Genomic DNA, 121,896 nt, shown 5'->3' with positions numbered 1-121,896 from the left:
TCTGCCAAAAACTGAGCAAAGAAGCATAGACTGCAGAAACATCTATAGGTCAGAGCACTCTGCCCAGTCAATTAGCATTATCCTAGTCTATTAGCCTGCATAGTTGCTGTATTGTCTATATGGGTCATATATGTAGTCTCAAAATAAACATCAGGTACTTCATTCTACAGCAATAATTGCCAAATGGCATGTATGATGTCAGAAAATTGCAGGAGCTGATAAACACTACAAGTAACAGATGAAGAAGCACAAGAGCCCAGGGAAGCTTTCAGCATGCTGACATACTCCAAGTCCCCAAACTATACATAAAAACATGCCAATACCTACTCTCCTCCCTCCACAGTAGTTCACTAAGCCTTACTGTTCATGTTAAATAGACCTATATGATTCACAAACATACAGTTCATTTGCAACCAAAGTAGCCATAAATAAAACTTTTTTATTCTTTGATGTAATTTACAAGCTACCAGGTACCATGTATTTTACAATGGTCACTTTAAAATTGATGCAGTCACAGAATGGCCCAGACTGAACAGAAAGCTGTTGTTGATGAAGTGAAGGATCGTAAGACATAAGCAAAGTAATACTGTAACAGGTAGGTGGCAAAAAGCAGATTTGCCGTAATAAATCAGACTTGTAATGTTGCATGAGTTCTGGCTGATAACAAAAACTGAGTGTCATGCGATTCTCAGCTTTATTGCCTGCAGTCTGACTAATGTCTGTACAGTCCTCTTTCTTTCCTTGCGATTTATTAAAATGGAAAAGTTAAAAACTATAGCAGCAACAAGCAAACCCTGTGACAGGAAGGCAAGGGTTAAATAACTAAAAACAGTTTATACAGTGTGCTTAAGGAAGGTCTTCAGAGTTTATCTTCCGTCAGCTGGAGTTCGACTGAGTGACGACATGATTCGGGCAAATCGTTCGCACAGTTCATGGGTGGAATATGAAGGTAACTTTGGTGGGTCGTTGAAACCTTTAATTTCTGTAGAACAATCTAGCAATTTTGGCAGGAAGTCTGTCAGCTTTTCTTGCAAGTTGGCTGTAAAGAAGATGCATATATTTATATTTATCTGTTTGTAACTGGCCAATAATTTAAACTATGAGTTATCTTCGCATGCAAATTTTTATTATTTAAAGGTTTCCTTTCCTTCTCATGGTCCCACTTGAGAAAAGGAAGCCTGCAGTCTCTTAGCCATTAGCTGTTCTCTTAACCACATTTACTCTTAAACAGCAGCAACAGAAACAGCTCACTGGAACTTTAGGATTAAAATCTATGAAGAATGCGCATTGCTTTTATAGTAAATAAGGCGCTATCTTGCAGATTTCTGAACTATGCATCTCAAAATGTGCTTAAAGATTAATAAACTGATCACAATCTAACAGCTGAAATTCTCTCTCCTTTCGTCCAACTTTTTAATTTTGTTTACTCTTCCAATATTATTCTTCCAACTTTAACAATATAGGCATACCATACCAATCTAAAGTTGAGATGCACCTTACTTAGATTTTAACTGAGATGCGGAAACAAACTTACTCAGAGTTCCTAGGAACACATCTTATTACTGTATATGTATAAAAGTACAATTGTAAATAACATACGCTCCATTTCTTGTCCAAGGTATGAACACCATCGGTTTCTCATATCTTCTACAGCAACAATATCCTTTTCCTCTGTTTCATCCACCAGTAACAATGGCAAACATGGAACAATAAGATCATTCATAATTTCCAGTCCTTTATTCACTTCTCGATCATCTCCAGATTCAAACTGTGCTGCGGCACACTCATTTAATTTCTATGTATACCATAAAGAGAAAAATCAAACTGTTAGTGTTCATATTCTGTAATATTGTGTAATAGGTTCAAGTTACTAGTCCAAGCATTTGAGAACCAGGGGCAACCTATATAATCAAATACTTTTGCATGGTGCAATCTCTAAAATGTCATGTAACTGCTGATTTATGCAGTGGTATTTTTCTGTTAGTCTACTTACGCCAAGTGAGGTTACCTATGTGTTAGAAAATGTGAAACAATGTTTTTATATAAGCTAACAATAATGTTTGTGCAGTTTCATTCCATCAAATATTCATAGGAACCGTATGCAATTCCTATCACATATCATTTACTGGAACAGCTCCTAGAACCAAGTTCTTTTAAATCCTTGGTACTTCAATTTGCATTCTGGCAGTCTTTTTCCAGAATCACAAAATAACCCATTTACATCCGTTCCATGATACAACTGGTTTTGCTAAGCCATATGGCACCAAAGTTGCTCACCACTGCAAATGTCACCCACTTGTCCTATGAAACAAGCTGCACAGGACACACATTAATGTATGCTAAGAATGATGCATAAGAATAACTAAAAGCAGAGAACAGTCTTTAGCCACAGACCTGAAACTAAATATAATTATGATACTGATTAGGACTACATGTTTAAAAAACAAATCTGCAGTTTTTCCTCAAAAAATAAAACATTGTACAATTGGATTTCACTTACTAGTAAACATTCTCTTCTATAATGGGATATCAGTTCTTCATCATGACCTCTGTTTGAGCCTTTTGCTAAAAGTTCTTTGTTCTTATGGTAAGCACAGAGAAGGTACAGCAAGGCATTCTTAAAACTACAATAAAAATGAATTATTATTATTATTTTTTTAAAGTACTAGAAAGGCATTTTAATGAGATTCTTGAAATGGTCTCTTAATGGCATACAATATTGTATCTAAATTCAAAAACATATTGTATCAAATCCTGTCTCAAACACCAAATATTTAGATTGCCTACAATGCAAGAAAATATTTAGTGGGGCCAGCCCAATCCTGTTAAGGCAGTAGCCGCTACGCCACAGATAAACCAGCTTAATATAGAAACAATTTATTCCTGTTATGGAAATGCCTCCATGAAGACAATTCTGCTAATTGTGGAATGCATATGCATTTATAATATTTATATCTTGCTTTATGTGAGAGCCAAGAGGCTCTCAAAGCAGCTTAAGAATAGAGTCTCAAATAAAAATAAAAATTCAAATCTAGTGTAGACCTGGTTGCTCACTGGAGCAAGATGGTTCAAGTATATATAACACCAATCCTGGCCTGGCTGCACTTCTGGGCACAATTCAAACTGCTGGTTTTGACCTATAAAGCCTTAAAGGCTCAGGACCACAATACCTTAAGGACCTTAAGGGTTACAGATAGATACTTTAATGTCAGTAACAATATTTTGGGGAGGGGGCCAGATTGTACAGATTGCACAACCAAAAAAAGAATTTCCATGCCCAGTCATCCTTACACATTTGTATCATTTATCGCATATGGTGCCTATATAACCATTCAATTGCAAATGCACTGCAGTTCTTTGTAGATTTTAAGAGGTAGATTCCCTTACTTCTTGTTCTGGAAACATTCCAATCCCACCATGAGGTACACAGTTGTATCTCTGAAGTTTCTGTACTCTTGGTGCCACCACTGCATGTAAAAATAAATAAATGTGTACGTAAGTTTTTTTTATGATGAAATACTAAACATCCAATTTCAGTCCTGTCAAACTATGAGTTCAAAATATTTTTTTGCCTCCTTTAGATGGCCATGCCAATGAGAAAATCTTGAGTAACTCTGGATATGGAGATTCAACATGTCATTAAGAACAATACACTCTGTCCGCTGACTAATTTTCTGATTCCCCACCCCCCACCATTTCTGCGTAGTCACTGTCTATTAAATGAAAACTGCTTGCAAGTCCATTTAAAATCCAAACGTGAAGGACACACTTCCCTGAAAATTCTCAGCTTTTGAGCTCAATACTTGTCACCTTTTTCAGGACTTTTTCAAGACTTACATTAACACACACACAAATTCATTTTACCTTAGGATGAGTAAGAGGAAATGTTTCTGACAATACTAACCTCATAATCTTCCATTTTTACTTCATCTGGCTTTATCATTTCAATTTTGGCTCGGGCCACTTTCATTATGTTACGGCACCTTTAAAAAGGAAAAGGTTGTTACTCACTTTCTAAATCCTGCTTTGCAGCCATTTCAGAGCAGGAATGTGACCTTTTGTTCTAGACAAAAAGAGGAAACTGCCGCTCTCCAGACACCTACTTCACGAGGGCCTGCCCTCTCAGGGTTCGGGTGCATGTGGTGCATGTGAGCATGTGTTGCAAAACATCCCCTTGTATCAGTTGCAAAGCGAATTGGGACTGTTCCTGTGTTCGTGCAGACTGGGCAGAAAGATGGGAGGTTCGGTAAGACTGCCATTTTTTAAAGAATTAAATAGGCATAGCACTTCTCTTCCTTCTTCAGAGCAGGCTTCCTTGGAAGATAGTATCTTAACCTGGATCTTGCATGTCTTCTCAGATTTGAGACCTACTGAATGACTAGATATTATTTCTGTGACTTCAATTAGGACTGGCTGATTTATTTTAGATGGCTTGGCTTTATAAACTACAGTGGTACCTCGGGTTAAGTACTTAATTCGTTCTGGAGGTCCGTTCTTAAACTGAAACTGTTCTTAACCTGAAGAACCACTTTAGCTAATGGGGCCTGCTGCTGCTGCTGCGCCACCGGAGCACGATTTCTGTTCTCATCCTGAAGCAAAGTTCTTAACCCGAGGTACTATTTCTGGGTTAGCAGAGTCTGTAACCTGAAGCGTATGTAACCCGAGGTACCACTGTAGTCTAATGCATTGCCTGAAAGTACTGCTACAAAAATGGCAGGGTCACAGGGGGACTCATCTTTGGTTTCATTTTTTTTTTGCACTTTTTAAATTCTTCAGTTTGTCTGAATCTCTCATTTTAGGAGCCTTCATGTTGCAGTGTTACTTGCTGTACTAGACAAAGCCAGCCTTAGAATGAATTTAAATTATCACATATACAGCATGTACTTTTCTCTGGTTTCTTCTGTTGATTACAGTGCAGACGTGTTTCGCTGAAGTGTATGCCAGCAACTATCTTTAAGTGTCACAAGGTGGAGCTATAACACTTTTGCTACATATCTAGTGTTTTCTCATAGAACCGGGAGGTTTCTTTTTGAAAAACTCTCATTCTGCTTAACTGCATTTGCAGAAGGAAAGCTAAATAATTTATACCTTATTTCCTTTTAAAAACAAAAAACAAACTAACATTCTACAGAAGCTTTGCTTGAAGTATGTTGGACCAGACACACATGCATACATTACCTTTCATCAAAACTCAAATTGTGATCTGCAAACTGTTCCAGCAACGTTCTCTCAATTATTTTGTTTGGAGCCTGGTTTTGGATGAAGTATACAATTGCATGATGCAAACGGTAATCACACTCAGGTGACGTTTCTTGTTGGGCAAGTTTGAGTAATCGTGCATATTCCAATTTTATTGCCTAAACATTAAAAATAAAATAAAAATGACAGCCATTTTTAACAGGACAGGTTTTTTTAAATGAAAAATGTAAACTACGTTAAAAGCTCTATTACATATCAATTTAAGTATCGGCATCACTAATAAGAAACAGGAATATTTAATTCCAAAGCCATGATTCTCTTTTCCAATGACTAAACTATCCTGGATGAAGACAGAAATAAAACCTTAAAACATCATTTCAGCAATATGGCAAAAATGCTGCAGTAGTAAGTATAAAGCAAACGTTCAGCTTCTAAAGGAAAACAGAAAATATTTTAAGTGGCAAGACATCAAACGAAAGGGCTCTATCGAACTTAATGCTACTTGGAGTAGACCCATTCAAAATAAATAGGCCTGACTTAGGATACATGCTATTTCCCCACCCTCATTGTATTAACCATCAACAACAAAACTCACTCTCTAGTTATACATTAGCACAAGGCTCCCTTTTCATGGTATTTAACGAATCCCAACTCTCAGTGTGAGAATGGGCAATGACAGTATTAACTCTGGGCAGAAAGTATTCAAGAGCACTTTGATGATAATGTCATAAAGGTAAAGGGTAAAGGGACTCCTGACCATTAGGTGCAGTCGTGACCGACTCTGGAGTTGCGGCGCTCATCTCGCTTTACTGGCCGAGGGAGTCGGCTTTTGTCCACAGACAGCTTCCAGGTCATGTGGCCAGCATGACTAAGCCACTTCTGGCGAACCAGAGCAGCGCACGAAAACGCCGTTTACCATCCTGCCGGAGCGGTACCTATTTCTCTACTTGCACTTCGTGCTTTCGAACTGCTAGGTTGGCAGGAGCAGGGACTGAGCAACGAGAGCTCACTACGCCACAGGGATTTGAACCGCCGAGCTTCTGATTGGCAATTCCTAGGCTCTGTGGTTTAACTCACAGCACCACCTGCGTCCCATAATAATGTCATACATTTGCAATATTTTAAAATATATTGAATCCTTCAAAATAATTCTTTTGAAGACTACTGCTTATATACAGGGCATATCACAATTTCTATATTTTCTTAGACACGTGATCCATAGAATTCAGAATGCTACTGCAATAACAAAGTATGCAGTTTATCTGACTGACGCTGTTTACTCATCACACTGCTCCATCTAAAATATCTCTTTCACAAGCTACCACATGGGAGAACCAAACAGATACGACAGCAAGCGAAAGTCCTTATTAATGGAATAAAGTAACTTCTGAAATCCACATGCAATTTATATCTTGTAATAAAAGCACGCTGTCAAAACAAGTATTAGTTCTCGCCTTTAAAAGATTTCAAAAGTGAATGGAACGTTATAGGTAGCTTTGAGATACCTATATATAACATGATTTTTGAAAGTATAAACACAAAATATATACACACATCTATTAGGCCAGCAGATAGAGACTTTGAATCCAAGCAAGGTAGGCAACATCTTATTGAAAACACAGCAGGGAAAAGGCAATATGGAAAAATACTATCTTCCTCTAAGCTGTATTTTCATCTTACAGCTGTATTTCAACAGCAAGTGTGCAATGTTTAGTGCATCTCCTTTAATATACTTTAGGTCAAATTTGAGCCAGAACTTAGTATAAATATAGGATACATACAAAAGAGAAAGCGATTTAAATTGAGGCTGTTCACTGACTTTTTAGCCTTCTCCAATGCAGTGCCCCCAGATAGTTTTGTACTACAACTACCACAGCTGATCAGACTTGTAGCCCAAAACATATGGTGAGCACAAGGTTTGGGAAGTGTGCTCTACTTTGTAGCTTCTATGGTAAAGGTGAAGGTAAAATGACCCCTGACAATTAAGTCCAGTAGCAGAGGACTCTGGGGTTGCGGCGCTCATCTCACTTTACTGGCCAAGGGAGCTGGCGTTTGCTGCAGAGAGCTTCCGGGTTATGTGGCCAGCATGACAAAGCCGCTTCTGGTGAACCAGAGCAGCGCACGGAAACGCCATTTACCTTCCCGCCGGAGCAGTACCTATTTATCTACTTGCATTTTGATGTGCTTTCAAACTGCTAGGTTGGCAGGAGCAGGGACCGAGCAACGGGAGCTCACTGCATCGTGGAGATTCAAACTGCCGACCTTCTGATCGGCAAGCCCTAGGCTCTGTGGTTGAAACCACAGCGCCACCCACGTCCCTAGCTTCTATGGTAGAGCATCTCTAAAACAAAGTGCATGGATTGGATTCTACGGTGTTAAATTTTGCAAGGTTGTGGAAGAAGTTTCTCCTCTCTTCTAGCAGCTCTCCATGTCTGATTTCACACTGTTCCAGAATCCTACTCAAACCTTCCAAAGAAGCTTTTTGAGTTCACAGGCATCAGTCAGGAAGCTTTCCATTTATGAACAACTTCCTTAAGTTAACTTATCTTGGAATGTACTTAAGATCATTCCTGGGATCTTGGTTCCTTAAAAAAACAAATGCAATTTAAATTCTGACAAGTCATAGGACAAAAATACTGATTTTGCAATGATATGGCCAACTTCTATTAGTTAGTTGTCCTTCCCCTTTAATTATTGCATGTCTTAAGTAACAAAATACAGACCATTACTTTCCCCTGATATCAGGAAAGGTGGCAATCTACCAATACATGACAAGAAATCATGACCTGCCTCCAAGCAATAAAGTTTAGATCCTTGACCCATTTGTCAGTAAAGCATGGTGTTGTCTAGAAAGAAAATATGAGGATCAGGAACAATATTTATATCAGTATGTCTTCTTCAAAAGGGAGGAGGAAGCAGTTAGGTAAGGGAGCATGAAATATGGCCATGCCCTGTTAGGAACAGTATAACTTAGTTGCTGTAATTGTTTCATATGGTTAAGGTAGCATTGATGTGCTAACTATGCATTATTCCTTGCAAAGAGGTTACTAGACTAGTATGGCAACCACCAAGCCTACTTTTACTTTTAAAATACCAACTGAAATAAACAGCACTTAAGTAATAAATCTTAATATGTGCACAAAACTGGAGCAAAGTCTACTGAAGGTATTCCTTAAGTAGGTGTTGCCAACTGTAGCACTGGTATGAGCTTTATTGATTAAATTTATTATTAAAAATTCCTTCAAAAATATTGGATGGTGCTGTGTTAATTCTTAGCTTTTTCTTTCGAGAGAACACAATTAAATGTAGAAATAAAGGAAAACTCCAGGAAAAGGACAACTTTTAATTAGAATTCAAGTACAAAGACAGTAAGAAAAAAGGAAAGTTGAAAGTGTTAGGTGTACCTTAAAGAACCCTGCTTCTGGCCCACACCTGTCATAAACATTCGTGGCTTTACCTATAGCCATGATAATACCTTGCATGTTCGGGGTCAGCATGACCTGTTATAGGAGATTTAACATTTATATTTTGAATGAAGAAAAGTGTCAACAGCGCAACTCAATATGTGCCTTTACATACTCATGCAACTGCATGCACCCATTGCAATGGCAAGCATTTCAGCGTTGTATTTGTGGCATTCACAACATTCTTGTCCATTTCCTGGGTAGTAAATATATAACTAGTAACGCTAGATTAATAAGAAATACTTAAGGCATTTAAGAGGGAAAAAGAGTTCAAAGCTTCATGTACATGCAGACTTAGTCTCTTGAAGATGAGTTTTAGCAGACTGAGTTAATGTAAGAAATTATAGCTTCTCCAGTGAGGTACAAAGCAGTCTATTTTCAGTTAAACATAATGACATAATTCTTATATATGGTACTGGAAGGGACACAAAGTTAAGGGAGCTTTCCTAAGGTGGGAATGCAACAAAGTCTCTGTATTTTGGCATTCCATCTTTGCAAAGATCTATGAAATTAGCGTCCAATGCCTAAAAAAGACAAGTGAGCCAGCCCTGAATTTGAACTTATTTCGTGAAAACCATGAATTGGGTATTTACTGGTAGTGGCCAGGTTGGGAATTGCAAGATTTTGGAAGTGGCAATTCTGACAGCATGATACCAAAAGGTGTGGCAGATTGCTTTAAATGAAAAACTTACAGATAAGCTAAAATGGCAAGGGGTAAAAAACAAAAGAAAAATGCCCCAGACAAATTTATGGCGGAATTGTACTGTTTTACCATGCATATGAACAGCAGACTTCCTACAGCACATAAAATCTTTTGGATTGTTTGATTTATGATATTGTGCTATTTTTCTTTTATTGTATATGATAATCTAGAGTCTCTCTAATTTTTGATGCATTATAAGACATGGCTGTAGTCTGTGTTGCATTGTAGTTGCTAGGGGAGGGTTTTTTTGGCTGTAAAATTAATATAAAATTAATTCTTATTTGTGCAGATAGATTTTTTAATATGCATGCCTTCCATTATAGAACTAAAGGCGAAGTCAGAACATGGGAATTAGAAGAATCGGATAGAAGCAAAATGGGAAATCCCTCTAAAATCATTCACATTTTCAAACTGGGAATACATAATGCCAACAGCAGGGTTTCTTTCCGTTCATGAAAGGGACTGCAACAGCAGAGGCTTGAAGTCAAGAAGGGAAGGGGGGAGAAGACGTTATTTTTGCAAATCCACGTTTTCACAGATGAATGGAAAGAAAACACTGTCCTTTGTTACAGATTTATCAAGTGACCCACCTATTCGTGCTTCCAAGGCATGAGCACACGTATTTCATGCAAAGATCACTGTATGTCACAAGTTATTTTTTTCAAGTCAAACCAGTATTGCAATCATTTCAGTCAGGCATGTGGATCTGGAAGGGACCTGTATTATCTGCATGGCTGCCTTAGTGGGGCCAATGTGCTGTATTCCTGGAGGGGGGTGGCACTTGGAAGTCTTTTCTAAAGAGACTTCAGGCCCTATGCTAAAGCAGTAGACTAAAAGCAAAGGGTGCTATATACGTTTAATACTGCTCTCTTCCCCACTGTTATTTCTATGTCAAGGACTATTGATATTTCACATATTAATTTTTATTATTGGCAATTATACAGTAGAAATCACATACAACTTTGCCCAAATATATATTCACAATAATATCAAGTTTCAGCTCCATGTTCTCAGGTTGCAATATTTGCAATATTTGAATATTAAATGATGTTGCAACCTGCTGTAACACATGCTATCTTAAAAATAATGGGTGCTTTTTCCCTTTGTTTATTCATTTTCTAATTTATGATTGATGAATTAAAATCCATGTGACTCATCAACTAAGTTTTTTTAACTGGGCGAAAGTCTATCATAAAAACACAGCAAAAATCCCCTGGATCAGAGCTACCTAGTTCAGAATCTAGTCTCCAACACAAGGAAGCCAGTTATTTCCAGGAAGTCCACGAGTCCACTAGTAAGACATAAAGGCGCCCATCTACCCCATTGTTTCTCCCTGTGTGTATGTATGTATAATATATACATATACATTGCTCCCACTGAGACTTTATTTAAGAATGCTAATCACTCAAACATAGGCATGTGTAGGCTTGCCAATTTTTTAGACAGGGATGTGGATCCAAATGTGGATTTAAGACTACACTACATAGTTTTTAATGGAACATGCATTTAGATGTTCTTCTGCAAGTAATGCAGTTCACATAGTCAATGTGTATAGGGATCCACATTTGAATCCACACACTACACTGGGCCCAGTTACATTAAAGGGAAGACTGCACTCTGAAAACACATACCTATGTGGGCATCACATCACATCAGAGAACTTCCGCTATAATCTTTGGATCTAAAAGGACTACTTGCCACCCTGTTGACTAGTAGCCCTATGGATCCAAAAGGCAAAAAAAAAAAAAAAAAAAACCCCAGGTGGCGGTGGCCCAGAATGTGGTTGCCTCCTTCCAGGGTCTATTCTTGCCTGGTGCTTATGTGCACTGGTGCACTGGGGTCATGTTAGTTGAAGCTGTCACTAAATATCCCCATCATTTAAACTGTGGCATATAAAACAGTGAGTACTGGTTTCTAGGCCTTTCAATGGGAACTGCAGGGCTACTCCATCAGCTCTGCCGAGACCAGCTCCCAGTTTAGTTTCTCTCCCTAAACTCTTTCCATTTCAGCTGCTCATTAAAAAAACTGCATAAGAACTGGGACCTGAATGCACTTGCTTTCCTCCCCATCTCCTTTTCCTTTGTGCCATGTCTTTTAGATTGTAGGCCCGCAAGCAGCAACTGTATTGCTTTTAACATGTGCACAGCGCTAAGTAAATTCCCAATAGATTATTCATAGTAAGAGCAGCTCAAACTCATAGGGCGCTTCCAATCAGGGCATCCCTTTTATAAAAATCTAAACAGTGGTGGCTAACCTGTGGCCCACTGGATGTGGCTGGACTCCAACTCCCATCATCCCCAGCCAGCATGGTCCATGATTGGGGATGAGAGATGTAGTCTTGTGACATCTGGAGGGCCACAGGTCTGCCACCAAAATTACTTGCTTAGTCTTCAGTTACTAGAATCTAAACATGATGCTTGAAAACGCTCAGAACAAACAATCTTCATCAAATTTATCTATTTCACACCATGCAAAAACAAGAGAAGCAGCATCTATCAGTTCTTCATGATTTGACAAATTGCAGTAAAATCAGCTGGGACATGGGTAAGTGTTTAGGTAAGTGCAACCATGTGCAAGCATGCCAAAGACCACTCATCAGGCAGCTGTCTGCAGCACATGAAAGGTGCAGAAATATGTGATAACGGTGAAGGTGGTACCTCATCGTCATAACCTCCCTCCTCTGACTCAATCACATAAGTCCCTACATCAGGAATCGCCAGCTCTACAACTTTCTGTTTAGAAGCTGTTGGATCTGGGGCACTATCAGAATTCTGTGAGGGGGGAAATGAAAACATGACAGGCTTTAGATTGATTCTGTGAGGGGGGAAATGAAAACATGACAGGCTTTAGATTGCTCTGAGAATACTAGCAAAATCTTACTTTCCTTTTTAAATATATAAATATTTTTAAAAATTGCTGCTGTTATAATTGCAAGTAAACTGTTTAAAACTAAAAGTTAAGGCCAACAGTAGGTTACATATACTTTATACTCATTTACATGGACAGCCTTATTATTCAGTAACTTTAGATTTCAATGCTTTCTCTCTTCTTAGCCTGGAAACGATCAGGTGAGGTAATTTATAAATATTTTTTTTTCATTTATATACTGCTTTTCATAAAATCCCTAGAGTGTTTTACACAGCAAAACATACAGTAAAAGCAATTTAACAATTGTAATTAAAACCCACATAATACACAACTGTCAGCAGAATACAAAATATAGCCTAGGAGAAAACAAGTCAAACACCATGTAAGCGTAAAAAATAGAAATTATTGGGTGAAAGGGTTTCAGTGTGTCTTAAAGGATCTGGGAAACAGGTGTGTTTTAAGAGGGCACTGAAACTGATCAACTGTTGACACTTATCATATCTCCAGAGGTAAGGAGTTCCATAAATGGGGTGCTGTACTGGATTCACAATATCTCCCCACTTCCCAGACATGGGAACTGCCCCTAACTGTGCGTTCATTTTGTAGGGATTCAATCACAGTTTAATGGCTCTCATCTAGCCCATTACTGTCTCCAAGCGCTGGTTTAGCACCTGCACAGCCACACCCAATTCAAAGAGAATGGTGAGAAAGCCCCAATTCAAGCTGTAAGCTGGCAACAAAAGATGCATGAAGATTTGGGCCCAATTTCCCTATATGGACATATTGCATCTTATTCTATTTCCCATAAACTTTGAACAATTAAATTCCCACTGAGTTCGTGGAACAAAATCTAAAATCTAAACTGAATTATAGCCCAGGGATTAATACCCAATCCATGTAGGAAGTTTAAACAGTTTGATTATACACTGTTTTTCTTATTACAAAGGTAGCCTTCAAATGAGGGGCGAGGGCATAAAAAAGTACACACAACTGTCACTTGTGAAGCGCAACAAGCGTGTTTATCTCTGGCTGCCTATTTGTAGCAAAATGAATGCAGGCTGCACTTTACAAACAGCTACACACATTTTCTCCAAACGCTAAATTCATGTCTGCATAAAAACATTTACGTTTCAAGTCACTCACGGTCTGTAGCAGGACAAGCATATACTTATTAAAAACAAGTTGCCTTGGTGTATAATGTAGCAAGCAGCGAGGCTGCAGGAGCTCTCAAGATTGACCTTAGATTGCTGTACCGTAAGTTAAAACGGCCGCCTCTTAAGTTCTGAAACATCAAAATGACATTCCTTTTGGACTGGAGATATCATTTTAAATGGATGTTCAGAGGCGGATGCTTGACTGGGAAAATGTTGGAAATTTGTCAGTCGAAACAACAGTATTTTTTCACTGTCTTAGAAGCTTCTTGATCAGGGGTCAGCAAACTTTTTCAGCAGGGGGCCAGTCCACTGTCCCTCAGACCTTGGGGGGGGGGAGTGGACTATATTTTGAAAAGAAAAAAATGAACGGATTCCTATGCCCCACAAATAACCCAGAGATGCATTTTAAATAAAAGGACACATTCTATTCATGTAAAAACACACTGATTCCCGGACCGTCCGTGGGCCGGATTTAGAAGGCCATGGCTGGATCCGGCCCCCAGGCCTTAGTTTGCCTACCCATGTTCTTGATCATAAGAAATTGTAAATTGCTATGGCCTCAGTAAATTGTAAATACACTTAAAGTATGAGAGCATGAAAAGAGTAACAGTGAAATAATCGGTTTACTGCTAAGCAAGAAAGTGTTCTGTTAAAAAGTAATGAATTATACTGCAAGTCAAATGAAATTAGGGTGAAACTTGGATACATAAGGCAATTTCTTGTTTTTCCAGAAAGTGGAAGAAATATTTTGATGACACTTAAAGTTATTAATGCGTAACAGTTTCCCCTGATATCATGACCTTACCTTCTGGAATAGTAGTTTGCATAGGCTTCTGTAGATAAAGCACTCGTCTCCTGAAATGGCACACTCTTTCAACACAGAACATACAAGGGATGGACCCCATTGTGTAGTATGCACAATGTATCACAACACTGAAACTTTTCAGACAGAAAAGTTAACACAAAGACCTTTAGCTAAATCCTAATTGTTAGACAAACAATTTATTTACTTGATTGTAAATAAAACCGCTAAGCAGTTTACCAAAGTCAGGTATAAATATGATAAATCTTTTGCATATAAAGGAGGAAGATATTTTGCCTTTCCTTACCAAATGCATAATAGCTTCAGGATTCTTCTCCTCTTGTTCAGTGAATGCTTTTGTGATTGCTCGTACAGAATCCTCTTTCAATTGCTTTGAGACATCAGTCCTTGAGGGTTGTTCCAAATATTCAGGTTCTTCTCCTTGAAGCGGGAAGCAGGCGGGGAAGGTAAATATTTTATGTTATAAATACATGCACAATATATCACAACGTTACAATGTTACAATTAGGTACAAAGTTACAATTAGGTACAATGTTACTTAAGAAGAAGAAGAGGAGTAGTTTGGATTTGATATCCCGCCTTTCACTCCCTTTTAAGGAGTCTCAAAGCGGCTAACATTCTCCTTTCCCTTCCTCCCCCACAACAAACACTCTGTGAGGTGAGTGGGGCTGAGAGACTTCAGAGAAGTGTGACTGGCCCAAGGTCACCCAGCAGCTGCATGTGGAGGAGCGGAGACGCGAACCCGGTTCCCCAGATTACGGGACTACCGCTCTTAACCACTACACCATACTGGCTCTCTTTTCTGATTAGGTTAAATTTACTGCTTTCAGTGGGTCAATACTAACTGTATGATTAACTGTATTGCAAACTTGACAAAAACAAAAAGGAATGATATCCTACATTAATGTTATCAGCATGATGTTTACCTCTCACATCAGAAGCTTAAGCAGCTACTGAAAAGAAGCGATAAACAGCAGCAATACGTCGTGATAACTGGGTACACTTCTAGCACTATTTAGGACTCTTGCACTGGACATTCTTTTTTTAACAGGTTTATGTATGCTCTCATTCTCTGATTCTACTTGCTGGGAGGAGAAAGGGAAGTGTACACTTAAATTAGCTTTTAAATTTACCAACCTTGTGAGAGGTTTTTAAGCTCTTTAAGGTGTGTGAGAAAGGTGTTTGTTAATTTTTCTTGCTAAATAATTAAATGCCTTTATCTACATTTGTCTGTTTGCTCGTGGTCCAACTGATGTGCCTGCTTTCCTTCCATCTACAGGTTTGGGGAGTTGCTGGTTGCTTATGAGCTGTAGTCCCTTTGCAGGTCTTGAATAATCAACCATTTAACCCCCTAACAGAAGAGAAAGCCTTACAGAAGCTGCTTTCTTTACTGACCTGGGGTAGTGGAAGGCATAGGCACCCCGGGTGTTGGGGATGTTAATGTTTTGTCCTGTTGTGCTTTCAGAGCAATCTGTGCATCCCAATCTTCCAGCTCTTTTTCAAAACGCTTATTGTCTTCTTTGACATAATCTCTTAGATCAGGAGGTAATGTTTCCATTCCAACAACCATAAGCCCTGTTTCCTTGTTGAATTCCTCTGTAACAGCATATGATGTGTTTCATGCATCAAATAAAACCATGAAAGCGTGCACAAATTATTTTACAAAACATTTAAAACCAAGTATTTCAATCAGTTTCACAAAGGAGTTAGCTCAGGATCTTTAGTAAACTAAGTTTCAGCTCTTTGTTTAAAAATTGGGGGAGGGCACTAAAAAGTTGCATCATTGTACCTTTTACAGCAATGCAACTGTGCTATCATTTATTATCATGCTATTAGTTAGATGAGAGATCCAACCCTGTATTTACTGGCATGTAAAACAGCAAGAGGAAAAAACCATCTGGCAGGAAATGGGGTACTTAAGCTTCCTACTGCAGTCCCGTTCCCTGTGCCCCCCTTCACCTTTCCCTTTGCAACCTGATTTCTCTAGCTACTTTTATCCCAGCTGATAGTTCTTAGGTTTATTTGCCAGTCAGGTGGATAAAAGTGGTGGGAAAGGGGAAGAGAATTGCAGATGGACGTGGGAAGTTTCCAACATCCCTCCTCATCCACCACTAAAAATCCCTTGCCACTTCCTTTGGTATTTACTTTATAGTAGGCCTGTTAAAACTCAAGAACGAAATTCCAACCCAGCCAACTAATTACATGTATGTGTCCAATTTGCAAAGCAGAGTGCCTTGTGGGTGTCACACCTCCTTGGGTGTAAGGAACAACTAAAGTCACTGAGACATTAAATATATTCAACTCAAATTCTGCTTTTCATATCACCGTAATATTACCTTGTATCAAAAATGGTTCTTTATCATTGATATACATTAAGCAGTAAGCACTTGCGTTCCGGTATCCACCAAATGAGTCACGTTCAAGCTCTTCCCAAGTAGACTTTGTAACAGAAATATCATTGTACTTCATCCACCTCCTTTGGTAACTATCATAGATATATGCCCAGTAGTGTCCTGCATTAGCCTGTCCTTCATGAACTAATACTGCATGTAACCGATACGGAACCTAAGTAAAATAAAATCAACAGGAAGTTAGGTCACAATAATTAGCAAAAAGGATGAAGAATAAAAAACAGACAGGAATAAAGATTTAATCAGAGGCTTATCAAACAGAAAAAGAAAGCTCGTGTAAAAATTGTTTCTTCTCATCAATTCCATAAAGTACTTGGCATCCAGCTTTACCTGCTCACTTCTACCTGCTCTGGATTAAAGGAAATACGAGTGGCTAGTTTCTTCCACTGTCATTCTGAACTTTGTCACAATTTAGCAGAAACATTTCCACATTCACAGCTACTCAAGTAGTTCTCTTAAGTATGCATAGGATTTGAGTACACAAATGATAATGTATGTTACAGGAAAGCAAGTTGTTCAAGTTTGAGCTGCAGTTACGCTCAACTGAAAATAAGTTTAACATGGGTCAACTAAAATGTGTGAATGCATCAACTTGCTCCCCACCTCCACAAACTGCAAGCTTCATAGGTCTCAAGTTCTGTCTGTTATGCTTTCTGTATCTAAAATAGCCAATTTCAAGGGGAAACTAAAGAAAAAGAATGGGCATGACAGTGATTCAAAGGAACTGAAACAGATTGCTGATCTTCCGCTTCAAGACAACTGTTGTGATCTACCTAAAAAAAGGGTGAAGAAGCAATTTAGACTACAAAGCAAAAGGGCTGTGTGAAATACAGTTCCTGTTCAATGCATCTTCACTGGCTACACCAGTTTACACATGGCTCCAGCATGCAGGCTGCATGCTCAACAGAGAAAAGTTTCATGTCTCAGGCTTATGTATACAACTTTTCATGTTAACCGATCATAAGAGAGTAGGTCCTGCAGAAGTTGGAAAAACCTTAGAAAAAACGAAGAAGAAGAAGAAGAAGAAGAAGAAGAAGAAGAAGAAGAAGAAATTATTTCTATCCCGCCCTCCCCAGCCAGAACCAGGCTCAGGGCGGCTAACATGAATATATATATATAATACATTAACATAAAATTCAGCAATCGACTGAAATACAGCTTAAAATCAGATTAAAATCAAAAAAGATCAGATGGCTACACGCAAATTATAACTATAACTATAGGGGTTGGGAACCTTAAGTACTCACCAGGCTCAGCTATTTGTATGAGCCGGTGAGAAGAGTTAGAGAGGCCACTTATATGCAGGGTCTTGTAAAAGGAGAGGGGTCAGACTGAGCCCCGACCAAAGCCTGGTGGAACAGCTCCATCTTGCAGGCCCCGTGGAAAGATGTGAAGTCCTTCAGGGCCCTGGTCTCTTGCGGCAGAGCATTCTACCAGACTGGGGCCAGGGCCAGAAAAGCCTGGCTCTAGTCAAGGCCAGTCTAACCTCCTTGAGGCCCGGGACCTCCAAGATGTTATATAGTGCAATGGTAGATGAGAACCAGAAGTAAACTCTCATAAAATACACAATTGGTCAGTATTATTGCTATATTATGGTAATAGATTCTCTTTCATATGGAAATGATACTTACCTGCACCATTGATTTGTCAGTGTACATTAACTCAATTGTCCGCTGTATTCTAGCTATGCTTTCCTGCAAATCTAAGATGAAAGGAAAATGAAGTCATTCCCTCCAATATTAAAATTCACATTTCTACAGATAAACACAATTATTCCACTACTGGCTACTACTACTACTACTAAGATTAATATTCCATCCTTTCTTCCATAGGAGGCCCAGAGAAGCATTTACATGCCAAATAATTATGAATCATCACTTCCTCCTGCATTTTAAAAGAAATTTTAATTCATTCTGGTACTGACCATGAAATATATTCTCTCCCTCGAGAGCTTTGCCCAAATCTGCCAACAATGTCAAACATCCCATATATAAAAATGAGATCTACTGGTTAGAACTTTACAGATCACCCTTAAGACTTAGATGGACAGTGGTTTACCTGGCAACCATTTACTGACAGCTTGCCTTCCCCAATTGTGCAGGACAGACTGCATAGCTTAAACATAAAAACTGCCTCCATGTAATCAAAACTACCTATACTTTGCCAAGTACCAAGTCAGAAGAAGAAGAAAAAAATTGCTGGATGTTACAGCCACTGCCAGCAAATTTTGTCTGCCTTGGCAAGCAACCCAAATGACACTTGCCAACTCCATCCCTTTTCAGAGACGGGAGGAGTAGAATGTCACATTCAATATAATACTGAGCATCAACTAGACTATGGGGCTTAAGCTCAAGCCCCTGTCATGCTCTAAGCTAGACCGGGGAGAGCAATGGCTCCGGCCTGCCAACCTGAGCTTCTCTAAAACAAGTGCTTTGGATAAGGCATCATCTAAGCTCCAGAAAAGAGTGAAGACCATGGCAATCTCTTGGCCTTGGCCAAACTTCCCAGCCAGTACCTCTAGTGTCATTTTCTACTTCCGTCCTCCAACGATGTAAACATCCCTCAAGGACTGAAAGCTCCTCTTCAGTGATGTGTCTTGGTGCTGGGTGCATTGGCAGGTCTGGTGGAATCCGAGATTGTGTGAATGGCTTGTGTATTACCGACCGCTGTGCAGGCGATGTGCTTTGTGTATCTGTAGAAGGCCCCTGTTGTTCTGTTGTGCTACATTTGTTGAAAAGATGAAACATTCAATCTAAGCAACTGAATCAATATATTATCTCAAAAGATACTACACACTGACAAAAAGGCCTCTGGATTCTGAAATTAATGCAGTTCTAAGCCATCTTTAAAAGATGTCCCTCGCAGAACACAATGTCTGAAATCTGACAGAAAATCTGGGGGTATGAACACAAGAACTTACACATTTTGTTCTCCCGTACCCCCAATTATGCCTATAAATCAGACTACCACCTCTGACATCAACTCCTCTAGAGTAAGTAGTATGCGGGACTTGGGACCCCTCCTAGTCTTCAGAGCTTTTGATATCAAACCTCATGTCTCATCGATTGTGCCAATGTCTTTTATTTTTCACTAATGAACTATTTTCTGGAATACATGTTAATAAATACATTTTTCTTAAATAGCATTTAAGAAAAGATATAAGACAAATAACAAAATCAGTGTAAAACCACCTCATTTGTACACAATTAAGTTGCGACGGTCACCTCCAGACTGGATTATTGTAACTCGCTCTACGTGGGGCTGCCCTTGAGACTGACCCAGAAACTCCAGCGGGTGCAGAATGCTGCAGCGAGACTCCTTACGGGGTCTTCGCTGCGAGATCACATTCATCCGGTACTATACCAGCTGCACTGGCTCCCGGTGGAGTACAGGATCAGGTTTAAGGTGCTGGTTTTAACCTTTAAAGCCCTATACGGCCTAGGACCCTCGTACCTACGGGACCGCCTCTCCTGGTAATGCCCCACAGAGGAACCTACGGTCTGCAAATAAAAACATCCTGAAGGTCCCAGGCCTCAGAGAGGTTAGGCTGGCCTCAACTAGAGCCAGGGCTTTCTCGGCTGCGGCTCCGATCTGGTGGAACGCTCTGTCACAAGAGACTAGGGCCCTGCGGGACCTGACATCTTTCCGCAGGGCCTGCAAGACAGAGTTGTTCCACCAGGCCTTTGGTCAGGGCCCAGCCTGACTCCCTTCTCTGGCAACCTGCACAGAACTTTGCTTAACGGTTGCCATTAATTTGATTTTAATTAATTTTTATAATGAAATGTTTTAGAATGTTTGATTATTTGATTGTTTGATTATTTGTTTGTTGTTAGCCGCCCTGAGCCTGGCTTTGGCTGGGGAGGGCGGGATATAAATAAAAATTTTTATTATTATTATTATTATTATTATTATTATTAAAGTGAGATTCTAGGTATCTCACATGGCTTTGTGATACAAAGCTGTGCAAACCATGGAGTATTTTCCCAAATGGCTCCATACAAGGTCTAAAGGTACATGCAGTCAGCATTACCTAGAAAAACTAAGCAGGTTTGTGTCTGGTCAGTGCCTGGACAGGTGACTGCATGGGAACTACATGGGTTTCATGACAGAGAGGTAAAAGTTAAATGCAGAAGCATAAATAAATAATTTCAAGTATTTTAAAAAAATAGTTATTTGGTCATTAATTGATTAATTAACTTCAGCTAAGCAAATCATAATTAGAAAGACTGAACACATGTGATGCATTTTTTACCTTGGTATTGCCTGTGTCGACAAAGTACCACTAGGGAGAGCACTAGTATTAAGATCCTCAATAGGAGACGTACAAACTGGCTTACTTGATGCAAACTCCAGAGCATACTGTAGGACATCTACCAGGGGAAATCTCTTAGGACCGGAACCGTAGCTTAAATATCTGCCAAAACATATTAATACCCTCATTACATGCTCAAATATCTCCAAAACACATGCTTCATATTCTACATTTACAGTGTAACTGTAGGAAAGAGTTTTAAGTTATTTCATCTGCTACGGATGACTTGCAGCTTGCACAGGGTTAGGTTCTGCACACTGTGCGTAAAGCTGCACTTGCATATAGCTAGAATGACCCCAGAATTGCCCTTTTGTGACTATTACTACCTTTCTGGAGCAGGTGGGCCAAGTGGACCTTGCGGATGGAGAGGTTCAAAGCTCTTTCTGTGAGGGAAAACCCTGGTGCGAAAAGAGCTTTTAGGCTCTCTGCCTTGCAAGGGTCTAATTTGGGTGATTGTGTGCTGGCCGGCCACCAAGTGTATATAGTGTTTTGAGAGTAATTCTGGCTGATTTTTATGCCAGCAAACTCTTCTGTCTACCATGGTTGCAATAGGCCTGGACCACTTGGAAGTCAGTGCACACAAATACCTATGCATCCTATAGAATGTTGAGACAGATTGGACAGTTATCTGACTTGGTATAACACAGTTTCCTGTGGTTTCACCACTATGGGGAAAAACCAATTTCAATAAAAGACCACTTTACCTATTTCTTATGACTCTAGAAAAAAGTAGAATAAAATAAAGGCAAAATGAAAGAAATTCTGGGGAAATAATAATATAAGGGCAAAACAGGTTCCAATTTGTACATCAGAAATTTATCATTACTATTAATATCAAAATTTTAAAAAACATATTACCGTTCTAGTCTCTGCTGCAATATTGTGAGGTATTCTTTAAGCCTTTTTATTTCTTCCCGCTTTATTCGTGTAATTTCTCTGTTTTTGTGCATATATCTGTCAACAGAGGACAAATTTCTCAGTGTTTCATTTCAGTAACAGGAGCACATAGCATCTGAACACTTTCTTGTAATAATTTAACAATATTTTGATATTACAGACTTTCATAGAAAGATATTCAATACTGTTTTCTTGTTGCCTGAATAACAGGTAAATACATCAACTGGCTACTGATCATGAAAAAAAGTTATGTACACATACAGATACAGTATATATTTCTAAACTATTTTCCATTGTCAGATTCTAACTTAATTGTCTAGAACTGTTATTGGAAAGTGAATTTTTAAAAACTTTAGGAAGCTCCCTCCTTCCCCTGGCATTAGGAATGTTACCACAAGCCACAATCCTATTCACACTGACCTGGGAGTAAACCTTATTGTACTCATTGTGGCTTATTTCCAAGCACCTATTGCAGAGAATTGTGCTATGACCTACCGTTCTATTTTATCCTGAAGTTTCAAGATAGCTAACGATACTGCTTAATTCTACCAAGTGTAGAGAGATGCAGAGTAGACAATAGAGTCAGAACCATCATCCGCCTGTCATCATCTACTATACCTTATCTGAAGAAGATATCACAACTATTTCATGACGTGCATATTTTGGGTGAGCCTCGAGGTCAGTGGACATAATGGGTCTTTCCCTGTCTCTCCCCATTCTCTGATACCCTTCGCAATTATTTTCTGGAATGTCCCAACCCTCTGGGGAAGATTTGGGGAAGGCAAGGTCTAAAGGGGGTAGAAAGGAAGGGGAAGTCCCACTGTGTCTGCTTGTGTGACGCTGAGTCTTGCCCTGAGGCTCACCCTGAGTGTAGCTAAGTCTTGTTAGGTAAGCCAGATGCCACAATTTGGTATCACCAGCCTCTATCTTGAGCACCAGCTTCCTGTACCTTGAATCTATTTGTTCCCCTGAGGCACACAGCTTGTGCTGAAGTGAATCAGAAAGTTTTATGAATTCAAGTCTAACAGCGATATTAACAGTGCAAGCAATGTAATTAAAAGCCACAGCAGACGTAGGATGAACATCTTTGTATTAATGGCAACATATTTACAATATTCATCTATTTGTAGATGAAGAAATATATTACTGCCATAAAAAACCTGTTATAAAAACATTAAATGCCATATTTGAGAACAAAATATGAGTTAAAGCTCACACTCGGGAAAAGAAAACAATATAAATGTTTTCACCTCACTGATTCTGGAAGTGCATTTTATTATATAGCTGATATTCAGCCTTATTCATTGAATATATTCAACTCCTGGAATTACAAAGTCTCAAAGCAGTGGCTTTGGTTCACATATACAGTGTAACCCTATGGACAATTATCCGTGGGAAGCTCCACTGGTCACAACAGGATTTAGTTCTGACAAAACATGCATAGGATTGACTTCTATCATTTCCTACGGGGAGCTGTAAAAAACTTTTCATTGGGTAGAAACTAAAAAGTTAACATGTCAGATAATTGGCTGCTACTATCTACACATTATAATTATTGTCCGTTATCTTTTGCAATATACTATTACATAAGCTTCTGTACCTGTCTAGGTATAGAACTTGAGGGAATTCTAATTTGTTGTGTATCTTCTCTGGTCTTCCCAAAGCCTGGTTGAATTCAAATCTTGAAAGCTCAAAGGTTAAGACAGGAGGAAGTTCAGTAAACCAGTGCTGAGGAAAAAACAAAACACAAAAAGAGTTAAGGAATATGCCTTTCGACTCGAATTATTAAAGTGTGGGGGGGGGAGGTATTTTAGGGAATAAATCAAAGTAAACTTTCCATGGTGCATCTTTTACAGTTGTATATCTAAAAAATAAATAAAATATTTACTTTAGGACAAACAAGGTATATATATTATCAGGTTCCAGTATAATGCCAAGAGGTCTGTTCAGCATATGCTGAAAACAAGGCAGTTCTGGGGGATCATAAAGATCTATAGAAATTGAAACCACACAAGTTGAGTTACATTAAGGCTTGTGTACCCACTACATCAACCACTGAGACAAACACGCTGCTGTTAGGCTTTCTTCTAAAATAGTCTCTTTCTTTCTCGCCTTCTTCAAACTAAGAATTTTTTTAGGGCTCACTTTATAAGCACTATAATAGTGTGATCACTACATTTGCATTTAATTAAATGTTTTCCTTTAATTTAAAATCTGATGGCATCTTGTATTTGCTGGCAACTGGTAACTGTACAGCAATGTATTCCAACATCATAATTACTTTCTTTTTAAAGTTTATTTACTACCACTGATAATTCTGTGAACTGAGATGTAGTGCAAAAAATTAAGTTGATTAAAATCCAAAAATAGCTTATTTTCCTATATGAAAATTTGGAAAAGCATTGCACACTATCTTTGCTGTATTCATGTATTTAATCCAAACTACTGACCTTGGCATATAATAATCAAAATGTGTCAGATGCATATAATTTTGTAGTGTCTGCTTTTCTAGAAAATGAACAGATCTGTTCTCTTTATTCCAACTCACTAGGCTGAACTTTGCATTGAGAAACTCTTTGGGAAAGATGTTATCCTAGAACCTTAGAGAAGATCAGGACAAAAAATAAAAAAAAATGAAAAACACAAAATGATGTTATCTACAAAGAAAGCCCAATAGTTCTGGAAAGATTTCTAGACATACCTGAGAAATAACCTCCTATTCACAAGGAAAACTCATTTTATAAAACTGATTCTCACATCTTCTCCAAGTAGGAAAGCTTTATAAGTACAAGGTTGAGTGAGAAGATACAATTATTATGTTTTTAGCTTCCTTCATTAAAAGTGGAAGTTTTCTCCATTCCATTTTAAAATGCCAGAATTTGGTTTTGTAGCAAAGAATTGTATCTTCTAAAACTTAAAAGTCAAGTGCAAGAGATGTTTCTTCATCTGAATACATGCAAAGTAGTGAAATCTTTACCCAAACTCTGCCTTGCTGTCAATTTGACACAAATTCTAAAAGTTTAGAATGTTTAGGCCCATATATTAACAGGACATAAATCCACCATCTGCAAGGCATAAATGTATGAACACCCCTAGATAGCCAACGATCCAGTCCTGTTTTCTCATACTGTTGACAAGTGGAAGATCCTGTTACACACCAGAAATATTTACTCTCATATTTCTACCAGGGCAATATGGAATTTTTGCGGTGTAAGAACCACTACCTGAAGATGATACTCTAAGTCCATAGTAAAGAATAAGCTGTATTTCCTTCCTCCTAGATAGGAGATGTATTGCATAATTTAATTGACATAGTCTGATGCAATGAATCACTCAAGCATAAAGTTTACTGGGTTGCCAAGAGCAAGCATAATCTAAATCCAGATCACCTTTCCAGTTCTGTGGCAAAAGATAAACCGTAGAACCAGTTGGAATGTAATTTTAGATCAACACATTTATTGAAATAATTCAAATGATTCCAGCTACACGTTTCCTCTCTTGAGCTACCATGTCTAAATATTTTCCGAACTGGTGGTTATCCAAAAAATATCTGAGATGAAAGTGGGCAAGTCTTATCAGCGTAAATAAATGACCTGCCAAAATGACTTGCATTTGTGCCATCTATATTTTCAACTAGGTCAGCTTCATGGAAACGGTTACCAATGTCTCTAGAAGTCTAAGCATATCACTCACCTCCTGGCCGGACTTCCCAGAATTTTCTGAGTGCAAGGATTCAATTTCCCCTTCTATCATGGCAGCTTCTAGGCACTCATGTAGATCTTTGAAGCCATTAACCTGAAGTGGGTACTGGCCAAACATCTCTGTATTTTCAAATTTCTTCCCTTATCAGAAGAAGGAGGAGTTAAGATTTCAACAACGAACATTTATCATCAAATATACTATGAAGATGCATTTAATTTCATAGCAGCTCTTAGATAAAGCTGATTATAAAACTAACTCACTTATCTGCATGCTATGTGAAATGTCTGCTGTGAGCTATGCAGCAGGAGGTTGTGCTATGGAAAGTGGAAAAGCAAGTAGGTGTCCTTTCTCCTTTTCATCCCCCTAAAACACCCCGATACTGTACAGAGAGGAGCAGCACATTTAAGCCTTACAGCACACCTCCCCTCAACCCTAATCACTTCCCACCTTTTCCAGGTTACTTACTCCAAGTGGTTAGGGTTGAGCAGGCCAATTTCCTCTTCCTCTTCTCCCCGACTCCAGTCCCCCACCCGCAGCAGCCCACTATTGTTACATCATGAAGCCCCATATATGGGAGGACTTCCCCAATGATCTCAAGTGGCAAGGGTAGCTCTGGAGGTATGGGAGAATGTTGGCAAAACTACCCAGCACTGATACTAAGCTTGATGCCTTGTAAACAGATGTACCACCTTTTAGCTTTTAGTTTCCACTAGATTCTGCCAAACAAAATTCTGCTGCACTTACACACCATTATCTGGAGTATTTAGAATGTTTCCCCAAGATTTTCACTTCACTGCTTCTACACACAGAGAGACTTGTACGCACTATTTTCGTTCATCAGTAACATTTTGATTAGAGAGAAGATAACTTAAGACTGTTCCCACTCAAGAGCAGTACCTTCAAGAACTCCAACTGCTAGAAACCGCCCATAAAACAGCTCTACCATCGGGTTCTTTGGCTTTTCTCCATCCCTAAAAATACAATGATTAAAAAAAAAAAACACACACACAGGAATTACAAGAGTAATCTGCTTCAAGAAAATATAAAAAGTCTGCATTCAGCAGAGCCAACACTTATTTTATTGACCCTATTTTATTGACCCATATGCTTTTAAAAGAACCAGGAGAATGTGAGGTGTGTGTTTTTTTACAAAATTTATTGTTATTAATTTATTTGATGTGTATCCTGATTTTTCAAGCAGAGTCCACATAGTGGCTGATATTAATAAATTACAACAGCTTCACTATAGATATTGCACTTAAAGCAAGCAAAAAGCCAAAATGTACACATGGAGGATGCACAGTTCCTGTAAACACAGGGAAGCAGAACAAGGGACAATGCCAAGCTGACCCAGGGGCTGGTGGGTGATGGTTCTTTCCCCATTTCCTCCCTCTACCCCCAGCTCTGTCACAGGGCAGTTCTTCACATGGCTGACTTGTGGGGAGGGGGCAAAAAGAAAATAGGTGATATCATCTTTGATTGCCCTCCTCTCTCTCTCTCATTTGATATTAGATGGCTACTGTAATCATATTTAATCAGTATTGCCACTATTGGAAATGATTTTTATTTATTTTTCTAAGAATAAATGAGAAGCACATTTAGATTCCCGAGGGTGAATTTTTGAGCAAAGTCCTTCTACTCCAAGGAACAAAACTTGTCCTACAGGAAATCAGAAGACACTGCTGGTTTCTTAAAATGACTACTTACTGTTCCTCTTCAGCTTTTATTTGGAAGGCATCCTCTAACCAGTCTAATAACTTGTGTGTGAATTCACTGACATCTTGCTGTTGAGAGAGTAAACAAATGCACATTCAAATCTACTAGTCAAGAAAATATTCTATCCATCAGCTATGATACTTGTAGATATTAATTCTCCTATGGCTAATATAATGGGAAGCTCACTGCATTGAGTGAACTGCTGTGCAAACACAGGACAGGGGTGGGTCCAAATACCTTACAAAGGGCTTTTGGCTACTAAGCAGTATTAAAGTAATTGGCATTTTCCCATACTAACTTACTTTTCAACAGCTTATTGATTTTTTTAAAAAATATATTTTTTTGGTAAACTGCTGCGATTTACAATCAAGTGGTATGTAATATTTTATTAAATAAATAAATGAACTGTAAAGGGTAGCAATCAGCATTGAGATTATTTTTACAAATCAAGCTATACATACATTTTCTGAAATAAATGAATATATAAATAGAACAGTCCTACTCAGAGTATGCCCATTTAAGTTAATGGAAATTGCAAACTTAGGTTCATTCATTTCAATGGGTCTACTCTGAGTAGGTTTGGTTGAATATAGCCTGAAGAATCAGATTCAATTCCACTACTATATTGCAAACTGATATTTTGCTTTACAAATTTAGCTCTGTAGGCAGAAATAATAGCCTGCTGCAACCGTTATTGACTTCTCAATCTTCTGTAGGGCTGTGTCTATTAAGAGTGAAACCATAGCAGCTTCAGTGAATAGCAAACACAGTGCCAGTCCTTCAGATGCACTTATAGCATGGCAAGATGGTTTCTGTTACCTATTTCCTAGAGATTCCATTATTCTAACATAAGCCAAGATAAATACCAATTTATATAAATGAGGGACTTCAGCAGTTGAATAACTGAACTTCTATCCTTGGTACAGATGTGCATCAAGTAAGAAAATGTTACTTGGTTTTAAAATGTTATGCTTACTATTTGAAAACCCAGAACATAAAATTGAAATAAAATTAAAAAGTGTATATGGAGTCCAGGATGTATTAATAGGTGCAAAGACCGTGCAATTATCAGAATACTGCATAATATCTGATCACAGCAGGTAAGTGTGGTTTGTCTCATGGTGAAGTAGCAGAAATTGCAATGCCATGTTTGTATGCTTGGTTCAACTATAATTTATATGGTTATTTCTATTCAAAATAAGATAGAGTATTAACATTACCTGCTGAGAGTCATTAGATTTGAATGCATCTTTCAGGATTTCCACAGCTCTTGATGGATCAACATATTTTCTTTTTGAGCCAAAAAGAAGTGCAAATAAGTATCTTAGCTCACGCATAAAAGGCAAATTTCTATTTTCCTGTGTACAAAATAAACAAACAATTATGAGGTTGGTTTTTTTATACTTCATATTGCCACATTATAATTTATAAATTACTGCTGCATAAATAAACTACCAAGAACGCTTTTCTGCAATAGCAATCATAACCTTGTCTCTCAAAAAACAACTAAACATACAGTTTGGGGGGGAAACAGCTCAATGAATGACTACTACTACCAAAAATCCAATGACAGTTGTACCGTTTTAAGACAGGAAAAATACTTCTTATTTCCCTGCCTCAATTCCATTCCACAGAAAGGGGACTAATGGCCTAGATAAACCAAGGAATCAGTTATACTAGTGTCAAATGATAAATTCTAGTCCTCTGCCATAGGGCAAATCCCTATCTTCCCTTTAACCATCCCACTATTCCCATGCATTAAATAGGTAATAGTTACACAGATATTGATATCTTGAAGCCCTGGAAATGTCACCAGTGATCTGCACAGCATGTCACCACAAGTCACCAGAAGAGATGGAAATGAAAATGAAGACTTCTCTCAACCCCTGAAGCTCAATTCTATTATCTGCAGCTGGTGTCCAAAGCTAGTTTTACTTGCTTGCCTTTAAATGCAAAGTAAAATGCGCTTTGCTGAAAGTCTGCAGCATTATCAAGAACTTAATGCCTCTCTGCAGGCCTTAGAATGTACTAAACACACACACACACCCCTGCCTCCTTCCCTACAGACCTCTTGGGCATTAAGATTGTAGTTCTAAGAAGGGTGTAGTTCTAAGAAGATCAGGAGGTGGCAACCTGGGAGAGGACATTCTCTATGGCAGTCCCTCCCCACAGATGTGCATCAGGCATCTTCATTATGCTGTCTTTGTTGTAAGCTGAAGATGTACTCCTTTACGCTGGCCTTTGACAACCAAGATAATTATAGATTAGGTCCCACCATATTCTCATGGCTGTAATTTGTTTTAACTGATTTCAGTAATGCATTTTTGAATTGTTGTAAACCACACTGAGGTCTCACAGTTAAGGGCAGGTAAGAAAACTAATAAATAATAGTTTCCATTGGCTGCAGCAGAACCTTGGTGCTCATGTTGTACGCTGCTGAATATGACCCTTTCCACACAATTCTTTCAATACCACATCTGAATTTTCCCAAACTAGGGCAAAACACAGTGGGGTATTCTGCATTAGGAAAAGCATTATGTTAGTCTATTGGTAATGTATATTTCTACTTATACCTTTTGGTTTCGGGGCAGATCTTGAGCGCCGGCAGGAGGACTATAATTCAAGACTAGCCTTCGGAATTCCAGCAGATTAAATAACGACTGAAAAAGAAAAGGCATTTTATATAACCTTTTAAAATTGCAGATCATTTAATGTGTTTGGTATTTACACTTTAACATACTTAAAAATACAGCAGAAGTACGGAACTGGTTTGTGGGTTGTAGCCCATATGGAGTGCCTTGTATGCTTTTTGCTTTATTCTGAAAAGCTTTGTGGAGAAATCACTTTTCTTTAACTGTATTTTCAGAGAGTTTTTTTCTTAAAAGGAATGGATGAAGGTATTCAAAATGTGGAATGTAAATGGTTCATATAAACAATACATGCTTTCTCCGGGAACTGTAAGATAGCCAGTATCAGAATGTGCAGGTTGCTGACAAGAGTTAACCAACAGTAGATTTTGACTTGTCCAGTTAAGAGATCCTGTCTCATCCTGTTGGAGTACAGCTGTGGACATGAGGAGGGGGAATCCTACCCATATTTTAAAAGACAGTTGGAGGGCACTCCAAATGCAGCTTCAACATACCCTCTGGTCATGTACTATGCTTAACAATTCCCATATGACCAAGCTCTTCAGAATATTTAACATATCAAACCTTAAGTATTGTTCCTTTTTTTTCTGAACACATTTATACAAGCTCCCAGCTTTTCAAAACTAATTTCAAATTGTCTCACTGTTCTGGTTTGAGATTGCTGCTTTCTGCCAAGTCTACACTGACATCAAGTGCCATGGTAACAAGCTATACATAAAAACCTTAACTAATAGCAGCTTCCTAGCAACACACCAGTTGTAGCTCAGAGCGGGGGGGGGGGGGTCCATTATGGGGGGGGCAGGAAAGTAATTTAAAGAAGTTAGACATACAACTCAAACACCTGCAAGTTTACCAAGAACCAAATCACGCTTTGCCCAAGTGCACTCACTCTTGGGTAATTGTGCAAAGGACAGCAGCCTTAAAGGCATCTGAATTAAGTGGCAGCAATACTCAGGGCCACTTCAAATGTTACAAACTCTTGCAGTTCTCCCTCTTGCACCTTCTACCATTGCACAGAGTGCTGGACTGACTGGCTGAGAACCAAATGGTTTCTGAATCTCGATTTGGGTCAATTCTACAAATAGCATTTTAGATACTACTGAAGAAGCAAGGTGAAAAAAGGCCTAAGCTGCTCATGCTTCTTCCTTGTTTGGGGGGTTATAATGGATTCAGGGATGCCACACACAAAAGAGCCAATGGCAATGTAACATTTGGCATCAATACTACTGCTGCTGGCTGAATCATACTTAGCTTTCACAAAAAGTATGGCATTAAAGGGAAGAGCACACACCACACAAAAAGCACACTCTACAATATGTTACAGCTGAGACGGTGGGAAAGCTTCATGGGAGCCTATGCACTGCTTAAAAGGGTGGCAAATGATTAGAAAAGAACCAAGGAGATTCATGCCAGATATTTTTATCTTCTGATTAATGAAGACGTTTATGCTGTTAACTGAAGATATGTTACTGTTATTGATTTTAGAACTATGCAGAACAAAAAAAGGATGAAAGGTAAGTACTAGAAAAAATAAAGGGCTAAATAAATCTCGGGATATAGATGTTATATTCTACAAACTTTAAAAAGCAGATTTTGTTATGGCTTTGAGTGGGGGTCTTGGGGTCTTCATATTTAGTATTGCTCATTATAGATGCACTGCTGAAATATATTTTAAAAATCACCTTCAGTGCTGAAGCTAGCATGCATGGAAGTTGCATATAAGTTTCCAGAAAATATTGTATCCACACAGAGATTTGTGTTACCACACGCTCTAACAGAATGTTCAAAACAACTTTCCTTTTCTGGCAGATGATACTGACGGAACAAAAACAAACTTTTGGCTTAAGATGCAAGTGGTAGAAACCAAAGAAATGATCCATAAAAAGATAACATCAATATAGCTAAACTTTCATTAGGACTAGTTTTGAAAGGGAAATTTGCAACAGCAGCGTAAGATTTGTTTTCGTTTCACCGTAGTACTATACCACACAGCACGTCATTGATTAATGAAAGCAACATTACACATTGTTGACCTCTTATGAAAATGTGTCAGATTTCAAAAGACCCCTAGGGAAAGCATGAAATATTGCCCCACAGTGGATGCAATCTAAGGAGCCTATCAATCCTGTGGTTAAATAAATACTGTAGTAGGTAATGTCCAAATTTATCCCACATGAAGTCAACGAGGATGGTAACTTGAAACATAATCTGATCTGGTTGTCAAACAAAACAGATAAACTTAAGAATCTGTATTTCTGTCACTACAAAATTGTAATGTATCAAACCTAGCATTTTGATAGCAATTTTAAGGCAATCGTTTTATTTCAAATTTGTACCATGTATGTGGTAGATAGCAGCCAATATAATATGACTAAGAGGTATAAAGTTGCATATGGGTGGCATTAATATGAGATCACAAGACTAAGGTCAGTTTTCAAGCCTCTTGACGAGATTAAATTTCCACTACTTGGACATGCATAACTACTGGAAATGTGGTCTATTGTAAGCATGAGGGAAAACTAGGATTTGAAAAGTTCATTCGTCCTTCTCTATTTGATTGGCATAACACCATCACAGAGGAGAAGAAAAGGACTACATAAAGGCAAAAAGGATCACCCAAATGTCTAGAAGGACATACTCCAGCACACACTGTGGTTTTATCACAGTGTTTCATGGAATTGTAGAATTGGAAAGGACCCTGAGGATCATCTAGTTCAACCCCCTGCAATGCAGGAAAATGCAGCTGTCCCTTACAGGGATCGAACCTGCAGCTTTGGCTCCATGCTGTGTGTCATAAAACTTGTATTGTTCCAGGGGCCTTCCTAGTGTCTATACAGGAGTGCCACATGCGTTTCACAAAGCAACTAAGTCAAGCCACAGTTTGGATGAAGCCAAACTAATTCACTGACTTACTCATTTTAATGCTCGATGTTTTATTATGGTTTTATATACGCTGTAAGCCGTCCAGAGAGGCTAAGGAAACCCAGCCAGATAGACGGGGTATTATTATTATTATTAATCATCATCATCATCATCATTATTATTGCATGCTTATCTTCTTAATAGCCAAGATTTCTTTAGCATAAATCCCATACTCTAGTGGCAATTCTAATGACAAATTGATTTTGTTAAGTGTAGATAATACTGAACATTTTCTGCTGCTTCGTCTTATGTGTGGGGCTTAGTGTGGGGCTCCGAGGTGAGCTTGGCTGTCTGGCTGGTGTACCGGCCACCTAGCGCACCAGCAGCCACCCTGTCAGGCCTGCTGGAGGCGGTGGCCGGCTGGGCCTTGGAGTTCCCTAACCTATTGGTATTGGGGGACTTCAACATCCATGCCGATGCCACTCCCTCCTCACAGGCTCTGGACCTGGTGTCTTCCATGGCGACACTAGGGCTCTCCCAGTTTGTTTCGGGCCCCACACATCAAGCAGGCCACACGCTGGATTTGATCTTTGGCGTCGGTATAGATGTGATCATGTTTCCTTCGATGAAGGTGCCATGGTCTGATCACTATGCTCTGAAAGCCAGGATTGACGTTCCACCCCCACCCTGCTTAGGTGGTGAGCCGATTTGGGCTCGCCCGCGGAGGCTGATGGACCCTGATAGATTCCGTCAAGCCTTGCGGGACCTTTCTCCCCCTGGCGACTCATTGACTGAGCTTGTTGAGAGCTGGAATACCCAGCTCCTGGCAGCCATCAATGAGATCGCACCTAAGCGCCCTCTGCGACCCCGCAGAAACCGGGCTCCCTGGTTTACTGAGGAGCTCCGGAAAATGAAGCGGGACCTCAGACGGCTAGAGCGAGTATGGCGGGGTGCCCGTGACGGAGCCTCAAGAACATCTTATAGGGTTTTTATGAAAACCTACGAGATGGCAGTGAAGGCCGCTAAGAAGTCCTACTTCTCGGCCTCCATTGCATCCGCTAGCTCTCGCCCGGCACAATTATTTAGTATAATTCGGTCTTTAACGTCCCTCGAAGGACAGCCAAATTTAAATAACAATTCGACACACAGCTGTGAGGCATTTGCGAGCTTTTTTGTGGAGAAGGTCCTGTCGCTCCGCCATGACCTCCCTGCCAATTTGGATACAATAAAGGAACTGGAGGCCCCTCGACTGTCCTCGGGTCCATTATTGGACCACTTTGACCGGATATCCCCAGCCGATGTGGACAGACTCCTCCGAGCTGGAAAGCCCACCACTTGTCCTCTCGACCCGTGCCCGTCTTGGCTGATTAGAGCGTGTCCAGACGAGGTGCGGGCCCCCCTGGGGGATATCATCAATTTGTCCCTTGGCACCGGGACATTCCCAGGGGAACTGAAGGAGGCAGTGGTGCGTCCGCTCTTAAAGAAATCATCATTAGATCCCTTAGATCTATCCAATTACCGCCCAGTTTCGAATCTTCCATTCCTGGGTAAGGTGATTGAGAGAGCGGTTGCTGAACAGCTTGGTAGGTTTCTGGATGAAACATCGGCTCTGGATCCATTCCAGTCCGGTTTCCGCGCTGGTCATGGGACCGAGACAGCTCTGGTCACCCTAACAGATGATCTCCGCAGGCAGCTGGATCGAGGTGGGTCGGGGCTGCTGATTCTTCTAGACCTGTCAGCAGCCTTCGACATGGTCGATCACGAACTCCTGGACCACCGCCTTGCCGACGTGGGGATCCAGGGCACAGTCCTTCAATGGCTGCGCTCGTTTCTCTCTGGTCGGGGACAGAGGGTGGCGCTTGGGGGGGAACTGTCATCCCGCCACTCCTTGGTGTGTGGAGTGCCCCAGGGTGCGATACTCTCCCCGATGCTTTTTAACATCTTTATGCGCCCCCTCGCCCAGCTTGTCCGGAGTTTTGGGCTGGGCTGCCATCAGTATGCTGATGACACCCAACTCTATCTGTTGATGGATGGCCATCCTGACTCGGCCCCAGATACACTGATCAGATGCTTGGAAGCTGTGGCTGGATGGTTACGTGGGAGCCGGTTGAAGTTAAATCCTTCGAAGACAGAGGTCCTCTGGCTGGGACGGGACGATATGGGATTGAGGGGGCAACTCCCATCTCTTGCGGGGGTGCAATTAGTGCCAGCACCGTCCGTTAAGAGTTTGGGTGTAATCTTCGATACCTCCCTCTCCATGGAGGCGCAGATTGCAGCTATAACAAAGGCGGCATTTTTTCATCTCCGCCAAGCTAAGCAGTTGGCTCCTTACCTCTCTCGCCCTGACCTAGCCACTGTGATCCACGCGACGGTCACCTCCAGACTGGATTATTGTAACTCGCTCTACGTGGGGCTGCCCCTGAGACTGACCCAGAAACTCCAGCGGGTGCAGAATGCCGCAGCGAGACTCCTTACGGGGTCTTCGCTGCGGGATCACATTCATCCGGTGCTATACCAGCTGCACTGGCTCCCGGTGGAGTACAGGATCAGGTTTAAGGTGCTGGTTTTAACCTTCAAAGCCCTATACGGCCTAGGACCCTCGTATCTACGGGACCGCCTCTCCTGGTATGCCCCACAGAGGAACTTACGGTCCTCAAATAAAAACATATTGAAGGTCCCAGGCCACAGAGAGGTTAGGTTGGCCTCAACCAGAGCCAGGGCTTTTTCGGCTGCGGCTCCAACCTGGTGGAACGCTCTGTCACAAGAGACAAGGGCCCTGCAGGACTTGACATCTTTCCGCAGGGCCTGCAAGACAGAGCTGTTCCACCAGGCCTTTGGTCAGGGCGCAGCCTGACTCCCTCCTTTGGCAATCTTTACAATACTTTAGTTTATGGTTGCCATCAATTTTGATTTTAATTAATTCTTATGATGTTTTTATACTGCTGCACTATTTTAGTGTTGTTAGCCGCCCTGAGCCCGGCTTCGGCTGGGGAGGGCGGGATATAAATAAAATTTATTATTATTATTATTATTATGTTCCTGCACAGCATGTTCTTTGTGTGTTAAATGAGTTACTTGTATCTCCGGTATATATAGGTGCTGAGTACATACCATGGTTCAATTTTTTACTTAAGTGTATAAATCCTCTACCTGTATAACTGCACTGAACCAGCATGTATTGCCAACGTTTTTCAATCCCACCGGGCAATTATCCTGACGTTTTCTATCATACGGATTCGGAGAGTCACTCCACACTTCCGGATGTGTCCTTTTCAAACTTGCTTTGTTTTCTGCTATGCTGGCTTCTAAAACTCTTAGAAATCAATGGAAATAATGAGAAAATGGAAAGTAAGCAACAATATATCAAGATCATGTCATTACGGGAAACACAACAGCGCAGAAACTTAGGATACATCAGTACAGATTTTTCCAACAAATAATGATTATGCAACTGGGCTTATATTGAGCAATTTTATTTATTTATTTATTATTAATTAAATTTCTATACATCATCTGATCTGCATGCATGTGTTCTGTGTGCAAGAATGTGGGCTGGCCACACCCACTGCTATCAAGTGGCCCCTGGAAGGTTAGCCAAGGGTGAATGAGGCCCTTATGAAATAATAAATTTGTTGGCCTTTAAACTGCAATAAGACTTTCTTGTTAAAGTTGCTATCTAGTGGCATATAGGCTTAACACAACTACCGCCTCTCTTTTTTGAAAAATGAAAGTATTCAAGTATACTTAAAAAACAATTTTTGATTTGAACCAAAACATTGTATTTCTACAATATTTAGACCAATCTCCATGTTATAAAGCTTGAATTAAACCTTCTCTAATAAAGAATCATGAAGGAAAATTGTGTTAACATGTTATAAGGAGATACCACCACTGCTTTGTAAACTGCTGTGAGGATTTTTTCGTTTTTACATACAAGTGGCATATATATTTTATAAAATAAATAAAACTATAAAATGTGATGGTGACAACCTGGTTTACTTTGACTTTAAAACTAGCACATAGCTCCCTACCATAGGATTACCATAACATATAGTTGCAAGATGAATTTTCCAAACCCTACGTTCCTTTTCATAGAACTTACTTCTTCTCTAGAATACCATCTAGTGTCCATTAAGAAAATAGACAATAGAATTCCCAAGAGGTACACATGAGCACTCAGGAAGCATACTTTAAAATCCCAAGACAAGGCAAGTCCTAGTTGAATACTACTTACTTGGAACGAAGATACAAAGGACATCCAGAAATAACAAACCTAAGCAGCCAACATGCACATCATGGCAAAAGTCATGTCAGGAACTTTGTGCATATAATATTCAAAGACATGAAAATTTCACACACGTTGCTTTGTTGTTCAGTATCGCAACAATGATACTCTGCAAATTTGTAGGACTGATACCTGACTGGCATTTGGCTACTAGAATTGTTTTATTATATGTTTTAATGTTATTAATGTCATCATTTCAATGTTTATATATTTGTTTTAGCTATTTATTCTTTAGAGGCACCAAAGGCTAATTGATGTTGACATCCAGACCAGATGTTCATCTAATCCAGCATCCTGTTTCCCATGATAGTAAAACAGATGCTTCAAGAAGGTCTGCCAGCAGGGAATTAAGGCAGCAGCCCCTACATGCTTTTGTCTCAAGCAACTAGCCCACAGTGGCATACTGCCTCTGAACACGGGAGATGTTATTTAGGTATTGGTCATTGATAGCGCTGGAATTTGTCCAATTCCAATTTTAATCACAATATGAAACCATGCAAAATATGGAGCATTTTTAGGTCTTAGTGACTGAATGGGTCTGTCTTTTAAGGGCACAGAAGTGTATGGAGGAAGGGGAAGAAAACAGAACCAAGTATGAGGCTGACATGCGATTCTCCAGATGTTGCTTAACTATAACTCTTATCAGCCAGCATGGTGCAATAACTGGAAGGTTAAAAGTTAGGCATCCCTGATTGAAAGATACATTGCCTGTGCCCCTCAATATATTACAAACATTATAAATAATTCCACATTTCAGTGGGCCTCAGAGCCTATGGTATACTAATTCTGAAGACAGTAATTCTACTTTAAGTGGAAGCTTGCAGCAGCAACCAGTTTCTAGACAGCCAGCCAATTGCTGGATGTGGCTGTCACACACAGAGCCATAATAAATTTTAATACTGAAATATCTCAGATAAAGTTTAATGTCAAATTCACCTTCACAAACGCTTCTCTGAAGAATTACAAAAATAGGTAGCTCTAACAAATTCACACATATGGAGAGTGATTTTTAATATCTAGAGCACACTGCAACAAAGAAACTATCATTCATAAAGAAAACCAATATTTGATTCTTATTTGCTTACCTGCTAATGGCCTGTTCCTCATCTGTTATGCCAGTCTCCCTGAATGCCCTGTTTGATTCCTCCAAACTGAGAGCAATTGCTCTCTGAAGATCATCTTTATCATCTCCTGTGAGATCAATCACATCTGAAATGCAAAACTGCGTTTCTCAAAATTAAAAATGCAACAGAATGAAAAGCATCAATTTATCTCGTGCTAGTTTCAGAACAATGGTACAGGCTTGGGGGAATTTGGGTTTAATGTCCCTGACAATCCAAGCCATGATCTCCACAAGGAAAACCAGTACACAATGGAAGAAAGGAAAAGGGGGGGGGGACCAGAGGAGGAGCATGTGGCCACAACTTCATAAACTATGGCTTGTGAAACTTCAAATGATTATCCAATACAACCAATACAACCAGTGAAATAGTATTTCCGACATGTACCGCATTTACGCACCCGACCATAAGATGCACCTAGTTTTAGAGGAGAACAAGAAAAAAAATATTCTCTCCCTCTCTGTGCAGCGCCCCTTCAGCGAAGCGTCAGGAGAAGCGGAGCCCCTTCCATTTCTCCTCCCGCTTCACTGAAAGGGCGCTGCGCAGAGAGGGAAAGCTGCACAGCACCTCTCCAGCGAAGTGAAGCCAGGAGAGCAAGAGGGATCGGTGCGCACCGATCCCTCTTGCTCTCCTGGCTTCAGCGAAAGCAACGTGAAGCCTCTGGAGGCTTCGCGTTGCTTTCGCTGAAGCACTGGAGCCTGCATTCGCTCCATAAGACGCACACACATTTCCCCTTACTTTTTAGGAGGGAAAAGTGTGTCTTATAGAGCGAAAAATACGGTATATAAAAAAAATCTAGCCAGGTAATCAGTCCAATTTGGGCTGCAGCTCAGCTTATTACATGAAACTCATTTCAAACTACCAGGCTTGTTCAGAACCTAGTAACTATAGATTTATGGTTTGGATATAATGGGAAACTTTAGCTTATTATCCTATAAACTCTTTAGCTGCAGTACTCAAGGAAGGAAGGGGACGGTACCAGGATGTAATGTGCAGGTGCAAAGCTCATGCATATCTTGGTCTAATAAGTTGGGATATGCATGTATGACCAGATCATATTATACAGTGGTCAGTAAAGTTCAAGATAGTTAACATAGGAAAGCCAGTCATCTGCAGGTTCTGGTGATCTGAACAGTGTCATGCCACGAAACTGCTCAAAAAGTATCTGCTATTGGTTAGGTTGCTAAAAAAAACTAGATGCTGCAGACCATAAGCTTTCCACACAGAATGCTTCATGTATTTAGAGATGGAAAACAAGGTAGCTTTAAGCAGCTGCCATCACACTGTTTGGAGCTTGTCTGATTCTCTCCTAGGTGTGTTCTAAGGAAATAAGTCTTTCATTTCCTTTATTTTAACAAGAACGCTATCATTACAAATCAGACAACACTATCTATTGTTAAGCATTGAGAAACTTCAAAATGTGCCAAGGACAAACCCTATTGGCCTTCCCAAAGCTTATACACTTTTCCCTTTCCTTGTTCCTGAACAGCCAGTTTTTCTGCCAACTAGTAGGAAAAGAAGCATCCAGAGTTCTCATACCTGTCACAATCATGACAGAACACATAAATGAAATGCAAGTCTAGATTAACAAAAGGGTTGGGTGTAATGCTTAGAAATCTATAGTGTGAGGTGCTTCAAGTTTACTTAGCATTAAATATGAATGTTACAGGTCAGGCTTATTTACTGTTACGCTAGTCTTACTCAACACTACATACTTTTGTTAAGCATAGAATATATTAACTTTTAATTTCAAATCTATGCACTGTTATTTGGCCAAATTGTGAGTTTTCTGGGATTCTGTAACACTTCTCAAGTTAAATGTGCTTGCACTGGGACATATGGATTCCAAACACAAATAGTTATCACATGGCTTTTTTGATATGGATTGATATTTTACTGTTAAGCTTCACTAATCAGAGTATTATTTTCTTGCTTCATATTTTGAAGTAATTACCAATTTGGAGGAATTTCTAAAAGTACGCAGATGGAGGTATAGATAGCAATTTTCCAGGGCAGTAAAATCGCAATTACCAGATATTAATGTTGTTTTTCAGACACAAATGGTGAAAGCTAAGTGCACTAGATGGACCCTCGTGGTTTCCCTTTCATTTTCTGTTATATTACTATATTATTGTGTTTTCAATAAAGACAAACTTCTTGAAAAATAAATCACTTTAACCAAAACCTCCAAGATCTATAGGCATAAAGGAATCACTTTATATAAAATATCAGACTGGAGTGACAACAAGGTCTTCTGACCAAGCATTTAGTTTGGTTGGTACTTCAGTAACGCAGAAAAAAACCACTTACTTGTATCTGCTTGGCTGCCTACACTGATGTATCTGTCATTGCCAGAAAGTGCTGTTTGATAGTACGTTGTCTCTTCCTGCTGAGGAATCTTAGCATTCTTTGCAGTAAGGAAAGCAACAGCTAACTCCAAATTCCCATTGCTATCCTTTAAATGTAACAGAATAAACATATTGGTATGCCATCTTATAACCAACCAATTAGGGCAGAGCTAGCTTCCAAGACTAACTCGAATTACTTTACACCTGCACACAATGCATACAATTTCATGATTAGAAACTTACCATAAAATTATTTACATGTAAATTAAGTCGCGCTAAAGAAGGTGATAGATTTGTGTACAGTCCCACTAGTTTCAGCAAAAGAACTCTCTACGACTGGAAAACCAACAAAAATTAAAAGTGCTTGACTTCTTGTTGGATGATACTCAGAGTGTTTAGTTCCTTGGCTAAGCTGATTCAAAGAAGAATTTAAAATAAAAAAATAGTTGAAATAAGCAATCATTTAAGCAGAGTAGAAAAATTCTAGTCATCCAATGATGTCTGATGCAGGTGCCTAAGAATGTTGACACCCACCCACGTCTTCCAACAAACCAGTTGCTTAAAATTTATTCTGATGACTTGGAATTAAAAATATTTTGCCAGCCCCGAGGATAATTTGATAACACTAAGGCAAAAGCTCAAAGCATACATGCCATACTACAAGCATTTGGTGAACTAGCAGAACAAAAAGTCCGACAAAATTGCTATTTCTGAAAGAAGCCCATACTTTCTTTTACATATTTGGCTTAAAATATTTTGAGATGAATCCACTTTTCTATTATATACATTCTCAAGTAGCAAATCTAAGAGTAAAACAGCTTACAATTGATAAAAGCTGAACAGAACAGAGAAAGCTGGTAAGATTTTGTGTCCATCTATGTGGTCCTGAGACACGCCTTTTTCCTGCTCTAAAGTTCAGTAGAGACTGTAATAAAATATACTTTTCCCAACTGAACAGCAAGAGATGGCAAGGTCTTGTGCAGGTTGAACCTTAACCAAAGAGATCTTTTCTTGCTTGCATTGTGCACTGGGAAACCGGCAACATGGAGTCAAAGGTCAGCATCTCAGACAGATGTCAGAAAGGTTTTCAGCATGGTATGCTCCACATACACAGTATTTCTTAGTTAGATAAAGTATTTTACTGGCATGTTTTCATCAGCAGCATTATTTACAAAAACCATTTTGGAAGGCCCTTATACTTCCTAGTCCCCAGGGTATGGGGTCTGATGGCACAAAAGGCCACCACCTTGCTGAAACTAAGGCAGTCTAAATCTGGTGAATGCCTATATGTCTAGTACATATAGGCATTCACCAGATGAAAAGAAAAAAAAATAGATACAAAAGGAAGGTGTTTTTTAAACCAGCCTTTGCCATACTTTACATTATCTGAATTCCTCACTTAAATCATTTTAAAGTAATCCTATTAAAAACTTTCTGTCCATCAGAAGGAACCTTATTTAGATGCAGACAGATATAAACACAGAATCATCTTTGAAAACCACCATACCTTCAAGGCTTGCTGCAGTACTTGGGTGTCATTGATGCCAGTGATCTCTCTTAGCTGATTCAGAAACGTCTGCTGGTGCTGAAAAATGAAAAAGCTGGTCAAACACCAAAGACAAATTATGGCAACAAAACCCTTTCAGCTTGTGGAAAGAGAAGATTTGTAGTGATATTTTTATTTGTCTTTGAAACCATGTATTACGGGAGAGCCTGGAGAAAACGTATTTGCTTAAGATGAAAGAAAATACTTCTGTGAGAGCTAAAGAATTTGGGGACAGAAAAGGGTTCAATTTAATCTTCCCATGTCATTATACCATATTAGAAAGTGAGCCTTCAAAGCATAAAATAGTGTCCTAGATACAAAAATACCGCACAGTGTACTACTGTGAAAGCATGGGCTAAGCCCATAAAGACAATCATTGTTATCTCGGGATCTCAATATTTTAAATACTGCAATACAGAATGCTCTTATTTAAGTATCACTGCCCATAAATATATAATGTATAGAGTCTAGCTGAGAAATAGCTAATATGGTGCTTTCCAAGCGCTGTTCAACTGCAGCTCCCAACATTCCTCGACCCTGGCTATTTGTCATGCTGGCTGATAGGAATGAGGAGTCAAACAGCATCTTGGGAGTGGGGATGGTTGGTACCCCCAGTCTAACTATGTATGTCAAGTATGTCATGTATTTTAATATCACAGGCAACTATCTAAAAATGAACTGATGTTGTCAAGTAACTAGGAAGTCTCATGAAACAGCCCTGGAAACTGACTGTAAAAACAAGCAAGCAAGCAAACAAATAGGAGCTTTAATTTTGGTTCATATATTTCAAATTCAAACATGACATAAGACAGTAAATAAAATAATATCAAATCGTATTGGCATATTCCTTGCAAGAAAAAGAAAAACTATCCATAGAAGGTTAAAAGTAAAGGGACCCCTGACAGTTAAGTCTAGTCGCGAACGACTCTGGGGTTGCGGCGGTTATTCAAGACTATATACCACCTTTCCACCATAAAAGCAATGTTCAGGATGGCTCACAACATTAAAAAGAACCCCACACTTAAAAGTTGTGAAGCACAGTGCCCTTTAGCTTCACAGAATGCATAAACAGTGGCACTGAGCATGATGAACTGATCAAATGGCAATACACAGGTACTGATAAAAAAAACCTTTGAAAAATGTTGCATTAATAAAATACAAGCTGCAAGTTGTAAAACAGTGATGTGGACAGTATAGAAGTACCAACACACACAATGGTTTTGGACCCTGTTATATGCAATACAAGATTTCCACTATCTATGTGCCTAAAACAGCAACTGCATATACGTCAGCACAAAAGGAAGGCTGATATGGAAACACTGAAAACTGAGTTTTTAAAAAATCTATCCTACTGGCTTTAGTGCCTGCAATTTTATACTGTATTTTAAAACCTCATGTGCTGAACCTGTCAAAAATCACTGCTGATGTCACCAGATAACAAAGCACGAATATGTGTGCAAAATTTATTATAGTTCTTCAGGGAGAGGGCAGTCCCTTACACAAGTACACTTAAGGAATTATATGAAGTACTCAGTCTTAGGCTCTTACCCAAAGCTTATCTGGCCACAGCATAACCAGCAAAGAAGAAGTTCGCTAACATAATAGCAGGGCTTAGCTACAATCTAAGTCCAGATCCCAAGAGTTGCTTCAGGTCACACAACGGATTGCAGACAAGCAAGTGGGATTTTTAGGTTTTTTCATTTAGTAGAAATCCCATCAATCTCAAAAGCAGTTTTCCTCTGCAGGAAAGGGGGCTGCTGTTAAAAATAAAAGTAAAATAAAAAGCTTACTGTCTCCTTGGGCTCAGAGAAGCAGTTGCAGGACTCTGTGGAACCTGACTTAAGTGCTTAGATAAGGTAATGCTTAAAACCTACTGCCATGCTACTAGCATGGCTGCTGACCATACAAACTTAGAATCTGACAGCTACCTTCTCCAGTTCACACATTTTGCAGGGGGAGAGGTTTGAGAGTTATGGTGGCAATGTGTGCATGTATTATAAACAAACAAGCCTTTTATCTTTTACGAAGAATTGTCCTTTTGCCTGACCTTATTTTGTACTAATGTTTGGGAAATGAGCAGTGTTATCATTATGGAATCAGAAACAAAGGCATACATTAAAAGCCCTCAAAGTGTCGTTGTGATGTCTTGTTTATGCGCTTCATGTCACAGTTACTTCTGTTTGCTGTGTACGTAACTGCTTCCTGTGCCTTGTTTAAATTATTAGTTCCTCAGGAACTAATTGTTAGTAAAGAATTTCCCGGCATCCAGGTTTGAATAAACAAAGTTATGAAGTACCTGGCATGAACTCTACAGCTTCCCCAATTTTACAGCTTTACATCTAGCTTACAGATTTACATTTCCCCCCATCAAGCCTTAGCATACAATGGAAATCCAATTTCTCACTTTTTAACATAATATATTAAAGGGTGCACTTTATGCAAAGGCGATACTAATCAGCATCTGAACTGATAAATAAAAAAAGCCAGGTAAAGTGCCAACACAGCATGAGGGTGCCCTATGGCGTTTACTTTTCCAAGCTAATTCCCATTCTGCACTTTCGGCTGCCAAAACCCCAGACTGTGGATGTCAACTGTGTTAAGTGGACATTTATCCCTTCAGAACTGGAGAATCACCAATGTTCCCACATAGGCTGCCAAAAGAGAATCATTAGATGCTAACTATTTTCATTTGGATGCAGCATGAAGCAGGGTCAGAGAAGTGACAGAAAACATTACAATATGTTCAGGCTCTGAAAACAGAGAGAACACCAGCTTCTGGGGAATAGCAGAAGAGTGCAACTGTGCTCATGTCCTGCTGTAGGCTCCTGGCTGAGCACTGTGAGAAACAGGATGTTGCACTCTATAGGCTTTTAGTTTGTTGCAGCATGGCTCTTAACATGCTTATTTATTTAAATGTATATACATTTTCTTGGATTAAACAAACATCATTTTTTATTATTAATGACAATATAAGCTTTCACGGGTACATAAAATTCATTATTGCAACTATTACGCCATGATTTAAAGTGTATCAGCACAAATCTTTTCGGCTACTTTTTAAATATCTGGTTAGCAATTTGCTATTTTCTTCTTGTTGAGATTATAGGAATTATAACAATTTCTACAGTAATGACTATACAACATGTCAATCTAAATACAATTCCTGTCCCAACATGCAAACATGCAGAAATACTACGTGAAACACAAAGCTCCCAAGATATGGGGCTTTACATGAGTTGCTTAAGCACCTGTGAGCACTTAGAAAAGAATGCTGTGATTACTAAGATCCAGCATGGGTTTCTCAAAAACAAGTCATGCCAGACAAATCTTATTTCTTTTTTCATACAGTTACAAACTTGGTGGATCAGACAAATTCACTATGGATGCTAGTCAGTATACTATTACAGGCAGTGACGTGCGGCTGCTGACATGCAGGTCCTTTTGGACCCAAAAGAACAGGGCCAAAATGGATAGCAGAATGGGGTCAGGGCAGGGCCATAATGGGGTGGCATGGGCTTTCATGCACCCCACCAATGCATGCGGGGGTCAGGAACTGTTGCCTGCACTGTTAAATTTGAACCAAATTATAAACTTTATCTATAAAAACCAATTTCCCATGCACTCTGAACATGTGTACTTAGTTTGTGAATTAGTAAACATGGTTTTATATGTAGCTTTTAATATATATAATTTAAACTGTATTGGCATGTAAAATGTGAAGAATTGTTGGTATTCTTTGTTATATAAGAAGCCCTTTTGAACCTTAGTATATAGAATATTCTCAGCTCACTGACAAATACCTTTTGTTTATCTCTTGTTAACCAAAACAGAGTTTAATTGCTTCAATCACCTCATTAAACTAATCTTGGTGAATCCAATTTTCAATGTCCGTACACCTCCAAAAGCCACCATAAGAGTCAAATGGAATACAGCTATCAGCAGTTTTTTGCATGGGCAAAATGACCTCAAGCTACAGTTATCTTACTATAATGGAAAAGTGTGCAGTGCAAAACACGTATCCAACGCACAATGATTTGAAAGAAGCCATCCACATATTCCTCCACTTGCCAATGAAAGGGAGTTGCAGTTCCTTATTATTCAAGACCCAAAACAGTAATGAAATATGTGGCTGCTAGGACAGCCTTTAAATCTATGGACCTGTTTTTTCAATTATTTGTTACATTTATATTCCACTTTTCCTCCAAAGACCTCACGGTGGTATACATGGTTCTCCCCTCTGAAATTTCATCCTCACAACAGCACTGTGAGGTAGATTAGGCCGAGAGGCAGAGCTTGGCCCAAAGTCACCCAGTAAGCTTCATGTCTGTTGTCTCCCAGGTCCTTGTCCAACACTCTAACCATGCTGGCTCTCTACCTGTAGATATGTCTTTAGCGGCTCACCGTACTGGAAAACAAGACTATCATTTACAGTGATGCCCCGCAAGACAAATGCCTCGCAAGACGAAAAACCCGCTAGACGAAAGGGTTTTCCGTTTTTCGATGCGCTTCGCAAGGCGAATTTCCCTATGGGCTTGCTTCACAAGACGAAACGTCTTGCGATTTTTTTCGCTCCCCCCCCCTTTTTCTAAGCCGTTAAACTGCTAATAGCCTTTTAGCCGCTAATCCGCTAAGCCTTTAATAGCCGCTAAACCGCTAATAGCGCTAATCCGCTAAGCCGCTAATAGGGTTGCTTCGCAAGATGAAAAAACCACTAGACGAAGAGACTCGCGGAACGGATTATTTTCGTCTTGCGAGGCACCACTGTACATGTTGTGCATTTGTAATTCCATGCTTCTGGTCAGTTCCACATGTGTAAACAAATACAAAAAAAAGGAAGCATCTTGTCATTTTGTTCTCCTTTTCTTGTTCTTTACACATGTAAACAGGCAAGGGTAACTTCACGCCTTGATCACGTCAAAGTACACACCAAAATGCAGGAAGTGTGCAGATGGGGAGGCAATCCCTTCTCAGCATATAACGACCCAACACAAGTGATACAGAATACTGATCCTACATTAATCAAAATTAACTTCTTGAAAGCAAGAGACCAGTTCTGGGTGGGCTGCAGATTTTAAACTGGTTACAAATGGAACATTTCTATTAACAAACCTAATGTTTTAATATACAAAGCAGGGTGATTTAATTCAAGACCTGTGCCCAACTGATCTTTGATTCTCCAGATTCCAAAATATTTGCGCATTTAGAGATGGATTTATTTTTTAAAACACTTTTAGTAAGAATGTTTTTCTGGAGCTGTGTGACTAATAACCCTTTACAACTAACAACAAAGAAATGCACAACTGTGAGATAAAGAGCAAGCCATGTGTGTGTGTGTGTGTGTGTGTGTGTGTGTGAGAGAGAGAGAGAGAGAGACCCATCCACATTTTATTTCACTTTGCTCACCAACACTGCAGGGCTATTTTAGATTATGCAGAATAGATAATGTAATGTATCTTGAAAATCTACAATATGTACTACACCAAGACTGTGTGGGATGCTGAGACAACTTTTCCATTACAGTAAAATAACTATAGTTTATTTATTATGCAGAGTGGAAGAACAAACAATAGGCATTTGCGGGGGGGGGGGGGGATTAAACATGATTTTTTAAACCATGTATTCACCAAACCGATTTAAAATGTCACCTCACCACCAGCGCCACTTACCCTGCTAGGTTTGGACAATGGAACAAGCCAGACTAGGCTTGTTTTACTTGTGGTACGACAGCGGTAGAAGTGGAGGAGGAACAGTACAGGAACATTTGAGCAGCAGGCACCAGCACACTGCTTATTCACATTAAACCATAGTTTGTTTTAAAAGATGGCTTATTAGCATGACATTGTGAATTAGGCCTAAATCATTCTCATTGTTATCAACACTTTAAAATAATGTTTGGAGTACAGTGGTAAAGGTAAAGGGACCCCTGACCATTAGGTCCAGTCGTGACCAACTCTGGGGTTGCGGCGCTCATCTCGCTTTATTGGCCAAGGGAGCCGGCGTACAGCTTCCGGGTCATGTGGCCAGCCTGACTAAACCACTTCTGGTGAACCAGAGCAGCGCACGGAAACAGCGTTTACCTTCCCACTGGAGCGGTACCTATTTATCTACTTGCACTTTGACGTGCTTTCGAACTGCTAGATTGGCAGAAGCAGGGAACGAGCAACGGGATCTCACCCCGTCGCGGGGATTCGAACCGCCGACCTTCTGATCGGCAAGTCCTAGGCTCTGTGGTTTAACCCACAGCACCACCCGCATCCCATGGAGTATAGTGGTACCTCAGGTTAAATACTTAATTCGTTCCGGAGGTCCATTCTTAACCTGAAACTGTTCTTAACCTGAAGCACCACTTTAGATAATGGGGCCTCCTGCTGCCGCCGGAGCACAATTTCTGTTCTCATCCTGAAGCAAAGTTCTTAACCCGAGGTACTATTTCTGGGTTAGCGGAGTCTGTAACCTGAAGCATATGTAACCCGAGGTACCACTGTATATTATAATCTTTAGGGTTTAAATAGTACTTTTCCTGGCTTAAAGTGCTTCAGACACATTCTCTGCGCACTCTGCCAAACAGTGGGGCTGAGAGTCAGTGTTGGTAGCCTATCTAAATTTATTCAGCAAATTTACTGTTGAACACCTCTCCATGATAAGAATCTACTGGTCATCATGATACTCGTGCCATGAGAATAGAGCCTTACTGTGAAGACTGTGCAGTGATCTACACGTATAAAACAAACAGACATATTCCAAAAATCCATCCTAAACCCAAACCCAAAAAAGTCCCATGACAATCGACAAATGGTAACGGGGGCAGTTCCATGAAATCTAAAAGCCCCTAGTCATGGACGGCACACGGGTGGTGGATACAGATTCAGTCATTCTGACTCAAGGAATGAGGCAGTTGAGTAGCTCAACAGCTGTATCCATGACTGAGCAGTCAGTCCTATTTACGATCCACTCTGCTCATCCTGAAAAGCTGGATGCCATCCTATCAGAGACACATGAGGAAGATAAAATTAATTTCCTGGGTGATTTTAATCTGTGGCCTGGAAGTATTGGGAAAGAAGGAATTGGCAACAGCAACCAGAACGGAATCTTACTTCTGACTCTATGTGCAATGCACAACCTTGCTATTACCAACACACTCTTTCAACAAAAATATAAATTTAAAACATCATGGAGGCACCCTCAGTCTGTGCATCAGAACCACTGGCATCTCTTAGACTATGTAATTGTCCAAGAAGAAGATCGCCATGATGTGCTCCTTTTTTGTTGTAATATGAAAACACAATAAAAAGTAGGTATTGAAAAAAATCATCCCAAGTTCTATAAATCATTTGTAACCTTGCAACCACTTCACTTTTAAATACCATCTCAATAGCCCCCTCTGCATCTCACTGCGTCTACAGACATAAGCAAGTCACAATATGAGGCCTCCAATTCTCCTGCCAACCTAGCAGTTCGAAAGCATGTCAAAGTGCAAGTAGATAAATAGGTACCGCTCCGGCGGGAAGGTAAACGGTGTTTCCATGCACTGCTCTGGTTCACCAGAAGCGGCTTAGTCATGCTGGCCACATGACTCGGGAACTGTACGTCGGCTCCCTCGGCCAGTAAAGCGAGATGAGCGCCGCAACTCCAGAGTCGTCCACGACTGGGCCTAATGGTCAGGGGTCCCTTTACCTTTATTCTCCAGCAAAAGTAGCAATAATGTAGAAAACAGCAAATAAACCTTTTCAAGTTTATAAATACTGTCATGTAAAAATAAAAGACCTCTATAAAAAAAGACACATTCATGCAGATACTGTGAAATTAGATGGTGATCAAAGATAGTTCCCTATTACTGATCTGTCTACAAAGATCACAATCGCAATTAGTAACAGTTTCACATCAGGAAGGTTTAAAAGAAACAGTGAACACTATCAAATGGACTGCCACACTACCTCTTCCTCCATACAACTAGTGAAAACTGTCCATTTTAGAAAGAGAAGACTTCTATGAGTCTTTCCTAAACACAAATGTGACTAATGCGAGACATATTATAAGCATACTTTGCAGGGGGAGCCTGATGATCCCCTAGTACAATTAGGTAAAAGAAAGTATGTCAAGGCCCAACAGTGGAAAAAGATTCCTAATCAAACATCAAACTTACTTTTAAGAGAAAGCTGGGAAGATATCAGGTGAGAAAGAGAAAAAGTACTGCTGCCAGCGTATCAGCAGCCTGCTCAGGGTGGGAGATGGGGGGGAAGGGGTCTTCACCACTCAATCTCACTATTAGAAGGAATAAGTGGAAACTGCAAGTGTTGTTACATATCTTCCTACTTCCAAACAGGAGTAGGTTCCAGCCAGCCAGCCCTGCTCCCCCTTCCAGAATGCTATTGAACTGTAATGGATGGAAGCAGTGTACCTTACTCCCTACCCCACATTTCTTTTCCACCTGACAATAGTGCATGACTCTTTGATGCCACTAAACTCATGTTCAATACCCACTGGCCTGTTCTGTGCCGCCTCCTTTTTAAATGTGTGTACAACTGCAAATCTTACGGTTCCCCTGAGCATATAATTATTTCCCTGTTGTTCCTCAATATTACAGTTTTGGCTCAGCACTCACCACTTTGGTTTGTTACTAGAGGAAGTGACCATGATGATCATGATGATGATGATGATGATGATGATGACATCCTAGTGAATCATATTTTGTTGTACAGGCAAGACAGAAGAACTGTGGTTCCACCTCTGTGACCTCTCTAAAAGCATAGAAACAAGCTGGCAGAATATGGCTCCAGAGGTTCCACAGGTTTAGAGGAGGAAAGAGCAGAACTGAATGACTTTCAAGTTCAGAAATGCCAAACATTTATTTTATCCCAAGTTAGTTTATTTAAAGATTAAAGAGAGACTGAGCCATAAATAATTTGCTTACAGAACTATGTGGTTAAAGAAATGATGGAAAGCTGCAACATCCAAGGCAAAAGCTTTTGCCCTGGCTGTCCTGGGCTTCTTCCACTAACATAACACAACCATGTGTAGAATGCTGGCAGGGACCGTGAGACTACAAAAGAGATGCTGAAAGAGGAGAAACCAAACCCCAGTATACTGGGGTTCCCAGTACAGTGGTACCTCGGGTTAAGAACCTAATTCATTCTGGAGGTCTGTTCTTAACCTGAACTGTTCTTAACCGGAATCACCACTTTAGCTAATGGGGCTTTCTGCTGTTGCCGCGCCGCCAGAGCATGATTTCTGTTCTCATCCTGAAGAAAATTCTTAACCTGAGGTAATATTTCTGGGTTAGCAGAGTCTGTAACCTGAAGCATATGTAACCTGAAGCGTATGTAACCCGAGGTACCACTGTATACTGTCAAAGGGGAAATAATTTTGAAACTCATACTTGAATGAAGCCAAAACATTTCATTTCTGACTATTGCACTCTGCTCTGTTGGACTCCAGAATAAATATATTTTATAGTTAGTACATTAAACTTACATTGTAAGTTCAATGTTTTCTCCACTGAGATTGAAGAACCAGCAGATATTTTAAAACCCCACTTCTGGAGCAAGAGGCATTGCATTTCCACACTTCTCTTGCCCCTCAGGATAAGTTTCCATAAATTGTCATTATTCATGAGCATCTCTTCTCCAAGCAAACAGAAAAATTCATTGAAAAACAAACATCTCACGGGTTTGTAATGCCTCTTGCTCAGTGATACTAGAATCTAAAATGCAATCTCTGCTAGAGAACAATTAAATTATATGCATGAGTGTATTTAGCTTTCATGAACTGTGTATACTAGATTTAGACTGTAGTGGTTTCCCTGCTTCACAGTAACACAAAAACAAATGAACTACTGGCACCAAGAAGGGCCCATGTTCACAGCTGTCCTAGTTCACAAACCTGCTGAAATGCACTACACACACACACAGCTTGAAAAGGGTGGCAAAATTGGAATGCCCTTTGAGACTCAAGGCTTAGTAAAATGCTGAAGATGTGAAGAAAGCTGGAGTTAAGGCAGGAAATTGTAGGGAAGGGTTCCCATTAGGCATGCCCTCTTCTCTGCAATCAATGAGCTACCAAAAAAAAAAAAAAAAGCTTAAAGGAGCCACAGCAACAGATTTTACATCAGAGCAAAGTCCCTTCAGTTCTTTCAACTACTGTTCAAAGAAAAATAGAATGTATGCTCACCTCTCTTTGGAAAATTTCAATAATTTATCCCTAATTCTGAATGAGTTTAGTATAAAGATGGTTAGTACATAATTACAGCAGCCCACTTCCATTATACAAATATACTAGTTCACTATATATTTTACCAAATTACCACTTTATGCAGGACTTAGAATCATAGGATTGTAGAGTCAAAGGAACCAAGAGGGTCATCCAGTCCAAACCTCTGTAATGCATGAATCTTTTTGCCTAACGTGGGGCTCAAACCCACAGCCCTGAGGTTAAGAGTCTCATGCTCTACCAACTGAGCTATTAGAAAATATATTTAGCACATTTTAATCATGCTTCTTCTGACTGCTGCTTGTGTGTTCTTAACTGGCCACAGATTGTGTTTTATTCACCTCTTGGTACTTGCAATTGAAAAGAAGAGATGGCAGCTATAAGGAAAATCATTGTGTTATGATACAAAATCAATTCAGATATAACAAAAAATGAAGTTTCAAAAATGACAATTGTTTGGTACTTTATATAATACAATTTTTAAATCCTTCATATGTCAAAACATTTCACTTGTTCAACAATATTCTACCAGCTGTGTATACCAGGACATGTACTTAAAAAGACCAGTAATTATAGCAATAATTAAAGCCACTAAGTATACATTAAAGAAGTGTGTCATAGTTCTTAAGTACCAATTAGGTGTACATATCTCTATGAATGAAAAAATGAAACATACACAAAATAGATGCACCTAACATATAGATCTGTTGAAAATGTGTTTTCAGTGACAACTGCCTTTGCTGTAGCAAGGAAAGAGACTGGAAGTGTGGAAAAGAGCAGACTTCTCTACCTCCAGCACCTGAAGCCAGCTGCTCACATGGAACTCAAGTGCAGCCAATGGAATTTCTTGTGTACAAAAGCCAAACCTAGCAATCCATACATTCCTCAATAGGACATCCTGCATGTGTGATTTCTGGTAAGAATGAAGTGCAAACTGTCCTTAAGTGACCTATGCAGCAAAAAACCAGAGAGATAACATTTCATACATTTTTCTAATACCCTTGACCGTAGTTGAGTGCAGAAAGTGACATTTTAAAACCCTAAACATATCAAATAACAAACTATTTTACACCAATATCCTACCACTAATGTAGTATTTCACTCTAGCTGTTTATGCTACTTAGTTCTACTTCCACCAGTGTTACACACAATAAGAGTCTCCATATATTTTAATGGGTCAAAGTACCAGCAAGAAGATACTCCTCAGTATGTTTCTAGGTGCTACCACAAAACACATGTATAGGGAAAGAAAAAACATAAGCCTAATGTTCAAAGCTTTCACCATATCATGACCAGTTGGAACAAAAACAGCTCATGCCCAGGGGATTTGCAGTTTTCCTATGAGAAAACTTTATATGGAATGTTTTGCATGCTAAGTTCAGTACGCACACAGCATTTTTCTATGTTTTGCCCCAATTATAGAATTAGAAGATCACTTGGTCTGCAGTTCTATTGAATCCCGGCTTCAATAGGACATACTTCTGGCTAGAAATGGCTAGGATTGCATATCATCAAGCCCTGAAGAATTCCTGTACTACAGACTTACAGAACAAAGCTGCGTCTTCAAATCTGTAGTACAGAAACTCTTCAGGAACTAGTGATATGCTAAGGGGTCTTCTGCTTGAATAGCTGGGACAAAACTTACTATTTGCATCAAGCATTCCATACAAAATTGTTGCATAGGAACTGCAAATCCCATGGGGACAACTATATTAGTGAGATGCTTTTGTTTATGCTTGTGTTATAGACATAGGAAAGGCCTATCCTTTTAAATTGTCACTGTCATGGTAACAACACCCATCATCTAATAATCTACTATTTAATGTAAATTGCAGGCAACAAGTATTTTTTTAGGAAAAGATATACTGACAGCTACTAGTAGTAATACATATCTGACAACATTCTTTTGTGGGAGTTCACTATGGGAAAGAATTAGTCAAGCCGGAAGGGCATGGTTCCCAAGCAGTATATGTTTATATTCTCACACTAAAGGCAGACACTTAAAAACAGGCAAAACTAACATGAGAAACTATAATTGGAAATTGCAGAGCTCTGCTTTGTTCTAGTAATAGGAACTTTTACTCTCAGAATAAACACAAGAATACAGAACATATCCTGCTTACCCAATATTAATTTAGATCATTTCACTTTATCTTTCTTATTTCAACACACACAGGTTATTTATCCCATCTATCCCAAGAGGCATATTTAAAGGTTCATTCAGCAACACAAGCACAAATATTATTTTCACATAGAAGAAGAAGAAGAGTTTGGATTTGATTTCCTGCCTTTCACTCTCTTTAAGGAGTCTCAAAGCAGCTAACATTCTCCTTTCCCTTCCTCCCCCACAACAAACACTCTGTGAGGTGACTGGGGCTGAGAGACTTCAAAGAAGTGTGACTGGCCCAAGGTCACCCAGCAGCTGCATGTGGAGGAGCGGAGACACAAACCCGGTTCCCCAGATTACGAGACTACCGCTCTTAACCACTACACCACACTAGGAAACTGAGTTATATTGAGCTGGATTATTGGTCTATCTAGCTCAAAATTGTCTACACTGATGGAGTTCTCTCTTGAACCTGCCCTACCTGGATATGCTGGGGTTTCAACCTGGGACCTTCTGCACGCAAAGTAGGCGCTCTTCCACTGAGCTACAGCCCTTCCCAAAATTACAGACTCTTTAGAGAACTCATTGGAGCTGTTTGGAACCAAAGAGAAACACCACTATGGGGTACCAAGCAGTTGTTTGCTGTTAAATGAACCCAGCTGTTTCAAACATCCCTGTAAAAACAGTTATAAACCAACAGCTTCTGGTCCTTTGGACTTTGAATTGGGCAATGACAGGGGTTCAGCCAAATTCTTGAATTGATTTGCATCCACAAGCACATTAATTTGCATAGCGTACTCTGCATTGGAAAATTCAGTTTGCATCAGGAAAAATTCTAATGTCCCAGATCAGCCTTTGTCAAATAAGCGCCTTCCAGACATTTTGGATTGCAGCTTTCATTAATCCCATTTCTACCAGCCCACTTTGTTTCCATACCTTCTGAATTAAAGAGAAAAGTCTCTTCCTTCACAATCAGCACTGAAATGCTCTATTCCTCCTCCACCAATCTACTTCACAGGTGGCATTTTTTCTTCTAGCAAAGGAGGGCACTTTGCCTCTTAAATGGTCAATACCAGGGGTCAGCAAACTTTTTCAGCAGGGGGCCAATCCACTGTCCCTCAGACCTTGTGGGGGGCCGGACTATATTTTGGAGGGAAAAAAAATGAAAGAATTCCTATGCTCCACAAATAACCCAGAGATGTGTTTTAAATAAAAGCACACATTCTGCTCATGTAAAAACACCAGGCAGGCCCCACAAATAACCCAGAGATGCATTTTAAATAAAAGGACACATTCTACTAATGTAAAAACACGCTGATTCCCGAACTGTCCGCAGGCCAGATTTAGAAGGCGACTGGGCCTTATCCGGCCCCCAGGCCTTAGTTTGCCTACCCATGGTCAATACGGAAATGCAGATTACTAGTCTCTTAGACAGCTAGTAAGACTAGTAACTTTTGTGGGCTTATTTACAAAGCTGGGTAGGATGTATGTTTAAACAGAAACAGCCGTCACACTTTCTATTCAGTGCATCTGGGATACAACTACTCATGACTTTGGTTTTAGCATGAATGCAAAGAGCGCAAAGATGAAAAGCAGTTGTCAAATCCTCACTGAAGTACAGAGTATCAACAGCACAGAAGTACTCTGTTGAAGTTACTCAAGGAGTAGATTTCTACTGTTATTAAAGCATGTTAAGAACACACAGGTACTGCTTACTTTAAATCTTGTATTTTATGAGACATTTTTGAAGGAGTTAGAAGCAGATATAAAAGGATGCAAAATGCAAAAGAAATGAGCAGGAAAGTGGAAAGAGGTAAATGTGGAAACAGAAGTGAGTTATTTTTTTAACACATACTTGTTCAATGGAACTGTAGAAGAATGTATAGCATCTTTGCAAGCCTTTATGGCTATGCATTTGGAATGCCCCTCTTCATTTCACATGAGTCAAAAACAAAAAGCACAATTTTTTAGTGGCCACACACCTCTCAAATTGATAAGTTATAAACATACTATATAAAAAAATGACCATATTTAACTTATAGGGACGTGGGTGGCACTGTGGTCTAAACCACTGAGCCTCCTTGGCTTGCTGATCAGAAGGTCGGCAGTTCGAATCTGTGCAACGGGGTGAGCCCCCATTGCTCTGTCCCAACTTCTGCCAACCTAGCAATTCGAAAGCATACCAGTGCAAGATACCGCTGCGGCAGGAACATAAACGGTGTTTCCGTGCGCTCTGGCTTCTTGCACCAGAAGCAGTCTAGTCATGCTGGCCACATGATCTGGAAAGTTGTCTGTGGACAAACGTTGGCTCCCTCGGCCTGAAAGAGAGATGAGCACAGCAACCCCATAGTAGTCTTTGATGAGACTTAACTGTCCAGGGGTCATTTATCTATTTTTTACCTATTTAACTTATAGGCATCTGTGCTTGAAACAAGTCTATAAAAAAGACTTGTTCAAAAATGTGAATGGTTTCAAATTATCTGAGAGAATATTAGGCTTAGACCAGGGTTTCAAATCTTTGCTAAGCCTTGAAGCTCATTGGATAACCTTGGATGAGGCAATATCTCTCAGTTAACCTACCACACAAGGATTTTGGAAAGACAAAAACGAAAGTAAAAAAGAGCAGATGAAGGCCATGTATAACAGCCTTCTTTGGAGTAGGATTATTTACACATTGCAACAGATTATGTACTTCACATAAATTCAAGGATACCAGTCTTACTCTATTTATATCGAAAGGTTCAAAGTGTTATAGAAAGGACAACTTTCCTTTGGACAAAGTACCATGAACCTTCTCCAGAATTAGATCATTTGGGTCCTATATCTCATGAAATAGCAAGCCAAATCTCTAAAGGAAATACATAACCTCAAAAGAAACATATATACAACTCAGAAGCTACTAACATAGGCCACTGTTATTAATAGTTAACAAAACACCTTCAATATAATCTACAAAATTCAAGTAAAGCATTCACACTACCAACCACACTATACTTTTAGCTAACAACCAGATTTCCTGGCTCAGGGCAAAAACAGAAGCAGTAGCATTCTTCACCACTCCTCACGGGATACACATTTACAGACTCATTTCAAAGCTTTACATTAAGTGCATGAAACATAGTTGAAGCAGGAAACCAGCCTGCTTCCTACACCTCTGAGTATGTACTGTATTACAGAACCGGTTGGAAGAGCTGGCATGATCAGAACCGAGATGCGTCTCAGGGCGCCAGAATCGGGGGAGGATGAAAACGTCAATCCCTCTATTTAAAAATAAAGTGGCACTTTTCTGAGAGGAGGGGGGGCAGGGAAGGAAGGGCGAGTTGCGGATCGAAACGCCGGGCTCCTCCTCCGTCCCCGTAATATACCAACCCCCGTGGGCACTTCTCTGGCAAGGTAAGGAGGGGAAAGCAGGGCAAATGCGAGAGGAGGAACACGCTTCCAGGAACTCAAAGCGCGGACGGGGTGGAGAAGTAATACTGACAGAAAGGCAGAGCCGCTTCCAGGAGCTCAGCGGACCCCCCCCCCCCCCCACGATCCCCTTCCCCAGGCCGGGAGGAGCCGCCCAACCGGCTCTAGCCTCTCCCTCGCTAGACGCAAAGGTCACGGAGGGAACCCGGGAGGGAAGGCGCCCACCCGCCTCGGCTCCCAAAAGCCAGGCCCTCGCGTAGCCCAGCAGCCTGCCCAAGGGCTTCCTGCCTGGGCCTGAACACAGGGTAGCTCTCCCCCATCCCGCGGGCCAGGTCGCCCCTCACCTTCTGCGCGTTGCTCTGCTGCAGCACATTCTGCTCCACGGTCATGGCCCCGGCCCAACTCCGGCTTCCCTCCCCGCCGGCCTGAGGAGGTGCAGCAGCAGCAGCAGCAGGAGACGGCGCTAGCCGAGGGTGGGGAGGGAGCAACGGCAAGGCCGGGCCGGAGTGGACGGGCCGTGGGAGGAGGAGGAGGGAGACGAGGGAGAGGAGCGCGGCGTGGGGAGGCCGCGGCTCGGGATCCACGCAGCCGTGACGCGACGCGCCTGCCCAGGCAAGTGGCAGCCCTGGAAAGGAGCGGGGCGCGCTCAGGCCCGGCGGTGCGCCTGCCGCTTGCTAGGAGTGTACGCGCCGCCGCCGCCGCCTCAACCAAACATGCCCAGCCCAGGAATGTGCTTGGGCTCCTCCCCTTCCCCGCCGCGCCTCCCTCCTCGGCGGCGCAGCCCTGCGCGCTCCCTACTCGGAAGTAAGTCTGGCCGAGTTAGTCCCGGCTAAGCGCGGGCGCGCAGGGCTGCAGCCCGGGCTGCGAGAGGGCAAGCGAGGAAGGGAAGACGCCGCCCAGCTGCCGCCGCTACCGGGGAAAGGCGACTGAACGGGAAGCAGGAACTTCTCCTCTTCCCGCCCTTATCCTGCGGCGGCCGTCCAGCTTGCAAAGCCTCTGGGGATCCCTTTTAGCTCCACGGCGGCCTTCCTTTCGGAACAAGGGTCGGGGAAGAGCACATACCGGCGGCTGGCGGGGCGCGCGGCTAAAGCAGGCCGAGTCATCCCTGCAAGTTTTACCTTGGTGGGGCCGGTTGGCTGCTGCGGACTCCCGCGCCCCTTTCTGACCTCCAGGCTAGCAAGAAACAATGCGGGAAGAATACAAGGATTCTTCTAGCCAGGTGAAGACACTCCAGGAAGTTGTGGAGGTGCAGTAGCCCACTGGGACTGGGAAAGGTTTGGAAACTTTGCTCATACCAGAAAGCTCTAACGGTCTGGGTACTAGAAGGATTACTAGCTTCCATATGATTCCACCTTCTTCCTGAGAGGGCTTCTGCTTCATATCCTGTTTCTGAGATTAATCTCATGAATAGGTGGGGCAGGGCCTTCACCACATTGGCACCCAGGCTCTTGAATTCATCTCCATGGGAGGTACATTTGTGTCACTTCCTATTTTCTTTTTGACAGTCAGTCAAAGCTATGGTTTTCTGTAGTGTCTCTTGTGACACTGAGGCTGTTATTTTTGCCTCCTCGTACTGTGGTTTTTGCTGCTATTACACTGCTGAATTTTGATCAGTGGTTTGGCTTTATGGTTTGATGGGTTTAATCATTTTAAATACATTGTACTGTGCATCACTTTGGACCAAAAAGCAGGATAAAAAGAAACTATGCATGATATTCAGTGAAGTTCTGCTCAGGGCACACCTAATGAAATCAATAAACACGTATTACTTGCGCCAACTGATTTGTTTTTTTTAATTAATATTTCTGTGCTGCCCCATAACCAAAGGTTATCTTGTCATCTTCCAAAAATATTTAAAATATTATAAACAATTTAAACCATAAAAATACATAACATAAAGAGCATCGGACAACTGAGAACTCAATCCCAACAGTGATTATGCTCACAGAGCACAGACAGACCTCGCACAGCACAGACAGATCTTAATTACCAGATTTCTGAAATCCTATAAAACCTTTGGAAAACCTTTAAAAAGCGGAGAGAATTAATGTCTTCCCCTACTGCCAGAAAGAATACAAAGTATTCATAGCATGTGAGCCTTTTCAGGAAGGATGTTCTACCATCAGGATACTGTCCGTTGTCACACTTATCCCAGCTAAGGCACCCAGAGAAAGCCTCTGACAATGGCATTGGGGAATGGGATGGTGTTTGTTAAAGTGTAGGCTTTAAAGATTAAAAGCAGCATTTTGAATCTGGATTGGAATCCAGCTCACCTGAAACAAAGCTAATGTAATATACTGTAGTGCAGTTAGCTCTGTCTTGGACTAATGGGAGTTCCCTGACTGTTTTCAATGGTAGTTCCATATACAATCCTATGTGTATTTACTCAGAAGCAGTCCTGCTTGAGTTCAGCAAGACTTACTCCTAGATAAGTGTGCATGTGGTTGTAGCCTTTGTCTATCCTCTCTCTCAGTCAGTGAATTTGGCATAGAGAATGTTGCAGATTAAGTGAACTACAGTGAGAACCACATGAAAGGTATTAATGGCCCCCTCAAAAGGAGTTTTTCACACTCAGATATCATTAACACATTAATACATTTTAATTTTATTTTTATTATTATTATTTGCATTTCTATACCACTCTTCCTTCAAGGATCACAGGGCAGTTTACAAGAACACAAAAATACATACCAAAGTAACAAACAAAAACAGTAACCCAACATGCAGTTTAAAAGGCCTTGAATTCTTTAATTATCCAAAGGCCTGGGAAAAGAGGAATGTTTTTGCCTGGAGCCTAAAGATACGTGATGAAGGTGCCAGAAAGAGTGTAACTCCATCAAGAGCAGGCAACCTATCCATCTGGTTTAGGGAGCTGCCCACTAACAGTGACTCAGTCTTATCTGGATTTGAGCTTTAGTTTGTTGGCTCTCAGCCAGTCCATTACTGAGACAAGCATTGGTCCAGCACATCCACTGCCACACCTGCAGATGTAGAGGAGAAGTAGAGCTGTGTGTTATCAGCAAATTGCTGGGAACCAAACTCCCAAACTCCAGATGACTCCATTTAACAGTTTCATGTAGATGTTAAATGTTAACAGCATGGGGATAAAATCACACCCCAAGGAACCCCACAATGAAGGCTCCACTGTGCCAAAGAGCACTCCCTAAGCATCACCCTCTATAAATGACCATCCAAGTAGGACCAGAATCACCGCAAATCAGTACTGCCCAACTCAGGACAGTCACTCCATAAGGATACCATGGTTGATGGTATTGAAAGCCACTGAGAAGTTGAGGAGAATTAACGGGGGCACATTTCCCCTGTCTGTCTTCCAACAGAGGTCATCATACAGGGCCACCAAAGCAGTTTCTGTGCTGAAACTGGGCCTAAAGGCTGATTGAAATGAATCTAGAAAATCAGTTTTCTCCAAGAGTGCCTGGTTCTGGTCACTCACTCAAGAAACTTGCCCAAAAAGGAGAGCTTGGCAACTGGCTTGTAATTATTTAGATTTACTGAATCCAGGGAGGGCCTCTTGAAGAGCGGTTTTACCATTCCCTCCTTCAAACACCCAGGGACCAGCCCCTTTCACAAGGAGGCATTCATCACCTCCCTGACCCAGCAAGCTGTACCTTCCCTGCTTATTTTTATCAGCTAAGACGAGCAAGGGTCCAGGTCACAAGTGATGGCCCTTACTGACCCAAGCACCTTATTCACCTCTTTGAAACTTACTAACTAAAACTCCCAAGATTCACCTGGTGTAACAGTGGAGTCAAGGTTCCAGTGCATGCAATTAATTTTATCCTCAATATGTTTTACAAACAAATGACAGCGAGCTACTGTTGGTTTTATCATATCCATTGGATCAAACTATAGAAGCCAGCACACTATTTGGAAAAGCTCTGCTGGATGGCACAATGACAATGCAATGGAGGCAGCGAAGTATGACTTTTGCTGCCTTCACTGCCACTAGGTAGGCTTGATGATGAGCCCTCACCAGTGTTTGATTGCATTTGAATTGAGTTCTTCTCCACTCGCATCCAAGCTGTCTCCCACCTTGTTTCGTCATCCTAAGCTCTAGAATATACCAGGGATCCAAGCAGGCTCTATTAAGCGGGCCAGGGCTTCAAAGGGAGTGTCAGTCATATGAGCCGGAAAATCCCCCAGAGCCATCTGGAAACCCGTTTGATGCATCAGCCTCTGAAGGAGGACCATCTTAACAGGTCCCCGACATCTACAGAGGGAAAAAAGGGGTTAAACCTAAAGCTCAACAAGAAATGTTGTGACCATGACAGCGGACTGATATCAATATCCCCTACATTCAGATCACTCTGTTCCTACTGAGTTAAGAAAACAAGGTCCAGAGTGTGGCCTGCCACATGCGTTGGGTTGATGACATGTTAGGACAGCTCATGGTCATCATGGCAGCCATGAAGTCCTGAACTACCCCAGAGCCTCTTTCATGGATGTTGAAGTTCCCCAAAATCATCAGTCTGGGAATCTTCAACATCGCCTCTGAGTCCAGCTCTGTCAGCTCAGGCAGGGAGACTGCTGGGCAGTGAGGTGAGTGGTAAACTCCATAGAATCCATAATCTGTCCCGATTGTCAAGTGCCAGGAACACACACCCTAGATCACCCCCCAACTGGACAGAGAGCCTGGAGAGAGAAATAATTTCTGTAGACCACAACAGCCCCTCCTGCCTGAGCCTCAAGTATGTCCCAATGCTGCACTGAGTACCCAGATGGGCACAGCTGGGTGAAACCAACCCCAACCTACTCACCCACCCAAGTCTCAGAGATGCAGGCCAGATTGGCCTCCTCATTCACAATCAGATCATGAGTGAAGTCTTACTTTGATCTGACCTGGCATTCAGCCACAGATCAGAAAGCAATGAAGCCAATAATAATAATCATGCATGTCATCATGGCCCAAATCATAGAATTCAGTGTTAAAACAGTGAGGGAATTTGAAGGAGTCCTTAAAGTTTTACGGTATCAGGGTTGTGTCAGAAGCCAGGAACTGTCAGCCAGTACTGGAAGGTAATCAGGTTGGAAGCGCAAACTAGAAAGCAGGGCAGAATAACAAGCCAAGAGTCAGGACAAGAGATCAGGATTATAAACCAAGACACACCAGAGCTGAACTAGACCTTGTAAATTCCTCTGGGTAACAGCTTTTGGTTAAGGTGTCTAATAAACATTTAAATAGGGAAGCAACTGCATCTTAGCTGTCTGTAAAATGAGAAATTTTGCCTGATGAATTGGTTATGTATGGTACTGCCCCAAACAGTTTGCCACAGGGACAAATCTGATGATCAAGTATATGAATTTTTCTCCTGCAGCTGATTGTGAGATGGATAAATCACACAGGGATAATTAATGTAATCAGCTTATCGTGCAAAAGTCCACTCAAGTCAGGAAAAGTATACTGTTTGTCACACATGGCAATCTTGGTATTTATGCAATTTTCTATGTAGAAATTACTGAAAAATATGTATCCTGTTGTAGCCTACAAGTGCAGAAGACTGTTTACGTCAGAATTAAAAGTTGTCTTTTGTGCATAAGGGGAGTTCTGAGTCAGGGTGTCAAATGCAGGACCACATCGCTTTCTTAATCTTCTCCTGTTTCATGCTTCACCAAGTATACAGCTAGGAAATATATTGGCTGACAGCCCTCTTGAAATGCCAAGTCAGGAACTTCTTCATTACAGCATTAATTTCAACTGTTTTATTAAACAGCAATTGAATGACTACACTGCTAAGCATGCTTGCACAAAAATAAGACTCGGAATTTCATCCAATGGAACCAACAGGGCAAAATAACAGCTTTGGTGAAACTGATCTTCAGTGGTAAAACAACATGAGTGAAAAAATCAGCACCCATTTCCCCATGTTCCACATTCCCATTCTCGAGGAGCCTGTGGCTATTTCTTTACAAAAATAAAATAATATAATATTCCTGCGTTGGATGATCACGTGGCAATGGTATAATCTATTTCTGATCTACCGGTAAGTCTCATTAAACTCATTGAGACTTGCTTACATTCAGACTTGCTTAGACTCTGGCTAGGAGTGTTTTATTTTGAGTGCAGGCAGGGGAAACACAGTCATCATCTGCATCTGACCATATAATGCAGAAATAAAATACTGCATAAGCTCAGTATTAAATGGCATACCAACTATGCTATTTGTTTACCCGTTGTGTTTAGTAGTTCTTTTGAATGAAAATAATGTTTCACAAATTATTACATCTGAAAGTGTTAATTTCCCAGGAGAACAGTAGTGAGTAGGTGTGTAGGGCAATGAAGCTATTTGTGCCCATCTTTTAATTGACAGTAAATCAGTGATCGCAAATCAGAGTTCAGTTATGCATTTCGGTAAAGGATTTTTTACCACCTGTGCAGGGAGAAGAAATGTTGTGTTCATTTAAAATGGAATAAACTTGAATTCTACAGTTTTAAGAAATGTGTCTATAATTGAATGTAGGAGGGATTGTGCTGGGGAAGGGCACAGGCAACTAATATCATTAGTTGTTTTTGTGTCAGCAGCTTTCTTTTGTACAATCTGTATCTGATTTGATGCTTCAGCCTGATTCTCTATATACATCTTTATTTAGAAGTAAATTCTGTGGAGCACCGAAAAAAGAAATGCCATGGTGCGTCTGTAACAGGGAAATCGGACACCTTGATCTGCCCCAGCTGTGGCAAAACATGTCTCTCCCCCATCAGCCTCTAAAGCCATAGCAGGCACTGTAACTCTCCAATGGACTGACTTTACCCCCAATGGCGCACTCTTACATGGTCTCTCAAGACAGACAGATACCAGCAAAAATCCCATGGAAATAAATAGGGGTTACCCACAAGTAAGTCAGCATAAGCACTGGTGGACTTTGGGCTCTCAAATTCCAGCAGTGCCCTGTGTGGCGCTAAAATTCAGCATCCCCACCTCTCATGCTCCATTCTACAACGTTGTGGCGCCCCCTGCAGCAGGGCACCCAGTGTGGCTGTACCAGTCATGCTACTCTGTCATAGGATTACAGCCTTGAGCTGGACTACACATGATTTCATCCACAAGGTTTGTCCACAAGGTTTGTCAGAGGGATACTCTGAGGTCCAAGCGCCAAGTGAGCAGTGGGAGGGCATGACAAAGTGATGTAGCAACAGCCATATCTGTAGTTATGTTGCTTACAATGGCCATTCTGGAGGGCAGGAAGTAAGTGAGAGCCTGCTCCTAGCCTGGAGCTAGTATAGCGAGCAGCCCAGCAGATCCGGGAGTGGCTCCGCCCCTCTCCTGGAGCACCCCATTCAAAGGTGGTCCTTCTGCTTGCTGCACTTCAGGGAGGTGGAAAGGGGAGCTCTACATGCTGGAGTGAGGCTTGCTGCATTCTGTAAACGGAGGTTGGCGGAGCCGTCCTGGGCTGGACTGAGGAAAACCTCCACCCCATCCACACAGACACACACACACACACACACACCAGTATGGTGAACTGGGGAGGGTTAGATTGCACTCATTCTTAGTAAGTCCCAGAACAATGTTGTTACGCCCCCAAACATCAACAAACCACTATACAGTGATACCTCGGGTTACATACGCTTCAGGTTACATATGCTTCAGTTTAAAGACTCCGCTAACCCAGAAATATTACCTCGCGTTAAGAACTTTGCTTCAGGATGAGAACAGAAATCGTGCTCCGGCGGTGCGGCGGCAGCAGGAGGCCCCATTAGCTAAAGTGGTGCTTCAGGTTAAGAACAGTTTCAGGTTAAGTACGGACCTCCAGAACGAATTAAGTACTTAACCCAAGGTACCACTGTAGTATTCAATTCCCCCACAGTAATAATCATGTGAGGAGGGGGCCATGCTTATTGGCTCCAGCTCTCCTGTCTTCTCCTTGCCACCTTTCATCCACGTTTTGGGGAAAAGGTCTGATGTGGGGAGTCTGTTGTACACGCTTCCAGGTGTGGATCGTTGGGTGAAGGGTAGAAGAGTCAGTGGTGGAACCAGGGCTGGCAAATGCAGGCCTGCTCTTCTCCCCGTACAGTGACCATCATGTGAGATCTGAATGCCTGAATGAGGCTTATCTCAGCTTGAAAGCTTCCCCTGTCAAGTGGTAATAATAAAGATCTACTTCACAATGAGAAAGTAATTGACCTAAGCATTGTAAAATGCTTGAAATACATAATATAACAATATGAGCTACACTAATAATGTTTGGCCTTCAGCATACAGAAGGAAGGAGAAAGGGAGGCCTCACAGCTGTAATGGTGTGTAAAGTAGCAATCGGGCGTGCGAATTCATACTTTGTAGTCCCACACATACCCCCACTGTACCATCCTACATATTAAAGCAGATTTTTCCCCTGTTGTTTTTACAACAAATTATATGTTGTTTTGTGCTGTTTACCACACTTACATTTAGACAACAAAGGTCCGTATAGTAAAAGCTATGGTTTTCCCAGTAGTGATGTATGGAAGTGAGAGCTGGACCATATAGAAGGCTGATCGCCGAAGAATTGATGCTTTTGAATTCTGGTGCTGGAGGAGACTCTTGAGAGTCCCATGGACTGCAAGAAGATCAAACCTATCCATTCTTAAGGAAATCAGCCCTGAGTGCTCACTGGAAGGACAGATCCTGAAGCTGAGGCTCCAATACTTTGGCCACCTCATGAGAAGAGAAGACTCCCTAGAAAAGACCCTGATGTTGGGAAAGATGGAGGGCACAAGGAGAAGGGGACGACAGAGGACGAGATGGTTGGACAGTGTTCTCGAAGCTACAAACATGAGTCTGACCAAACTGCGGGAGGCAGTGGAAGACAGGAGTGCCTGGCGTGCTCTGGTCCATGGGGTCATGAAGAGTTGGAAATGACTAAAGAACAACAAATTATGCTTTCGTTATGTAAGGAATCACATTCAACACCAGTTTCTGTTGTTAAGTAGCTAGTCTACCACACTCTCTGTATTTGTGCAAATACAGGTGGTTAGTTGCCACAGTAACTAATTGCCAGATATGTCATTTTAAACAGTGATGTCAGCACAAGTAACACTTTTTTAAAAAACACACCCAACCATTTATTAATTTTTTTGGCAGAGCCAAGTCCGTTATTAATTTGTCACGAAAACTCAACAGGCAGAAGAGTTCATTCCAGAGCAGACTTCAGTATATGAGAATGAACCTTGCATAAATATTAATTTGGAGGATTTATCTGACATCTCTGTTAGGAAGGGACTGACTGAAATCTCAAGTATTTCTTAAATGCGTCAAGTATTCCTTAAAAGCATTAAGCAACAGTCAAGCTAGATATGATGGATGTTGGTGGTAGTCTACTTTTTTATACAAAAAAGCTAGCATAATGCCAAAAGTGAGCTGAATAGACAAAAATGAACCTGAAACAATGGAGTAAAGCAAGTTAGGGTGGTGCTACATCTCTTCATGAAAGGCAAATATATATATATGAGACCAGCTCATGTATGTAAATAAACAAACATGGTTGTCTCTGTCACACGTTCTTTGAATTTTATTTCATGACCTCAGCCCTCAATCTGCCATTTGGAGTAGTAATACTGATCTAATCACAGAATTATTATAAAGGTTGTTGAGTTAAAGTGTGCAAACCACATTGAAACACTATATACATATTTAGTATTGTTAGGATTATTTTGAAACTGTATATACATCAACATAGCTTTTCATTAAACTTAAAAGCATCAATAGGCACACTGAGTCTTTATGTCAGCTGTAGTCACAAACTGTAATCTATCTAAGAGTAAACTCTGCTTACTGACCTTCACTAGTATGGCATCCTAGATTTGTGGGAGCAAAGTATTTAAATGTTAAATCATGAACAGCTGGGATGAAATAGTAGACTTAAAACAGAGACACATTGCATAAACCTCAGCTCCAATGGCATGGGATGAGATCAAATTGTAATGCTTGTCAAAACTGTGTGATAAATGTCTCAGCAATGATTGCTATTTGCACATCCCAGTCATTGACAACAGTCAAAAATTGAAGTGCTATCTCTGAAATAGTTCATAATGGATGCTTAATCTGAGAGAAGGGCCAATATATGAGTATAGCTGTTAGTTCAGAAACCAATTATAATTGTACCACACTGATTCATGCCTGATGGTAATTGTGAAGTTAAAATTGGAAGGGCTGAACAGCATTTATGGGGCCTGAATTCCAAACTCAGCAGTGTTTTAGCAGCTCTATAATGTTTGTTCTGCACTTAGATGATCTGCTTAATGTTTTCATGTTTTATTAATGGAATAACACAAGAGATAGTGACAGAGGGGACAAACAAGCTGAAATTAAGCACATTTAACTGTTTATTGAGCAATGAAGGCCTAACAGTAGGGTGGCCCCTTAAACATTGCCAAAAAATGAGAAGCACATTACCATACATGCTATTTATATGTACATATGTAAATTCGGAAATAATTATTATGATTTAAATAGAAATACAACACATTTCATTATAGTGGGTTCAGATGTGCCTGTTCCGTCTGCTGCCCAGGTGCTAGCTATTGATGGCTCTTTATTTTTGGACACCCTATCAAATAAGAAACTCTGTTGAACAAGAAGACTGTCCTCTGTAAACTGCAAACGTGGCCATGCTATATACAGTATCACCCACTAATCATTAGTAGGCAATATATACATTAAAAAGAAACACATAGAGAAGGATGAAATTTAAAAAAAGCATTGTAAATCTGGTATTGGTGTAAACCCATTGATACCGATGTCTTGCAAGAAAGGCATACAACTCATGGACCCTGAAAATGGCACTGGTAATGTCTATTTCTAACCACAATGGTTGAAAGGTCACTAAAAAAAGAGCAGTGGTTTACATTTTCTGTGTGTCCGTGGAAGATGGGGTTTTCCCCCTTCTGACAGCAGCTCCTTCTGCCTAATGTGCTGATCCCAAATTTCAGGAACTATGATCTGTCACAGGGTGGAGTTCTCCTATCTGTTCTGGTACATTGGATACTAAGCTTTATTTATATACAAAATCAAAACATGTAAAATTTCTGCTCGGTATGGCATTTATGATCATTAATTGTAAAACTAAATAGAGCTAGTTAATTCCTCAATGTGAAGATGTTTACGAGTTTTTCAAGTGTAGGTAGACATAGCGTATGTATTCCATTTATATCACTGCTGCTCTGACTCATCCTCATCTACAAAGGTTATTTTTTCCTGATGCAGGAAGATGTCAGTTGTCAGATATACAACTGACCCTCTTGAACACTGCTGAGCTACAGCCTGTTTCTAAGCAGGAGCCTATTATTCTCTGGAGAGAGAGAAAAGTATGCTTACCCACTTGGACCAGCATTTCTCCTTTGAGCAGCACTGCGTTCCCTTACCTTTGTTAAAACTTATTTTTAAAAAGTTGCTCAATTTCTACAGCACGACAATAGGCATAGGAGCAAAGCAATTAACCAGAGACAGTTGCAATCCTGCCTCCAAAGTCCACACAGATGCTCTGCAGCAGATGGGCTAGGCTCTTGGTAACAAATATATGCAATCCATAATAGAAATTCAAAAATGTAGCTTCTCAGAGACAGTTCCTGAAACTGTATAGAAGAGCTGGCATAGAGATGGGAGCCTGCCAGCATTATTTGTGAGTGTTTCTGCAGCATTTAGTCTGCCGATAAAATCTTTCACTCAGAAAGCTAAAAATTCAGACTTTGCTGAAGCTAAGCAGATCTGCAGAAAGACGAGTGGTAGAGAACATGTTTTGCATGTGAAAGGTCCAAGGTTCATTCCAAGCTTCTCCAAGTAGGACTGGGAGAGATCCCTGGAGTGCAGCTGCCAGTTAGTTTAGGGCAGTCCTGAACTAGCTGAACCAAAGGTGCCCCAAGGAACGATCAGAAGTGGTTTGCTGGGTGGAGCAGAGTTGCTATGCTAGCTTCCTAGCAGGTGAGTCGCTGTGGCGTACCAGGAGGGAGAGCTGTAAGACAGCTGGAAAGTCGGTATGGTGCAAATGCACTAGCAGGAGCATCTGAATTGCTCAGCTGGTGCATTTGCACTGTGCCGACACCCCTACACTTTGCCCTCCCCTTCTCGGTACACAACATTGACTTATGTGGAATGGGGTGGGTGGGCAGGGGGCACCCTAAGCTGCAATATGTATTTTGTTGACTTCGTATAACATGGCGGTATCTTCTAGGAAGGGGAAAAAATGGAACAAATCAATATGGAACAAAGATTCCTGTTCACTCTGTCTTTTCCTCCTTCCTACCCAGGTTGATTTTCCCTCCAATCTCTTACCCTTTCTTGGCTACTGCTAACATTGACTTTTGATTATTTAGACTGTTTTGTTATATTAGGGATGGCATGAAAAAAATCACAGTCTTTTGGTAGTAAGAATGCAACAAAAAAGTGTCCAGCAGCTTATTGTTCAGCATCCATCCCTTGCAGGGACCTCCCCTGGGGACTGGACATTCCTTTTTAAAATCCATTTTTATCACTTCCTTGAGCCTCACAGAATCATAACTGGTTTAAGTTTCATAACACTGAAGTTCTAAATACCTGAGTGCTGACAAAAATACACTGTCATGTTATGCACTACGTAGATTTCATTTCCTCCAAATTCCTTGAAGAGTCTGTTCTAGCAAGATTATTTTTCTACATTGCATGTTTGCATGTATGTTCTAAGCAGCAAATATCAAATCAGAGTCCCCCCCTCCCCCTTCAAGCCTTTTTCCACTATGGCACATACATAATCTATGAATCTAAAACAAATGTAAAGTGTTTTGCATTAGAGTGTAAAAATAGTAGGGCCAAAGACTGACCAAAGAAGAGTTGATAGAAGTCCCATTGGGACTAGCGTTTCTGGGAAAGGCTGAACTATTCCTAACCTCCTTCTATCAGGAATGCTGTAATTCACTTCTCACTTCTCTGTTTTTATAAACCTTGGCCTTCTCAGAACTATCTGAAATCTAAACTCAATGCTCTGTCAGGTTTGGTAACTTTCAGCCCAGTTTAGACCGCAAGATTGGTAAGTAGACACCAGCACAGCTGGCAGGTCTTTCTTACCGAGAGAGTGAAATGTGCCGTCAAAGATAAAGTCCTGCACCCAGCATCTGGAGGTATTTATACAATGTTTGTTGTTTATTATTTATTTTTAAATTTCAAATTTGTCCACTCAACCTAGCTCCAGTCCTCAAATAATAAAAATAAAACATCAAAACCTCATAAACAGAGGAACATACTAAGCTACACCACTAGTCCATCCAGCTCAGTATTGTCTACACTGAGTGTCAATGGCTTCCCAGGTTTTCAGACAAGGAATATTCCCAACCATACCTGGAAATGCTACCTGGATTGAGCCGGCATATTTTGCGTGCAAAGCAGATGCTCTCTCATTGGCCCTTCGCCCTTCTCCTGGGTATGGTTGGCCAATTGGTGCCAAAGAAGGACAGAACTTTTTTAATGTATGCTACAACAGCAGCAAGAATACTCATTGCAAAGTATTGGAAGACACAAGATCTACCCACTCTGGAAGAATGGCAGATGAAGGTGATGGACTATATGGAATTGGCAGAAATGACTGGCAGAATCCGAGACCAGGGGGAAGAGTCGGTGGAAGAAGACTGGAAGAAATTTAAAGACTATTTACAGAAATATTAAATAAAAAAATCCTTCCAGTAGCACCTTTAAGACCAACTAAGTTAGTTCTTGGTATGAGCTTTCGTGTGCAAGCACACTTCTTCAGATACACTGAGATCTCAGTGTATCTGAAGAAGTGTGCTTGCACACGAAAGCTCATACCAAGAACTAACTTAGTTGGTCTTAAAGGTGCTACTGGAAGGAATTTTTTATTTTGATTATGGCAGACCAACACGGCTACCTATCTGCTACAGAAATATTGTAAAATTAATGAATGATAGAACGATGTTGGATAGTAATTAAGCGTTTCTAGCTGTAATGCTTTAAGAGAATATGAAAGAAAAGGGTTATAAATGGGTTAAAATCTAATGGTAAGGATTTGCTGAACCAATAAATTGAAGTGGAATACAAAAAAGGGAGGTACGAGGAGGTCCGGGAAACAAGTTAAAGGAAAATAAGTAACTGAAAATATGTGTGTTTTTAACTGCTTTTATTTTGTATTTTTCTCTTTTCTTTTTCATTTTTACTGTAATATTTAAAAAAAACCTTAATAAATATCTTATATCATTGGCCCTTCGCCATAAAAGAAGTTATAAACACTGCAGATACAAACAAACAATGGAACATGAAGTTAGAACTGTAAAGGACCTAAAACCAGTAAGCAAAGCTCAGGTAAAATAAAAGAGGCATTTTTATTTGCTCCTTAAATGCTAAGAGAAAGCTGGCTCCAGTTAAGAGAAAGTTCCACAGAGGCAACTATCAGTACAAAAGCTCTGCTTTTTGTGACCATCAGTTTGGCTTTAGATGGCAGTGGGGTTCAGAACAGGAATTCCACTTGACATGACCACGGGAGGAATTCACATGAAGCAAGGGTTCACTGTGTGCACTCTACCAAGTCATGTGGCTTCTCTCTAACTTGCTTATTAGTTAATAATCTATCTAGAGTTAGGAGTGAGCAGTGAGGTGACCAGATTTGCTGATGACACTAAATTGTTCACGGCTGTTAAAACAAAAAGTTTGCGAAGAGCTCCAAAAGGACTTCTCCAAATTGAGTGAACAGGCAGTAAAATGGCAAGTGCAATTCAGTGTAAAGAGATGCATGCTGGAACAAAAAAATATTTATCTTAATTTCACATATGTGTTAATCGGGTCTGAACTGGAGGTGACAGATCAGGAGCAAGATCTTGGGGTCATAGTAGACAGATTGATGAAGATGTTGACTCAACCCCTAATGTGTGACCTTCAACAGAAAATAGTTGCCTATCTCTGCTCTAAGAGGTAGGAAATGCTGCCCCAATATATTTCCACCAGCTTTCAGTCACAGTATATTAAGGTTTTATATAGCATGGATTGAAACCTTGCTCCGCTAATAATGGATCTTGCTATCCCTTAACTGATTTTTCTGAAGTCACTTATTCGTCCTTCAAATTCTACCCCTGATCTGATTTGGCACACCTGTACTTTACAATAGCATAAGATGGCATATGACCAACTCTTACTAATTTGTTCTTTCCTGGGTTGGCTGGTCTCATGGTAAGTTTCTTTTTGTTCAGAGCTAGGAGATGGTACAAAGTGTGACTGTCCACTTGATAGAGTCCAATGGGTCTTTAGCCCTGATAGAATGAGCCAAGGAGATCTCCGAATGCAGCTGTTATTAAAGAAATATTAAACATTAAAGTATCTGGGGTTTCTCTAAAACTTCACGGGAGAATTTCAGGAACTGTTTCTGATATGACACAGCGGCCACTGTTTAAAAATGGAGATTTTAAAAATGGCTAAATGTGTTGGATGGCAATTGACTGTGTCAGAGTAGAAATCTAAATTTCCTTTGTTTCAGCCAATCTACTCTAACTATGATCTAGTTGGCTAATGTCTGGTATATCTTCAGTTCCACACTACCATACAAAAGGTAAAAGGTCTATTCTACAGACAAACACTGACATCTTCTGGACATTCAGCAGTGGTGTGGTTCTGCCCGGCCTAATGTTTGCATAATGGGCTTCAAATATCTCATTGCCAGATCATCATTGTAAAGAACACTGCAAAACTACAGATTATATAGCATAAAGGATATCAATATATTTAATTGTTACTAAATGAAAATTGCAAACAGTTTGAAAGGAGCTCTTAAAATTAAACACGTTTTGTGGAAAGCAAAGTTCCTGAACTCTGGGTGCAGCTGTATTTGGCAAGCCTACAGGCATGTAACAAAATTAACGAAAACCATTCAGCTGTATAACAGTGAGGCAGAGAAAGGGAAGAGATCTTTTGCATGTAAAGCTATTACACCATTCTGAAAGATTCTGCCAGTCCCAGTTAATTTCCTTTAACATTTCACACATCAGGAAAGCATTATGCACCACTAGAGGGCTCCCTCATATTTTAAAAGAAAAGCTAGAAAGATTTTTAAACAAGAAACGTGTACGTCATGAATTTATTACTTCTAAATTGTTCAGATATAAAAAAGATAGACACCTGATAAGCCACACGCGCACTCAAAGGTTGACTGAACTGAAATAATGAATTTCCAAATGAATTTTGATTGAAGAAGTTTCTGGTTCAATTAACCAATCTGTGTAAGCAAATTTTTCTGCACTGATAATCGCACTGTGTTCCAGGGCGAATTTGATAGGACTGAATTATACATGATGCCATGAGAAATTAATTTTTGACTGTTTTTAGCTGTTCTGCACAAACATTTCAATAGGGACAAATGTCAGATTCTACACTTAGGCAGGAAGAACCAGCTGCACAAATAAAAGATAGAGGACGCCTGGCTTGCCAGTAGTAGTATATGTTAAAAGGATCTAGGGGTTTTAGTAGACCAGAAGCTTAACATGAGTCCACAGTGTGACGCAGCAGCAAAAAAGCTAATGCTATTCTAGGCTGCATCAACAGAAGTCTAGTGTCCAGATCTACAACATCTGCCACTTCATGCATCTGATGAAGTGGGCTGTAGTCCACAAAAGCTTTTGTCAATAAATGTTGTTGGTCTTTAAGTTGCCACAAAGACTCTTTGCTGTTTTTGCTGGAATACTGCAGCACTGCTCCTACCATTTTACAATATGTTACATAGGGTGGCGCAAGGACTTTTAGCTGTGGAACTTCCCCACTGTCTCCTCTCCTTGCATGTTCCCCAAATCTGGAAGCTTCGGATGGACAGAGCATTCTATTTCACAACAATGCCTAAACATCTTTCCTTTACGAAAGAAGACAGTCAAAGGGTCACATGGGGATAGGGAAAGGCAGAGAAGTTCCATTGCACAGCTAAAAGTCCTTGTTCTAGTGCAATTGTTCAGCTGGATAGTGTCCCTAGAGATTTATTTACATGGCCTCCTAGGAGGACAATGGACACACATGATGGGGATATTTCTGACCTTCAGATCAACCAAGCCCAGAAAACAAGGGCTTTACTGCTTTTCTAAGTGTGCAGTAAATTAATTGTACTTTTAAAACTATACTATCAGGTTATGTGGTTATGTTGGCTGATGCATTTGTAAGTGTGTTATTGTGTGTTAAGTGGGGTTGACTTGGCGGGGGGTGGGGGTGGGAAGGAGTGTGGATGTGCTGTCTTTGTAACTTTGCAAAAAGAAAGAAAGAAAAAGAGAATCCAATAACATGTGACTGAAAGGCATGCTTGCTTTCTACCAATTGATTAGACCCTAGACACGAACCTTTTATTCACATTTTAACACCCCTGAGCACAAAAAGGCTTCTTATTCAGATGAACATTCTGTTAAATCATACCTTTCACGAGGTATCGCAGGAAAGGCTGGCTGGAAGAACAGAACAATCCATCCCTGCTTTGAGAGCAGGGAACAGGAACTACTAGCAAGAGGACACCACTGTATTCTCTTGTTTGAATGAATTGAGAGTACATGTGTCCGTGCCATATGTTTTAGGGTTGTCAATTTCATGTTGAGGTACAGCTAACTAAAGGCTAAAGTGTTACATCAGGCTTGCCCAAGGGAAGAAGTATTCATTTCAGAATCTAGTGTGAAGGCTTGGCAGAGCTCAGAACGGGCAACGTGAGTAAAAGCAGAGCTGTGCATTTGCTTTGCCTTCACTTGCTGTGTTTAATGTATTCATGCCCAGCATGATAGGGTTTGAGCAAAAAGAAGAATAAAGAGTCCAGCAAAAAGGAAAGATTGTGCTGTTTTGTTTTTTAAAAAATCTAAATACATATACTAAGTAATGTGCTATAAAAAGAAAACACTGATAGTTTATTTGTGAGGGCAAACGACAAAACTCTGCATAGGAATTGAACGAGGAAAGCTTTCCGTTAATATTTGAACAGAGGGAAAATGCACCACCACTTTTCTGCTCCTGTGAGAAAAATAGCTGCTGCAACTCCTCTCCCCCAAATCAGTTGTTGAAATTAATCAATGCAGATTGAGATTAGTAAGAACCATATCAATAAACATCTGACAGGAGTGGGGTGCATTTAACAAAATCTGCTTTTCCACTTGGGTAAATTATTAATGCACATTTGGTTCATAAATGTTAGTTGTTTATGAGTGTGCAGAACAAGTAGGATGTAGAATGTGGGGATTTATCATGCATGGCTTTTTGTTATGAGAGCCAACATGGTGTAGTGGTTAAGAGCAGTGGACTGGTAATCTGGTGAACTGGGTTCGCGTCCCTCCTCCTCCACATGCAGCTGCTGGGTGACCTTGGGCCAGTCACACTTCTTGAAGTCTCTCAGCCTCACTCACCTCACAGAGTGTTTGTTTTGGGAAGGAAGGGAAAGGAGATTGTTAGTTGCTTTGAGACTCCTCAAGGGGGGATGAAAGGTGGAATATCAAGTCCAAACTCCTCTTCTTCTTCTTCTACAATATCTGCTGTGGGGAAGCCTGAGTACCTTTGGGAACATGAAAATGGAAAAGGGAAGTTTCATGCTTGCCACAGTGTTCCCAAAGGTAGCATTTGCATTTCAGGGGAAGCCTCCTCTTGTCACCAATGGTAGCACCCCCCGATAATGCAAACAGTGTTTTCACTTGTATGGTTTTTGTCAGGTGCGTTGCAGGGAGAGAGAGTTAGACTCCCCTCCCCACCTCTGTTTAGACTTCGCCATGTGGAACACATATAATTGTTGTGAAACCCAAAGAGACACTAGCACATAATAAGCATGACTATGACCTCAGATTTATGCCATCAAGATCATATCTTCTGTGCATTTTTGAAGTTATGCAACACAATTAAAGATGGCACAGGGCAGGACAGCCCTGGGGGGATCTAAGATACCATTATACTTTATACCAGCCCTGTCCTAAGGTTTTAGAATTTCTGGAAGGTCCAAATCAATTACACAAGCACATGCACACATACATCACCATGGCCTATGCAATATGGTGAGTGTTGAGGGATGGGGGAAGGAACAAAATGTTGGAAGAAATGAAAACCCAGTTATTAATAGGGCATTTTTAAAGCTTCACGGTGCCCTTTATCAGTTATGTTTGCCGCTAACCCTAGAAGCAAGAGCAGCTCTGGAAACTCTATCCCACTTTCTAGATGCCTGTTTGTTTAGTGTAAACTCCCTGCGGCACTGATTGTCCTTTTACTGGACAGTACACAGCTCCGCAGCAAGAATGTTGTAATCCTATAAGAAATATAAACTTATTTGATGTATCCTTTTGACTGCAGAGGCTCCTCATTTGAAACATTCAGGTGCATCATTCAGACCAATGAGATGCCATGGTAGTTGTTGTGTGTGATTTTTTTTAACCATCACGTTGCCTCATATCACAGCAGAAATAAAAGGTTGCCATTAGTTTAGAATGAGAAATTCCTCAGGATTTGGTTTATATGGTATTATATGCATGAGGCACATGATTGTTTGAAATTACATTACCATGCAATAATAATAATAATAATAATAATAATAATAATAATAATAATAATAAATTATTATTTATACCCCACCCATCTGGCTGGGTTTCTCCAGCCACTCTGGGCGGCTTCCAACAAAATATTAAAATACAATAGTCCTTCAGATATTAAAAGCTTCCCTAAACAGGGCTGCCTTCAGATGTCTCCTAAAAGTCTGGTAGTTGTTTTTTCCTTTGACATCTGGTGGGAGGGTGGCTAGTTATAGGATTAGATTCCCAAGGTTTTCAGTTTGGGTTTGAATAAGGGTTTTTATAGGGGGTTGGTTGGCTTGTGAGCATGACTGTGCTTAAGGCATACGTTCCCGGTAGAAATAATGTCATTTTAGAGCTGCTTTCACACATCCCTTGAATAGATGCTCTCACTCATTATCACATTTATTAGTAGGCATGCAAAATAATGAGGTGGCAATGAGAGAAGGCCCAAAATAATCTTGTTAAAAAAGAATGTGCTGAAGGTCATTATGAGGCAATTTGTTAAAAGTGGGAGAAAGATGGTTGCCAGACATTTGATCCTGAAAACACTCTATTGTTACTGGAATCACATTTCCATATTATACAAGTTAGTGGGGTTTGGTGGTGCGGGAAGCAAGGTGAGGTAAATGTAATCTTGAGCCAAAGGCCAAGTCAGAGTGGAAACCCAGAAACCCTTGACCCTTAGAACAACCTTGAGTTGGAAGCTTTGAAAGGTCTTTGGTCTTGGCCTACAACTAGTAAGACAAAGGAACATGGGAAGCCATCTTACACTGAGTTAGATCATTGGTTCATCTAGCTCAGCATTGGCTATACTGAGTGGCAGAAGCAGTCCAGGGTTTCATACTTTCCCAGCCCTATCCAGAGATACTTGGAACAGAATCTGGAAGCTCCTGCATACAAAACAGATGTTCTACCACTGAGCTAGAGTCCTTCCCAAAACATTGGGGTGGTCACTTTCAAGCCACTCTCTTTGGTAAACACAGCTTACAAAGTCATTTGCCAATAGGAGGACAACTGTCCATTCAACCAGTTTGTGTGAATTTGTTAGTGCTCTTTTTAACAAATAAATTCCTTAGAAGCAAATAGAATCCTACAGTTAGTATTTTGAGGTCTGCTGTATTCATTCTTACACAGTTGTTAAATATGGAACTTAGAAGGGAAAAAAGCTTACCTTTCTTGAAGACAGAATCTGAAACATCCCATAAGGCAAAAGAACTCTTATGTTAAAGCATTTCATTTTGTTCTTTTATATTTCCAATAAGTGCATCTTTGGTTTTTCACACAGATTTTTTTTTAATAGAGCAGCTTCCAAAATAAATGGGATTTAAAAATAGCTCACTGGTGTCATTTTAATGCATTATGTTAAAGGAAAATTATCTTACTCTTGCCAGAATTTTCTAAAACTGCTGCTTTAGAAGATTTTTTTCCCAAAGTGAAATTGAGCATGAGAAAAGTACATGTATTTCTTGCACCAAGAGTATACTTTAAAAACAATTATATATTTGTTGTGATCAATGCATTAAACAATTACATGTGCAGTAGTCACACATATCGAACAAGAGTTGTTTGTTAAATACACAGCAATACGTTTGGCAGAAAGTAGCAGAACAGCTATTCAGTTGGATTTGTCCAGGGATGGAATCTATGACTGAAATATAAGGCAGTTAGCTATGGCATTTTTCTGGTTCAATGTTATACCACAATGCCTGTTCAGCAGTTAGCCCCATGAAGTTTTATGGTTACTGTGCAACCCAAAGCCGCAAATCTGCTGGGCTGGAAGAGGTTAGCGTATGGCACAACCAGGCAACCACTTGGTGGAGGGGCCCTTATGCCAGCAGAGATCACCACTTGTAGAAGTTCACCCACCTGCCCATAGCAGCCAGCAGATGGAAGTGATGCCTATTGCCTATTTGCCAGTGTACCACCCAAGTAGGAGGTAAAGTTGGCAGGGGTGAGGACACCCAGACGACACAGCCAACCCTGATCAGATAATGGCTGCCCCCTTGCAAATGGGTGGATTGCTAGCACATGCCACTGCTGGGATGGATACAGATGGAAGTAGATGGTCCAGGGGGTGTGCCACTAAGCCACCCCAGAAGATACCAAAGCACCTGATTGTGGAAGACTACCAACATGAGGTGGGCTTCTCATGCCATGACTCACTAGGAACCCCCATGCCAGGAACCATCATGATATGGTATGACATGGGGCCTCGCTCTTTGGGAATTTGCAGGGGCATGTATTAGTCTATAGGCAGGGGGCTGTGAATGGGTGTCTAGTGCATTCACGCTGTGCATCCTTCCCCTGCTCTGTCTCCAATACTATACGTACCTGCAGATTGCTCCTGTCAGACCCCAGAGTGCTCTACAATATCTTGATAGGGCATGGTGCTGTGGAGCCATGGGGATGATGGCTAAGGTTGTGGTCACCTGGGTGGTGTGTGCTGGCTGGGGCTGCTGAATGCATGTTGACCTCCCCCAACCCCCACTTCTCTCTCCAACCCATCTGCATGCAGGTTCTGTCCTGTCAGCTCCTGCAGAGGAAGTAGATGACAGACAGGAAAGAGGACCCCACATTTTTCAGGAGCATGCTTAGTCTCTGCTGCTAAGCACCTTTGTGATTATCCCCAATTTGCCTCAGAAATTAAATCTTGCACTGTTTAATGAAGTCTTGTTACCCCCACTTTCTTCAAGATTACTAAGTTCCTGCCTGATGCCGCAGATTACATTAAAGAACAGGCAAGAATTTTCTAATATGCCTCAGGAATCATTGGGCATTTAAAGATGGAACACCCCTGTCTTCTGCCAGCACTCAGGGCTGCCTGAGAATGTGATTCTAGTCTCAAGGACTGTAATTTCATCTCTGACTTCCTTTCCAAACCATGAACTGAGCTAATATTGGCTTTAAGATTGTGCTGAACCTTTTATAACCATTTACACACTTCTAAAAGGATTATTGTTCAGTTGGCTCAGTAACTGTGGAAGTCAACAGTAGCAAGCCAAGGAGGGTTTTTCTTCATATTGGATGACACTATTACGAGCAATTCTTGATCCAGATATCTTAAAAGAGGTTAGAGATTTGGGAAACTTCAGCTTCGGAGGGAGCAGTTTCAGAAGCATGCTAAGAAGTTAGCTGCTTCTTTACTGGTGTTCCGCCGACACTTAAAAACATTTCTTTTCAGCAAGCTTTTAACTTTATTGGTGTTTGAGATACTTGTTAGCTTGCTCATTGAGTTAATCCTCCCCCCATGCAGCTTTCAGATTAGAATTTGTTATTTTAATGATTGGGGGTGGGGAGGGAAGGTTGTGTTACTTTTATTTTTGCTTTTGCTGTGTGTATTTTGTTAGCCGCTTTGAGTGTTTTTACTGAAAAAGAAGAGCAGGGCAGAAATCTTAATATAAATAAATAACATGCCAAGACAAAAGTGGCTAAGCTTTTCTGGCCCAAGAGCCACATCACTACCTTGCAATTATTCTAGGGATAGGGGCTACCAAGGAGCATGACCACATAGCTGACATGCACTCATCAAGTGCACATCCACACACGCCACTCACACAAACATCAACTACATGAAAGGGTTTCCTCACCAGCACTGCCCAACCTTGCTCAGCAGTGCTGTGAGGGGGAAGAGAAATAGCCCTCACTCTTCCTAGTATGGTGCTACTTTCCTCCTTCTCTAGTGACCTTACCACCAGCAGCTGTGATACTGGCACTGGAGCTTTCCTTTCCTCTGTGCATTGCCACTTCTGGCAGATCAAAGTGCTCTAGACAGAGCACTACAATCTGCTCTGAGGTTTCCCAGAAAATCAAAGTGCTCTTTCCTGTTGCTGGCATGAGTGGATCACCCATGCTTTTTTTCTGGAGCGATCTGATCTGCTAGCAGTGGCAGCTTGCAAAGAGGAAGAGAGGTTCCTTGCTCAGGATTGATGTTGCTGCCATTTTGCCACAGCCAATTTTGATTCAGCCAGTTCAACCCCCCCCACCCCGATAAAAGCAGTGGGCTATGTGTGTGTAGAGTGGGGTGGGGAATCTTCAGGTTTCTCGAGCACATTTGGGGTTGGTGAGGATTAATTTTTTGCTCTTCAGTCTTTGTCTCTTTATTGCTCTTATTGTGATTTATATGGGGATTGTTTAGTTTTATTGTATACAGTATTTACTGATTATTTATTTATTGCTTATAGCTACTTTTGTAATATTTTTGTAATTATGTAACTTTGTGTTGTGAGCTGCCTTGAGCATGGCTGAACTATGGAAAGGTGGCATACAAGTAAACAATGATGCTGATGGCTCACGTGGAGGATAAGGATATCATTGAGTACTAGCCATGATGGCTATGTTCTACTGCCACTGTTGGAAGCAATGTGCTTTGGAGTACCACTTGCTGTGTATCACAAGGGGGACAGGGAGTGCTATTGCGCTCAGCTTCTATTTGTGAGCTTCCCATAGACATCTGGTTGGCTGCTGTGACCACATGGTCACAGGACCACATATGGCCTAGGGCCTGATCCTGCACGCCTTTTCTTATGTTCTTACATCACCCTATCTTACTATATTGGTGTTGATATTACAATATAAGCTGCATTCAGACAATCTAAGATGTTGGGGGCAGGCTCAGTCAGCAAGGAACGCACCAGCAGGGACAGACATAATGCCTGAATTAGGCTATAGTCAGCATGTAATCTGGACCTAATCTGATCCAGATTTTATTCATAGAACTCATTAAATCATTTTAAAGGAGCTAACATGACACTGAATGTAGATGTGTTGCTTGGTTGCTGAACCTTGTACTTCCTACATCATTTTAGTCATAGGGTGCTTCCAGATAGATGCTTATGGTGGCATTGGTGCTGCATATGTATCCATGCATGTTTTTCTCCACATCCATACAATGTCATCTGTCAGCCCACAATTAAATCCAGATTTACTATTTCCATGGAAAATCTGATAGCTTTTTAAAAAACTGTTTGCAATATCTGAACGACCCATTTATGATATTAGGTAAAAAAAAAAAAAGTAAAGGACCCCTGGACAGTTAAGTCCAGTCAAAGGCAACTATGGGGTTGAGGTGCTCATCTCGCTTTCAGATTAAGGAAGCCGACGTTTGTCCACAGACAGCTTTCCGCGTCATGTGGCCAGCATGACTAAACTGCTTCTGGCGCACGCAACGGAACACTGTGACGGAAACTAGAGCGTGCGGAAACATCGTTTACCTTCCTGCCACAGCGGTACCTATTTATCTACTTGCACTGACATGCTTTCGAATTGCTAGGTTGGCAGGAGCTGGGACAGAGCAACGGGAGCTCACCCTGTCGGGGGGATTCGAACCGCCGACCTTGTGATCAGCAAGCTGAAAAGACTCAGTGGTTTAGACCACAGCACCACCTGCGTCCCTTATTTGTGTTATTAAGGCCATCTGAAAGTAGTAGCTAGCTCCCTGATACAGTATCCCTCATAGGGGACTGTCCAGACTTTGCTTTAAAACTTCTAACAAAGGAGAGCCCAGCACCTTCCAAGACAGTCAGCTGAAGATATGAGAATCTTCAATAAATTATTCTTAGGCTGCTCCTAAATTGTGGCAATTTTCAAGTGGAATTTAATCCCATATGGGCAAATTCAGGTCTCGCTATTGGGCTGATTTACAGTTCAAGCCAGCTTCCCCCAAAGTTCTGATTTTTTTCTGGTAAGAAAGGTGATGGGACAATGCAGTGGAAAATGAGTGATCATGCTTGACACAATGTCATCTAGTCACCCCTCGAGCAAATCGAGATGAATGCTCATTAAATCGCCACCCATGTCTAATCTGAGTGAATGCTCAGTAAGCAGGTCATCTTGAAGTGACCCTAATGTTTATTCTAAAACTCCTCTCCTGGAATTTGAACCCTTTGGTTTGGGTCCTACCCTCTAAAGCGACATCAAACAAATTTGCTCCATCCTCTGTGCGACAGCCCTTCATATATTTGAAGATGGCTATCATATCACTACTTCGTCATTTCTTTTCCAGACTGAACTTTCCCTACTCCTTCAATCTAATTAGTGTTTCCAAATTAAATGCAATTTATACTGTATATTGCAAAACTAGATAGAAACTCAAGAACCTCTCTCTTGCAGTGAGTTTAGCGGCAATTTTATTTTTAAAAATAGCAATTTTGAGGCCATACTTCCCCATTACAAATAGGCCTCTTACATAAGTAATAAAAGACAGCAGCATGCCAGAGATATACATTAAATAAATACTGCTGACTCAAGGAAGAATTGAGTTATGGGTTACAGTAAGCAGACAGAGTATTATTAAAAGTGAAATCGATGATTTATTTTTAACGAGTTCAGCCACTTGGCCCGTCATTCCTCAAATAGTGCAGTTGTTAATTTAACAGAAGTGATAAAAGACATCCCATTTATCTTAATTGTTTTAGTCAACTTGGTTACAGTGCTTTTTTTGCTTTTGCAACTATAGAGACAAACACTTTATATTGGTTTCTTTCAGCTGTTACAGTTTACAGCACTCATAAAATGTGATATGGAGCCCAATTCTAAGAGAGGAGCTGCAATAATATAGAAAGTCATCTGAGATACCTTAGCCACAGAGATGTCCCATGTGAGGCCATTGGGGTATCGTTGTTATGCTGTGTTGCCTATTCAAAAAATCTTTTTATTTTATTTGCAAATTTACAATCACTTACTGCACAATATTTTTATTACTATATATGTTTAATTGCTAAAAAGTCTATTTAGAATGGTAGCCTCATGGGGGAAGAGACCAGCATTTCAGCCTGTCTGTGTTATGTGTGTGTGATACACACATCCCTTTTGTTATTTCAAAAACAAGCAGGAAAAAATTGAGGGGCACTAAATATCTAGTAAACTTTCAAATATTAAAAATTACATACCATCCTTTTGAACTGAAAAACAAGCTTTGTTCCTTTGCAGGCCCTTAAAATCCGACACGGAACTTGTCACAACTTTTTCAGCATCATTATCTCAGTCTATTGGGGTGAAACAATTAACGTTAATGAAGAGAACTTTGTGGAGTGAACTTATCAAACCGAAAGTCAGTAATTGAATGCAAGGGTAGATTTACTGTAGAGAGTAATATTAAGAACCCCAATGCATTTGAAGTGACAGCTCGCTCTCCACTAGGGAATATGTCATCATTTCCTAACTTACAGCAGCACATAAAACTGAAACGGCCACATATTCCTTGCCCATTTAACACTTTCTCAACTTCCCTCTGTTTCCACTGTGTCAACTTTTGGCTGTGTACACACCATACATTTAAAGCAAATTCCTTCCCACAAAAGAGTCCTGGGAACTATATTTTATTAAGGGTGTTGGGAACTGTAGCTCTTGGAGACAGAAATGCCCCGGGATTATTTGGTTTACCATGTAGTTCATTCGACCACACATCCAAATGCAGAACTTGCAGAATTGGGCTCAACATTGTGAGATACATACGGCATAAGCAGGGCTTCTTTTCGGCCGGAACCAGGGCTGGATTTATGTATAAGCTAAAAAAAACTATAGCTTAGGGCTCCACTCTTTTGGGGGCCTTAAAAAAATTTAAAGGGGGAAAAACTGGATGTACATTTCCAAAATATAAGATAAGAAACAAGTAAAATAAAACGTACATACAGCAACAGTGGCAAATGACTTTAGATACCTATTAGGGCCATAAATTACCATATAGCATATATTCAACACAAAAAACAGCAACAATTTGTTGTTGACAAAGGACAGCTGGAGATATAAAGGGCCCCATTACCTTCAGTAGCTTAGGGCCTCATCAAACCAAAATGTGGCCCTGCCCAGAACTCACAGGAACTCAGTTCCAGCGCCTCTCAGGTGGGCACCACTGCCATTATAAGAGAACAAGGTAGGTGTTCATGGTGAGTTCTGGCACTTCTTTTTCTAGAAAAATAGTGCTGAATATAATATACAGGAAGCATGAGAAATGTGCGTGTGAGTTACTTGCAGATCAGCTTTCTCTTCTTTGTTGCCATGTCTAAAATTACTCCTAAAAAGAAATGAGCAACTGCACATCATCATCCTGAACTTGGTGGCAAAGATGCAATAATCACATTTAGGCAGCAGCCTGCTTTGTTTGTTCTGCTGACCTCCATAATAAAATCATTTCTGTTGTATTTTGAAATAACCATACCATTAAGCAAACAAACCTACAACAATATTTATCAAGCTAGTAAATCCAGACACTTCCAGGATATGTTTGATATTGAGAAATGTGTTTTCTCTTGTATGTCTATTGATAAAATATGGTGTAATGATTATCTAATGGGCACAATAAAATGACCTCATACATGAATAAATCCTCTTTGTTCTAATTTATATCAGCCCCTTACTTGCAAGGAACTCATCATTAATAAACACTTGCTAGGGAAATAAACCTCTTATACATATGATTTTAATCTTTGAAAGGGCATAATATTGCATCAGGGATCTGGTTGTGGCATAAAGTGATTTGCAACTGTGAAAAGTGCTTTGAGAAAATTACAGACCATAAATTACTAGTTACATTGAATTACCAGTTGCCAAATAAGGCCTGTTTCCAACAATGAAGTTACTGTAGCAAAATGATTTCAAAGGTGGGAGCTTGCAGAATCTCAGAGTAGCAGTCAACAGAGAAAGAAAGGGAGAAATATCAAGTCTTCCTGATGTATGTAGGCTTTCTGGATTCCAGACCAGCCGGCTCTCAATTTAAGCATGAGATTTGAAGGTTCACCCCCTTCCCCTCACTTTGAAAAGTGATCTTTCAAAGTTGCTCTTGTTCTGCTCTGCTTGACCTTCACTGTGTTTTCCTCTGCAATTAGTGGTGTACTGTGGCAACTGAGAATGTGAGCTGTGAGCCAAGTCCCCATTTCAAATATTGCCTTATTGCCATGAGTTCACTAGATGGCCTTTGACAAGCTGCTGTCAGCTCCAGCCCACCCCAGCCCACTCCACTGCCAATCTGCAAGATCAGGATAACAGGACTGATCTACCTTACAGGATGTTGTCAGAATTAACGGAGGCTATGTCTGTACAGTAAAGCAGAACTACTATACTTTTTCTGGTGAAATTGCTGCAATCCACTTTCAATACATGTGATAATGGTGAAGAAGTGAGTGTTGCCCTTAAATCACAATAATGTGCTGCTTTCTAACTTGTACATCTAATTTCAGGCGCCATACCTGATATCGACTGTTTTTAGAACCCACAATAGGTGATTTTCCAGTTTCTGGTGGAAATTATATAAATAAAAGGAACAATCTCTTTCTCCCCCCTGTCCCCCTGCTTTATCCATAAACAAATTGAAGGGAAAGAACATTTAAAAAAATAAAACCCGGAGCTCAGTTAATCACCCTATGTCTTCAGTAGTCTGCTTTTCAGCAGCATTTTAGAGCAAGAAAAATACTCTGCTATTTTAAGAAGTATGTGGGGGTGGGAAGGGAAAAATATAAAATTCTGAGTCAGTGAAAAGTGCACATAAAGAATTGTATCCCGGTCTTCTATTAAAAGTGGTTCTCTGCCTGATCTGCAGGTCATTTTCACCAGAAATATTAGGGCTTAAGCTAATTCAGTAACATTATCTGGATTTTGGATAAGAATCAAGTCAACAAAAAGGAATCCCAACAAATAAAAGGGCTACATGCCACTGGATTCAGTAAAATGGAAACACAACCAAAAGTGACACAAAACAGAAAAGAAAATGTTTAACATTATAGAGAGTTTCATGCAGGATAGGTGTATCAGTGGCTATCGGTCATAATAGCTGTGTTCTACCTACACTCTCCGAGGCAGTATACCTCTGAATATCAGTGGCTGGGAAAGTGGTGAAAGTATTGTTTTGCTCATATCCTGCTTGCCATAGGCATTTGATTGGCTTCTGTGAAAACAGGATTGTGGATTAGATCAGGGGTAGGCCCGGGGGCCAGATGCGGCCCAATCGCCTTCTCAATCCAGCCCACAGACTGTCAGGGAATCAGCGTGTTTTTACATGAGTAGAATGTGTCCTTTATTTAAAATGCATCTTTGGGTTATATGTGGAGCCTGCCTGGTGTTTTTACATGAGTAGAATGTGTGCTTATATTTAAAATGCATCTCTGGGTTATTTGTGGGGCATAGAAATTCATTCATATTTTTTTTTCCAAAATATAGTCCGGCCCACCACACGGTCTGAGGGATGGTGGACCAGCCCACAACTGGAAACGTTTGCTGACCACTGGATTAGATGGGCCTTTCACCTGACCCATGTTCTAGTTCAAACACAGCGGGGGATTGCTGGAGAGAATGTCCTCAGGATGAATCTTGCAAACACATACTGTCAACTTCTGAATATTTGTCTTTTCTACAAAGAAAAAAATGATCCTGTGTCTTTGGCTCTACTGCCTTACAAGCAAAGTCACATAGGACCAATTAGGTTCTTTTAAAATGTAAATGCACTTACCAAGCTTTCATATAATTGGAGCACATGATACATGCCCCTTATGTACAAACAGCTCAATACAGGCTTAACTGTGCTCACATAGGAAGACTTGAGGGGTACAGAATCACAGAGTGAAAAAGTGAGGGGGAAAGAGGCGTAGGATTGTGAGGGGATGGCAGGGTCTGTTTTATAGGGTTGGGAAGCTGGGCCATACCATATGTTGAAGTCACCACTGCTTGAGAGATTTTGTACCTCGCAGAACACTAATGAGTCAGGAGACACACACAAATACACTAAAGCCTCGTTGACACCATACAGTTGACTTGCTATAGCAAAATGAGGTCCCTTGTTGGACTTTTAAAAGAGGAGTCATAACAAAAGAATGCTAGAGAAATGGTGGTCTCTCCATTATTCATGTGCTTCATTTTTACACTGACTTGCTGTGCATAGTGCAGCTGAATTATAAACATGGGACACTCTTTGTAACCTTTAGCAGCAAGCAGTCTGAAGAGAGCTTCAAAAGTAAATGGGAAGACTTGTTACCACAAAAGAACAGGAGTTTTCCCTCTAGTTTCAGTTTACTTTCTAATTCATGTCTCTATCTGGAATCTGCCTTGCTGCCCCACTCCCCTCAGCCATACTTCTAAATTATTGTAATTTTCCAAGATTTAATGATCCTATAACTTCACAACCCGCCTCCCTCACCCCAAAATAAGAAACCTGGTGTTTTACAGTACTTAAAGTAAGCTCTCTAGGATGCTGTGGTGTTCCGTCTAATTAGGGTTGCTGTGGTGTTCAGTCAGTCTGGCTTTCTTTTTGCATTGCCACTTCATTGATGTGGCACTTCAGAGAACGGTTTTAGTAGAGCTGGAGTCACCAACCTTTTCGGGCTCATGGGCACAGATTCCCAGGATAATGTTGCTAGTGATTTAGTGAGGATACTCCGACCAAAAAGAGTATTTCACTAAATGTCTTGTTTTTGTAAATGTCAAGAGTATTTCATCTTTTCCTATGACTGACTTCAAAAGTAGCGTGCACACACCCCATTCACACATTCTATGTACGGAGGGGGATTATGCATTAAAATACATTATTTCAATTTGCTCCTGACGTCTATGCAGTGAGTCATTGTAGATATCTGAACCAGTGAAGGCTATATATGTAGAAGTCTATGGTATATAGGTTTATTCAACTGAGACATCTATGTTCAACATGTGGCCATCTGGAGTGAGGTCAGCAATTGTTCATATACTGCTTATAATCAACAATTGAAGTGAGATAACCAGGAAACACCATTCAGATACTGTGCCTTTGAATTTTCCAAGGAGCTGAGTGAGGATATAACCACTGCACACTGCTACTGAAGGTAATGGGGCCCTTTATATGTCCAGCTGTCCTTTGTCAACAACAAATTGTCGCTTTTTTGGTGTTGAATATATGCTGTATGGTAATTTGTGGAACTAATAGGTATCTAAATCCATTTTATTTGTTTTTTATCTTATATTTTGGAAATGTACATCCAGTTTTTTCCCCTTTAAATTTTTTGGGGGGCCCAAGAGAGTGGGGCCCTAAGCTATATGGCTTGTTTAGCTTATACATAAATTTGGCACTGATCAAGAGGCACAATGCATGCACCTTTTCCCAGAGTCTTGAGGCAGGTAAATGGTACAGTGATCTGGCATCCTACATATGGGAAGAAACTTTGGCAATCCTATACTGGAAAAAACTCTGTGAGCAAAAGACCACTGTTTGATTAATTTGTATTCTCTTTCCAGCTTGCTGTAATAACATCAACTTCAAGTGATAAGGATGCTGCTAAATCTGCTTTAATTAATGTCAACTCTCTCAGTAATAAATCACTATTAATTCTCAAGTTAGTTCTTTTGGAAATGGCCTCCTCTTTTTGGCTGTCACTAAGATTCATTTGGAAATTGTCCCAACTATGGGATGCTATATTATTACTGCTCTTCTGTTCTTAGCGTTTCAAGGTGAGTTTCCATCTGGCTTGTGGACACCCATAATCATTCTGAGGCTTTTAGTAAGACGTTTGACTATAACAGAAGTCCAACCATTAGTTATATCAAGTAGGAGGTGCTTACAGTCAAACACCCATCCATATTTTTCTACATCCAGACATAGATGTTCTATGATGCTAGTAAATAATGCAAAGACGTCTGTTTTATTAAAATTGGCTAAGATTAGTTCCTAAGTGCCAATATAGATCCCCCCAATATAATAATGTTAGATTATTTTGGATGAAGTTATCTAGTGACAACAGCACTAGATTCATAGTGAAAGCCATAACAGGGCTTGAGGTTCTGGACTATTTATGTATGCTACATTCAAAGAGGTTGGAAAACATGAGAACACATGAGCACCAAAGCAAAGTGATCTATGTCCATTTGGGTTACAGAGGTCATTCTCAATGGAGACACAGAGGTTGGTCTTCCCAAATCTGAGTATGATGGGGTTTGCCAACATCTCTAAGGTCAGACCCAACTTAATGCTGACCTGTTAGTAGATCTATCTAAGGAACCAGGAAGAAACAATAGTCATGTGAGCTATGCTTTTATTTTATTTATTTTATTTCAAATTTTCCTTCATCATTAGGTTACAGTAACATAAAAATGCAATATTAATATAAGTTAAAACAATTTACAATAAAGGTTGAGCATTTCCTCTTCCTCACTTCTCTGAAATTGATTTTGGTTTTGCTTCTTCTGATGGAAGATTTAAATAGAACAGTGCCATTTTTGGCGCATTTTCCTGAGTTTTTTTCCCAGCGTAGCCAGACTCTGCACAGGACTTCATCCCTCTTGTAGGTCCTCGAAATCTGAAGCTCTCCCCCCAACCCCTGCTCAGTATTCCACCAGGCTTTTGGCAAATCACTGTTTTGGGTGAAACAGACAGACTATATTCAGGACACAACTTGTGGCATAGTAATGAAGTGTAGAGCATGGAGATCACATTATGTAATGGAAATTCATCATTTGAAAATAATCAGAAGGGAGTTGAAGACATGGAAAATTCCATGCAGGCTCTGAAAAGCCAGCCAAAAATATACTAAACTACTCCAGATTGTTGTTCCTAACCATGAAACTAGAAATTTCTTTAAAATGAATACCCATGAGTTGAGCATGGACGCCTGAAAAGGGAAATATGTCTCTGAGTGTAATCACTCTTTAGATCACCTCACTCAATGTATGTGTTTTAGGAGGAAGCTAGGGAGGCTGCCTAGACAAGCAGTGGGACCCCATTTCCTGTTAATCTCATGGAGCTCCCTCACCCACAGAACTAATAGAAGAGGCTTAAGTGTTGAAGGTAGTCGACAAAAAGAATTCTCTGAGGACTACATGTTTCAGTGGCAGCCCTGAAACTGGAATCATATGTAGGTTTGCTTTTCAGAAATTGCATCTCCTGAGGAAAGAGCTGTTTGACAGCCAAGTGAGAATATGTGGAATTGTGATTGAATCTGCGCTGGGGTGGGAAATCAGCCATGGGAGAGATGTGTTCTGATGAGAACCAAGACATGGGGGAAAGGGTATATACTATTCCTGGAATTTTATGTCAAATGTAAGTGATGAATTTCATATAAAACAGGATTTGAAATTTTTATTCCTACAAATTTGTATATAATTTTTAGTAGATACATCTCTCAAGATTTCTACTTTACCTTTGATATTTTCTTGAGGGTCTTCTTTCTATTGCCACCACATATTTCTTCAAAAGAAACTTTTCATCCTTGAAAGAGGCAATCTGCATTCTATTGACTCTAAAGTAGTCCTATTTATTTTAAGTAGCAAATGGGTCCTAGATTATAGGCAGTTGCCTGCAAAGCCATTAGTATGCAAAAGTTATTTCCATATCCTTTAGGTCCTTGCAGATCTTACAAAGAAGTTTGATGTTTTGTATAATTGCTTCTGTGATATTCAATAATGGATAGCTTCAGATTTTGTTAAACTTAACATAGACAAAACAGAGTAGCTATCGATTAGTTCACCGAGGCAGAGGTCTCAGGTGTCATCGTTGGTAGTTTCCATTTGTGGTGGTTCTTTTTATTCTTCAGATAATGCTTGTGACCTTAGGGTCATTGTGGATTCTGTGCTTTCTTTTGAAGCCTACATCAATCATGTAATTAAAGTGTCTTACTACCATCTTTGGAATCTAGCCAGACGGAGACCTCTGCTCTTTCTGGTCCACTTGTTAAAACTTTAATCCGTGGTGCTCCCCCCACCCCAGCCTGTAATTCTCTGTGTCTGTTCCTAAGATAATGTCCTGCAGTCTTTGCATTTGGAAAACAGTATTCTAAATATGTGGAACACTATCTTGGATTCTTATTGTTTCAGTTTTAGTAATTCCTACACAAAGTTTCCCTAACTTTCGATTTCTTTTATAGATGGATGCTTCTTTTATAGAACAAAGAAACTTCCTACATCTGTCTCAGGGGTGAGGAATGCTTTTCAGTCTGAGGGCCCATTCCCTTCTGGGAAATGATCCAAGGGCCACATGCCAATGGTGGGTGAGGTCAGAGGCAAAAGCGGACAGATGAATGAATGTAAAGGTTACCTTTTGTACAGTAAGCTTATTAATGCACATACCCCCGCACACCTCTCTCTCCTCTATTGAGACAAGCAAGATGCATTATCAGAGTTCAAGGGCACATTCTGGCCAGTCTAGAACACTTGGCATATGAGGCACAGCTATTGAGGAATACAGGATGGCCTGAGGAAAAGGCATAGTTATATGATAACTGTACTTGATGTTTCCAAGACTGATCATCATCCCATGGCTTTTCTCCCCTTGTTCTATTGGAGAAGGATTTTGCCTTCTTTCAGTGTCCTGGATCAACAATTGTAGCAATATTCCCACAGATAAAACATCTCCTTCTTTAGAGCAGGTGTGAGGAAGCTTTGGCAGTCGAGACATTGCCAAACTCCAACTCCCACCAGCCGCAGAAAGCATGGCCAGTAGTCAGGGAGGACACCTGCTTTAGAGTCTTGCCTACAAGGAAGATAGGTTCTACAACTAGAAAATGGTGTAGTGGAGAGGAGCAAATCCTTGCACATCACCCTGCTTTTCATTAAGAGGTAGGGGAGGGACGGGGAGATGGGGATCAAATCTAATTCTGAATAGAAATCAGGGGCAATGTGGGAGGATTTGACCCTCTACCCAACACCATTTTCCAGATAAACCTTCTGGTTGCTTCCCTGTAGTGATAAAAATAAAACTATTCTTCACCCTGTAGGGCAACCAGCAGCTAGAGAAGGAAATTATTTTTGATGTAAATTGCTTGGGAAGGTTAAACATCCCTTTTTCTTTTGCTCATCACCCTGAGATGCATGTGAGGAAGGCAACATCTGGAAGCTCATGGGTTCTTCACCCATGCCCTTGAGCAGGGATTCTTTTCAATTAAAACTCGCTGGAGTTCAGTTCCTGCATCTCTCAGGTGGGTGCCATTGCCATTATAAGACAACAAGGGAGGTGTTCATGGTGAGTTCCAGCACCTCTTTTTTCTAGAAAAATAGCACTGGCCCTAGAGGGTGAAGAACTGTTCATGAAGTTATTTGGCTTTTACTTACAGTTTTGTACAGCATACCACCAGACTGCTCTGAAGTTGGCCACAATCTCTTCTGGACGTTTGATGTGTCACCAGGTATTTCAAAAGCACCCTGTTTTAATCTGAAATATGTTATATTTTAGTTCACCACCGCCTACTGAAATCACACTGTGCTGTCAGCAGCAGCTTGCTGAGGACTGTTGGGTAATAAAATATGGTCCCATTTAGACCCTGTTTTTGAGTGTATGTGCACACACACACGTATACAGTTGTCTTATAAATGTGATACAAAATGTCTGTGGGTAGGATGTGTCTTATGGCAAAACATTATTCTTGTTACTAAGTCAAGATGGGGTAAACTTGTGCTGTAAATTATTCCAGACTGCCATTTTCATGAATTTGCCTCAGGAGCAGGCCTTGGGCATTTCCCCAGATTAATGAATGGGTGGATTTCACAGTCACAAACCACTTGTTATACAAAAGAAAAGCCATGCTCCTTGAGCTAAAGGGTGTGATTTTCTACATTGGTTATGTTGCTCTTGTTGTATGCATGAGTTTATGACTACCGTTAGTTGTCTGCCTTTTATTTCAAACACATTCAAGGGAGAGCCTTACAATTTTGTTTATTGCTAGGATAATAACATGCTGCACAATATGTTCTCTGTGTAAGGCTAGAATAATGGCATCAGGGAGCAATTTGTTCTCTGCTGAAACATGAACTTTCATCAATAACAAAGAGATACTGGAACACCCTTCTGCAAAGTTGGATGGTTGTCCTGAATCATTACAATGTTGTCTGGCAGCATCTTCCAGTGTTAATTGCTGCAATGAAAATATAATGTGGCTTCTAATTAGGGAGAGCAGACTGGACTAAACAAGAGGAGTATCCTGTATACTTGACTTGTCAGTACCCTTAAAGGTAATGGACACATTTGGAAAAGCATTCCCTGACCCAATAACCCAGGTGCAGTTCATAATATTTTCTTATTTTAGATGCAAATTAAATCTGGGGTACATCGTTAATTTAATTGGATTCTATTTAATTAGATGCTAATTAAATCTGCGGCACATCTTTCTCTGTGCATTGTAGCCCTTTTCAAATGTCAGGCCTCTTGTTCAAAAACCCCATATTCCCATCTAGCATTCATCAATGTGGTAAGCGCAGCCCACTTCAAAACCCACTACCTCCATATTCTCCCCAAATCGTCTTTCTGTTTCCTCAACCCCTGGTTCCGTAATGCTAGCCTTGTCTACTCAGAAGCAAGCCCTGTAAAGGTAAGTGTGTCTAGTACTAGAGCTTAATACTTGTAAAATCCAAATATTGAGGCTATATAAAGACAAACCAATCTAGGGGTTTTTTTTTTAGTCACCTGGAGAACTGATGCAGTTTCATATATTCTATCAAAATTCCCTCAGAATTTTGGCTAATATTTTAAATCCGTTGGATTTTGCTTCAAGCAAAATTTGTGCTGTAACTTTAATCAGAAACCTTAATCTCTTGCTAGGGGCAGGTACTCCTGATAATTTAATACCAGTAATTTATCCCTTCACACACTATTTGTGATAGGAGCAGTGCTTTCAAACTATGTTAGTATCTCTATAGTGAGATGCATCAGTAGTAGTTCCAGGTTAGCTAGTTCTCAATTAGACAGGGATTTTGAAAATGTGGCCTCATTTCATTTCTAACCTTCTTGGCTGAGTCCAGAGAGTGGAGCCTTGTATCGCCTTTGCACCTTCTATTTGAATTGGGCTAGGGGTGGGTGGGAAAGAGACATGAGTCTCTCACTCGAGCATTTGCGTGCCATTCACATTCAGCCACAGCTAAAGGGCAAGCAGGGCAATGCTTGAATGTGGCAGCAATTGAAGGTAGCTTCCTCACATCGCCTCACACATTTTCTGAGGCTAATGAGGGAGTTCGGAGACAGCCTGTTTCTGGGTAGTCTGACAGGCAGATTGCCTAGAAAGCTCATTTAATTTATTTATTTAAATGTCTAAACTGCCTTCCCACTGACAATGCCTATGTTGTTTTGTAATCATGCACATGTTAAAACCAACCACATTTTAAATATATATATATATATAATAAATAAAATTGTATATATGACATAATAGATATTGAAAACATTTGTTCTGTTTTTAGATGGAAGAAGCTCACAAAGCAAAAGGTCTGGCAGAGAAATGTGAATGCAATATCTATTTTAACTGCACCCTTTCCTTTCATTGGATATGATCTGTTGTTCCTAATCCATAGTGGCTAGCCCCCCCCCCCAATGCCCAGTTCAGGGTGAACTTGAGGAGTGTGTAGCCATCTTTAGCAGGAGCTCAGCTCTGGATCCTGCCACCATCTCTGTCTGAAGCTTTTGCTACCATGATTCCAGATCACAGTCCCTTCCTCTATAAGTGATTTTGAGACCTTGCTGGAGGACTTCCAGGAGAGACCAGACAGCCAATCTGTTGCAGCCTTTGATTATGAGTGGTTGCTGCTAATTCGTTATGTGGACTGGTTATTTTCTATTGTGTATTGTATTGTTAGCTGCCTCAGGTATGAATGTAACAGAAGAAAAGAAATGTATAAAATATGGCAGGGTGACACCAGGTTTCAAATCTGGCTCGCACCCACTTCCTAGCATGTCTGGAGACAGAGAGAGCATCAAACACAGGGTCTATCTTCAGATTTGAGTGCAGTCTGCCATTAATTCCTATACATTCATTATCCCCCAGCTGAATGCCTAAAAATGGTTACTATCTTTTCTACATGCAGTAGCCACAATGTGCTGGGAGCAGGCTCACTGCTTGTGACAAAAGGTAGCCCTGGGGTGCCATGTGGTTTGATAACTGACAAGCACTTCCAGGGGCGGAAATGAAAATTCTGTCAAAAGATTTGACACCATCTGTAGAAATTTCTGAAAATACACCAAGTCGTTCATTAAAAATATAGCGTGTAATGAAATGATATCATTCACTGCATATTTACTTGAGCCAACAAAATGTGACTCAAACAGTAGCGGTTCTTAACTACATTATGCTATCACTGAACAGCAGCTGCCAGTATGTGAGAACCATAGGACCTGCCTTCTAGTAGTAGCTGCCCTGACAGCTGTGGTGTGTGCTCCCCACAGACCTATTAAATCTGCACAGTCCACTGCAGACTTTCACGTACACATTTTAAATCTGGTTATGAATGTCAACACAAGTCATTGTGCCCCACCCTACTTAATATCATCGGCAAATATCAGGGGTTTAAATCCATTTCTTTTGTGTATCAATAGCATTACTGTGTTTGCCCAGATGTCTTTTGGAGAAAAAGTCACACAAGTAATAAAGGACATTTCCTTACAATCAAGGAAATCTAGCTTCTTCAAACTGTCTCGCTGCAGCCTTGAGAAGGTTATAAGAACAAGTCAAGGGTGTTCTTTAGATCAAATGACACAGAGACCTTTTGCTCTTTAATGGAGGACGAGTTTTACGCCCTTTCCCCCTATGAAGTCTACAATTTAGAGTGACTGTGGTGTGCTAGTATACTGAAAAGTGCCGTCCTTGCTGACCATGAATCAGAGATCAGACTGTACTTTGACTCTGTTCTGTCAAGAGGCATTGGCAATGAGCTCCTTGCATTCTCTCATCACTGACAATCCATTTTGGAATTCCAAAGATCAAGCTTCAGCCAGGCTGAGCAAATCTCTGTATCACTCTGAAGGAGAAAATAGCAATGTCATAGAGCAAACTAAATCAAGATCATCAGAATTTTTCCATCAAAATCATTTTTTAAAAAAATATAGAGAGAAAGGCCAAACCAAATACTGAAATGGCAGGGTCATGAGAATTTGATGTTCCCCTGCCCCAGACTTTTCTGTCAGCCTCCTACTCTCATTTTCAACAAGAAAAGTAGCAAAAAATGAGGAAAATAATGGGATTTGAAGTACTAGCCAATTCCTTACAGTCCCTGCCCTCCACATGGTGTAGTAATATATCAGTGTTTGTCAAGGCTGGACATGGATCTTAAGGTCAGTTGGGAACCAGGAACCATGGGGTGAAGGCAGTAGTCAAGACTGATGGGCAAGCCTGGACCGAAAACAAACTAAAGGATATAAGAGCAGGACAAAGTTCAGGAATGTATTGTTGCTTGAGCGAGACTGAAGTGGAAAAGTGAGTCCTTCCTGTCAAGGCCTACCTTGGGTGAGTGTGGTCAGTTTACAGGAGGGTTTCCCAGTGGTCAGTATTGGCCTCCAGGGATCAATGGGACTGTGAATAAAGACCTAGGGGGCAGAAAATGACCTAGACATAGAAAATCCATTTACCAAATATAGTGCAAAATATTAAGTTAGGAATTATGAACCTCAGAAATAAAGAGCACGAGCATGTGCAGAATGCATCTTCCTTGCACCTCTGTATTTAATAAGATGATTCCACAACACAACACTATTTTCAAACCATGCTGCTTTACGGTTGGACTTTCTTATTTTTTACATTTCATAATTCCTAGTAACGGTGATGGATGACTAATGAATTTGGAGTATATACTCATATTTCTTCAGTTTATTTCGTGTATGTTTCTAAGAATTTGGGTTTGCATCAATGACAGCTTTATAAGCTCATCAAGGCTTCAGCAAATGCAGACATTTGGGAAACCCTAGTCTAGAGTCTGAGTATGCTATGTTGCTTAGAAAGAGACAGCAGTGTGCAGTACCATGGCTCACCCCGCCACTCTGGGCGGCTCCCAACAGAATTAATGATAGTAATAATAATAAAAAGCAATAAAACATCAGACATAAAAACCTTCCCTAAACAGGGCTGCCTTCAGATATCTTCTAAAAGTCAGATAGTTGTTTATTTCCTTGACATTTGATGGGAGGGCATTCCACAGGGTGGGTGCCACTACCGAGAAGGTCTTCTGCCTGGTTCCCTGTAACTTCACTTCTCGCAATGAGGGAACCGCCAGAAGGCCCTCGGTGCTGGACCTCTGTATCCGGGCTGAATGATGGGGGTGGAGACGCTCCTTCAGGTCCCAGGTACAATCCCTGGCATTTCCAGTAAAAAGGGTCAGGTAGCTGGTGATGTCAAAGACCTCTGCTAGGGACCTTTTCAGAATAGATTATACAAGCCTAGATGAACAAGCAGTTTATGCTGATATAAAGTAGTTTCCTGTGTTTACTTAGGAATTGAGTCCCTCTTTCGTATACAGCTACTGTAGTTCTAATGCTAGCGAGATGAAAAGCTTTAGGCAAATAATACTTCTAGCACCAGGAAAAACAAAATGTTACTCCACTAGGCAGGAGGAAGCGGCAGTCTATCATTAAAAGAAGAAGAAGAAGGGAAAAGATTGAGAAAGGCGTCATTGCCCTGCCTTGTTCCCATCAGCCAATATCTATCTTGCCACCGTGTTTCTCAGCGTATTCCGTTTTGGCTGAAACCTCCGCTGGCTTTGTCTCTTCAAGGCTAGAGCATAAGCATTAAACACTGCTTTTTGACTTTGGGGGTTTTGGTCTATGGATGCTTGGGGTTATGATGATAAAATGCAGACTCAGTCAAGGCTTTCCAGCAGTCTTTTGGAGAAGATGGTGAATAACACAGAGCCAGGCAAAAATTACGTTCGCAAATCTTGCCTCTTCCCTTCAGTCCAAGTTCATCTGAACATGGAGCTGAGCAAGTCACCGGAGTTCCTCTAGCTTCCCTCTGGGAATTGAATCATGTCAAGCCTCCAGAAGAGACTCCCTTTGCTTAACTTTTTTTTTTTTTTAAAGAAGCTTAACTGTAAAAAGAACAGAGAGCCTATATATGTGTGATGGTAGTACACATCTTATATGTAAGGTGAAAGAATCCCCAGCTTTGTTCCCAGAATATAATACCCTCTTATTTATGTGCTTTGCTACTTTTAGCTATCCTAAAAGCATTGCGGAGAAATATGTGCTGACATTTAGGGCAGTAAAGCAAATATGATATTACTTGTGCTAAGGCTTCCGGTGGTTTGTAAACTCCAGTGGTAGGCCCCGCTGCAAAATGAAGTTGGACAATGGAATTCATGAGATCAGAATGGAAAAGACATATTAGATACCCCCATGACCTACTGAAGCCATTCTATCCTCCTCCTATTAATAGAAACCTGGGCTAACCACACGCATTTAAATTATTAGAGGTCTGTTTCTAATATTGTTAATTCAGAATCAAGTGTGGGACAGCTCTCTGCATTGAAGTGGCTAAGAGACTGAGCTGTGAATCATGTAGTCTAGGGGTGAGAACTCTGTAGATATCCTGAATTCCATCATCCATGCTGGGTGTTGGAGTCTAGCAAAAGCTGAAGGGCCACAGGTTCCCCTTCCTTAAGATAGTCCTTGGTTCATATTTCACCTTTGTTACAAAATCAGTAAATGGCCTTAAGCAAGCCACACGCTCTCAGCCTCAATTCCCCCACTGGCAACATGTGGGTTGGTAATAATGACTTCACAACATCATATTCCCACTACTCGCACATTTTGCCTGTGGTTCCATGTAAAGAAACATTCGTATACAAGTGCACCTGATTGTCCTGGGTGTTCAAATCTTGTGTAACCCTTAAGCTGTAGCTCTTTCTTTATGCTTTCTCTTTTGTCTTCTCTTTTGAATTGTGGTTTTCCTTTCTTTTTTTTGGAATTTTTGTTTAAAAAAAAGCCCAACAACATTCAGGGTGTCCTGGTTTTTACTTTTTGAAATATGGCTGAAGCACCGGCCACCCTTAGAGTGTCGTCTCTTTCAGAAGCAGCAAATGAAATAAGTAAATGTGATGTGTGGATCTTTTTCATTTGTATACACTATTTATCATTCTGGGTACAGTGTTCCTTCCAACCCCACCCGCTTCCTTCCTGGCAAGGTGTCCTTCTTTGATTGTATTTAAAAGGCTCTAAGAAAACAGTCTTCAGTGGCTGGGAATTGATGATGAGACAATGCAGCTGTCCAATATCATGAGGTGAGTACTGAAACTGACTGCTTCCCCCAGGAACCCTTTCTAAAACCCTGAGTCACTGAATGTTGAATCACACCATTCCTGTCAATGTGGTCTCATTCCTCTCACATCTTTGCTTTGCTTACTGTACATTACCTCACAGACTGTTTCCTGGTCAAATGGTGTGGCTTTTGCATAATCCCGAGGCATTTCTCCAGCTCATTAGGAGGGGCACAACATGAAGCTGTATTTACAGAGAGGAGCTGAAAAGCAAAGAATCCCATTGGCGTCTATCGCGCCATCTGTGCAAAGGCAAAGAGCCCTTAACAAACAGGTCAAGCAATAAGCTGTGTTTTCTGCTTTTCCCATTTCACCTATTTGCTGAAGCTCGTGACCGCCTGCTACTCGATTTCTGGAAGGGTCAAAAGGTTGCAGTATTAAGCATCACCCTTAAAAATTCATCATTTGTCTGACAAACAGTGACCTCATGTTGACTCTCTGACCAGCTGTAAACTCGCTGATTGCACGTCTCTTCATTCCACTCGGTTTAAGATCTCTGCGTAAGCCACTACAAGGAGCACTTCAAAATTTAGCAGGAAGTGATTGCCACCTATTAAAACAATGGTAGGCTATTAGATTAAACCATCTAATTAATGAATATATTGAAAGGCTTCACCTTTTACAATGGCTTCTCATTGGAGAAAGTCCTCAAAACAACACAAACATTCCAATAGTTTAGTAATTAGGAAAATATGGCTAATGGCATAGTTGACCATCTGCATTGGGGGGAGGTGTCACTCTGTCCTACAGGACGTGATTTATGGGCCAAAGTAACTCTGTAGAAGTGGTCGAGCTCCGTAATAAAGCTGATGTCACGTAGCACCAAGCAATTTAACTGTGCAGACACTCTGATCTAGCACTGCATACAAATGTGATGCCAGTGAGCCAGTATGAACAAAAAGGGTTTTAGCATGGCATCCAAGGTTCAAAAGGGGAGGGATCATATATATTGCCCTTTCTGGACAATTATACTAATTATACATGTAAAATCCATCTCATATAAAATATTACATTACTTGGTAGGACCAATGCTGTTGACTCTCAGGTGGGGCAAATGCACAAGAACTACCCTAATAGCCCCCTTAATAGAGATGGGGAAGGGAGAACCACCCTAATAGCCTCCTTAAATCCTTTTAATCCCTGCACCTATTTCTTGATAGTGCTGTTATACCTGTGTTAAAAAAAAGTATAGTATATCTTTGTCAATGGTGGGGAAGAGGCTGCTGGACCCCCAACTATCATCATCCCTGACTGGGCACTGAAGTCCAGCAACATCTGAAGGGCCACAGGTGTGCCCCCCGGGTCTAAGTTACCAGATGCTGGGGATAAACAAGAAGGGTTAGCCATCACCTTCATAGCTTGACTGCTTGTGTGTTTCTCAAGACAAAAGCTGAATGCAGAACTCAATGGAGAACCAGACAATTATATTTATAAGGGGGAAAGGCAGGTGATGATCTAAGATAATATGTTAGAGATGTGTTAGAGATACGGAATGGTTCCAGATGATGGAACAATATGTGGCTGAAGAATCTTACCTCTATGTGGCTATGTGTTTTCTTACTATCAGCCCATCTCACCTGTTTTGCTGTGATTATTTTGATTTATTTTCTTCTTAAACACTTGCAATCCCTTCTTCTCCAGTTTTCTGCAAATCACACACTTTGTGTCTAGTACATGCCTTCTTTCAAATCATTAATTGAAATGCAGAGCAGCGCTAGACCCAGCACTGAGCTGGAAATACCTTCCAAATTTGATGCTGATCCATTAATTACCCCTTGAGTGTAGTTTTTCAGTCGAGTACTCGTTTAATGGTAATTCCTTGTAGTAAGGGTTTCTCAAGTACCCTTATGAGGCTGTCATATAGAACAATACATCAAAAGCCTCACAAAAGATATATCGGCTGGGGTTTTCTTGTTTACTAATTCAGTCCTTGATCAAAGAAGGAAACTAGGTTGAGCTGGCATGGTTTAACCTCAATAAATCCACATTGAAGGAGAGTAACAAATATTTTGTTTTATCATTTCTCCAATAACTTAACTTTTTCTTTTTTAAAAGATAGGCACTATTGATAGCCAGGGTTTTTGGCCTTTGCCAAGATAATTGTTTCAGGATCTTTGGATAAAGATCATTGTACTGTATTGACTTTGGCTGACCAATCCTATACGTAACAATTAGGCATGAGGATAAGCAGGAGGTTTGCTCGGGCTACAGTAGTGCATGGTCAGCATATAATAGAAGTGACCAATCCTGTAAGGCAGGGGGAAATATAATCTGAAAGCAGGGGTGGTAGGAGGAGCTACAGTCTTAGAGCCCTGGAATTATTACAAAGGGCTTTTAACCAGGGGATGTAGTGCAATGGTATCCACATGCCATGCAGACATGGAGATGCTTAATAACAAGGAGGCACAACCAGGACAGCTCCTTGTGCTACGACTCACAGAACAATGCCACAGCACCTCACACCATGAGTTCCATAGTCACAGGTGGCACTGTGGCATGTCCCCAAGCGTGTTCATACTGTTCATAAGCACCCTTTCAGATCACCATGTAAAGGAAAGGATGCACAGCATAGCCAGGAAGACTTTTTGGTTCACCCCTCCACCTGGTGACCCATGTGACCAATCCCCCCAACTATTTTGCCCCCCAATCCCAATTCCCTTTTTCCCCTCCCCTAAACACCCTTCTACCCCTTCCTTTCCCGACTGCCTCATAAACCACAACAAGAACATTTAGCTCACTTAGGCCCTCTGCCCCATTTCACAATATCGAAAGAGCAGCTGGTGGGGCAGAGTCACCTCAATAACCTCCTGACAGCAGCATTGCTGTTTCTCACCAGTGAGGGGAGGGGCTAGGCAGTGGAGAAGTCAAAGCTGCACAGATGCACAGCCAGAAGCAACCAATTGGCTCTGCTGGTGCATCCGCAAAGTCCTAAACTGGCTGCCACTCCACTGCCACGAGGCTATTGCCCTGCTGGGCAAGCTGCTCCTGCAGCAAAGCGAACCCAAGTGAGCAGAGACTAGAGGGCCATTTGTCCAGATGACACTGAGGCCTGCTTTCCTCTTAGTACCCCTTCATGAGACCATCTTAAGCCAGATGATAGTAAGATTAGTAAAATGGGGGCGGGGAAAATGGATCCTTATCTGCACCCCTGTCTCTAGTACAAAAAGAAAGAATGAATACAGCAAAGCGGTTTTTGACGTTTTTAACGTGGGTGGATTTTCCCTAAAAATTCAACCCATAGACAGGACAAAACAGAACCTGTTTGTAGGGGAAATGAAACTGTCACAGGACAGAAATATGGTAATCCACCCCCGGACCTGTGGCTTTTCACATTCTTTATTTGCACAAGAGTTGCTGTATAGATGTTCATTTTCTGCTACTCAGTTACTATTCCAGTGGCACAAATAATATACCGGTAACCAGCTTTAGAGAAAACAGAACATGTTAATTTACATACGCCATCACAGATAACGTAAGGGGGATAGTAACACGGGAAAGCAAATGATCACAATGTTAAGATAAAAGTCAAGTGGGGACTTCCGGGGTGGCGCCATTGGTAATGGCGGACTCCCTCTGATCCGGCGGGACTGGCTCTACGGGAATCGGGTCTGTTCCGCTACGGCGAAGCGGGGACCCTTTAAAAAATCACAGGCGGATGAAGCCTGTGACCGTGGGACTCGGCGGGCACCTTTTACGCCCCCCCAATTTGTAAAGGAGCCCAATTACGTGCTCCGGAGCGAAGCGGGGCAGGCGGCGCGGTGCTGAGAGTCAACTGCTACTTCCATGGAGCGAAGCCGCACAGCCGTTACCGGAGAGCGCTACCTTTTTCCTGTGACAATCTGGCTACAAAACCAACTACCCATGAGTAGGTTAAATTTGGACAATTGGACTCTAAACAACGACCCGTGAGTAGAACGGAAAATTGGACTAGGAAATTCATTTTAATTTGGCGCTGAAGCGGGAAGGTCTAAACAGGAAGTCAGCCTTCCGCTCTTTGTAAAAAGATTAAAGCAAAGACATGGCAAGCTAAAGCTTAGAAAATCGTTTGTAAAGGATCAACTTTCATCATCTAAGATTACTGGATCCCCTTACAGAGGGGGGATTTTTTCTGGACTGTTTAAACCTGCAGAAGAGTGCGTAAAGAAAAGTAATTTACCACCGTCTTGAACCTGGGAACGGGGTGTCAGGACAGACGTTTTCGGAGTTCATTGACTTTAGACAAACGTTTTTGACAGACAGTTAAAAGAAGAGGAACATAGTGATTCCATTGTTCTCCTTCGCAGCCAAAAGGAGCAAAATATTGACAAAATATCTGAAAAAGGAAACTTTGTTGTTAGATCTGCTTTAAAAAAAAAGAGAGAGAGATGGATACAAATAGAAGTTCTTCCCCTAGAGGGAGCTTGTGAAACTGTTGTTGAATCTAAACTGGGGAGCTTTGCAGCTGCAATAGATTACGACTGTGGGATCAGACTTTTGATCTTGCACAACAATGTACTGGGAGGCTCTGGTGCATGCTTTCTGTAAGACAAGTGCTTTGTTGGAACAGTTACATGAGAAGACGGATTTGATGACTGTTGCGATCAGAAATTTTGGACAGGTAGTGGGTATCTATACAGAACCCACTCAGGAATCAATTCAGGAGTGTGCTCTGACAGATCAGATGAGGGAGGAGGTTGTGGCTGGACCCCGGGAGGCAGAGATGGAGGGAACTGTGGCCCAGCAGGAACATGAGTTGTTGGATCTGACCAATGAACCTGGAAAAAGCCAGATTTGGAGAGATAGAGTCTTGTTTGGCTTGGAGATGGGGGGCTGGATAGACCCCCCTATGCAGGGATATTTTGACTTTTCAAGTCTGGCGTTGGGCCGGGAGGAGTTTGGAGTTGTGGGGATCCTCAACTTTGGAGGGACCTTAAAACATGCCTTTAAATATCACATGGAGTTCAGTGTGGACTATGGAAAAGGGGCTGATCTGTCAAGAAGGGATAAAAATATTGTCAAGCTGGAGTCTCCACAAGTGAAAGGAGCAGAAGACAAAGTAAAGTACAGGTATAAATATGAAGAAGATCTGCGGAAGGGACATGGAAGAGACTTAAGGGCCTTGGACATAAGGCTACCAGGTTAATGAACTAGTTGGATGGGATAGAAAGGACTGACAAAACCCGAGACCAGGAGGAAGAGACGTTGGATGAAGATTGGAAGAAAGTTTTAAAAATTCTACTTAGGAATGTTTTTTAAAATTAATGAGTATTAGAATAATGTTGGAATGAAATGATTTGGCTTTAGCAGAAATGTTAAAAAGAACTATGTAAGAATATGATATGGTTATGAGAAATTGTTATAAATAAGATTTAAGTTTTAAGTTTTAGGGTTTTTTATGGTAAGATAAGGTTAAAATAGAGTAAGGTAATTTAATGACAGAATATTATGAAAAATGGAAAGGATTTGCTGTGACAATCAACAACTAAAATACAAAAAAGGGAGGTGTGAGGAGGTCGATGAAATAAGGTAATGACAGTTAAGGATTTGGGAATATTGGATTTGTTTTTAAATCTTTGTGGTTTATTTTTGTTCTCTGATTTTGATGTGTTATCTGTTTTGTTTTTGCTTTTTGACTTTGACTTTTATCAATGTGTATTGTTTAATTGTTATTTGTTTCTTTCTTGTTTTTTCCTTCTTTTTCTCTTTGTTTTTTTTCTGTTATTTTAAAATTTTCAATAAATATCATTAAAAAAAAAAAAAAAAGATAAAAGTCAAGTGACCTAAATTAGAAGAGGCAGTGGTCATGGTTGGCATGCCAGTTCCATTCCTGGCATCTCCAGGTAGGGCTGGAAAAGACTCCTGCCAGTCAGGGTAGTTAACAGCAAGCTAGGTGGACCAATGGTCTGACTCAGTATAAGGCAGCTTCCTATGTTCCTATACTGCGTACTTTACTGTTTGGAAATGAAAAGTGCAATTGCAAATGCACGTATTTGGAAGTATCGAGGGTTCTAGGATCCTTATGAAAATGCTAATGTTGAATGTAAATCTCTATAACAAGTTACTCTGTTGAGTAGAGTGGTAGAACCTTCATGAATACGTCCCATTGAGATGTGTTTTCTAACCTCCTCCTTGTCTCCTTAAATGCTCAAAGTTGTTTATGATGGAACAGCTCCCTCTTTGATGAAACACCCATGTGTTTAACTCTACTAATTTAAAAGGACCTCTGATTCATTGTTTGGTAAACTCATTGGGATGGAAAGGGAACTTGTTTAAATTCCTAATATTTTCTTTCAACAGTAAAAACAAAATGGCATGTTTTCCCCCCCTCCCTCCTCCTGCACTTCCAGTAGACAGAACCACTGACATCACAAATCAATACATTACTGGCAATTGTAGCCTATTTTAGCTAAAGTGCAATTTTCCAAAGCAATCCCTCCAAAAAGTCCTGACATCAGTGATTTCCATGATAGAACTGAATTAAGCCCTTGGATCACAATGGCCATTGTCTGTCATTTCCCAGTTCATTAAGACACATAGCACACTCAATTCTATTAGCTGTTGCCTGTTTGGAAATGGGCTTTTGTGGTCACAGGGACAAGTGTGGTTCTGGGAGGTGGATATGTTTGATTCCCCCCCCCCCCACACTTTATATGAATATGGGAGGTTGAAGACAAGTGCTCCATGCCATAGCTGGCTCAACTGAAAGTCAACATGGCTGAAAGCATTACAGCAAAGGCTGGGCACTTGTCCCCGCCTCTATAGCAATGTAAATTTCAGAGGAGACAATGAGTGTCACAAAGCAGAGCTTCCCCTACATAGTCAGAGAGACAAGAGGCAGGATAGATGACTGGGACACTGTCAGGAGAATGGGGCATGGCTGGCTAGCATTCTCAGAGGCACCAACCCCTTCAAGGGGAGAATGGACAAGACACCTGGATTTTATGAGCTGAGTCAAGAGACTGAGGAAGATGGATTGAGGTGTTTTACTGGAGAAGAAAAGAAGGTACAGTTATAGAAGAAGAAGACTTGAAGGTAGCCCAATGAACCCACTTTAATGTGCAGGTCTTGCAGCCAGGACAGCCCCAGTGATGACCTAGACTTCTTGACTCTGCCCAAAGAGCAAAAAGGACCCTCTACAATTTTTGGAGTAAGAGGCAGAGATGGTTTTTATTTCCTTTTCTAATTCAGGAACACCTCACAATAAGAACCAGGGCACCAAATGAAGACCCTGATAGATGGCCCTATACATTTAAAATAAAACAAGTGATCATAGTATAGGGTGGAACACCCTCTGACCTTCCTGTGGTTTGAGCACAGCCTTGCATCTGATAAACCCAATCATTAGCCGTAGAAGCTGAGGTCATAATAAACCCTTTAATCTGTAAGATACAAGTCTACCAATTATTTATCAGCTTGCAACTATCTCCTACTTAATGGCTTCTAGGTTTGCTTTATAGGTGCATTAAACAGGGAAAGTATTGCCATTACACCAGGGACCAAAATAAGTATTGACTTCTTTGAACGGGAATAAACTCCCATGAGAGTTCATTTACAGGGCAAGGAAGAGTTCCAAGGAGAGGGGCTCCATGGACAGCAAAGTGGTCTGTAAAGAGGATGGCAGAGGAGCAAGAAGAGAGTTGACTTCATGTGTATCAAACTGAAATGTTTTACCGGTGGAATTCTGAGATATATATATATATATATATATATATATATATATATATATATTCCACAGTGGAGGGCTGCCGGGGGTCGGGTAGGGATAATGCTTTACCACCACCACCACCGTAATAATAAAAAAATATTATCAAAGCAAAAAAGATAATGAGGTGGATGGCCAATACAGCTCTAACAGGAAGAGTCAAACTCCAAGCCCTTCTATGTTTGATCAGTGGGGCAGCAGGAGAGGAGGCCTGGGATGGCATTCCCTTACCCATAGAATTGTTTTTAAACTGCCTATGCTTTCATATTACTCAATATAAGAATGGTATCCCCCCTTTTAGCAGGGGTGAGGTTGCCGCAGCCCGACTTGGAAGAGATTTGATTTGGTTTCTCCTAGAGGAGGAGGAATTGGAGTCCCATGGACAGGGGTGACAATGAGAAGGGGACTGAACTGCCTCTTGGTTGGTGATGTTGGGCCAGTGACCACCTCTCAATCCAACGTACCTCATCCTAACAAAAACACCTTAAAGAAAAAGAGGTAAGTAAGTAAGTAAGTAAGTAAGTAAGTAAGTAAATGTTGATTTAAAGCAGAGTCTCGTGCCCAGCGGAAGGATGAGGAGTACGTGCTGCATACTCTATATTGCTTTATTTACAGTTCAAAGCTGGTATATTACAGAAAGACATCTTGCCTCTGCCGGAGCAGAAAATGCATCCTCTCTCCTCGACAGCTCGGAGAGAATCACAAAGTGAAAAACAGGAAACCAGTGTACGTCACATCCAGCCTCCCTTTCCCGTGAGAAACTCCAACAGTACAGACTGTGGAATGTAAACACCTGTCTCGTGACAAGCCCTTTCGCTGCACAGTGAAGGAAAGCAGAAACCAACATCCTCCCCCTTTCTGTGAACATCACTGGGCAGCGTGTTCGTACAATATCAGTACAAACCCAACTTCTGCACATAGGTACAGTGTTGATCCCTTGATACAATCTTGGACAATACATCAGCAGGAATTTCATTACCTGGCATATAGGACACCGTTACGAGTCCCTTCTGAATACATTCCCTAGCATGCTGCAACTTTAATTGCAAGTGCTTCGTGCTTTGCTTACAACCTTCAGACTTCAGCAAAGCCAAACATGCTTTGTTGTCCTGGTAAACCTGGATTGGACATTTGACAGGAATTTTCATATCTTTGCACAATTGTACTAACCATTCACAATCCTTAAGTGAATAAGACAGTGCATTCAGTTCGGCTTCACAAGTACTTAAGCTAACTGTTGTTTGCTTCTTGCATGACCAATCAAACAGACTCTGATTGTACATGTAGCAAACTCCAGACGTACTTTTCCTGTCTGTAGTGTCACTTCCAAAACTTGCATCTGCAAATATCTCAAGACCACCAGACTTCTGATTGTTAAATCTCAGTCTGTAATGCATAGTGCCTTTCAAATACCGCGCTATGCGTTTCAGAGCTTTCCAATCCTTGACACTAGGATTGTTGACTTGTCTGCTTAGCAAATTACAGCTAACAGCAATGTCTGGTCTTGAACATCTGGCAATGAAGTTTAGCTTGCCTAGCACACTTCTGTACAGTGTAGTGTCAGAAAATGCTTCTTCAGTGTCATCTACCTGATAACCTGTTGTCATCGGTGTGTCTACAGGGTTAGCATCCATCAGATTTAGTTTGCTTAACACATCAGCAATTTTCCGTGACTGGTGTACTAGAATGTTACCATCTTGATCTCTCTCTATTTCCAGAGATAGGTAGTTGTTTACCTCACCAAGATCTTTCATGTCAAAGTGCTCTTTCAGTTGAGCTAGGGCGTTATTGTACATTGCGACATCTTTCCAAAAGAATAATAAATCATCAACATAAAACAAACAGTACAGTTTCTTTTGCCCCTCCTCTTTGACAAATACACATGGATCAGCTTTCCCTTGCTGAAAACCTAGAGAAAACAATACTTCAGTGAGTTTTGTGTGCCAACACCGTGCACTTTGTTTGAGACCATAAAGGGATTTCTTCAGAGCACAAACAAATCCCTGTTTTACCTGTACGCCATCAGGTGGAAGCATATAAAGTGATTCATCCAGAGAACCGTACAGAAAAGCTGTATTAATATCATGGTGACTAATGTGCAGATTTCCCTCTGCAGCTAGCTTGAGCATAAGCCTAATGCTTTCATATCTCACTGTGGGTGAATAGGTCTCGTGATAGTCTTCACCTGGTACCTGTGCAAAACCTCTGGCTACCAATCTGGCTTTGTGTCTGACTATCTTGCCATTTTGATCTGTCTTCGCTTTGAAGACCCATTTGCTTCCAAGCAGTTTCATTCCTGGAACTACTGGAACTAGCTCCCATGTTTTGTTCCTTTCTAAGGAATCAAGCTCAGCCTTCATGGCATTTAACCATGGCTCAGCTTCCTTTGAATCCAAACCCTGGATTTCTTGGAAATTTGAAGGTTCAAATACCTTCTTGGAGCTTTTAACAGCTGTTACTGCTATCGTAGCAAACTCATCAGCAAATCTCTTTGGAGGTCTGCCTTTTGTGGCTCTCTGTGACCTACGAATTAGCCTTAAGTCTTCAACACTCTCCTCTTCCTTCTTAGGAGAAAAACGACCTACTGTGAACAATGGTTCCTCCAATTCTTGATCAGAGCTTTCAGAGGGTCGCATAGAGGCTTTCGCACTCTTGAAATCCTCTGAATCACCCGATTCAGTTTCAGATTCAGACTCAGAACCTTCATCAGTGGGTGTGGGTTGTTGTGGTTGCTTTTGACTATCCTCAGTCTCATCACCGTCATCAGGATAACATTGGAAAATTCCCACATTCTCCCCCCACTTTGCATTGTACTCAACACTTCTCGTGAGCTTAATTGTCTTAGAGTCAGTCATCATTATTCTGTAAGACCCTTTCTGATAACCTAGAAAGATACCATGCAATCCACGCTTGTCTAACTTGGAATTTTGTGGTGAGTGAATCCACATGTCAGAACCAAAAATCTTCATGTGTTTGATGTATGGCTTCTTGCCAAACATCTTCTCATAGGGGGTACAACCAATCGCTGAAGATAACCTGCGATTGTAACTGTAAACAAAACACGAGAGAGATTCGGCCCAATAACTCTCTGGAAGATTGGCATCATGCAGCAAGGTTTTTAACCCTTGAAGCAATGTCTGATTTGCCCGTTCCGCAAGTCCATTCTGCCATGGCGAGCGAGGACTAGACAAATCGTGTTGAATTCCTTTCTCAGTCAGAAAAGCTTCAAACTGCTGAGAAGTGAATTCCCCCCCGCGATCAGTGAAAAGAGTCTTTATCTTCTTACCGTGCACATTTTCCAACCAAGCACAGAATTCCTTGAACCTAGGAAAAGCCTCTGATTTCTGCTTGAGATTGTACACAAAAATATATCTGGAAAATGCATCAACGAGAACCATGAAGTACCTATTTCCACCCAAAGAGGGCGCTAGTGGTCCAACTAAATCAGCATGAACAACCTGGTATGGTTCCGTAGCTTGCCTACTAGACACCTTACCTTTCGCAGCCATTTTCACCTTGTTTGCTGCGCATGCTTTGCACTTCATGTGGTACCTGCAGGGTTTAATAGTCATACCTTCAACCAAGGCAGGCATTTTAGATACTGCCTCAAAATGCAAATGACCAAATTTTCTATGAAAATCGTGAATACATTCTGCATGCAAACTTTTGTTAGAACCTGCAATGCAACAAGTGTCATCCTTTTCAACATCATCATAATACAAAACAAACAAACGATCAACATATTCTGCATGCAATACATAATCATTTTTCTTTGTGATGATGCACTTCTTGTTCTTGAAGGAAACGTCAATGTTCCGCTCATTCAGCTGTCCAACGCTGAGCAGATTATGTTTGGCGTCTGGCACGTAAAGCACATTCTGTATCGATAAGTCCAAACTGTGAAGAACAACAGTTCCGTAGCCTTTACTGGGAATAGTGTGGTCATCCGCCTGGTGAATCGCACCTTCCTGCGGTGTAAAAGACACAAACAGTCTCTTATCGTTGCACATGTGGTGGGTCGCCGCTGAATCAACAACGAAGAAAGATCTAGACGTCTTCTGGACCTCTGCAACCTTTGGAGTGAAGCGTGAAACCATAGCCTTGTGCTGCGTTGTCCTAGACACCGGACCTTTGCCTTTGCCTCGGCCTTTTCCGCGCGATGAGCTATCGCTGCGCTGTTCTGTCTTGGCCCTGGGATATCTGCATTCCCTCTTCATATGGCCTAGACGTCCACACGAGTAGCATTTCACTGCCTTCAAAGCTTTGGCGCCATCTGGTGGTTCCACTGCACTATGGGATGACGTCTGTGAAGACTCCCCCTTGCCCATGCAGCTAGCACCCCGGCGATCTGCTTCATTTAAAATCACGGCAGTTACATAGTCCACTGTTAGCTGAGCGGTTGGCTGCACAGCAATCTGGGTTGCAACAGACTCCCAACCTGAACCCAAAGATTGTAGTATCATGAAAGAATACACAGCCTCTGGAAAGTTGAGTCCTCTCTGTTGCAGCTCATGTCTCAGATTTTGCATCTCCATCAGATGTAAACGCACATCTCCACCTTCAGCAAGAGCCATATTATGCAGCTTGTTAAAGTAAAACATAGTGGATCCAGCTTCTGTCCTTAAGTGAGCCTCTCTCAAAGCGTCTCAAATTTCTCTGGCTGAGGTCTTATCACGCAATAGACAGAGCTCTTCCGGGGATACTATCAATGTAAGAGTTCCCCTTGCTTTGGAATCCTTAGCTTCCCATGCATCTGTAACTGGAGCTGGGGGGGTTTCTGTAATCACCTCAAACAAACCCTCTTTCCGCAGAATTGCCTCTGCATACAGAACCCAGTCGGCATAATTTTTCTTGTTGAGCTTAGGAATCCCACAAGCATCCTGAAGGGCCATCATGACTCTGGCATTAGCCTTCAGCGTCATATATGCTGCTTTAAATCTTGCTGCGTCACTGCTGCAGCTGCTTTATTCCAAAAGCGCACTTAAAAGTTACTTTCGATTTCCCCAGCATAGTGACTTGTGCCTGGGAGCCTTTTGCCTATTCCCGGCAAAACCGGCTTTAAAGGTTCAAAGTCCAGCCATAAAGCCATAAAGCCATTAACTAGAAGCTGGCAGGCTGCCCGGAGCAGTAGCACATACCTCATCAATCACCTCTACGCGCAGAGCAGATTCCGATCCGATCTGTCCCTCTGCATTCCGATCCTTTGCCGGCACTCCGATTCGACTTCTGGAGCCCATAACCACGTGTTGATTTAAAGCAGAGTCTCGTGCCCAGCGGAAGGATGAGGAGTACGTGCTGCATACTCTATATTGCTTTATTTACAGTTCAAAGCTGGTATATTACAGAAAGACATCTTGCCTCTGCCGGAGCAGAAAATGCATCCTCTCTCCTCGACAGCTCGGAGAGAATCACAAAGTGAAAAACAGGAAACCAGTGTACGTCACATCCAGCCTCCCTTTCCCGTGAGAAACTCCAACAGTACAGACTGTGGAATGTAAACACCTGTCTCGTGACAAGCCCTTTCGCTGCACAGTGAAGGAAAGCAGAAACCAACAACACTGGGGCAGTTTTGGGTTGGGGGCACTGCAGAGTGATTACCCAAAGCCTGGGGCTTTGGGAGGTATTTCAGGGTGCCTTTTGAATCAGATATGGGCAAGTGGGTGAACTCTTGACAGCAACACCTAGGGCACATGTTCAGCTCAAAGGCCCAGGGCTCACCTAGGGAGAGGGAAATTTCCCTAATCCTATTGGCTGAGGAGACACAGAATGTTGGTGCTCACATGCCCAGGGGGACACAAAGGACACTGCCCTCAAACCTCACCTGCCCTCACTTCTTTAACTGGCTTGTTATTCTATGGATCTTCTTATTGTTTTATCTGAAAAAATATACCGTAACCTTTCACCAATGTACTGCCTTTTGAGGTCATGCGGGCAATGAGTAGTAAACCAGAAAAAGTAGCTATCAGAGAACCTCTAGAGCTTGGTATGGAGATGTTCAGCTTGTCACAGAGGAAACATTCCCCGTTTCTTCCATGGTTTGACAACTGGTGGTTGGCTTGTGAGCAGATTTCCTCATAGTCACAGTGACTGTGCTGCTCCCAGGATGTGCCCTTCACATGCCTTTGTTTATCTTATGGGATTTGTGAAGCCTGTTTTCATCTCAGCAGCGTAGCAGACACCCCAGGAATAAAATCAGCAGGACAGGTTCTTTGTTATTAGAAGTCTGTCAGTTGAGAGCAAAGTCTCTTTCAGAGCTTTTGTTGTTGAACTAGTTTCATTCACTCAGGGACACATTCAACCAACACAGTTAATAACATGAATATAACATGAATAACCTATAAGGAAGGGTGTGTGTGAAATCTTTAGATTAAAAATAAAAGCACATAAAACTTTTAAAAGCCCAGATCAGCAGGCTTCCATGCATCATGCTGTAGATTCACATATGACCAACATCACACATAGATAAGATCAAGGAATTATCAAGGGAGACTGGCAAAACTGGAATCCATTTTTAAAAACAGTGTTTTTCAGGATTCTAATTAGGATTATTGCACAGTTTAGGGAGTTCCATTCTGTACCCAAAGGTTTGCACATGTTAGAGGATTGATCACCCCCGCTTTTCAGCAGTAGCTATCATGCCTGCATTGCAAATTCCCATGTTATATTACTTCCTTCCCATGTTGATGTTCCTGTCTGGTGAAAGGTTGCAATGGAGAGCAAGGATGTGAGTGGGGGAATCACAATTTCCACTGGACTTGTGGGATTATCCACACAATTCTTCATCAGACATTGTTTTAAGGCTAATTCTCCCATCCTCAAAAGCAATTATGTCCCATTTGGCGTTCCTGCAATTGCTTGATGCTTAGGTTTTGATGCTCCATCAAAATGTTATCTTTAGTACTTTGCTTCCAACTTGATTTATACTTCACTACAGCTAAGCCTAGGTTAGACATGTGTGTGTGTTTATTTACAATATTTATGTATTGCCTTGTAACCAAAAAGCAAACAAAATACACCCTTATTTACATAGTCATGACTGGACCTAATGGTCAGGGGTCCCTTTACCTTTGGGCAACAGTTAAAACACTTAGGTTCTCACTATACATAGTTCATCTCCCTTTATCAGAACTGGCACAGTGAAGAGTCCCAGATTAGGCCCATTGCCATCATTTGATGGAAGCAGAGTTAGCACAGGATCCAGCGGATTCAGTGCTGGCCCAGTCCCAGCTCTGTAAACATCCCATTTGGCAGGATGCTTCCACCCACCCACATTGAGACCCTGTGAATACAGAAGGGCCTCCTGCCAGCTGTGGAGTCCAATGGAGCTGGATATCACTAGGTGGAGAGTACCTCTGCCCCATCTAAACCCCTTCAGAACAGTAGATCAGGGGGTTGGATTGCTCTGCCCAGCTGCAATCTTATACCCACTTACCTGCAAGTCAACCCCATTGAACTCAGTGGAACTTTACATCTGAGTAGAAATGCATAGGACTGCACTAACCCACATCTGTGCGTACTTATTTTATTCCATTTTCAAAATAGCAAATACAGGGAGTCCCAATCCAGAGAGCAATGTTGACTGTCACTTAGATTTGTTTCAGATTGTTATCACACTTGGTAGAGATACTGGCTGAGGTTGAAATTTGAAAGCACTGGAAGAAGTCGCTTGTGACATAAATAATTTGAAATAAAAATGTCACGGTTTTGACTTTTTGCAAATGACTGCACTGAACTTCCAAACTGTTGCAATTCAAAAAGCTAATTCAGGATTGTGTACATTAATGCCAATGCCCTATAAAACTGCCAGAATATTTTTTTAAAAAATAAAAAAGTCAGCAAAGGCAGAGAGGCATTAGTTTTTAGCCTGTGTCAGCATAAAGGTTGCCTCAGTTGTTTCATCTCAAAACAGCTGCATGCTTTCATTGACTTTTTTTGCCCTTTCTTTGTGCACTCATCCTAACCTCTTAGGTTGTTTCCTGGCCTCACTTTGCTGACCTATGACCGGCGCTGACCTTTAGCTAGAGAATGTGACATTTTGTTCTCCTCTGGCGGATGTGTGAGGCTCTCATTATTCAAAGGTATGTGAAAATAATGACCTCTAGTGACCTTTCAGTTTCCTTTCATTTACTGGTGTCCTTTAGGTGCTTGTTCAGCATATTGCCATGCCCAGTCGTTGTGTATGTCTGCTTAGTGGTGCTATATTAAAATTTCTTCAATAAACATGCATCTCCTGTTTATTAATTCCATGCTTCATTTCTCTCCCTTATTGCCTGTTCAAGCAAATGCCATGGAACCTGACAGGAAGGAACAGGTGGGCAATTGGCTTCATAGGATCAGACGACTGCAGTGGAATGAAAAGCAAGCATATCCAAAGGATGGTCCCAACCTAAGATATGGTATCTGCCGGCTTCCAACAAATTAACCTCACAAAAGAGACAAGATCACAGCAGGAGCAAGAAAGGTGCGACTCTCCAAAATGAGTGAAACATGGGAACCTTTTCAGTTCAAGGGTCATATCTCCTCAGCGTACCACACTTTTGAGTGACAACTGATCCATGGTTATTTGGTGTACCTTTGTGGACATTTGACATGCTGATGAAGAACATTTATTGAAACTGTCTATTATTCCGGAAGTACTGTTCTGTTGCTGTGTTTGGAGCACCCTGTTGTTGTGTTTGGAGCACCTACCATCATTCTTCTGTGTTGCTGTGTCTATAGCATCATCTATTGGCAAAATTCTGTATTAACTTTGGAAGGCGTTTAGCCTCAAAATTCAGTGATTCTTTACGGTCAAATACTAATCTGATCATTTCCTTTCATGGAATATCTACTTCACTCTTATTAGTTCGTGACTCCATGTACATATTGTATGTTTTCTGATTGTGAATAAAGAAATAGTTTGATAGTCTTATATAAATATTGTTAGTATACAACAGTCATACCTCGGGTTGAATGTGCTTCGGGATGAGCGCGTTCGAGTTGCGCTCCGCGACAACCTGGAAGTAATGGAGCGCATTACTTCTGGGTTTCGCCGCTTGCGCATGTGCAGACGCTCAAAATGACATCACGTGCATGTGCAGAAGCGGCGAAAAGCGGCGCGCGCGCAGACGTGCTGTCGCTGGTTACGTTTGCTTCTAGATGCAAACGGGGCTCCAGAATGGATCCCGTTTGCATCTAGAGGTACCACTGTATTAGCCTACGTGTTGCTTTATGTTTCTGTGGTGATGGACAGGGCCAAAGCTAAAAGGGGGCAGGGGGCTCCATGTGCCTCTTTCTTTTGTACATTAGGCCACCTTTCAGCCACACAAACCAGAAATTTCTACACACACCCTCACCCCAATTAGGCAAAAGTCACTTTCACAATTCAAAGACAAGTTCTAGCCAGGCAGAAGGGAGGAGGGAGTGCAGAGGAGAACTGCTGTGGAGTGTGGTCAAGTGAGGGGCCATGGCTGAGGAAGAGACCCAAGAGCCTGGCAAAGTGGCCTGGACTTCCTGAGGTTCCTCACCCCTGATGTAAGCCCAGCCACACAGTAGGGATGGGGAAGGAAGAACCACCACAAAGCATACCTCCTTGGTTGCCCAAACACAAATATAAACCCATGTTCATCTATAGGGGAAAATGTTTCAAGGGTTGTTATATGCCAATCAGCTGAGAACTACCTGCCATTCAAACTCATACACTATGTATTTCACTGCGCATGCTTACTTGGAAATGAGTGCTACTGTGTTCAGTGTGGCCAGCTCCCAGGCAAAGGTGCTGACGACTGCATCTTAAGCACACCAGGGAGTCATCCCCATTTAACATAGTGGGGCGTACTGCCATGCAGTAGTGGTTCATCAGGTGGGACAGAGCTACTATGTAAGTGCTGTTTCATTGTTGCTTGCTGAGAAGGAGAAGGGAGAAGCAGTCAGTGCAGTGAAAATGCACCAGTGGAGCCAATCTGGCACTGCTGCCAATGCATATGCACAATGCTGACCTCCCCAAAAGCTTCCAGTAAGCAAAAGCAACCGGCTTGCCAAGAACCTATGGGAGTGGCTGCTCCCAGCGAGCCAACTCTGCTTCCAAGTAAGCATGGACAAGTTTGAGCTACCACTCCCCCTGCCCCCGAGTTTGGCTATCCTAACCATATTTACTCACGGATTTTAATATGATGAGCTTTCAAGTAACTGTGCTTATGTGTGTGGCATTAATGCCTAATATGCATTAATACTCAAAACATTAGGCATAATAAGCAAAAATAAAATTATCTGGAAGCTTCTCCTTTCTGAGGTCTTGTTTATTTCAGGACTCAAGCTGAAAAATTGCCCAGATAAACAAATCAACTAACTTAAAGAAACCATGGGACTGCAGTGTATATTTATTGTCACCAGTTCCGTCCCCCAAATGTGTAGTGACATTTTAAACTTTAATAGGCCACATCTTCTTAGCCAGAAAATGCAGACAAATGTATGAAAGGTATGAAAATAGTTATGTGAATTGTTGTATTGATTTATAACATTTTCATCTAGACTTTTTATAAAAAAGATATTCAAGGCAGCCAGTGATATGTATACATAAGTTAAATGACAGTCAAACCAAAGGCTACAACAACAATTCAAAAGCAGTATAAATACAGTAGCAGTTAAAATCCATTTAAAAAGATGGCACTTAACTGCCTGCTGAAAGGCAAGCTGTCCTGGGGACCTTTGGCAGATACATCTGTTTATTTAAATTGTTGATACTTCCAGTGAACATTTCTCCTTGAAGTCAAAGTCATGGAGGAAGTTGTTGAGGACAAACTTTGGTTAGATTTGGAGCAGGACACAGGTGCCCTTGTTAAAATGTGGAAGTTGAAATGCAGAGGATGTGGACACTTGTATGTTGGAGAATTTGGCTGCCTTGGCGGTGTTGGACATGCAACAAGCAATACATGGTTTTTTCCATAGTGCTCTAAAGACACCTGAAGCTCCAAATTAAATGGAAAGACCAGCAACATGGCTCCTTCCCAGGGCCATGCATGGGAGGGGGCCGCAGGATACACTTGCCCTGGACCTCAGGGGGCTAAACTGACCAGGGACCAGCTGCTTTTTTGTTTTATAACTTTATTCTAACAAAACTCTTGCCCCAGGCCTAAAACAAGCTCTGCATGGGCTTGCTCCTTTCTAAACCAAAACCAACATTTTACAGTAATTGAGCCAGTATCCTGGTTCATTCTCAGAATAATGTGGGAAGAAATGACATCACAGACTTATCCTGTGTTACCACTGTTAGCAGCACAGCACAGGAGGGACATGTATGGGAGCAACTGCCGCATGAGTAAGGTCATTCCGGAAGGGCCTCGAGTAAATCTTTAGCCAGTGAGCATAAATATTTTATATGCCCTACATTTAAGAAAGTTAAAGTGCTTCAGGTCTTTTATAGCCAGACTAGGCAGCTGAGTAATTCTAATCACTATTTTGGGCAAGCCTCATATATGTTCCATTAGAAGTACAAATACATTCAATTAATGGTCAAATTCTTTTTGCTGCCATGCGGCCAAAGGAGAGTCCTGTGCACTCTATGGCATCTGAATAGATCTAGGAATAGTAAAGCTTTTTGAGGAATGTGGGAAATACCCATGAGGGAAGTGGCATACAGCACTGAGGAAGGCAAGGGAGAGGTCACTGTGACTATCCTACTGACTGAATGAACCCAAGTGGGAAAGAATGTCACACTTCTCTTCACCTTCTCTGTACAGTGGTACCTCGGGTTACAGATGCTTCAGGTTACAGACTCTGCTAACCCAGAAATAGTACCTCCGGTTAAGAACTTTGCTTCAGGATGAGAACAGAAATCGTGCGGCGGCCGGAGGCCCCATTAGCTAAAGTGGTACCTCAGGTTAAGAACAGTTTCAGGTTAAGAACAGACCTCCGGAACGAATTAAGTTCTTAACCCGAGGTACCACTGTACAAATAGTAAGCATGACTATTATAAAAGTCAATATCTAGAGTCTACTGGATATTGTATTTCCCCTTCCACCTTCAGCATGAATTTATATTTGTTCTCGTGTCTGTTTTAAACAATAATATTGTTCTCATCTCCCCCCCCCCCAATTTATTTCCAGGGATACATTAAGAGCCATAACTTTCCCCATATCTTTTTAAAACACATATTTAACAACAAACTGAAAATCAGCAATATATATTTGATATAAATCTTCCCCTTCCGGTTGATTTTTGCCTTCCTAAGGACATGCCCTCAGGCTCAGTGGTTTACTATGAATGAAAATGATTAAAATAAACAGGGAAAGATTGAGATTTAAAATAAGCACTCAGATGTGTTGAGTCAAATAAGAGTCTTCTAAAAAGTAGGCTAAAACCCTTTTAGTATGGAAAGATTATGCTCCCTCTGGATTTTGAATGCTTAGCACAACTTGTTACAAGTCAGTCAAATAGACCCGATAACCACAGAGGAGCTTTTCCTGTCACCCACATGACAAACCGAGTCTTGGAGTCTGGAGTCTCCATGAATCACCCTCAGTCTTGATGAATCTCCTGAGGACAATCCTGGAGATCTAACGGCCCACTGCTACTGTCTCACACCAATAGATGCTGGTTGGGTGTATGTGCAAGGTGCTCCTGTCTGGCCTTTACTAATCAGCTGAGCCTTTAAGAAAAGGCCACAGCTACTGGGGTTGTTTGTTTGATCCAGTTGTGGGCCAACTCCAAGTGGTTAAATGGTGCGAATCAAGTGGTCTGAGCATGAAGGTGCAGGGAATACAAGAGAGGGAAGAACCACGGAAACCAGTATATGGAGGAGAAGAGGTGCTATGACAGCCTAAGGACAGACAGAGAGGAGCTAGGGGTTTGCTCAGCTGGGGATTCATTCATTCTCCCAATAAATCTGCTTTCCCTTTACAGACAAAGGGGAATTCTCTAACCTGGTGTAAGGAGGAGTGATAGAGAGGCACTACTGATTGATCTCCAGCCAAAAAGAAGTTCCCTGTATCAGTTTCTGCAGTAAAGAGTGAAGCAGCCATTGCGCCAGGAGAAGGCCTCTCTGTACCATACTCGGCACACAACTTTCCTTTTCTAAATTCAACAAACAAACAAAAATTCAGTCCATGACAGACAGCAGTGGAGGTGAAGGACATTTAGACAGTGGCACAGTAAAAAAAGATAAGGTATTTGTGTGGGTTTAAATGATGAATGGGGCAAGGAAAATGCATTTAAAACTTGGCTTGGCAATGTCAACACAGTTATAGCAAAAGGCACTTTGCCACCTGTGATTTTCAGTTAAATATGAGGGAAGAAAAGCAATGAAAAGTCATACAGAAAGCATAAAGTTAGAGAACAACGAAAAAGAATGACACGTGTCTCATCAGGTCGTACCGAAAAAGGCTTATCCTTGCAGACAATAGCTGAAGTGGGGCAAATATACCACAGTATTTCCTACCATTTATATTATGGAAGTCAAGGCTGTGCAAACAAATGCTTTCAAGAATATGGCCCAAATCTGAAAGTGCAAAAATATAAATATTTTGGACAGGCAACAGTTAACAGCATAACAGTACATATTTGACCATCAAAATCTCTAGAACATTTGCTGCTTCTGTGACCCTCGTTCACTAGCCAGGGGAATTCAGGATGCCCCGGGATCAAGCCAGAAGCTGTGGTGGCTTTAGGAATTTTGTGACTGTCCTGGCAAAACTGAGGCACTTGGGGATTATGGAACACCCTTACCACAAAGGAGCATCTGTGGGAACCAGGCAGAAGGACTTCTCAGTAGTTACACCCACCCTGTGGAACACCCTCCTGTCAGATGTCAAGGAATAAACAACTTTTAGAAGACACCTGAAGGCAGCCCTGTATAGGGAAGTTGTATGTTTCTTATAAAGCTGCCCAGAGTGGTTTGGGCAACCCAGTCAGATTGGTGGCATATAAATACATTATTATTATTATTATTATTATTATTATTATTATTAGGCACTTTCATTATGTGTTTTCCGTCATATATTGAATATCTCTTTATTCTGGCATTTGACAGTTAAGGTATTTTGTT

General features: G+C 41.0%; 1 protein-coding gene and 1 long non-coding RNA gene across 4 annotated transcripts; one reads left to right on the top strand and one right to left on the bottom strand.

Moving 5' to 3' along the window:
- Positions 1-419: 419 nt before the first annotated feature.
- USP25 (ubiquitin specific peptidase 25) lies at positions 420-58,468 on the bottom strand. 3 transcript variants are annotated; one of them, XM_081004347.1, is made up of 26 exons: positions 58,125-58,467; positions 42,021-42,098; positions 40,476-40,620; positions 38,130-38,253; positions 35,910-36,072; positions 29,823-29,909; positions 28,470-28,607; positions 27,241-27,317; positions 26,431-26,504; positions 25,525-25,673; positions 23,432-23,559; positions 21,793-21,888; positions 20,875-21,036; positions 19,138-19,343; positions 18,254-18,324; positions 16,548-16,776; positions 15,607-15,807; positions 14,498-14,631; positions 12,024-12,137; positions 8,604-8,699; positions 5,179-5,357; positions 3,905-3,983; positions 3,388-3,467; positions 2,501-2,624; positions 1,600-1,795; positions 420-1,039 (listed from the first exon to the last, which is right to left on the bottom strand). In XM_081004347.1, the coding sequence occupies exons 1-26, from the start codon at positions 58,167-58,169 to the stop codon at positions 867-869; spliced, it is 3,348 nt and encodes a 1,115-aa protein (XP_080860473.1). In that variant the 5' UTR covers positions 58,170-58,467; the 3' UTR covers positions 420-866. The 3 variants fall into 3 exon arrangements, with proteins under 3 accessions (XP_080860473.1, XP_080860474.1, XP_080860475.1); XM_081004348.1 differs by lacking the exon at positions 8,604-8,699 and having other exon boundaries at positions 58,125-58,468; XM_081004349.1 differs by lacking the exons at positions 8,604-8,699; positions 12,024-12,137.
- A 32,054-nt stretch (positions 58,469-90,522) lies between these two features.
- Positions 90,523-116,533, top strand: LOC308476622. Its single transcript, XR_013986009.1, has 4 exons — positions 90,523-90,983; positions 108,178-108,374; positions 115,845-115,954; positions 116,156-116,533. It is a non-coding gene; the product is annotated as an uncharacterized lncRNA (long non-coding RNA).
- The last annotated feature ends 5,363 nt before the right edge of the window (positions 116,534-121,896 follow it).

Source organism: Podarcis pityusensis (genome assembly GCF_964106645.2).
Source record: "Podarcis pityusensis genome assembly, chromosome: 4".
In the NCBI taxonomy this organism is placed as follows: Eukaryota; Metazoa; Chordata; class Lepidosauria; order Squamata; family Lacertidae; genus Podarcis; species Podarcis pityusensis.
This window is presented reverse-complemented; position numbering and strand designations above follow the sequence as displayed.

What these genes read in the sequence shown, in the direction of transcription:
- USP25 (XM_081004347.1), bottom strand. Translation starts at nt 58,169, where the DNA reads ATGACCGTGGAGCAGAATGTGCTGCAGCAGAGCAACGCGCAGAAG. An exon ending in ATAAAAGCTGAAGAGGAACA is followed by an intron (nt 26,505 to 27,240) that starts GTAAGTAGTCAT and finishes TTGTATTTTTAG; the next exon opens with GGATGGAGAAAAGCCAAAGA. An exon ending in TTGCAGCAGAGACTAGAACG is followed by an intron (nt 21,037 to 21,792) that starts GTAATATGTTTT and finishes ATGTTTTGGCAG; the next exon opens with ATATTTAAGCTACGGTTCCG.